The sequence below is a fragment of the Danio aesculapii genome, chromosome 2 (genome assembly GCF_903798145.1).
Source record: "Danio aesculapii chromosome 2, fDanAes4.1, whole genome shotgun sequence".
NCBI lineage: Eukaryota > Metazoa > Chordata > Actinopteri > Cypriniformes > Danionidae > Danio > Danio aesculapii.
Window position 1 is genome coordinate 30362628 of NC_079436.1, and position 144179 is coordinate 30506806.

The following is a 144179-nucleotide window of genomic DNA, read 5'->3' on the forward strand; positions in this document are numbered from 1 at the left end:
ACAAATTCAATGTCATTTGTTACAGGTTTTCAGCTATTTTCAAAATATCTTCTTTTGTGTTCAACCAAAAAAGAGACTCAAACAGGTTTGGAACAAGTGAAGGGAGAGCAAATAATGACAGAATTTTTCATTTTTGGGTGAACATCCCTCTAAGTCAAAACATTTTCAAGTTATGTCAAGTCTTGTCCTGTATGAAGTCTTGGGTTAAGTCTTAAAAAGAAAAAGTCTTAAAAATGAAATTATATCTACCAATGGGGTAAAAAATATATTTTCCTTTTGAACTGAGTAGATTTTTCTTAACCCATTTGAAGATTTTCAAAAACTTATTTCTCATAAGACAGAAATTGCCAGAAGTGTGAATAATTTCAGGCTTGACTATCTATGTTTATACACACACCTGCCACACATCATTCATTCATTAATTTTCCTTCAGCTTAGTCCCTTTATTCATCAGGGGTCGCCAGTGGAATGAACTGCCAACTTATCCTGCATATGTTTTACACAGCGGATGCCCTTCCAGCTGCAACCCAGTATTGGAAAACTGCCACGCATCATGTAGACACAAAATAAATGGATGTAATATACAGTATTCAACATGTTAAGTGGCTTATAGCCTTTTATTAAAGCAATCCTCACAATATGACTTTGCAGGGTGAATCCAGAGCCATCCAGAGAAGTGAATAAAATCCACATCACTAGCAAATCACATTTCTGTAAAGGGTTAATCCTATGTCCTGCTCACATGACAACATCACGTGACACTGGTCCCGTGACGTCTTGTAGCAATTTGACAGCAGAGGAAGCAGGTAAGCGAAGTCAAATATGTTTTTTGATATTCCTGTTAAAAAAATCGCTGGTCGGATTCAACAGTTTTTGTCAGATAACCATAAAGCAACGTCGTAGTCAACGTAGACGCTTGGCGTGTCGTTTCTAACTCGCTGTTTTCGTGCATTAGCATTTGTCAGTGGCTGTGTTCTTTCAGTAGTTGTTTTGTTAGACAACATTACAAGATATCATCACATGATTTAAAAAAGCCACGTTTACAACGTTCCCTACAGACAAGTTTAGTTATCTCATGACGATATACATTTTAAAAGAGGTCGTTTAAGTCATTTCTTTAGCCGTTTAACCTTAGCTAGCAGATAACGACCCTTCCGATGTTGAATTTATTTAATATATAACGTTAGTTTTATAACAACACACGGGCACACAGTAACGTTATACGTGAAATTACGTTATTCACGATTCCTTCACCGTGTTAAATATGTTTCTAGCCTTTTTTCGTGACTGAAGATGCTGCTTTATTTGTTATCGGGGCCTTTTCGGCTTTAGCACATCACGATTTGATATTGTGTTTATTTTTAAGCTCCTTACATATAAAATCTGAAGATGGATATCCGAGGGGCAGTGGACGCTGCCGTCCCTACCAATATCATTGCAGCGAAGGCCGCAGAAGTCCGAGCAAACAAGGTCAACTGGCAGTCCTACCTTCAGTAAGTACATCTGAATATCACTTCTGCTTCTGTATTTCTCTCATACACAGCCTAGATGCTATATTTGTAGGGTGCTTTATGTTTGGTTTTCATTTGGACGTTCTGGGGAAATTAAAAGTGTCTCAAAACATCATATAAATAAAATGTACTCATGTGAATGAAGTGGAAAACCCTTGATACATAGTTGTAAGTTGTTAATGGGATTGTTACATTGTTATTATATTGCGCTGTAGTATTTTGTATTAACTGATAGAAAAAGGTTTTGTACTGGCATGTGTAATATATTCAGTAACACCTGTGAAACATCAAACATGCAGTGGGTTTTGGAAGTGTCATATAGTATATTGTTTATACATTTTTAAATGTAAAACTTCCTAGTCATGTGACTTGATGGTGTCACACTAGTTGTATGTTTACACACACATGATATAAATTCAAAATGAATTTTGGACATCTCTTATAGTCTATTTTAAATGAGCTTTTCAAATATACAAACATATACACCTTTCGGGTCATGTGATTTTGTGATGTCACACTAGGTTTGTGATATGTTCACACACACCTGCATCAATGATGGCACATGAACTGTAATATTAAGCTAAAGGAAGATCACAAAACCATTATTTATGTTATTGAAGATTATTTCATAATGACATCACCAATATTACATGCTGTATGTGTGTATAGTTGAAGTCAGAATCATTAGCCCCCCTGAAATATTAGCCCCCTTGTTTATTTTTCCCCCAATTTCTGTTTAACGGAGAGAAGATTTTTACATTCTATTATGTTTAGAATACATTTGTAAACATAATAGTTTTAATAACTCATCTCTAATCACTGATTTATTTTATCTTTGCCATGATGACAGTAAATAACATTTGACTAGATATTTTTCAAGACACTTCTATACAGCTTAAAGTGACATTTAAAGGCTTAACTAGGTTATTCAGGTTAACTAGGCAGGTTAGGGTAATTAGGCAAGTTGTTGTATAACAATGGTTTGTTCTGTAGACTATTGAAAAAAAATAGCCTAAAGGGGCTATTAATTTTGACCTTAAATGTTTTTTAAAAAACTGCTTTTATTCTAGCTGAAATAAGACTTTCTCCAGAAGAAAAAATATTATCAGACATACTGAGAAAATGCCCTTGCTCTGTTAAACATAATTTAGGAAATATTGGGAAAAAAAAATTCAAAGGGGTTCTAATAAATCTGACTTCAACTGTATGTAGAAGTACAGTACAGAAGTACAATAACGTAGATTATTTGAACTCTTTAGATACAACAACTACAGAGTTAAATAGGTTACATTTAGTCTGTTTGTTTGACTTGCACTTTTGATTGGTTACTGTCCCCAACTTTAAGTGCCCAAGTGGTGATCCTTGCACATATTTTTCACTGCTGATCCTCACAATAACTAAATCAGTGAACAAAGTTTAATTATTAATTTTGATATTGTGATCTTAATGAGATGCATCATGTTTTGTGACTATTATGTGATTATTACATCTCAATTAATGCAGAAGAAGGAATCAAATTTCTAATGAGTATCCAATTTTACTGCACCTCTGCGCAGGCAGATTGAAAGTTTTGAGATATTATTAAAAAAAAAAAAAGAGCAAAAGCATAAAAGATAATTGAATAATATTTCACTGTGTTACTATATATAACATTTTAGATCACATGCAATTGAGCATTGGGGTGGTCCAAAGTGTTTTTTTAAGGCTCTGTGTTTTTTTTAAGATGCACAGCAATGTGTGCTCATGCTTCATTTGTAAAAAATCAGGTTATTGTTTCATCTTACTTTGATTATATCCAGCTACTCAGCTAACATGAAAATGACTGTCATATCTTTTAGTTCTTCTGAAATACCTGCCCTCAAGAGGCTCTGATTGGTCAACTAACATAATGTGCTGTGATTCGCAGATCTCCTCTATGTCACCACAAGCATGCAATTTTTCACTGTAAATACTCAGTCAGAGTAGCTGTTAGCCAAATTAGTTTGTGCCTAAATCAGACAGAAAATAAATATATCTCACTAGCCTGGATGTATTTGGATGTCCCCAAACTTCGTTCACTCTAGGCTTTGCTAAGCCAATGTCTCCCTTGGCATTGAACTTTGAGTGTATTACATTTAGAGATGTTATGTTCACACATCTACATTACACATAAAGTAAAGTTTAAAATATAATAGCATAGTGGACCACCCCTTTAAAAATCACAGGGTCTCAAAAACATATACGTGTGTGAAATCCGATGTAATTTCTCGTTTGCTAAAATGTCCTTGTAGTGATTCTTTTGTAAAACCGGAACAAGGTCTAGATCTTTTAAGGAAACTGGGTTTATGTCATTGTCTTGTGACGGTTGTTAAGGAGGTAGTGTCGTGTGTGTGTAGCTCTGTGAATTTTCTTTCTGTTTCTGAGATTCACTGAAAAAAGGTTCCATACTATCAATTTGTGTTGGGACAATATGAAGGAATTTAATGATGTAAGGAAGGAAGAAACATGAAGGAAGTTAACTTATTAGTTTTTACAAACATAAGTGGATTGAACATAAAACATTTCAGTTGTCCCCCATAAAACCTCAAGAATTGTGTTGTTTCAGCTCATTTTAAATAAGTAATTTGAACAAACGGCAAACATCATGTTTTTAAGTTTTAAGGTTTGTTTTTTTCACATATGCATGGTCCTAGATAAAGTTGTTTAAGGAGATGTTTACAAAATTGGTTAGCTAAGCTCTGCAGAATTTAAATGACTATGGTTTGCTTTTCTAACCCAAAAGTGACTATTACATTTTACACTTTGAATATATTCAGAGTCTGTGACGTAAAGCATTTCAGTTATGTCAGGGTCTTTATGTGATTGAGGTTCAAAGTGCACGTGTGATCTAAGATGAATTTTACATTCTGTCCAATAAAAACATGGAGCTTAGCTTTTTTTTTAAAAACGTTATATTACAGTCAGTCACTTATATAAATCAAAATAAGCATACACAGCTTAATGCAGGAAACTAATCAAAAATGGCACAAAATATTTATCTTAATTTGGTGATGTTATCTATATGCATGCTTCGTCTCAGAGTCTGCGTGCATTGGATACTGTTTACCATGCTGCACTAAGATTTATAACTAATTTTAAATCCCTCACTCATCATTGTTTGTTGTATACTAGGGTAGGTGATCTGCTTTGTCCATTCGTAGGCTCAAGCATTGGCATGTCTTTGTTTATAAATCTATACTGGGTTTACTCCCATCATATCTCCAGAATTACACTTGTAAAAAACCTGTCCTTAGCTATGGCTTTTGGTCACAGGATATTTATTTACTGTCTGCTCCTAAAGTGCGGACTGAGATGGGGTAAAAGGCTTTTAAATGTGCAGCATCTTTTTCATGGAATAATCCACAAACAAAGTTGCAGTTTAAAGAATTGATTTCACTAAATGCTTTTAAAAAGAGTATAAATGATTTAGAAATTGAAACACAGGCTTGTAGATGTTTTGAATAGTTTGTTTGTCAATGTGTGATTCTTGTTAACTGTTAATTGTTTTTTGTTTGTTGTGTGTTAGACCCATGTGACATGTATACTGCCTAATCTTGGCCAGGATGCTCTTGTAAAAGAGCTTTTTAATCTCAATGTGTCTTTCCTGGTAAAATAAAGGTTATGAAAATAATAAAAATACAATTTTTACTTAAATAAAGTAACTTAAATTGTTACTTGTCTTTTTTATAGTAAATTCATTAATATTTTCCTATGTTGCTATTTGCACCATATTTTAGATCAAGTGCCGACTTAGTAAGCGTAAGAGACTGGGTTTCAAAAACACATAATTGTGTGTGAAATTTGTATTCTCACAAATAGGGATTTATTAAAAACTAATATTTACTCTTAATCTTTAAAAAAAAATAGAAACAGGAAGAAAAGCTGACAATATAGTCGTAATGTTCTCTACATAGCAATGCAGATAGATGTCTGATATCTTCTATTCCCCATATTCTTCACATACAAGTGGGCACAGCCATTTGAATCTTTTTAGCTCGAGACTTCCGGTCTCATTCACTTCCATTCATTTTTATATGTTTAAAACAGCTCGTTCTGCTGCTTGATGTTGCAAACTGACATTTTCTTATTATATTATTTTGCTTTGCTTTATAATCATGCAAACACTTGTTTGTATAGCAAGTAGTTTGACCGTTTGTCTGTGGTTTATTATTCCTAGTCTTTCTCCCATAGGGAGCTAAATTGGAAGTACTAAAACAATGGCAAAAACAAGTGCACTTCCGCATTGAAGAATAAGGTCAATAGGATTCTTTACAATAATATATTTGTGTATACTGTACTGTGCATTAGATAAGTCAGTACCACAGCTAATATATCAATAAAACTTCACAATCCAGAACTGTGTACACGCAAATAATAAGTTGGGGAAAAGTATTAAATAAAATTGGGCACGGTGGCTCAGTATTAGCACTGTTGCCTTACAGCAAAAGGATCACTGGTTCGACTCCCAGCTAGGCCAGAAGCTATTTCTGTGTAGAGTTCTCCCTCTCCAAATGTATAGGTGAATTAGATAAACTAAATTGGCTGTAGTGTATGACTGTGTGTGAATGAGAGTGTGGGTGTTTTTACAGTACTGGGGGTTCCACAGTTTGTGTACTGACATTGGATTGCTGCTGGAAAATACCAGCGTAATTGGCAGTTCATTCCAATGTGGCAACCCCCGATGGATTGGGGACTAAGCCAAAGGAAAGCATGTTAGGAAAAATAAAAAGTTCCATGTAGTGTGTAACACAGCTCTAAGGGATAATTAAAAATATCCAGCTGAGACTTAAGTCTGAAAGTGGACAGTGTTTAAAACTATTGATTCATTTATAAAAGAGTCGACTCATAGTACGTCAAATGAATCGTCTTGATAACAAGTCTTTAGCCATTTCGGCATGACGTCGATACAAAACTTTAAAAAATGTAAACCTGCGGCCCCGCCCACAAACACCGTAGCAAAGAAAAAGGAAGACCAGCATTGTAGCAGACGCCGATTGAATCAAGTCACGCTGTGTTCAGCTGGTGTACATGACTTTGTTTACTCGTTTCTTTGCCTACTTTCATTTAAAATTTGGGTCAGGTGTAATAGTACACCACCTTTTTTTGTAGGACTACACCACTGACGTACACCATTGCAAAAGGGCTTGCACCGACTAAGATTAAACTAATATTGCAGCTCATGACAAAAAACGGTATTGCTATTAAAATGACGTATGCAAATAATAAGGTAAATGTCAAAAGCATCTGTGCAATATCAGACACCACCCATGAGAACACAGCACAGTTCATGTCAAACAGTGCGTGTAGGCCCAGTAAGCGGTTCGTCCGTGTATTTTTTGGTCACTCAATTATGTTATAAAATGTATTTTCTTGTGATAACGGGATTTCGTTAACGGGACATATTTTCCTCACGCGTGCATATATATATTTTTTGCTTGTTAGTTTTTATTAGTGTTGATTTCAAATGCAAAAAATCTGTTTATAAAACTTGTAGTAACAGCAATAATTGGTGGATGCCACTAAATTTTGGCTGGTGCGCCTACATTTTTAAAGTTAGGAGCACCAGTGCTACCAAGAAAAAATGTTAATTTTGAGCCCTGCAATGCATAGTAAATATAGTTAAAATATTGTGAACAGCTTAAAAAAAAAGTTATTTTTATTGTTTGGATATGCTTTGGTAGTGGGGGGATCGCGAGTTCTTGACGATCTTACATTGGGGGTCGCTGGTTTAAAAGTTTGAGAACTGGTCTAACACATAAGATAAGGTTGTGATAAGGTGTAATCTGCTAACAGGCACAGAATCAAAACAATGCTAAATTAGCTACCACAAACCTTATACTTTGCGTTATACATTGCAGTACTCTGTCGATTAATTGTGCATCTGAGAAGGAAATACAAATATGCAATCAGCTCATCCTCAAAAATCCCTAAGTTCATGCTATTTCATAACTAATATCTCACTGTTTTCAGAAAATCCTGACATGAGGTTTTAACACCAAAAGAGGGTTTACACTGGCACAACTGTTGATAAATCTGGTCCTAAATATAAATGATAAATTACCCAGTGGGAGAAGTTGGAAGAATGACCCATAAGCCTTTCATTATTACTGAGTTCTCCAAATATGAGAGAGGCTTGCTGCAGCTGCGCTTATTTGGGCTCCTGAGAACAGATATGACAAAAAAGCAATAAAAAGAATATGAATATTTGATGCGTTTTGTTGTGTCAATCTTTGGTTAGTTACAGCAGAGATTCTTGTTTTTCAGGGGCCAAATGATCTCAGGCGAGGACTGCGAGTTCATTAAGAAGTTTGAGGTTGCTGGATCTGAGGACAAGCAAGCAATTCTGACAAACGAAGGACATCAGGTTAATACTGCATTCTTCCCGCATTCGTTTTCCCCCTTCTATTCTGTTTACCTCGAAAGAAGAATTGTACCACACTAATATTGCAAAGCAGGGCTCGACCATTTCTTGTGGTTTTATTTTTGGTTATAGTTCTGAGAACCACAGACATTGGGGACCCTTTTTAGATAAATCAAAGCTTTGTGAAAATAACTAGGCTGCTGTATTTCTACTTGAATCCAACTAATTCTTCAAACATATTTTGTTGCAGTGTGCAAAGACCTTCCTCAACCTTATGGCTCATATATCTAAGGAGCAAACCGTTCAGTACATCCTGACCCTGATTGATGACACACTGCAGGTAAAAAACACACGCCATTGGAGAGATGTAAAAACTCCAGCTCTAATCTCTGTTTTCTCATAGCCTGTCAGGCTTAAAAGCTTTGGAGTGTTCATTCATAACACATAAAATGACCCTGTATTATCTCAGTTAAAAGGTGTAGAATGTATTGATATGAAAAATGAGGACAGTTACGTGAATATAACTTTGTCTTCACAGCCTTGGTCTTGCATGTTCAAAAAGCAAAGAATAGCGTCCTTGAGCTGATTTTCAAACATATTGTCAATCCTTAAACAAATAGCTATGGTGCACACACTTATTGATGCCCTATCTTAGCTTTTATTTTTCTTTGTGTTTTGTCAATATTATCTGCTAAGTTTGTGTTGATAGACGACCTTCATAAAACCCACTTTCAATTGCTTTTATGCAGCTTGTGCACCACGGTGCCTGTACTGAGTATTTCTGTATTCATACAGTGACTTGTCCTCTCACAGCTCATTTAGCCCATGCCTCTAAGATGAGATCTTCTATTCATATGCAAAGTGGCTGTAATTTTAAAACCCAGATAAACAGGCTCATCTTTCTATTTAAAATTCAATTTACTTTTATAAACATATCCTTAGGGAAACTGTCTGTCTCACTCTCAATGTGCTGTTTTGTCCAGTATCTTTTTTTACAAGACGTTGAATGTGTTTTTTATTTCTCAAGGACACAATAGTGCTAATAAGCACAGCTCATGCTGTAGTGATGATGATATGGTGGCACTTGGCTGCTCTAGATTATATTAAATAATCAGATTATGTAAAATAATTTGATTATAAATGTATAAAAAAAATCTATATTTTGATGTTAAAAAATTGTATTGAGTACAATACTATACTAGAGATGCCCATGCTAGGGCCTGTGGGCCAAAGATGGCCCGTGGTAACCTTTCATTTGGCCTACCATCCCATCTGAGAAGAGAGAGAATGATGGGGAGGGTTTCAAGATTGTCAATTCAGATTTAATGTTGCTCTTTGTTTGTTTGTTTGTTTGTTTGTTTGTTTGTTTGTTTTATAGTTAAAAGCTAACTGAAATGAAATGTTTCAATTAAATGGTGTAAATTAAATCAGGTTTTGTTTAATTTGGATTCCACTGTGCTATAAATATGATTGTTTGTTTTTATTGCAATAAATTATCATTTAAAAAGTTATTAGCCTATTAGTTAATAGGCTTTTAAGCAATGTTTTTTTTTTTATTTTGAAATTAGGAAATTACCCATGGCAAGTTTAATATACTATATTTTGGTATATTTACCTTAGGCCAACGCCTCTCGTGATATTTGTTTTTTGGCCCTTTATATGAAAAGGTTTGGGCACCCCTGTTCTATACTAACATTTTTATAATCTCCAAATTTTAGGAGCTTGCTAACTTTTGTATTAGAGTAAATATCTGGGCTTATAATATTTTTCTGTAATCACTCACCTTTTCTTTTGGAGTTATGTGATGTTGCAATAATGTATCTCTTGCTCTATGTAGGAAAATCATCAGAGAGTGAATATCTTCTTTGATTATGCAAAGAAGACTAAGAATACAGCCTGGTCATACTTCCTCCCAATGCTGAACCGTCAAGACCTCTTTACTGTTCACATGGTAAGCTTCTGATAGACACTCACATTGTTTTATTTCAAATAAAATACATTATTTTTGAATTTTCTGCTCATCTTAAAATGATTTCTTAAAAAACATAATAAACACAGCTGTTTTTAACAATATTACCAGAAGCGTTTCTTAAGCACCCAATCATTGTTTTAGGGCTCTATTTTAACGATCCAGGAACAAAGTCTTAAGCACATGGCGCAAAAGCATTAAGGTGGTGTCCGAATACTCTTTTGCTATTTTAAGGATGGAAAAATATGGTTTGTGTTGCGGCACATGGGCTAACAGGGTTGTGCTTGTTCTCTTAATGAGCTATGGGTGTGTTTTGAGCATAACATGCATTAAACCAATCCGAGTCTTATCTCCCATTCCCTTTAATAGTCAGTTGCATTACACCATGACGCGTTTGCTATTTACATGGCGGACTTTGTAAGTGGAAAAACTGAACGCTTCATTAACAAGTTAAACAGACGAGTCAGGATAAAGAACAAGCCTCCTCCATTCAGCCACTTTACTTTCTCTTTACTTTGCTTTTACTCTTTACTTTACTCCTTTACTTTTGAGAAGGAGACGGTGGAAACTCACTCCACTGAGAACATCCATTAGCCTACATATTTAATTTCATTGTTTCATTGTTTTAAAACTATTTCTAAATTCAGCTCTAATTTCCAGCAAACAAATAAATGAACAATAATAACGAAGTGTGGTCAAAAAAGTGTTCTATGTAAACACACATACTATTATTATGCCCCATTTTGTGATGCATACATCTCTAAAACCCTACAGGTGAACAAATCTAAGTTTGATTTTATTAAAACAAATATAAATATGCATATAATAAATAATACTGCTAATGATAAAAACGTTATACAAAAGCAAATTGTCATAAATAAACTGAAAAAAGCCCCCCGAGGTGAAAAAGGCATGCAGGTAGTGGTTTTTATATTTATGTGGAAAATAATAATTTTTGTAACATTTTAATCCTTTTATTCTTTTTCATTTGTAAAGATTTTTGTGTATTGCTGTACATACTGTGTGTATTAAGCAATGTGTATGCATTTAATACGCACAACTGACTCGCTCTGCGCTGGACTTTAGACCAGCTTTCGGCTGGTCAATTGCGCAGTCTATTTTAGTTCCACATTTTAACTGAAGAGTGCTTTTTATTCCAAATATAAGCACAAAAATACCTGTAATATTCTATAAATTGGTATTGAAGTTAATTTAAAGTATTTTAAGAAGCTTATTTCATTCTCTAATATAAAAGTATTATCAGCTACATGCAGGAGAGATTCAAGTGTACTGGTATAAGATTCTGACAGTATATCATCACGGTATCATGATATCGTGATTACTGCTTTAAAATATGTTCTTTTTATATGTCTGGGTAAAAAACAACAACTATTTTCCCCATTGAACACAATATATTTTATTTTAAGAAACATTTCAAGTATTTTAGAAAAATAAACATGTCAGGCTCAATAGATAAATTAAATCATTGATCACTTTCATCTCTATTAGTTTCAAACACAGATTTCATTACACCCTGAAAAGGTATTTTTGTATATCTTTCTTTTCTTTGGATATAAATTAAGCCACTGCACTGTTCAGGTCTGTAGCATGCTTGGATGGTTAATAAATGATTTGTTTTTCAAATGTTCCTTGAATCAACGGCTGACCAGAAGCTTTTCATGGGAATGACTCTATGCTGCTGGAGATACTATTGCCCTAAAAAACTTAATAAAACAGTCGAAAAAAAAAAAACAAAAGCTTACATATATTGTAGAACCGGTATAACAGAATTTTTTTGAGGTTTTAAAACCTTGACTTTTTCAAACCGCTGTAAACATTGAAAGCGGTTATCATCCCATGCCTAGTGCTGGTGGTGTTTGCTGATGGTTCAACTGCATTTGCTCAACAAAGTGGACAACATGAAATATGAAGCAATATCACTCAACTTTCACAAAATGAAAATAGCATTATGTTTTATTCTAAAAAGCAATGATTTCATCTAGGATCGACATCCTGTAAATCAATGAATGCACATTTCTGAGCTGTCAGGCATTTAGGGTCACTACATTTAAAACCTTTGTTTGAGAGACCGTATGTAGTATTGGGACCCATCAATAATTCATCAAAAAGATTTCCATTCTTAGTTTTTGAACATCCGCTGAAAAGCTAAACGATTTCCCAGGGTGCTTTTGTTTTAAGTATATGCACTTCACACGCAGAACAGTGTGAAGTCAGTCGTCACGGCTTAATTACCTTTCAGGCAGCCGCCGGTCGCAGGGTGAGGATGGTATTGATTCCCCCTGCCATCTTCACCTCAGCTCTTAATGAAACACTCTGAAGTTCCCCTTTTGCATGGCAAGCAGAGTAAATGTCATGTCTTCTGGAAACATCAGAACGGCTCTGAATGCATTCATTATCATAGCACACACACACACACACACACACACACACACACACACACACACACACACACAGATGTAGAGAAAGGGCCCTCTGTGAATCGCTTCATCTGACCAATAATTCCATCATATTCCACAACGGTTGCATATTCATTTGGCTGAAATGTTCATTTGGGATGGTTAATTTTGGATTGAATGTTTCAGATGGATGTGCAGCAACAGTTGCCATTACTTATCCCAATTAAGACTGTTAATGGTCCTTTGGCCTTTTGCCACTTTTATTCAGAGGAGAGCGGTGAGAGGACAGGAAATGATGGAAAGAGAGACTGAGAGCAGGATTTGGAAATGTTATGAGCTCTATTAAAAGTCTATTTGTCTGCATTTCCACAGCACACAATCAAACCCCCACAATTTGCCCAGTTCTTTGTTTATTAGGCTTTATACAGATTTTTAAACATGAATTTGCTTTTACCATTACTCAAGTACATCAGAGCCTGGCATAACTGGAAAATCCCATTTAATTTAAATATTTTAGACTTGGCATAACCAGAAAAAAAAGATTATACTAAAATAAAGGATTTGGAAATGTTATGAGCTCTATTAAAATCTACTTGTCTGCATTTCAGCAGCACACATTCAACCCCCCACAATTTGCCCAGTTATTTGTTATTTGGCTTTATACAGATTTTTAAACATCCTTTTACTATTACAATTACTCAAGTACATCAGTGCTTGGCATAACTGGAAAGTGACATATACTAAAATAAACAAATAAAAATAAACATTGAAAATAAGATTTTATTCATTTACAAGTCTAGAAATCCAATTTTATAATTGGACTTTCTCATATATAGAGATTTTTTCAAAAAGAATAATATTTTTTTAATGTTTTTTACAGTGTTCTCCCAGATTCATTTATTTTTCCCCTCCCTCTAAAACATGCAATTTGGATTTATGCAGTATTAAAGACTTGGAAAGAATGTAAATAACGTATATTAAGTATATTAGATAATAAAGTATATTAGATAGATGTTATCATGTAATACAAATTATGATTCACAGCAGGGAAAATAAGTATTGAACACATCATGAATAATATTTCTAAAGGAGTTGTTGAGACATGGAATTGAATCAGATTTTGGTAAAATCCCAAACAATACAAACATAAAAATAAAACAAAACAATGTGAAAAATGAGATGTGTAATAATAATGAAATGACACAAGGAGAATGTTCTGAACTACAGAAATCTATTAAATTTTTTTGGTGATGGCAGTCTAAAGACACCTTTCATATGGAGAATGAAGTCAAATGAATTGCTCAGGTGTGAGTTTTTCACAGACTTCAACAGTCTAAAATTCTTTATGATTTTATGAGTCTCGGCTATCAAATCTGATCTTTAATTTGTATTCTTGTATTGGATTCAAGTCGGGTGATTTGCTGGGCCATTCTACAGCTTTATTTTCTTTCTCTGAAAGAATTTGAGTTTACTTGGCAGTGTTTTGGATCATTATATTGCTAAATTGTCCACTCTGGTTTCATCTTCATTATCCTGATAATGTTGACATTGGACTGAAGCAGCTAATATTCATTTACAGTGATGAATGAGAAGAGGATTGCTGAAGAATTACTGAGAGATTTCAGATGCTGTCTGGGCTTTCATTGCAATCTACACCTCCCATTCTACATTTTTCCCTGCGTCATTACATTTTATTACACATAACTTAATTTGTAAAGTAATTAGATTTGTTTTCTTTGCATTTATGGATTTATTTGGTTGTTACCAACATCTAGGGAAAATTTCAATTTGGATGGATGTCTCTTGTCTGAAGTGATCTTGAACATTCTTTCCTAATGTCATAATCATATCTTCACTTGTTTTGACTTCTTTTGAATATTTGTGGGTTATTTTGAGTCCACTTAGTGGGCCCTGACTAGGTATTTGATGTGTCTCTATATTCAAGCATCTGTATGAAAGCCACGTCTAATAGAAATACAAATTTTCCAAGCACTGATGCCACATTTCTATCCTTCCCCTCAGGCTGCCAGGATCATAGCCAAACTGGCTGCCTGGGGACGTGACCTGATGGAAGGCAGTGACCTGAACTACTACTTCAACTGGATTAAGACCCAGCTCAGCTCTCAGGTAAAAACAAAAAAAACTAAGATATTCCACCCTAATACCAGTAGGCCTTCTCTCTCAAATCTATTAAAGAAAACAAAAATAAATTCTGTTAAAAATTAAGTACTTCTCACATTATTCCAGACCTGTATGACTGACTTTCTTTTTGATGTGTTAAGTAGAATGTTAGTGACTGAGAGCATTTCTGTTCATTTCATAGCGTCTTTTCATTCATACAGTAAAAGTGAATGGAGGCTGCATCTGCCACTTTGCTTATTATCTCTTCTTTTGTTCAGTAAAAGAAAGAAATTCATATGACATAAAAAGAAGTGATACTGAGTGTCAGAGTTTTTATATTTTTACACAAGATTTGTTGATTACATTTTATTGATTTATAAAAAGTTCTTGTTTTTTAAATGAGGAACGCTTATGTTGCACAGAAAGCTCTCTTTCTGTTTCTCAGCATTTTTTATTTGCTGAAAGGCCCTTATCTTCGACTTATCAAAAACACATCTGCTTCTGCCGCCTGTGACAGATCATAACCTACTGTATCTGGATCTTTGTGCATTACTAGTATTGCCTCTGTGCCTTATGATGTAAATTTTCCATATACAATGAAACTTCAAAAGATGCCATCGCTTTCTTCTTGTTTTCAATCCTCCTCCTTTCACAGGAGTGTGAAAGGCAAGCTGAGACATAAAAGAATTTGTGATGTCAAAGCGCTGGCCGTGTGCTGTGTTCCTTTTAAATTTTTTTCCTTTTTGCCATTGGGTTTTTTTGGGTTTTAAAGAGAACGTCTTCACATTAAAGATGGCTGCTTTATCAGTATCAGTTTCTGTGTGAGGCCACATCTGGGCTTCAACATTTTAATTAAAATTAGGGCTATGAAGCGATTAAAAATTTAATCTAATTAATTACATGATGTGCTGATTAATTAATCAAATGAATCGCGTTTAATCGCACGTAAATATTGGCTGAAATTTAGAATATAATAGATTCATAAGAATGAAGATAAACAAATTTCACCTTATTCTTGTTTAATTTCATGTTGAACATGGACATAGACCAATCATTTTTCAGAACATAGACTATTTAAAGTTTGAAATAGGGTAATAAGAATTTAACACTGAAAAATGAATGCAAATATTGTGTCTGACATGAAACCAGTAGTCATGTTCTAATGAGATAACACAATTAACACAAGCACAACATTAGTGTTAGATCTTAGCTGGAACAAATTTGACCATGCTGATTGTAACTATGGGGATGTCCACTGTGTCACGTGCATCCCACTCGACTGGACAAATTCCATCTACTATGGGGGAAACAGGCACCCAGGCTTGCCACTTCTCGTGTAAAAGGCCCTTAATTGTTGCTTCTGTGCAATAGACACATATCAATGTATTTGCTTTTATTTATTTATTTTGAGGTATATCCATTTGCAGGAGTCTGGCGGATGATTTTAATGCTAATGCAACCAGCACACACATGAATAACTTACTGTCTGCACACCATCACTCACCAATCAGATCTTGTTCTGATCAGTAATGCCAGTCTCTGCCCTCAAAACATGTTTAACATTTATTTTTTGCATAATGAATTAATCTAATTAATGTATTATATGAACGGCCCGGCTCCACAGTGGCTCAGTGATTAGCACTGTCACCTCACAGCAAGAAGGTCGCTGGTTCAAGTCCTGGCTGGGCCAGTTGGCATTTCTGTGTGGAGTTTGCATGCTCTTCCTGTGATGGCGTGGGTTTCATCTGGGTCCTCTGCTTTCCTCAACAGTCCAAAGACATGCAGTATAAGTGAATTGGATGAACTAAATTGGCTGTAGTGTATGAATGTGTGTGAATGTGAAAGTATATGGGTGTTTCCCAGTACTGGGTTGCAGCTAGAAGGGCATCTGCTGCGTAAAACAATTCCTTGAATAGTTGGCGGTTCATTCCGCTGTGGCAACCCCTGATAAATAAGGGACTAAGTCGAAGGAAAATGAATTGCATGTCATACTGATGTTCAGTTCTTGAATTGGTTCACACATTTATTTAATTGATTCATTAGTTAAACACTATTTACAAACGTATCCAGATTAGACACAATATAGTATGTGGAAAAACTGTGTGTGAGCTGTTAAGTATTAAAAAAAAAAAACAGTTGGAAAGAAGTAAGTGGATGACAGGAAAGAATTGCACATACAGTAGACACTTGAATATCTCATAAGGTATGGCTGGGCAGTATGACCGTATATAATGTTACTATCATTATATTAATATAATGTTAGCTTGACCCAGATGCCTCTTATGAGATTGAGGGAATCACTGACTGGAGCACTTTTAGTAAGATCTGCGATCCGAAGTAAACATTTTTCTGTGATTTAGGTTGACTGTTTTGGATTTCTGTCATAAATCTCTAAATGTGAGTACAGAATAACTTGGTGCACAATATCCCTCTGTAAGTTAAAAAGCCGCTACTGACTTACGCCTCCCTCAGGTCCTAATGCCCACTTGTTAACATGACTTATTCACATGGGGCCCTTTAAAACTTATAGGAATAGGTAAATGAAAGTAAAATACACAAATAACATGAAGTGCTTAGTCGTTTGATATATTGGTCAGAATATATATATTAAAAAAGAGAATTGATTTATTGACTGTGACACCAATTAAACAGAACTTAGTTCAGTATCTGAATATCTTTTTTTTTTTTAGAATATTGTTCCCAAGCAGCCATGCCTCATGGAAAAATTTATTCAGGGGTGCTGTTACACTTACGAATTAAAGAAAACGAGCATCAATTGGGGTCATAAAATCAAAAGTCTGTTTACAATTTATTCAGTCACTTTTCTTTAGCTTAATCGCTGATTTTATCAGGGGCCACTACCGCAGAATGAACCACCACTTACTCTGGCATTATGTGTCGGATGCCCTTCTAACTGAAACGTAGGAAAAGTTTCAATTAGCCAGTAATTTATCAAACAGAAAAGATAATGGAATCTGCTGAACCAAAGGGGATTTTGAAATATAATTCAGTATCATGCATGCCTAAATTTAATGTCCATTTTCCATTTCTGATATTTTTCCTTTTAGGATAGCCGATTTGTTGATTTTCTGGATTACCTATCTAAATAAATAGATCATTAAACATATCTTTACCATAAAATAAAATTACTCATACAGTGAAATAAAATCCCTTTAACCCTACCATTAGGGGAAGTGATGAAGAATTTATGAATGACGCAACTGATGCTGCTAGGTCATGTGATAAGGACAAATGGCATATGTAGTATATCTGAATTACATTCTTACTACTCATACTATATTAAACATGCTTTTATAACGGTCATGAAGTAAATTTAAATTAAAATCTTGTACCTACTCAACTAGCATGTAATTGCCATAGAGAATGGGTCAAGAAATACAAATAATGGGTCAAGAAATACAAGAAATACAGCTTGATTTGCAGCTATCCTGTTAGCAAGTAGCATATTAATAATCTGTATATTTAAAATATGTATTAATAATAAATAACCAAAAAAAAAAAACATATAAAAAAAATCAGCTGCAAAATACAAGCATTTCCACAGGTGATTAGACTACTGGAGCCACCTGTGTGTCAAACACTTTGCAAAACTTTCACGGGAACGAGTGAATTTGTATGTACTGTGTCACTGCTTGAATCCTACATGTACACAGTAGGAGGTGAAGATCTGCAGAGGCAGCCGTGCCAGGGCACTACTGCAGCAGAGTGCTTTATATAAAGGGCACAACAAGAAGAATGAACTGAGAAGTGCCTGGAGCACGATTTGAACCTGGATCCTCCTGACTCAGAATGAGCTCTGAGCTGTGAGCTCTGCTGCAGCAGGCCAGCCACAGATACAGATTAAGAGATTCACTCAAGGGCCCAGTGTTGATGAGTGCACTAGGTTGAGTCGTTTACCACGAGGACGTGGGAACCAAGGGTTGACCTTAGCCTCCGTGGTCTTACCAACTTCATTGTTTAAAAAAAAAAACTGACTCTGATGTGTTGAATTTTTTGTTTATGCTATTCGCTTGGAAATGGTGAAAAAACATTTTGAACATGGGCAAATTATTATATCACCACACTTTAAATATCCGCGAAAATCAAAGAAATTCCAATGACATGATTTATTTATTTATATTTTTGTTTATTTAAGCACCGGTGTATTGGTCACTAATTTTTATCAGCCACTATTTAATCAATTTAACCCCATACTGTTCCTGGATTCCTGTGACTAATGGTTTAGCATATCATGTGGCCAATAGTTTCATAATTAATTGTGTTAAAGAGTTGTATGTCTGTTGCATAATCCAGTGTTTTTCTCTTAAATCTTTATCATTAATCATTAAAAATGCTTTGCTGATGCAGCATTAATCTATTTAGAAGCCATAATACTTTTTATTAGACGATTTAAAATCAAATCAGTCAATTTTTTTAATACACTCTCTTTATTCATTTTTATCAATTCTCTACATGTACTAAAGAAAACAAAACAAAACACACCATTATAAAAAAAAGATATAATATATAAATAAATGCATGTGCATACACATCAGTATGAAGGTATCAAAACAATGCTATATTAATAGCAGGTGATACAAGATACAAGTTGTATGGACAACAGATTTGCATCGGCTTTTTTCTGAAATCATACAAAGGGAAAAAAAAGAAAATTCTAAGGGTTTTCTCTTTCAAAACAGTCAATTTATTTTAATTACAAAAGCATGAATGTCAGATACTGGTGTCATTATATATATATACACACAGCAGTTTTGTCTGGTTCTTAAATCTGATTAGCTGATAGAAGTGCGATATTCTGCAAGTAACAGCACTTGTCCACCCTTCACTCTTGTGTTTTACTCTGCCCCACATACTGCAACAAGCGTTGGACACTCTACAGTTTGACAGCTGTTGGGCAACATAATACACTTTTGAGGCTTTTTTATTCAAGAATGTAGTTGTTTAGATTGCAACTATGCAGTTTATTTTTGAGGATAGTGCTGATTTTAAAATATTTATAAATTCTGAGAGACAGCGTGTCGGCGGCCATTAGCATGTCATTGAGCAGACCAAAGACGGTTGACATTGTCTATCCACAAGATGACAACAGGGTTATATATATATATATATATATATATATATATATATATATATATATATATATATATATATATATATATATATATATATATATATATATATATATATATATATACATATACATATACATATACACACACACACAGAAAAAATATATATTCATGCATCTATATTTTTTCTTTTTTTTCCCTCTTATAGTTTTTCATATGCGTGATTTATATTGTGTTAGGGCAAACCTGCCAGTGTATCAGGAGGGAGTTTTTTTTTTTTTTTTTAATAGTAAGAGATAAAAGCTCTTTTCAGTATATATGTATGAATTGTGTCCTGACCAGTTGCCCTGAATGGCAGGATATTTTGTCAAAAGCATAGTTTCTTTTTTTGTTGCATGCATTCCTACTAATGCTTGTCACAGGAGACCTTTTGTCTTAGCTGGTTAGTACACAATGTTTGTATGTGTGTGTCAGGATTTGAATGTGATCTAAGCCATTTTAGATAACAGTCAAACATGTTTTGCTTTGTTTTGTTTTCCAAGCCTGAACCAGATTCCATTTACATCAAAGTGCAAAGATGTGTTTTGTACGGACATGTTTGAAAATCCTTGTACTGAATCTCCATTAACATCCAATAGCAAAGACCACAAGTGTTTAGATTACTACAAAGATGAGAAGTGTGCGGTAGCATTTCAAAACGGTATTTTCTGTCATTCACATAATTTACAATGGGGACAGATGAGACATGTTCCTAAGGCTTTTTTTATGGTGGATTTTATCCAACCATCATAGCTCAAATTGATCTTTTTTTCAGTAGATTATTTCATGCACATGCAATTGGCAAGACAAAATAATTAATTTGATTTGGATCTTAAGATGTTTAAAGATTTTAAAGTGTATATGAGTCACAAAGGCAGTATATCTCTGAACAAAATTACATTAGGGATGTCCAGATCCGATCACGCGGTTTCAGACTCGACCGGAATTGGACGTTACCTCCCGATCAGGACTCAAATTTATATCTATATATTCTCATTATTTTTTAACACATCTATAGTTTTGCGGTGTCACAGAGTTAGAACTTTTTCTTGACTTCACACAGAAACAGCTAAGTCGAACACGGAAGCAACTTGAAGCGGAAAGCACAAGTATGTCTGCGGTCCTGAGGTGTTATAAAGTTGATGACGACAACATTGTCATATAGCAAACTGTGAGATATGTAAACTTGGGATTGCAAAAGGTGGAAAGGTAAAGGCTACATTTAACACAACAAATCTGATAAGGCGCCTCAAAAACAAACACCCGACACTAGGCATAGGACGATAATCGTTTTCAAGGTATACCGCGATTTGGAAAAGTCAAGGTTTTAAAACCGCCAAACTTTTCTGCTATATCGTTCCTAAGGTATGTGTAAGATTTTTTTATTTACATTTTTTTGTTGTTTTTTAAGACAACAGTATCTCCAGCAGAAAAGATATCCAAAGATGATGTTTTAAATTGTAAAGAAATCAGTGTTTTTGAAACAATTGAAGACAGCAGAAGTCAATAATTAATTTGAATTATATAGCCTGACGTGTTTACTGCTCCAAAATGGAATATATTGTTTTCAAAGAGGAAAAAAGTTTTGTTTTTACCCAGACATTTAAAAAGAATATATTTAAGAGCAGTGAGCACAGTATCGTGATACTGTGAAACCGTGATTTTTTTTTTATATCCAAGATTATCATACCATCAGAATCTTATACCGGCCCATGCCTACCCAACACAATACAGCGAGTTTACCCAGGCAACAGAGCCTAAGACCAATTAAATAAAAAATAAGCAATAACCTGGATCTGTTTCTTGGTTCTTCTTTATTTTTTTTTGTATTATAGATGTATCGGATTGGTAGATACTCAAAATCAAATGACTCTGACTCGAGGGCAAAAAACCTCATCGGGACATCCCTAATTAATATTATTTGATGGATTTAGATATTTAGAATTTTAATGTTTTCAGATGTTTTAATGTTTACAGGATCATTATTACAGTCTTTAGCGTCACATGATTCTTCAGAAATTGTTTCTTATTAGTAAGTGATGAAAACTGTTGGGCTTCTTAATATTTTGTGGAAACAGGGACACAGTGTATTTTAATTAATATAAAGTTTAAATGGCATTTAAAACAGCATTGTTAATTTAACCTTGATGAATAAAAGTAAATGTGAAGTAAAATTATTTGTGCGACATACACTGAAGTACAGATGTACTTTCAGTTTAATAAAAGAAGTCTCAACACAATGAAGCACTTTTGGGCTCATGGTTGCAAGAAACCAAAGCCATATTTGTCATTTAGTCAACGAAAACATCTTTCTCAAGTTCACATTCTAAATGTCTTCCAATGGTTTCTTTTTAGAAAAATGATAAAATGTCTTTGCTGTACATATTTGAGCTAAAGGGAAAGGCACAATGTTACTCTTCAGCAGAGGGCACAACCTTGAGATGCAGTATTGCATTAGATGTCTTGATAGGAAGCCAAATTGAAGAAGAGTGAATAAAAACAAGACTAGCTCTTATATATATATATATATACAGTATATGTTAAAGGAAGAATTTGAATAGTCTATTAAATATGATGAAAAAGATGGCCTACATTTACTTTTCATTATATAAAACATACTATGATTAGTTGTGAATTGGCATTATAGTATAATTGTATGCCTTACAAATTAATTAATGAACTATTGACTTCAAAAAGTCTTTAAATCATTTCTGACTTATTCACTAATTAATTTAATCTAATTCATACTAGTTGTTGTATCAAGACTGTGAAAGATCAGCAATGCTTTGGTTTTCTGGTGCATATTTGTGCTTTGCTTTTATTCATACGGTGGCTTTTAGTGAGTGCATCTACTTGCAGATCACATGATAAAGTCCAGCTTTCATTTTCAGCTTCCCTACAAATCACTTTACGGTAATAAGATGTTGCAGTTTGCACGCAGTTTCATATTTTAGCCCGAGGGCCCTCTGAATTAATGAATGTTGAAAATCATAAATAGAAGAGCTCTCAAAACAGTTCATGTTTATTAGTCTATTCAGAGCACACTCCATAAATTAGCTTCATTGTAGCCAAGCTGCGATGGTTTTGAATAAACCTTTTCAGCGAATTAGTAGGACAAAAAATAGTCCGTATTAAGATGGGAATCAATACAAGTTTAATTATGTCTGGTTTTGCAAAAGTGATGACTTGCATGTATTATCACTGAAATTGTGATTTAGCTCTTGTAACAGGCTTAAGCATTACATTTTCCAGTGCAGCAGAGACTGAAATAAATTCAAGGCCACTCTCGCTCAGATTTTTTTAGACGATTGCCTGTCAAGAACAAACCATCTCTCTCACGCGGGAGTCATCTGTCTTCCTGCCACCATTGTCCAAGCACGCGGCTCACTTTTGCTTCAAAAGAGGCCCAAAATCACAGTTTTTTTTTTCTTTCTATCTTTTTTTTTGTTAGAAACTACATGGTACAGGTGCTGAACCTGGAACAGGGACCATCTCCCCCAGTGAAGTGAGTATGTCACAGATGAAGGAGGCGGATGTGCAGCTGTGTGAACGAGCCTCCGTCCCCTTTCAGAGGCTGAGATCTTCACCCCTCTCTTTTTTGAGATGCAGCACATGCTGTTTCTTGTCCACTGCTTTTTTCCCCCCATTCATATCCACTGTGAATCTTTTCACTTTTTTTCTGCAGCTGCACCGCTTTAATACAACACCTTTTTGTCTGTGTTGGTCTATAAGCATTTTTATACAAAGGTCCTTTCCTCTCTTGCCAATGGCTGTGGTCATAATCTAATATTTATTCACCTTTTCTTTTTCTTTTTTTTTTTTGAGACACTGCTAGACTTGATAGATTGAAAGGACCACCAGAAGGCTTTTGTCTTGCACTATAGCAATCTTCCTCTTTCATTTCTTTTTATGCTTTTTAGAGTTCATTTGAAAAGAAGTTTTTTTTTCTCTCTCTTCTTTCATCATGTGTCGCGAGTCAAAATCTGCTGGTGCACTGCAAGCGGCCACAAATTTTAATTCAATTTCCTCTCATGGCTCTTAAGACGTCTCCTCTTTGCTATTTTTCATGACCTGTCTCCCTGTCTCTTCTGTTCTCTGCTTTTATGCATATGGTGCTGATCTCCAGCATCATCTCTCCCAGTTAATGATCGAGTCTCTTCTTTCCTCTCAGCCACATCGCCTCTAACATCTCTCTATGATTCACTCACTCTGTCCAGGTTTCAAGGCTGTTGCTGCTGCTGCTGCTTTCTCTCTGCTGCATTGTTGGATTGTCTCTTTGATCTGGCATGTTTTCTAAAAGGCGTTTTTTATAAAGTCAAAAAAAAAAAAAAAAGTACTGCACGTGCATATGTGAATGCTGATTTATCAAGAGTGTAAACGCTGCTTTGAGCAGCCTAGTTTCATTGTGTTTCTTTGCTAGTAACGGAAAATGACGGGCTTATTATTTTACGCATCCATTTCCCTGCTTCTCTGAACTGTTCAATTCTCTGTGTTCTGAATGTGTTGTGCTTTTGTGTGCATGCTAATTCGTTTGTATGTGTGTGTTTCGTGTACGTGTATTTTTCTTTTGGATCCATAGAGCTCCCAGTATGTTCAGTGTGTCGCTGGCTGCCTACAGCTGATGCTGAGAGTCAATGAATACAGATTCGCCTGGGTGGAGGCCGATGGAGTGAACTGGTAATACTCGCTGTCATACTTATTTATGTACTGTATGTCATGTTTTGGGTAATATTGCACATAGAAAATAATACATGTGTGTTATTATGTTCCCATGATTATGGAAATCTGGTTATGGTTAATGTCAAAGGAGTTAACAGTATTTCTTGCAGTATTTTGTTAATTAATTTGTAGATTTAATAATTTTGTCATCTGCAAGTTTTTAAAAAGTCTCATGCACACCAATTAAAAATAAAAGCTGTAATATTGTGAAATATTTTTTGTAATTTAAAGTAACAGCTTTGTATTTTAATGTAGTTTAATACATTATTGTAATATATACTTTTTATATTTCAAACACTACCTGACAAATGTCTTGTCGTCGATCCCAGTTGTAAAAGCAACAAATAATAACTCAAATTTCTAGTTGTTCATTTGGAAAAGTGGCAGAAGGTAGAAGGTAATCCACTTCCCAATCGTCACATATACTGCAGAAGACCTATTGAAACACACATGGACCCAAGTTTCTCATAGAAATCAGTCAAGTTTGGTAAAAGAAAAATGATGACAACATCAACAGCCTGAGGTATCAAGACATTTGTGGTGCCCATTACATTACAAACCACAGGAGAGGTCAAATTCTTCAGCAGGATATTGCTCCTTCTCATACTTCAGCCTCCACATTTAAAATCCTGAAAGCAAAGATGATCAAGGTGCTCCATGATTGGCCAGCCCAGTCACCAGATATGAACATTATTGAGCATGTCTGGGGTAAGATGGAGGAGGCATTAAAGATGAATCCAAAGATTCTTGATAAACTCTGGGAGTCCTGCAAGAATGCTTTCTTTGCCATTCCAGATAGTTTTGATGGATAATTTTATTAATAAATTATTCGAGTCGTTGCAAAGATGTATGGATGTATTCGTCCAAGCTCATGGGAGTTATACACAAAATCTTTTTCCCTTGCACCATGACTTTCTATTCTATACTCCACATTATTTCTGTTAAGTAACAAGACTTTTGTCTAAGCAAAGTCAGACCTTACTGTCTTAATTAAATAATTAAAAATCAAGCCATGATTATATTTTATTTTGGTAAAATAAGCGTAATCTAGAGGCCTTTGCCTTTCATAAAATCAAATGATCAACTAGAAGTCAAGTTATTATTTGTTGTTCCTAAAACTAAGATAGACGACAAGACTTTTGTCAGGGAGTGTATATTAAATTAGGGCATTTAGAAAAAAAATACAGGTAAAGCAGCTCTGGCAATTTCTTCATAAATATTTTGTAAGAATTTTCATAAGCCAGATTCTTGAACAAATATTAAGTTCTGAAATATGTTCTTAAGAACATCTTAATTTTTCTTAAGAAAGTCTGATTGAAACTGGTGGCAATTCTTGCTAAGTTAATAAAAAAAATATTTAAATAATAATATTATTATTATTAATGTAAGAATAATAAATTACATTTTATATACAGATAAGAAAGATTGACTTAAGAATGTTGCGTGAATTTGACCCCAGTATGTGTTGTGCACCAGTATGATCACATACTATACAAGGACAGAATAGGTAAGTCTGTTTTGAACAATCACAAAGCTCTGTCAAACAGTTTACAGTAAGCACTGCTTGTCTTTATTGTTTTTGATGTAAACATGCTCTAGAGACAAACGTCTAATCTTTGCTCTGCGTCTAGCATTATATGGAGCAAAAGCTTCATCTAAATATATTATATCATGGATGATGATGTTAGATTTATAATAAAATTTGAGTCAGAATAACAAAAAAATTTAGATTTTTCTAATATTTTTACTTTTGCATTGTGATTCATTATTTGATATCACTCATTAGAACATGCAGGAACTTAAATTTCATGTTTTTCCTCAAATCTTTTGGCAGCCTTTTTCCTGTCTTAAAATGTCTTAAGTTTATTCAATACAGGTTTTTATAAAATAACATTTTTGTGAAATGTTCATCTGGTTGATAAGTGATTAAGTTCTTAGAGTAAAAGTTTATAATTAACAGAATATTTGTTTACACACTTTAGAGCAAAAATCCTGAAGAAATTGAACGAGAGATAATAATTGTTAATATAGAAGGATTGGAAATATTTTATTGTGATAATTTTCAAAATAACATTTAAAAAGTAGTTTCAAAAGTAGTGAAAAGTAGCATAATTGAGTACACATTTTGAAAATGAATATTTTTATCCATTTCATTATCCATGTTTTATCGAATATAGGCAATGTATTTTGGTGCATTTAAACAGAACAGATTTATTAAACAGATAAATTTATTAAAATAATATTTTAGTCACCAAACATATTTAGAAACTGAAAGATAATATTATTAAATTCAAGCAAAATATTGAAAAAAAAAAATTACAACCTGCAAAATTTCAACAAAATTCTTAAATTATTTTGCTTCTCTTGATTTTTACTCTTTTATAATTTGTATTTAATATTTTTCTATAACATATACATTTGGGTGTACTAGTTTTTGGACCATTATCATAAGCTATTTTGTTAGATAAGCTCCAGATTTGGCTTCAGTACTGACTAATCTAATGTATATGCACAAATATAATATTGTATAGCTTCCTATTAAAAACCTGAATTTAAAAGACAGATTTCTGAGGGGTGTACTTATATATGCTGAGCACTGTATGTGTGTATGTGTTCATGTGTAGTAATCTTGAACCATAAAGTTCTAAAAATGTACTATTTAAAACAAGTTACCTGTGATGCTTTAATTTATTACATTTTTATTACTTAAATTGCACCACACACACACACGATTAACCATGTGCTCTACTCATGCCTCTTTATATTATATCCTCCCCGTCCTTTGCAGTATTGCAGACCGAATCTCGCAGAACAAGAAAAGCATCTCTCATTGTCCTAGCATGTTTTAGCCCTGTGATCATGAAGCTTCTTTTGTTTGGTAGTGTACAGACAGAGTGAAAGAAAGGATAATGAGGCTTCTCTTAAGATAATTTCCTTTTTCTTGCCTCTCAAGTAAAATTTCTTTCATGTAATGGTCTCATTATATATCACAAAAATGTGGGCTCTCATTTTGTCCCCCCGTCTCGCCCATCAACCCATCAGGACTAACTTGGTGAAGAGCATCCTCTCAGCAGACCATTAGGGGAGAGATGCCCCGCTGCTTACTAACTAGGACTTCTCTTTCTGTGTGTCCCGCAGCATCACGGCAGTGCTGAGCAATAAGTGTGGCTTCCAGCTGCAGTATCAGATGATCTTCTGCGTGTGGCTCCTGGCATTCAGCCCGCAGCTCTGCGAACAGCTGCGGCGCTACAACGTGGTACCAGCCCTCTCCGACATCCTCCAAGAGTCTGTCAAAGAGAAGGTCACTCGCATAATTCTGGCTGCTTTCAGGGTATGTGTCATGACGGACTCATTAGCAAGCCATTCTCCTTCTTGACTTTGTGAATGCAACTGAATGCGGTAGTGGCTGTTGAATTTAAAATTAGCCTGATGCATTTTTAAAAATAGCATTAAGAGATTAGTTTACCCACAAATGCAAATACAGCCATTATTTACTCACTCTGGGGTTGTTCCAGTGCTTTTCTGGGCCATGAGAAGGAGGAATTTTGTTTATGTAATGGCAGTGGACTGTAAAAAATGCTGGGTTCCACACAATCCATTCATTTTTCCCCCAACACAACTAAGTCAACTTAATTGTTTTTACAAATTTAAGTGGATTGAACATCAAGTTGTACCCTAAAAAACTCTAGAATTGTGTTAATTCAGCTCATTTTAAATTAGTATTTTGATCAAGAAGCAATCATCATTTTTTGAGTGTGGACAGCAACCGGGATCTGTGTTTTTAATAAGATTCTTAAGTATCATTGACACCAGTAGCCTCATGTTAGCACACTTAAAGATACAGTTACATTGTTGCTTGCGGGGACCTGAGTTCGTCAAGTCCTTGCTCGAGGTCCTTTGCTGAACCTGTATTAAAGGTATTTAAATTAAGTAATTATTTACATTTAAGTAATTACATTTAGTAAAACATCAAAGAATGATATCATGTGACACGACATATAAGTGATTGGGTTAAATGAAAAAAACTAAATCTGTTGTAATATTAAATGAAACTCGCAACCTTGGTCATCTGTCTGTGTGCCCAAAAACACAGACAGAAGAAAACACTAAAACATAAAATGTCAATGTTTAGAAATGGCAGAATAAGCATGCATGTAGTTTCTTTCAATTCATTTTTTTGTTGTTGTTGTTGTTGTTGTTGTTAAGTAGGCATGAGGCTAATTGTCTCACAAACATGTTTTTTTTTTCTGCTGAGCGATAGATAGAATCAAGATTACAATTGCTACAGCATGATTCAAGTCATTTAATTTAAAGTTTAGGAAAATTATTAATAAAGGTTTTACTGCGACATACATGAAGAGCTCTATTTTAATGATCTAAGCACAGAGTCTAAAGCTAATGGTGCAAATGCATTAAGGGCATGTCCGAATCCACTTTTGCTGTTTTAAGGATGGAAAAATACAGTCTGTACCCTAGCGCATGGTCTAACAGGGTTGTGCTTGTTCTCCTAATGAGTTATTGAGTATAACATGCATTAAAACAATCTGAGTCTCATCTCCCATTTCCTTTAAGGATAGAGAATGAGCCTCCTCCATTTAGTCTCCTTACTTCACTTTTACTCTTTACTTTACTCCTTTACTTTCGCGGATAAGGAAACGGTGGAAACTCACTTCACTGAAGACATCCATTAGCCTACACATTATATTTTGTTTGTTAAGCACAAAGATTTGTTTCAAAACAATTTCTAAATTTAATTGAGATTTCCAGCAAACGAATAAATCAACAATAACAAAGTGTGGTCAAAAAACTGTTTTGAACCTGCATAAGTGCATAACTAACGCACTCTGCGCTGGATTTTAGACCAGCTTTTAGCTGGTCAATGGCACGGTTTATTTCAGTTTCTCAAAATAGCAACGTGCCACCAATGCACCTAAAAACACCTCCTTTTTAGGCCGGCACACCCATAAATTGACTTTCTATTTAAAAAAACAAAGTGCAAAACATGAAAATTAGAGTTGCTCTGGCCTGAAAATATCAACAAATCGCACCCAACCTATCTTGCACCTTATTGCGCCGGGTGGATGATAGGGCTTCAAGTGGTTAAAACTTTTACAAATGTGTTAAATACAGTATATTGAGAGATAATATTGTTGTTATTGTAATATTACTACTGTGCTGCTTCATGTACTGCTCTGTCTTTAAGTATAAACATTCCTTTTAGGTCTACAAAACTACATTGCAGACGATCATAGATCACAGTCACATATCAGCTGTTAATCAGGTGTATTGTAGTGTGATCATAATTTTGTGTAATAATCAGTTTTTTTCTTATCAATGGCTTGGTTTTCAATGTATCTCATTATACCATTTGCTACTATTTAATACACCACAATTCTTTTACATTAAATTCAATATGCCCAGCACTAGCATTAAGTGGTTATAGATCCTCTTCAGTGGGGCTTTTACTGTATATCAACCCTTCCCCTGTAAAAATCTGTGATTGACTCAGCTGTAGTCAACTAATAGGTTATTTCATACTGAATTCAGCCCTGAATCCACTCAGACGCGTGCACACACAAACACACACCTACTCTATCACTCATCCACCTGCTCTCCATTACGATGAAATTCCAAAATAATGTGTGCTGTTGGTCCAAAAAGCTGAGACGACTAGCTGCAATGCATCTATTTAGCATTTCTTCAGAATTTGTAGAGAGAGTAAATAAGAATTTGTTTGAGTAGAGTAAGCAGTAACAATTGCTTACTATTTTGGTTTGTTTTCGTAGTATTTTTTAATCTTCATTATTCACACATCAGTTAATTAAATTTAGAGATCTAGAAAGGAGGTAGTCTTTATTCTAAACGCATTAAATGAAATGCTTTGCTACTGAAATTAGTCTTTGAGTTTGATATTTTCAACGCAGTACTCATTAAAGCAGGATTTGAACTAGTGTGACCTTTTGCACTTAACGGGTTAAGCATTTCTCAGAACCACAAAATTTCATATTACGATGCTTAAGAGAAAGACACTTAACCCCAGTCGTTTACAAGACATGGTTGTGGCAATTAGAGTACTTTAAGGAAATAGATTGCGAAGCCTCAGCTGAATGAAGATAAGCAACAGCGCAATATAAACATGCATCTAAAAATACTTAATGAGAGATCATTAAATCTGATGCCAGACGGTTTATCTGATCCTCTTTTTACTGAACAAATAGTGCATAAAACATGTGCTGAAACCATTTCCAATGGACGGGTGTGTCCGTTTTCTCACTTTTTTTTCAGATCAGGGCATCGCTCGGCAGAAGGTGTCCTCTTCAAAGTCCATTAGCGGATCACTCACTCTTTTATTCTGAAAGGATTTAATTTACCCAGAGCTTTCATGATGAATATACCAAGAACCCCATTATTACCTTATTAAGGTTGCAGATTGACAAAAGCGCTGGTTTTAATCTCTTCCACACTCTCACGTCATCATCCATTCAGTGCTCGGTTTTAGAGAATAGAAAAAAAAACTTGTCACCCTATATTGCGCTTCCTGCTCATGTTGATGATTTGAATTAGGGTATAGTGCAAGACCAAATGTAGTCCTACGGCATTTTATCTCCCGTCAGGCTTATTACTTTTCCTCTGCCTGCACATATTTGCTTAATACATAGCCAAGGCACAAAAACAGACTGCTTGTTACTCTTATTCTGCATTTCATTTTCCTGCACACGGCGTTCTTGGGTCAGGCTACATTTAATGTTCAAATTAGCCCTGAAAGCTGGGTCTGTTGTTGGTATTAGAGTTGTGTAATGAATTCATTGTCCATGTCGCTGACAATATTGAATTAGAGTGCTGCGCTTCATTCATCTCACCTGCTGAAGAGCTTATTAAGTTGTCCTGACCAGGTATTCTCTCTCTCTCACTCTCTCTCTCTCTCTCTCTCTGTGCCTGGCCGTAATTACATGGCTTCCATTTTGCACCTCTCAAAGGACCTGCCTCTGCACATTTGCCATTATTTGTGTTCCACGTTTGTACACTCTGGTAAATATATAGGCCTAAAGCAACACTTTAAATTCTCAGGATTAAAGATATTGGTCTGTGGTTCAGCCTAGTGGTGATTTTCTATCCACGCTAATCAGTCAGGATATGGGGCTTATTATTCTTTTTCAGCAAGTTTTTTTTATTCATATCACATTAATCTAATCAACTGCGCAGCTCCGTCTCAGTGTAGAGATATGATTATATAGGAATCTTTGGGTACGTCATTTGGCGTGAGTCAGTTCTCTAAGAGAGCGGATGAAATTAAATGAAATGAATGACAAATATGATGCTTGAATGCGATATAAATAAAAGTAATATAGTCATATCCTGCTCTTCAGTCTAGTTATAGAGTATACCTGTATGTCCTTTTTCAGTTCTTCTTTATTTATATAGTGCTTGTTACAATGTAGATTGTGTTGGTGCAGCTTATCGTAGCTTAACATAGATGAAGAAAGGAGAATAAATAAGCCATAACAATATTTCAGATTGTGGAACATTTCAGCAAATCAGACAGACAGGAGAGTAGTGGTAGGATGCTGGTGTAGATGTAGTTAGATTAAAACTGATTTGTCTGTCTGTCTATCAATCTGTCTATCAATCAATCTATCTAGCAATCTATTTATCTATCTAGCAATATATCTATCTATCAAGCAATCATTCTGTCTCTACCATTCTATCATTCTAGCTAACATTTTGTCATTGTCTCTCATTTTATCTCTCTTTTTCTGAATATCTTACTGTCTGTGTATCAATAGCTATGTTTCCATCCAAAAATGCGAATTAACTTTATACGCAAAACTGGATTATAGCATAAAAGACGTGCAAATAAAAAGCTGTTTCCATCCAAATGAGTCAAAGTGAACAAAATCGTCACTTCATGAATAACTGGTGCCGAAAATCAGGAGTAAAGATGGAATTTGCTGGGGTAGGAGAAGCTGCGTGAATCTTTTCTTCATTTAATAAATGACTTGTGCCTTAGAAGGCAATCCTGACACACAGTGAATGTGTGGTGGCATTTGAAGGCGTGAAATACGGAGCACAGAAGCTTTTGACAGTTTTAGAGGTAATTAATAATATAATAACACTAATACTGAAATGGTTAAGGGTTTCAGAATGCCAAAACAACATGTCAGATGCTTTACAATGTGCTCAGCTTGCTGGTATATCCATTCTCACACATTTTTATCATCACATGATCTCTTATAACAAAATCACATGACTTTTTTTAATTCGCATACTGGAATTTGTTCGGTAAAAGTGTTTCCATCATAGTTTATATGCATTTTCAAACTTTGTGATCTTGGCCATTCTATTAACCATTTCTTTATGCACACATCCATAATGTGCATAAAAATAGGTGTATGGAAACGTAGCTATTGTCTCATTCTATCATTATATATGTCTGTCTGTCTTTCATTCCGTCTATTATCCTGTCTTTTTATCCCTCTGTAATTCCTCTAGCATTTTATGCCATGCCATCTGTTGTTCCTTCTATCAATCTATCTATTACCTGTCTTCAATCTATCTAATACTCTGTCTATCACTTTATCAATTTATATATGTTCATCATGGATCTGTCATTTTATCTTTTCATTTATACTTTCATTTTGTCTATTGTACCATTCATCCCCACATCTATCATTATATCCAGTCATTAGTCCTTCTGTCCATTAATTTATCTGACTCCATCTGTTTTCCTGATAGGGTTGCACAATAATTGGAAAATATGTTGAGTATTGTGATAGCGATATTTCTTGCTATATAGGGTGCTCAACCCTGTTCCTGGAGATCTAACTTCCTGCAGATTTCAGTTGCAACCCATATCAAACACACCTGCCTGTAATTATCAAGTGCTGATTAGGTCCTGTTTAATTGGTTCAGGTGTGTTTTATCAGGGTTGCAGATGAACTTTGCAGGAAAGTAGGAACTCCAGGAACAGGGTTGAGCAGCTCTGCTGTATAACATTTCTCAAGTGAAAAGCTAATTTAATTAATTTAATTATGTACAAAAGAATGTAATCTGCCTTTATGTAAAATTGTTTTTATGTCCTTTTTATTTGTTTGTTTATTTGTTTGTTTAATCACAATTTAATTACATTTTTTTTTTCATTTTTATTAAAATTTTTCATGTGTGAGTCAGGATTTGAATGATATGAAGGATGGATTTTATTTTGTTACTAGTATTATTTTATTACTTTATTGTAAATTTCTGAAAATGTTCAATAGCACGCACGCACGCACGCACGCACGCACGCACGCACGCACGCACGCACACACACACACACACACACACACACACACACACACACATATATATATAATGTAATATGTAATGATCATACTAAAACCGATAATAATGGATATTTTTCTGATCTAATGAACTTTTAAAAACTATCAGGGTGCAAACATTAATACACTATGCATTAATGAATATCTGGGCAGATATTCTGTATCTTATTGGCTGTTTTCATTTTCCTGTCATTTCTACTCCTATTATTAGCATTTATTTTCTAGCCAATAGCAGGGTTGGTGGGTATAAAGATTTTCTGTTTTGGCCCATAAACAGAAAAAAAGAAAGAAAAAATGGAATCTATTGAACCTCTTTGCAATATGAATAGCATGTACAATTATCATGATGATGAAATTGTTTCGATATATTGTGCAGCCCTATTTTCAGTCCTTTTGAGTATCTATCTTTTTTGTGTCCATTATGTAATGCTGTTTCTGTCATTCTGTCTATCGTTGTCTTCTGTCATTCCGTCTATAATTCAAACAGTCCGTCCTTCAATACAAGATGCAAGATGTATAATTATCTGCTTAATATAAATATATTAAGTTCGTCAAATAATATGCATGAGGCGGACATTTTAAAGCATCTTAACGCAGTTTCAGATGGATTCTTTATATCAGATCTCTATATCTCTCTTACCTGACATTCTGTCTAGATAACTGACATTCTGTTTAGCTATTTGTTCTTATATCATTCTACAGTATCTAAACACCTCTTCTGTCTATCATTTTTCAATTCTCCACCCGATAGTCTCTCATTCGTTTTCTCTCATGCAAGCGCGTCACACTTACTGCTCATTCATCAATGTCTTATTTCCACTGAATGGGAAAGTATCGTGTAAGTATGCATAGATGCAGAATGTCACCGAGGAAGGTGTAGGACAGCACTGCGCTCACAATCCATCATCTTGTTAACTAGAGCTGTACGTTGGGTTGATCGGATTCCTGACCTGTTCGTTGTGATTTATTACATGTTGCAAAACAAGCATAACATCACCGGAAATTTAGTTACTAATGTATGAAGGAGACTTTGGGTGCATGCATCTGGAATAAGATAAAGGATGTGACTCACGGTAATACACAGAGCATTAGCATTTTCTTATTATATTCTTGACTCAAGAAAGAGAGAACTTTATTTGAGGTGTATACATGACTGCATAAAAAGATGTATGCTCACTGTAAGACTGCCAATGTCGAGACCCATCAAACTGGCATAAAGCGGTCTGCGTTCAAACAAAACATTAGGCGGCAGCAAATTAAAATGCCAGTGCTGCTCATCGCCTCTTTAAAATGCATTACTCTTATAATTCAATGCTGCAGCTATCGCTCTATTAGGAGTCTGCCACTGCATCTTAATCTGAATTCTTCCTTTGCAGACTTACTCGGTTCATTGCCATTTTTCATACATGCAACAGCGTTATATCCTTCATGCTGGACAGCTGTGCGTTCACTGACTCTAATTGTTAAATTTTGTCATGGACGTTATTGTGTAATTATGTCACTATTCCGCTGATTAAACACTGCTGGAAGGCAAAGAGATGGCAAATAATTACTTTGTTTCTATTCCACTGGCTTCAGATTGAAGTATCTCAATGACAGTAATTCAGGCCCACTCAAAATGAGATCCAATACCGTTTCATCAGTAATCAATACTTACCTTGTTTATGAGATTGTCTTTTTTAGGTTGCCTGAGAGGAAAGATATTGATGTACCACCTTGAGTTGATCAAAAACCCCGCACTGCCAACTTTATCAAACAAGCAGACATGAAAGGAAATTATGAATCATTTATTAATTTCCTGTTCTTCTTTGCTTTCTACATCTCTGCATCTTCTTGTCTATTAACTGATGATATTTTCTTGAAGTGGCAGCATGAGTTGATTTGAATATCTCACCCATTTTGCTCTTAACAATTTCACTTGATGACTGCCGCTAGTATGTAAAAGAATAACAGTAGGAATTTTCAGTAATGCCAGGAAGAACATGTTTTCAAGGCTTTTAGGTAAGTGCAAAAGTGCAACACCTAATTTTAGCACAGCTAAGAGCAGAGGGTTATAAAATGGAAGTCAAAGCTTATGTTAGCGTTTGCTGCCAAATGATCCATATCCATTAGGAGTGTAATTAATTCTGAGGAATAAAAAGCGTTCTTATTGTAATTTGACATTTTAATTTTCTCTTTAAGTCACATTGTTCAGTGCAAAGGGTTTTTTTTTTTGGTGGTTGGGTGTCCAAAGAGGTTGTCGAATGTTGTCACACTGTCGTGTGTTTGAGCAAAGCTTTTCTACTCTTTTTCGAAGTATTAAAACTATTCAGCTATATCTTATTTGAAATGATACAAGTCTTCAAGTTGATCCTTTTGTTTTAGTTTTGAATATTTCAACTTCATAACTTTTTTTATACTTAGTTTTGATAGATTTTGTTAGGAATATATAACCAGTTGAAACAAAACAAACAAACAAACAAAAAATAATACATATATTCATACAAATACATGCATGCATATATATGTATATACACAAATACATCCATTCCACACACATATATCTATATACATACATGTACATATAAAAATATGAAATTAACCTCATCAAGAAACTAAATAAATAAAGTATAAAGTAAAATATAATAAAGGATTGCCAAACATATTCTTGCAATGATGCATAGCCTCTAGAATTATGTAAATGTTAAATTATGGATAATCATATTGTCGTTGTGAAGCCAGCCATTTACTCTATTTCTTTTTAAAGGTCTCCATTTGTAATCGAAGTGCATGTGTCATTTTTTTTTATATTTCCTCAACCTCTGCTATTATTTTGAACCATTCATGTTTAGTTGGTGGGTCTTCTTTATACCATTTCCAGGTTAAAGCTTTTTTACTTGTTGCCAATAATATTTTTAACAGATATCTGTCTTCCTTTTTAAAGTTTAATAGAATATCTCCTAGATAAAGTACTTTGAATAATCTAGATATGAAGATCAAAAATATAATTGATAGCAAAGTGCAGTTTCCCAAAAGCTGTTAATTCTTGAGCACTGCTGGAATATACAGTATGCGCAATATGTGCCTCTTCTACCCCACAGTTCCTCCAACAAGGATGAGGAGTCCCCGATTGTAATGATTTAACTCTTGGTGTAATAAAAAATCTAATCAAGTTTTTCCAACAAAACACCACATTCTTGAGCTTGTTGAGGTATGTGGGACAGCTTCAACTTCATTATTAAACAAAACCATGATAGCAAGGTTTCCCTCTCGCTTTATTTATGAATTATTGGGTTAATCACAAGGTGGTATTAGATATTTCAAAACACCTTAGCTCTGTGTATGTTTTGCATAATCTCTGCTCCTTTGCAATATATGGTTTAAAAAAAGAACTGATTGTTTTAATAATTCGTGCATTTCTTTACTCACCAATATATAGCCAGTACTGTCCTAAGTAGCCCATTGTAGCACTACTTTTTTACAATGTGATATTTTGGCCAAATAAAAAGCTGGAATAAACTTTGCAACCTGTTAAATTGATGAAAACATAATTTGATGCACTTACTGTTTCACACTGTGTCGACTCATGACACGAGCAGCATGACAGAAAGATGTGACTAAAGATAATAAAATGCAATTTATCAGTGACTCAATCTACACTGGGAAACACAAGTGAGAACTATAAACTTTTCCCCTTTTCTAATGTACTTCAAGCACTCATTGAAACAAATGGATTTGTCATGTCTTGTGTAGATGGCTTCTACCTTCTGCAACATGTATGATAATGTTCTACTCCAGTGTAGAAATGGTTATATGTGACCAGTTTAACAATGGACAAATGCTTACATTTAATATCTGCTGGTCCAAACCCTTTTAACTCCAATTAATTTTGATTTTGGTACACTTTTTATAATATAAGGTATTTGAATGACTGTTTATAAAGTTAAAATATTGATTTGTTGTTGTTTTAGAACCTGCTGGAGAAATCAGCCGAAAGAGAGACTCGTCAGGAGTATGCGCTTGCCATGATCCAATGCAAAGTGCTAAAACAGCTGGAGAACCTGGACCAGCAGAAATACGATGATGAGGACATTACCGATGATATTAAATTCCTCCTGGAAAGACTGGGAGAGAGTGTTCAAGATCTCAGGTAAAGCTCTTAAGATTACATAACTTGCATGTGCCTGAAGCCGTTGTAGGTATTTACACTTCTGCGTTCTGTCTGTGCTGCTCTGGCAATAATACTATATCAATAATAACGTCAGTAGGCAGTGGGGTTTCAGAGTTTCACTGTGTCGAGTTTCTTTGCTGGTGTTTACTCCAGAAATTCATGCAATGCTATTGTAGAAGTCACTCAAACTCACTCTCTTTCAGTGATGAAAGAAGCAGGAACTCACAAATTAAGTCATGAAATAAACACAAAAGAAAAGTATCCATCTGGAGCTCCTCTGCTACACTCAACACTTTTTAAAGGGTCACCAAACACCAAAACACATTTTTTTGATAATTGTACTTTAGGGGTTTTCACCTTTATTGTATAGGACAGTAGAGAGTATTGACAGGAAAACATGGGGAGCAAAGAGAGGGAAAGGATCGGCATAGACATCGGCATAGGCAGGAATCGAACTCTGATCGCCATGAGCACCTGAGTGCATGTGTCGACGCAGTAACCACTACACCCATGGTGCCGACGCCAAAACACATTTTTTGAGATGTTGACAGTCATATATATGTCCCACGTTGCTAAAAACACTATAAGGACACATATTTTGCAAGTGAAAATGTTGTTTTTGCGTTGAGCAAATCCATTCTTCTGGTTGGAAAAGAAATTTTGAAGCTGCGTCACGGCCTTGAGATCAATGTGTACATTCCAGCATGAAGACTGGATGTCTGTACTGGCCGGTACAATGTGACGTCATTGAATTTTCATAATTAATTCATGTGAAAGACTTGGAAATCCAGATTTTTTTTTAAAGATGCGGTTCCATTAGGGTTGTGCAATTAACTGAAAATTCGGTTCCGATTTCGATTTTGGTTTCTAACGATTTTGAAAAAACTTTAATCGAGATAAACAATTATTGCATCATATACTGCCCCCTTTCCAGTTGTACACACTTGTTGCTCTGCAAAGCTCAGTTTCACGTGAAAATTACTAAAAGCATGTACTGTAATGTAACTTTTGCAGCACGGGATGCGCATCGTTCATTGATGTACATTCGAATCATTCATGTTTTTAAAAGCGCAAATGAGACCGCATGCTGTTGTGTGTGTGCGCGCTCAGCCTCAGAGATGAGCAGAGCACACACATCTAAAGTAATCTTAATGTGCGCACTTTAATGGTCAAATAGGTGTCAAAACGCAGTGTTTAGTGATTATTCATATTAACCCTCATTTGTGTAATAAACAAACGAGTTGAGAATCAAAAGACATGTGAAAGAGAAATCATTAATCAGAACAGCACTGCTCTTAAAGTGACAGCGCGCAATATTCCTGCTGCTCACAGTTTTTATCATTAATCAAACAACCAAAGGAGAAAATCACTCGCTACTCTTAACTGAAAGACTTTTGTAGCTATAATTAAAGTTTTTTTCTTACAGTGAAGATGCTTAAAGCACAGTTTGTTTCATATTTTTATTCCATTGTATTTATTTCCCTTTCCTTATTTGCAAGGAGGAAAATAACTGTGTATTTACAGTTGAAGTCAGAATCATTAGCCCTTCTGAATTATTAGGCCCAATCCCAATTCTACCCCTTTGCCCTTCCCCTTACCCCTACCCCTACCCCTCGTTTCGCCCGTTCACATCAAGGGGTAGGAGTGTCCCAATTCTCGTTAACCTAAAGGCGTATGGCTAAGGGGAAGGGGTGAATACCCCTTGGAACGAAGATTTTTCAGGACCACACTCGAAACCAAGGGGTAAGAAAATTTCCCAGAAAACACCAGCCACAAAGGCAGAATTGCTGAACCCGGAAGTAAGGAGATCCACAAATTAGTATTTTTTTTTTTTGTCATTATTATGAATTTTTACAACAAACAAGCACATGTTATAATATATGTATAACCACGTTCGGGTTTTACCGTCATGCTTTTAAAAAAAAAACGCTAAAATAAAAAACGCTAAATTTTGCTATCTATAATCCATAATAATATCTTCTGTACAGCAGTCCCACAACATTCTGACACTCGATTACCCTGTCAGAAAAGTCTAGTGGCTGGGAATGAGCTTTTTACAGTGTCTGCTATAATTTTATTGTTGTTTTTGTGTGTATACATGGATGAATATGGCCACTGTGTTAAATGTACAGAATTACGATCTTATTGCCACATTAGATCGTTATGATAACATGATATCGTTGCCTTCAGTGATTTCTTGAAGATTAATACCAAAAAATAACGCAACTGGAATCACTACAGCTGTTGCCATCGTCTGATCTCATATGAAGCATGAGATTGCGATGACATATGATGACTTGTGCAGGTGTTGTAGTGCTGTCCCAATTCTTAGGGGTACATTTTGAAGCCCTTCCCCTTCACACTTGGTTTTAAGAGCCATGGGGTATAAAAATAGAATTGGGATTGGGCCTTAGTGATCCTTTCCCCCCAATTTCTGTTTAATGGAAAGAAGATTTTTTTTCAACCCACTTCTTACCATAATAAATTTAATAACTCAATTCTAATAACTGATTTTTTATCTTTGCTATGATGACAGCACATAATACATTTTTTGATATTGTTCAAAATACAAGCATTCAGATTAAAGTGCAATTCAAAGGCTTAATTAGGGTAATTAGCCAAGTGATTGTATAGCAAAAGTTTCTTCTACAGATAATCAAAAAAATTGCTTAAGGGGGCTAATAATATTGACCTTAAAATGTGGTTAAAAATATTTAAACCTAAAATATCATAGGAAATACTGTGAAAAATTCCTTGCTCTGTTAAACATAATTTGGTAAATATTTATTTTTAAAAAAAGGAAAAAATTCACAGTAATATTTTTGACTGCAACTGATAATCGTTTTGAATAATCGTGATTACAATTATGACCAAAATAATCGTGATTATGATTTTTCCCATAATCGATCAGCACTAGGTTTCAGTTTGTGTTTATTGTCCTGTCTGCAGATTTTGTAAGTGTGCGACCATTGTCTTTGTTTATGTTTATTTAGATGGCAGAGTTAGTTAGTATCGTAGGCAGTACTCTTTTATTTTTAAAAACATAACTTAGTCATAATGATTTAGTTTACAGTAATATCACTAAAATATTATGGACTGAAAGATCCACTGTTAAATGCTGCTCTCCGAATGTAGACATGTAAACACCTTAATCAAACTATTGCCATCGTGTAGGATTTACGCTGTATTTTGTGCCAGGATAGTCTATACACACACGGCTGTTTGACACTCGTCTCTGCACCTACCGAGCCTCTGCATCTACCGAGAAATGCAGAGTTTTTTTTTCTCCCATTCCTTGTGTGGTATGAAATTCCATTAAAACAACACTCTTCCAGCAGTTCCTCACATCCAATATCTTGTTTGTCACAAGAACATGCATGAAATATTCCTGAATGAAAGTGAAAGCGCCAAACTGCAGTTAAAGTCGACAATTTAAGAATGAAACACCCGAAATTAAATGAAACTCCAAAGAAAATGTGGATAGTGTGGTGACGCAATGATGTTAATCAAATTATGTGCTATAACATGTAAAACGGGATCATAAAAGGAACATACAAAAAGCAACTCATGTAAACACCTTGCTCATTTTATTGTCTTATTCAGATTAAGGCAAATAATTTGATTACTGATGTCCATGTAAATGTAGTCACTGTCTATCTCCCCTACGTCTGTGTTTGTGTTGCCGGTGTGAACATCAGCGCGTGCACGTACTGAAACTCCCCTTTTCATGCAAACCCTTCCCTCTTTCGCCACTCTCACCTAAACAAAGCCGGACTCACCCGCTTTCCTGTTTTTTTTTTTTTTCAAAACTAGAGGTGTGAAAACACCCTGCTGAGACAGGGGGTTTTCTTAGCCCTTTAAACACTCCAGCTACTGGCCATGCTCCATTCTCAACTTTATTCTCAACTCATTGGTCGCTCTATGTCATTGCAACTGTAGTTAAAAAAATTTTTAAGGGTCAGGGTCTGTGTCAGTATATGGCAAAGGGTATGCGAAGGCACACTTGACGCAGAGGTATAAATTGGCCCTTAAACACTCTCAGTATGTGTTCAACATGCATTTTCCTCACATTTTTGCATCTTTCCCTTCTTCCTCCTGCAGTTCTTTTGATGAGTACAGCTCCGAGCTGAAGTCTGGACGCCTGGAATGGAGTCCAGTGCACAAGTCAGAGAAGTTCTGGAGGGAAAACGCTGTTCGCCTGAATGAGAAGAACTACGAGCTCCTGAAGTAAGAAGCACCTCATGCTAGGATTATGGGTGGTTGTATAACTTGTATTAGTAAATATTGACTCTGACATTCAAACTGTAGCAATATTAGTGCTATAGTTAGTAATAAAGGGGAAGAGATAATTGATTCACTCACTATCTGTGCACTTTTAGCATCTACGTTCATCCTATACACAACATCATAGATTTTTTGGAATAACCAAAAATGGCTTTTCACCTAGAACATTTTTTGCTTCCTTTTAGTTGAAAGTTTTTCCAAAGGACATTTTTTCATGGTGTGTAGAACATTTGAAAAATTTAAAGAAATCTTTTTCACTATAAAGAACATTTTGTGAAAAAAAAGTTGAAGGTTCTTTGTGGAGCCATTAATGCCAATAACGAACCTTTATTTTTAAGAATGTAGAAGGTCAAAACCATATTTATTGAGTAGGCCAATTTTTGGTTGCTTATTGGTAATTGGATCAGTGGCGGTTCTAGACCAGAGTGATTGGGGGGCCAGGCAGGGGACACTTGTACTTGTAGCTGGCACACTTTAACATGCATCACAAACTACTTAAATATTTATTCAGTCTTTTTTTTTTTCATGCATCACTCTGCAGTCTTCATAAACAAGCTAATTAAATAACTTATTAAATAACTAAAAATAATCTTCCATGTTAATATTAGTTGACAAGTAACTTTTTTTTGTAGGATAACACATTTTTTAACATTCACAAGTACATCAAGGCACATTTTTGCACCTGTAAACTTGAATAGATACAGTTGAAGTCAATTGTCCTACCATTAATTTAAAATTATGTTTTCCAAGTGATCTTTAACAAACCAAGGACATTTTCACATTATTTCCTATCAAACAAAAATAATTCTTCTTGTGTCATAATAAGTATTTTTTATAAAGTTTGTCTAGAATAAAAGTTTTTTTCTTTTCATTAAAAAAGGTTAGTATTATTAGCCTCTTCAAGAAATATTTATATTTTTTGATTGTCTACACAGCAGACCAGTCATATAATAACTTGACTAATTTTTGTTAACTTTCCTAGTTAACATAACTTAATTAAGTCTTTAAATTACACTCTAATCTGAATACAGCTATCTTGCAAAATAGCTAGTAAAATATTATGCACTAACTGTCACCATGGAAAAGACAAAAGTAGTTATTAGAAATTAGTTAGTTAAACTATTATGTTTAAAAACATTGTAAAAAAATAATGTGTTTGAAAACTGTTTAGTGCTTTATGTCATGACTGAAAGCAAAAATCGAAAAACTTAACGAGTTTTACATGAGTGTGACTAAAAACTAAATTTTATCAATGTGTTACATCTGTTCTCCAGTACTTGCCGACTGTTTGTAAATTCAAGACTGCGTTTCCTAACGTGAATCTAACACTTTTTCCTAACGTAAAAGCTCCCCTGAATTATTAGCCCCCCTTTTAATTTTTCCCCAATTTCTGTTTAACGGAGAGAAGATTTTTTTTAACACATTTCTAAACATAATAATTTTAGTAACTCATTTCTAATAACTGATTTATTTATCTTCGTCATGATCACAGTAAATAATATTTGACTAGATATTTTTCAAGATACTAGTATTCAGCTAAAAGTGACATTTAACAGCTTAACTAGCTTAATTAGGTTAACTAGGTAGGTTAGGGTAACTAGGCAAGTCGTTGTATAACAATGGTTTTTTCTGTAGACTATCGGGGAAAAAATAGCTTAAAGGGGCATATAATTTTTACCTTAAAAAGTTGTTTAAAAAATTTAAAACCACTTTTATTCTAGCTGAAATAAAACAAATAAGACTTTCTCCAGAATAAAAATATTATCAGACATACTGTGAAAATTTCCTTGCTCTGTAAAACATCATTTGAGAAATACTTAAAAAAATAAAAATAAATTCAAATGGGGCAAGCTTGTTGACAAAAAAAGTTGTTTTGAAAAACAAAGCACTGCACATTTCAGATGATCAACATGTTAAAATGCAGTGACCCACAAAAAAAAAATCTGCATGCTTTTTTCCCCATTTCTGACTGCCTTTTTATTTCCAGAGGTCTCTCTGCTCTCCTTGTAATTAAAGAGTAGCAAATGCCATCTAAAAAAAAGAAAGAAAGATGCTAATTAAGAATATTGTCAAGTGAATATGGCTGCTTTCAAATGTACATGCTGTGTGATTTAATATACACAAGTGTGAATGGTCATAATGAGTGTTTTCAGTTCTCCAAGCGTTCACAATAAAAGATGTTAGCAGGGGTCAAGTGTTTGGAGAGGAACTAAAATAATTTTCGCTGTATCGCGCAAATGGTTAAATGACTGTTTTGGATATACTGTAGTGTTTTTACTCAATCTCATTGTGTGATTGTGTGTGATGGTGCTCCACTCTTGGCTATCTGTGTCACGGATTGGTCAGGCTCTCACGATCCCCACTCACGAAGATCACCATCACCTGACTTCTAATGAGCACACAGCTGCATCACATTCACGAGCACCAGATAAAAGCACAGCACTCCAGTCGCTCATTGTCCGGGCTCGTCTCGACGAAAGCGGACAACTGAGCGACCACTCAGCGTAGTCATCCTCAGCTAAAACAAACGCTTTACTTACCTGTTCTCTTTGTATTCCTCCTAGTCTTCCTGGTCCACCCGAATCGTCCTGTCTTCCAGTCCTTCCAAGTCTGTGTCATCCTCTGTCAGCTGTATCTGGTGTGTGCTGTCCATCCTCGTGTATTCCTGTTACCCAGCCACGGAGGAAAAGACCCCAACATCATTCCTGATCCTCCTGGCTATCCTTCATGTGCTCCTTGTTGTCATTTAATAAACACCCTAACGTTTCCTTACCTCTGTCTCCTGTCCGCTTCATAACAGAAGCCCGGACCAATAACGACGACAACATGAGCACCCCCGATCACTTTCAAGAGCTGGTGGACCAGTTGAAGCGGATTCTACAGCCACCAGCTCCACTTTCCAACGCACCACCAGCACCGAGCACTTCCGCCTCCACAGTTTCTTCTTCGGCCCTTCCTTCCAGTCCCATGGCCCGACCAGCGCCCTACTCAGGCGGAGCGGGGGAGTGCAATGGTTTTCTGTTACAATGTTCCCTCATATTCGAAATGCAACCTTCTCTATATCCCACAGATAAGTCAAAGATCGCCTACATCGTATCACTACTCTCTGGGCCTGCACTTAAATGGGCTGAGACGATCTGGAACCAAGCCGGGCCGGTCATGAATTCCATCACTACCTTCACGGAGTATTTCAAAGAGGTGTTTGGACGTTCTGATGGGGAAGTAGCCGCTGGAGAGCAGCTGTATCATCTAAAGCAAGGTACTCTATCTACACAGGAATATGCTCTCCGGTTTCGCACTCTAGCAGCTGCAAGTGGATGGAATGAGAGATCGTTGTTGACCACGTACCGGCTCGGCTTGGAACCCACTCTCCGAATCCAGCTGGCCACATTAGATGATACTATGGGTCTGGAGAGATTCATCCAACATTCTCTCCGATGTTCCGATCGTCTCCGTTCCTATCAACAGGACACCATCACCCCCTCGTCTGCACTCCTCCAATCGCCTGAGTCAACAGCCTCTCCAGAACCAGAACCCATGATAATAGAGTCTGGAAGACTGACATCAGCGGAACGACAGAGGAGGCTGACCCGGGGTCTGTGTCTATACTGCGGTGTCAGTGGACACACCCGTATGGAGTGTCCCCTTCGTCCCATTCGGACTTCAGTGAGTGTATTCAGTACGAATATTGAACAATGTAAACCACTTACTACCACCGTACAAATAACTACTGCCTCTATTTCTCTCCTTGTCACAGCCCTCATCGACTCCGGGTCAGCAGGGAACTTCATCTCCCAATCCCTCTGTCGTCAACTCCACCTACGTACTGAGGCGTCCTCGCATATATACCAGATACAACCGATAACCCAGTGCACTCGATCTTCGACCCGTATCCATCGACAATGCGAAGACATCCTTCTTCAAGTGGGGTTGTTACATCAAGAGAGGATTCAATTTCTGGTTCTGGAGGGTGCAAATATGGACATCATTCTAGGGCGCCCGTGGCTGGTGAAGCACGATCCCATCATCTCTTGGGGCACAGGAGAGATAAAGAAATGGGGATCTGGATGTACACCTACCTGTTTTCCAAATCTCCCTCTTCAAGGTCGGAACCCCATTTCTTTGTTTACAACATCGGTCGAGAGTCCTCCTGAGAAGCAGTCTATCCACATTCCTAAGGAGTACAGCTCCTTTCATGATGTCTTCTGCCCCAAGAGAGCTTCCCAGCTACCGCCGCATCGGCCATGGGACTGCGCGATCGACCTAGTTCCAGATGCCCAGTTGCCAAGAGGTAGGATCTACCCGCTCTCGCTTCCAGAGAATCAGGCAATGGAAGATTACATAAGGGAGGCTCTGAGTCAGGGGTACATACGTCACTCAAAATCACCAGCCGCCTCAAGCTTCTTCTTTGTGGCCAAGAAGGACGGAGGGCTGCGTCCATGCATCGACTACAGGGTCCTAAATAACGGTACAGTAAAATACCGATATCCCCTTCCTCTGGTACCAGCCGCTTTGGAACAGCTCCGAGAAGCTAAAGTCTTCACTAAATTGGACCTCCGCAGCGCGTATAATCTGATAAGAATACGTGAGGGGGACCAATGGAAGACAGCATTCGTGACCCCTACTGGCCACTATGAATATGAGGTCATGCCTTACGGTCTGGTCAACGCCCCCTCCGTATTCCAAAACTTCATTCATGAAGTCCTCCGGGAGTTTCTTCACCACTTTGTAATAGTGTACATAGATGACATCCTCATTTACTCCCGGAGTGAGGCCGAACATCGCCAACACGTTGCGGAGGTCCTACACACATTGAGAGAACATCACCTCTACCTCAAAGCGGAGAAATGCTCATTCCACCAGAAGTCGATTCATTTCTTGGGATACATCATTGACCAAACCGGTATACGTATGGATGGGAAGAAAATTGAGGCTGTTCTATCCTGGTCAGAACCCACTTCCATTAAGGAGCTCCAGAGGTTTCTTGGGTTTGCTAACTTTTATAGACGGTTTATCAAGGACTACAGCAGGATTACATCACCTCTCACTAATCTCCTCAAGGGTAAACCCAAAGGACTGGAGTGGACCAAAGAAGCAGCCGCAGCCTTCCGCCTTCTTAAGAAGGAGTTCACAAGGGCCCCACTCCTGACTCATCCTGACCCAAATCTTCCTTTCGTGGTGGAAGTGGACGCATCCACCACCGGCGTCGGGGCAGTATTATCCCAACATCATGATACACCGCCCCGACTGCATCCCTGTGCCTATTTCTCTCGGAAGTTGAGCCCGGCGGAGCAGAATTACAGCATAGGAGACAGGGAGCTTCTAGCAATCAAGCTAGCCTTGGAGGAGTGGCGTCACTGGTTGGAGGGAGCCAAACATCCGTTCCAGGTGATCACAGATCACAAAAACCTCCAATATATCAAAGAGGCCAAGAGACTATGTCCACGTCAAGCCAGATGGTCACTTTTCTTCTCACGTTTTGATTTCTCCATTTCCTATCGTCCAGGACCCAAGAATCTAAGAGCAGACGCTCTCTCTCGTTTACACGAGCATCACGATCATGAAGAACTCCCAACGAAGATTCTTCCCGAACACATCTCCATTTGTCCGATCACCTGGAACGCTCCTCCAGTCGTTGCCACTCCGGAAGCCCCTGCTCCGCCGGGATGCCCTCCTCATCGGCAGTTCATACCACCTGAACACCGGGTAGATCTGATCCACTCCTTACATACCTCGCTAGGCACTGGACATCCAGGGATCAACAATACTCTCTCGCTAGTATCCCAACGATTCTGGTGGCCAAACATGGCAAGGGATGTGAGGCAATATGTTCAGGGCTGTAAGGACTGTGCCCAATCCAAGAGCCCACGTCATCTACCCGCTGGAAAGCTCCATCCCTTGCCGATTCCGAACCGTCCCTGGTCACACCTAGGAGTGGACTTTATCACTGACCTCCCCTCGTCAGAAGGTAATACCTGTATTCTAGTCATCGTAGATAGATTCTCAAAGTTTGTCAAACTAATCCCTCTGAAAGGTCTTCCCACAGCCTTTGAAACAGCCGACAATATCTTTAATCAAGTCTTCAGGTCATTTGGTATTCCAGAAGATATTGTGTCGGACAGAGGTCCACAGTTCATCTCACGTCTATGGAAAGCCTTCTTCAAGCTCCTAGGTGTGGCCGTCAGCCTCTCTTCTGGATATCATCCCCAAACCAACGGGCAGACAGAGAGGAAGATTCAGGAGGTGGGACGGTTCCTGAGGACCTTCTGCAGTGGTCACCAGAGCTCCTGGAGCCAGTATTTGGGCTGGGCAGAATATGCCCAAAATTCACTGCGGCAACCCTCCACCGGACTCACGCCATTCCAGTGCGTCCTGGGCTTCCAACCACCGCTCTTTCCCTGGGATGGCGAACCATCTGATGTCCCCGCAGTGGATCACTGGTTCCGGGAGAGCGAGAGAGTCTGGGACGAGGCTCATCAACATCTGCAGAGGGCAGTCCGTCGAAGCAAGGTAACCGCCGATAGAAGAAGGTCTGAAGAACCCAGATACACACCCGGACAAAAGGTGTGGCTATCCACCCGGGACATACGCATGCGACTGCCCTCTCGCAAGTTAAGTCCCCGATTTGTTGGTCCCTTCACCATCGTGGAACAGGTTAACCCCGTCACCTACAAACTACAATTACCCTCTCACTACCGTATTCACCCTACATTCCACGTATCACTCCTGAAACCCTATCACGATCCTGTTCTTCCCTCCACAGAGCCTGACCACGAAGAGGAACCCCCTCCTCCACTGCTCCTAGAAGAAGGAGCCGTCTACGCAGTGAAGGAGATCTTGCGTTCCCGACGTCGTGGTGGCCAGTTGGAGTACCTGGTGGACTGGGAAGGGTACGGCCCCGAAGAAAGGACATGGGTTCCCAGAGCTGATATTCTCGATCCTAGTCTCATGGTGGAGTTTCATGAGAGCCACCCTGAGTTCCCAGCGCCTAGAGGCAGAGGGAGACCACCACGGCGTCGGAGGTGTCGGCCCTCAGGAGCGGGCCCTGGGGAGGGGGGTACTGTCACGGATTGGTCAGGCTCTCACGATCCCCACTCACGAAGATCACCATCACCTGACTTCTAATGAGCACACAGCTGCATCACATTCACGAGCACCAGATAAAAGCACAGCACTCCAGTCGCTCATTGTCCGGGCTCGTCTCGACGAAAGCGGACAACTGAGCGACCACTCAGCGTAGTCATCCTCAGCTAAAACAAACGCTTTACTTACCTGTTCTCTTTGTATTCCTCCTAGTCTTCCTGGTCCACCCGAATCGTCCTGTCTTCCAGTCCTTCCAAGTCTGTGTCATCCTCTGTCAGCTGTATCTGGTGTGTGCTGTCCATCCTCGTGTATTCCTGTTACCCAGCCACGGAGGAAAAGACCCCAACATCATTCCTGATCCTCCTGGCTATCCTTCATGTGCTCCTTGTTGTCATTTAATAAACACCCTAACGTTTCCTTACCTCTGTCTCCTGTCCGCTTCATAACAATCTGGTGAAGGTCGCTCAAGTTGAAACCGGAGCTGAGTATCGGTAGTTGAAACTCTCATTTTCATCGTCTCTCGGTAGTTTAATCATGCGTCAGCACGACCCTTTTGACAGCTCTGTTTAAATCCTAATCTACTCATCTCATTGCTCTCATCACCACCCTCTCCGCAATCAGCACAAAGGCTCTATTTCAGCCCTCAGCAATTTGTGCTTTACTTCAGTTCGTCTCTCTTTTTTCTCCTCTATCTCTCGCTCTCAGCATGCAGGTGATTTGTGGTGCTTGAACCCTCTTTCTCTCCATCCCGCACAACTGTTATAATTTCACACTTTCATGCGATGGAGACCTGTCTCAGACTTGATCTGTTGTTTCTGAATAGAATGAAAATATATTCCCTAGAGCAACAAACCTGTTGGCAGGTTACTGCAAAAATAAATCATTTTCTCAAGTAGTGTTTTTCTTGAAGATATCTCAACAGCCATAAAGCAAAACTCATTTATTGAATTGCTCTAAGCTGTGTAAGATATTAAGACTAATTTCCAGGAATATATAAGTTGCAAGGTATTACTGTAATAAAATAAAATAATCAGGAAAATAGAAAATGTACGCTTTAAGAAAAACTGTTTGCTTATGGAGTAAATTAACTAAACTTACTTCCAGGTACAGTCTCAACAAAAAGTACAAATAATAAAAATAATAAAAACACTTTTGCATATGCGTGGGTTTTATATTTGTACATACACGGTTAAATAATTTGCGTATATATATATACATACATACATACATACATACATACATACATACAGTTGAAGTCAGAATTATTAGCCCGAATAAATCTTTTTTTAAATATTTCCCAAATGAAGTATAACAGAACAAAAAAGTTTTCACAATGTGTCTGATAATATTTTTTCTCCTCGAGAAAGTCTTATTTGTTTTATTTCGGCTAGAATAAAAGCAGTTTAATTTTTTTTTAACATTTTAAGTTCAAAATTCTACAGAACAAACCACTTGCCTAATTACCCTAACCTGCCTAGTTAGCCTAATTATAGTTAAGACTTAAAATGTCACTTTAAGCTGTATGGATGTTTAAGGATAAAATAAATCAGTTATTAGAGATGAGTTATTAAAACTATTATGTTTAGCAATGTGTTGAAAAAAATCGTATCTCCGTTAAACAGAAATTGGAGAGAAAAAAACAGACGGGCTAATAACTCTGACTTTTTAATAACTCAGAATTTTTAGCCCCCCTGAATTATTACCCCCTTGTTTATTTCCCCCCCAATTTCTAATAATTTCTAATAACTGATTCATTTTATCTTTGCCATGATGACAGGAAATAATAATTGACTAGATATTTTTCAAGACACTTCTCTACAGCTTAAAGTGACATTTAAAGGCTTAACTAGGTTGATTAGGTTAACTAGACAGGATAGGGTAATTAGGCAAGTTATTGAATAACGATGGTTTGTTCTGTAGACAGTCGAAAAAAAATTGAGCTTAAAGGGGCTTATAATTTTGACCTTAAAATAGTTTTAAAAAAAGTTTGTTTTCTGTTTTGTTTTGTTTTGTGGTCAAATTTTGTTCTATCCTGCATAAGATTCAAAATTATTACTGTCCTTTTTGGCCACAGTGTATATTTTTCCTCTTTATTAAATGCATTTTGTTGGGGTACTTGTACTGTAATACAAGACAAAAATACTGTTCAAAGAAAACATTTCTTCCAGTGCTACATGTTTCCCTGTATTATTTTCTCTTTGAACTAACAGAACCTCTAATACTTTCTGTAACTGACGTAGACCCCTCATCTACAGCTGTACAGTACCCAGGGATATATTTGCTCAGCGTAGGTTTAGTATTGCCCTGGAGGTGTTACTGATTGCTTTTTGGAGAGCAGAAATGATTGTGTGTTTGTGCTTCCTGCCAGGATACTGACCAGGCTGTTGGAAGTGTCTGATGACCCTCAGGTTATTGCCGTCGCAGCTCACGACGTGGGGGAATACGTGAGACATTACCCTCGCGGCAAGAGGTGAGCCAGTGTCCTTCATCCTTCATCTGTAAATAACCATCTCTGCGCCTCTGCAATTTCAGAACTGTTTCTCAATACCCAAATATCCTGTAGCTCTGTGGATGATCATAGGGCTGAGAATCATCCAAGTTCGAGTTATTACCGTCTGCTTGCATGCGATCATATCAGTGTCAATTTACGCTTGCATCACTTCAAAGAGGGCAGCGTACTAACTCGTCCAAACTGACCTATTGCACGATGTTGGCCAAGCATTGCCATTTATATTGTCTGCACGTACCTTTGCGATCGGCCAATCAATTTTAGACTTAGGAAGGTTATAAATAGTTTCCCTCTGAAAGTAGTGTTATCCACCACTCGTGTCCAACTCCACTGTGAGTGGCTAATACTTTCTCTAATCCAGACTGTCTTTCCCCTGAGGTCGGTCACTCAGAAAGCACACTCTCATCAAAACGCCCCCATCGTTCAGAGAAACCACGCTCAATCTATAGGGACTCGTTGGTTTGAATCAGCTCCCTGTAATTATACCACTCTAGAAGGAATTAGCTTCTGCAGGTGAGCAGTTGTCCAAAAGAATTGCATTCATTTGTGTTAAGTGGCACAACATTACCTCACTCTCTTTTGTTTTCCGAGTAGTGATTGCTAAATGTGAGAAAAGAAAATATCATTTCATATTTAAATCCCTGGTTTCAGATGTAACTTGTAACCCAGCACTATACATGATTGACGTAATTGCATATCAGCTGCATGTGTGTTTCTTTGCTAAATATTTCTAATAACTGTCAAACACACACACTGTAAAAATACTAGGTTCCACACAACTCCTTCCTGTTGTCCCAACACGAATCGATTATTCATTCATTCATTTTCATTCGGCTTAGTCTCTTTTTCTGAGGTCACCACAGTGGAATGAACCGCCAACTATTCCAATATTTGTTTTACAGAGCGAATGCCCTTCCAGCTGCAACCCAGCACTGAGAAACGCCCATACACACTAATTCTCTCTCTCTCTCACACACACACACACACTCATACACTATGGACTATTTCGTTTATTCAATTCACCTACACCACATGTCTTTGGACTGTGGGGGAAACCGGAGCACCCAGAGGAAACCCACGCCAACATGGGGAGAACATGCAAACTCCACACAGAAATGCCAACTGACCCAGCCAGGGCTCGATTATTATTTGCTATGTAGAGATATAGAGAAGAACATGTAAACTTAGCACAGAAACGACAGCTGGCCTGCTAAGGATTTGAACCAGTGACGTTCTTGCAGTGAGGCAACAGTGCTAACCACTGGACCACCGTGCCGCCCTATAGAGGAAACCTGGAGGAGTAGGGGTGGAAGGGGGGATTCTTCAAGGCGAAGTAAGAAACCGTAGTAAGAAACTCTGGTTATTTATAGTGAGTTAGAAATCATCTGATTGGTGAATCATGCATTAGTTATTGCGGAACCAGCCGTGGTTAATCATAATCGCATGCTCCTCTCGAAATTAGTTTATAAATAAACTTCACTTAAGTTTAGTGGATTGAACTTAAAAACATTTAAGTTGTCCCAAAAAACATAGGAATTGTGTTCTTTCAGCTCATGTTGAACACAGACATAGCTTGAACAAGCATCAGAAGAAATTTTTGTGTTTACACACAGACATGTTTTTATTTTACACATTTAAGCAACAGGAGACACATGTTTTTAAATGTGTGTCTCTGTTAAGGTGTTTGCAAACTTATAAATGACTTGTAGTTTGATTTGGAGCTGTCTGAGCTAATTGTGTGGGAATCTGAAAGATGACGACCTGGCAACTGCATATGTGCTGAGGATGACTCTTGATGGTGTCATACAGGTTACACAATTAGTGAATATTTGGTTTGTTTTTAAAAGCAAACATTTCAAACTTTATATAAAGATGCCTGTATGTCATGTCTCATGCTTGTGTTGCAAGTATACACTTATTTATGTTCCATTTTTGGTGTTCATGCCGATGAAGCTGTATTCTAATAAACTAGTCGTTATTTTTGTGACACAAAAGAGACCACTACAGTTAGAGGTGTGAACCTACTCTGGTCTCACGGTTCGGTTCGGTTACGATTATCTTGCCATCGATTCGGTTCAATTCGATATCTATGATTGACGATGGTTTCCATACACAGTTTCCATACACAGTTTTATATTTGAGGGGCTATAACAATCTGTCTGTATAAACACACACACACACACGTAGACACACAGCATCACGCTCTCTCTCATTCACACACATACACACAAACCTAGATAGCACTAAACAAGCGAAACAGCATTACGCTCTCTCTCATTCATGCAGGCACACACGCACAAGTTACCGACCGCTCCCGCGCTTTATTCGGAAATTTATTCCCGTGCCGCAAGAAATCTGGTCGGGTCCAGACCTCTATCCAGAAGTATCGCTGTAACAGCCGAGAGGAGAGGAAAAGTCACGCCAGCAGGTCAAATGGGCCACAGTGATAGCTTGAGAGAGAGAGAGAAATGGAGTTTACTTTCATTCTCTCAATCGCAGTGAAATAGGAGCTTCTGCTGTGAGCATCACTGAAAGACAGTCCAGCCAACACACACACAGTGAAATTGTGCACAGTTTCTGCGTTTTTAAGTAGTTGGAGCGTTGTAAATACTCGCGCTCGCCTCCCTCGCCATAGTAAGCGACATAGCGCATATGAGATAAATGATGTCAGTACATAATAACTGGTTATGATTATTACTGAACCGATACAGAATTGTTCGCGTCTGCATCGTGGTGCACCGAAAAACAATTAATTTTGACACCCCCAACTACAGTTGTAAATGATGTCTTAGTCCTATCTATATTATTTAAAAATATATATATTTATGTTTTAAAAGAACTGTATGTAATGTTTGATTGCTGTTTTGAATTTCAAAAGTTGTAAATAATCCTGTGTTATGTGAATCAAATTTAGTAATTTATTAGGATCTATACAAAGAACATAACTAGCACAACATACATGACTTCTTTAGACTGATGGCTTTTAACTTGACATTAAATAAAATTTAACTCATATTTCTGTTCAAATTATATTTTAATTATTTTAAATAGTGTATTACTTTAATTATATATTATTATTTAATTATATTTTTTACTACAGCAAATTTAAATGGCTATAACCTGTTTTTGTTTTTAATATAATTTCACTTCATTTGTTGAATAAAACTTTACTCTTCATTAGGGCTGGGCGATTAATTGAAAAGGAATCGAAATCGACATTCAGAACCTATAATTGATTACATTTTACCAGGTCAATTATTTCCTATTACTTTCCCTACATCGTGTGAAGTCACATGACTCCGCTCTGTTTCATTATTCTGCCTACATGTCGAGCATGGACAAAGTAAACACTAAGAAAACAGCAACAAGAGCAGCTTGTACCAAAGAAAAAAATGCATATTTACTGTAAAAAATAAATGTCAGCAAAAATAAATAAATAAAATAAAATCATTCATTAATCGTTATCGAGCCAAATCGCCCAGGCCAACTCTGCATGTTTATTGTCCAAATTGCTCCAGAATTACATTGCTTTGAATCTGTACATGACCACTTTTTCACATGGGTTTTGAATTGAGCCTTACAATCTTGGCCTTCTATATGAGCAATCATGCTTTGTTAGTAAGTAGTTAGACATTTAACTAATAGTGCATTTTAGAACATCTGACCTCTATTGGATTTAGCATTATTGATAAATTCAAATACTATGTTTTAGTCCTGTTCACGTTGTCATGAGGAAAACCTATACAAGTCACATGTGGGGAAAAAGATCTGGTTACAGATTCTGGGCTACATTTACCCGCAGAATGAACGTAGACGTTTTTGATATCAGAAAAATCAGCCCTCTAAATGTGTCATAGATGGCTGCCTTTAATCTAGAAAGCCCCAAATAGCAATCATTGTTGACATCTGGGGAATCGCATGTTTTCAAAACCCAAGCAACCTGCAGTCAAAATGAGCCCATGCTAAAATCACAGTAAACATCAACCTGACTTTTGAGAAGGGGCGAAAGCTCTGAGCTTGCTGTACAACATCAAGACATTTCAGTGGCTCAATATGTAACTTGCGAATTTGCCATGTGTCTAAGAAATTCTTAGATCTAGTTTTTTTTTTCTTAGTATTACAGACTTTTAATATTCAAAACAATGTTCAATGACAGATTTGCTCAGTTTTGGTGGATAAGATCAATGCACCAAAACAGTAAAAAATATGTCTGCAAGTAACTTAAAATTATGTTTCAAACAGAGAGGTACAGTAAATGTATTCACCTTCAACTTGATGATATAGTGTCAACGTTGATTTGTCTTTTTTTTTTGTCTACCCAAAGTCCAGAATCCAGAAGTGATTGTACATTTTCACCAAATACATCAACACTTCATTTTGATGATCTTATCATAGTTATTTTCTTATATGTAACTTTAAAAGTGCATGTCAATTTATGATACTAACCCTAACCTAAATCATCTAATTCATAGGTCTTAAACTGGATTCTTGGAGGGCTGCAGTTCTGCACACTTTTGCACCAACACTAATCAAACCCAGCTGATCCAACTAATCAAAGCGTTCAGGACTACTAGAGACTGTTAAGCAGATGTGAGTTGGAGGTGGTTGGAGCTAAACAATGCAGAGCTGCGGCCCTCCTGGAATTTAGTTTAAGACCATTGGTCGAATTCCACAATCAGTTAGTTAAGATGTAGTCCTAAAGTTACAATTAGTTTAAATATAACGAGATTTATTATAAGAATTATGGTCATCAAAATTTCTAAAGGACCATCAAAACAAAACTCCACAGACAATGCAATGTGGGAGCATAAATCATCTGAAATATTTGTCATAGAATGCGCCATTGTTCTGCTGTGAATATTTCAGATCAAGTTAAATGGCAAAAAAGTTAATTAGCACTTTTCAGCAATTAGTGTTGTGTCAGAGAAGCTTGAGCTCTTTTGAAATCTTTCACAAAGCATCGTCAAAAATCGAGTTAGTAAATGTGATGAAACAAAATGCAGCTCTGTTTTTGAATGATCTAATGACAAGTTTAATAGGACTTTTTCTTTTATTACAAAAAGGGTTAAATTCGATTATATTTTTCGTCTCAATCTTTCTAGTTGCATCATTAAATTGAATAAAAATCTACAGTATACTTATACAGTATATTTTGCTTAATGTTTTATTTTATTGTATTTTATTTTTTACTTTATTTTATTTTAAAAGTCTTGTCATCGATCCCATTTGTAAGAGCAACAAATAATAACTTGATTTCCAGTTGATCATTTGGAAAAGTGGCAGAAGGTAGACTCTTTAGATGAATCATCTGTTGAACTGCATCCCAATCATCACAAATACTGCAGAAGACCTATTGGAACCCGCATGGAGATCTGCAGAGTGGATGGCAACATCAACAGCCTGAAGCATAAAAACATTTGTGCTGCCTATTACATTACAAACGACAGGAGAGGGCAAATTCTTCAGCAGGATAGAGCTCCTTCTCATACTTCAGCCTCCACATCAATGTTCCTGAAAGCAAAGAAAGCCAAGGTGCTCCAGGATTGACCAGCCCAGTCACCAGATGGAGGAGGCATTGAAGATGTATCCAAAGTACCTTGATTCTCTGGGAGTCCAGCAAGAACGCTTTCTTTGCCATTCCAAATGACTTTATTAAGAAGTGATTTGAGTCATTGCAGAGATGTATGGATGCAGTCCTCCAAGCTTATGGGAGTCATACACAATATAATTTTTTTCCATCTGCACCACGACTTTATATTCTATACTGTTCATTATTTAAGTTAAGTGACAAGACGTTTGTCTAAGACCTTACTGTCCTAATTAAATAATTAAAAATCACTCAAAATGATTTCAAGGCATCAATCAAGGCATGATAATAATTTATTTTGGTACAATAAGCGTAATCTAGAAGCTTTTGCCTTTCACATAAGCCACTTTTGATACCAATTGATGAACTAGAAGTCAAGTTATTATTTGATGTTCCTAAAACTTGGATAAGCGACAATTTTTGTCAGGTTGCGTGTATGTGTGTGTATATATACATATATATATATATATATATATATATATATATATATATATATATATATATATATATATATATATATATATATATATATATATATATATATATATATATATATATATATATATATATATACATATATATATATACATACATACATACATACATACATACATACATACATACATACATACATACATACATACATACATACATACATACATACATACATACATACATACATACATACATATATATATATATACTTAAAGGGTTTAGATCATCGTTCAATTTTAAATATTATTCAAAGCTAACATAACTAATCACATCAGGCATTGAAACTAAGTTATATATATATATACTTATATATACTTATATAACTTTCAATGCCTGATGTGTTTAGTTATGTTAGCTTTGATTAATATTTAAAATTGAACGATGACCTAAACCCTTTAAGTGTGACAAACACTTTTTTCACACCATTGTATGTGTGTATGTATGTGCATTTTTTTTGTATTAAACCTTTTCTTAAAAGGGCACCTTAGCATCCTACCACAATATTTTCCTTCACAGTTTCGACAGAAAATGTCACATTCCCATTTTTGTCATGTTTTTTCCAGAAAATGTCTGTTTTTAGCTGAAGGTGATGATTAAGTTTTTGGGGTTTTTTGAGTTGGCTCTGCAGTAAAATGCCTTTTCATTTGAATGATTGGCATCGGCAGAAATAATGCAGCTGTTGTTCTCTGTTATTCCCAGAGTTAAATTGAAAGGCGAAGAGGCCTGTGTTATTACCCATCTTGCAGAACATAATAATCCGGAACGGCTTCTCTCTGCTTTCTCTGTCCTTTAGGGTGATCGAACAGCTGGGTGGTAAACAACTGGTGATGAACCACATGCATCATGAAGACCAGCTTGTCCGCTATAATGCCCTGCTGGCCGTCCAGAAGCTCATGGTGCATAACTGGTATGTTTAACTTTGTATTCATTATTGGACTGCAATCAGTTTGTGCTGTGCACAAACAACCAGATTCATTTAATGCTGTTTTTTATTTTTTACAAGACTTCTTTACAGTATAATTACACATGACACCATAATCTCTTTAACCTAAAATCTCACACGTATTATGTACAGCTCACCTCTTGACAGTAATTCTTGTTATTGTATTTGTCCTTAAAGCTAAACAGCCTGTGTATTTGTGCCTGATGCAGCATTGCCCTCAATAGCGACCTGGAAAGGAGCGTTCTCTTAATCTCATTTTGCCGCGCCATAGTAATTTTCTCACTTCAGCACTTCACTATACAATGAATTATTCAATGGACCATTGTGTCTTTTCTGCATTAGTTGATCTTTGATTAAAACCCTGGGCACAAAATACATGGGGAAAAAAAGATGACTTTCTCAATACATGGTCAGTGTATTTGTGAGAGGCGTACTGTTGAATTAACGCTGCTGAGATGCTGGTTCAGAACAAGTCCAACCTAACACATGTAGCTCATTATTGTGTCTGCATTCATCCTTATGAGCTTCAGATTACACTTTCAACTGCAATTATAAACCTTAAAGGCCCAAGAACACAACACATGTGTGTTAAAAACACAATAGACCTGTACTAGTGTACAGTGGTTTCTTGAGTAATTGTTTGGTGTCAGCATTTCATTACCGGAGCTTTAAATTAGCCTTCAGATTGAAAGTTTAACATCCAATTGAGCAGAATACAAGTCGCTTGAATGGTGCCTGAGTGGTATAGATCACTCCTGCATAGGGAGAATGCGCTCCATAAAGTGTGTCCGAATAATTCATCTTTATCATCAGCCACACTGCAGGAGAAATAGATTTATGGAGGCAGATGCTTAGGAGAGGAAATATGTTACCACTTATAGTGTGCACCTAGACTGAAGTGTGTCTGTTGTTGGCTTTTAATGACCCTACAAGTTTAATTATACAATCCAAATATGTCAAAACAAAAATGTTATAATGGGAAAAGGAAAACATTAAAGTTGGTTAAGCTATTTAACCGACCGCATTATTTGATAGATGAGGCAAACAATAGTTCGTTACAAAAAGAAAAAGCAGACGAATATAATGGTCGATTGATTTTAATTAGGAAAAATACTCAGGAACACAAGGAAATATCTAGAACTTTATTTTTCCAAAAGATATTTGCTAATTGTAAGTCTGAAGTCTGCTATGTGTGAAGTATCTCATCATGTGGAAGCCAGTCAAAACCTTCATGGCCAATTGTTCAACCGGTTAAACTAATTCATAATTATTTTGCAAATGCCTTATTAAGGAGTCCTTGTTACATATGTTTCATGTACTTACTATATTAATTCCAATTAATTGTGCATTTTTATATACAAATAATCCTAAACCTAATCTACATTTAAAACCTAACCATATAATAAATAAATGAAGGGTTCAGATACAAAAACCTTAAAGTGCTGTTTGAAATTTCCATAGAAATAAATTTTTTTCTCAGCCTCCTTTGTTTATGTTAAGTCATTTCACTATAAAGACCATGAAAAGAACTTATTCTTTGGCATGAAAGTGAAATTACTGAACCTACTCATAGAAACCTATTAAAAATGCTCAATTTAGAAGAAAATTTCACATTTTTTGCATCTGAACTCTTCTTATGCAATTAGTAATATTAAATATTACTCCGTAGGTAAATGAATAGTTACACTGTAACAAGAACAAGTGTGTTGATAATGGCTTATATAAATAAGCATTTATTGGCAGATCAGGTAAAGTAGCATATATATTGTGCATCACTAGTTTTGTTTACTGCCTGTATGGAAATATGCATACAAAAGCAAAGTTTATTGGAAAGAAACCAAGCATCATCTCAAAAGTATTGCAGCTCCTAGATTAACTCTGCACATTTTGTATGGCTTTCAGATCATCTCATCACCTCATTAGTAGAGACTTGAAAACTGGAATTTTGTAAACAGTTTAAAATAGTCTGCAATGTTCATATGAATTAAATATGTTACAGAAAAGTAGGTCAGAAACATTTAGTGTGCATGCCTTGCCTTGTGATCATTGTTCGTAAACTTGAGCATTCTTTTGATGTTAGCCAGATACTTAAAATGAAGTGCACATATATATCTCAACAGCTCAAAATGTAAATGATAAATTATGCCATAACATATGTAGTATAAAACATCTGACAACTATGACTCTGTATGTTATGGCAATTATTTACCGCTAGCTAAATGGCTTATGTGTAATTTTCTGAATTAATTGTGCATACTTTTACTGCAGTTTGGCGCAAGGCTGAACATGTCACCACCAAAAAGAAAAAAAAAGGGAGCAAAACAAAAGTTTTGATTGTTCTGCAGAATAATGTAATGGTGCATCTCAATTTAAGCCTTTCAAATATGAACCCGGAGTTAAAAGGGAACTATTAAAAACTAGCAATTGGGCTGAAGAGGCAGCGTGTTATTTGAAGATCTGAAGGGAGGTGAAGGCCAACTCTTATTTGTATTCTTAATTGGAGGAAGAAATTACAGGGGATGTAATAGCCGGATGACTGAGTTAAGATTCGGTGAACATGGTTTCCAAGGTGCTGTTGTGAAGAGTGGCCTTTCAAAAGCCATCTTTCCAATCCAGTTGCATCCATTTTCATTTGCTGTGCTCTTCTCAAGAGGCTTTTATAGTCTATCTGTGAGGTATCTGTCATGGCTTTCAGATGATCTTCTCACGTCTTGTTTTTATGGCATTTAGGCCATCACACATTGTGTGCCTCTTTAATTATTAAAAAACTAAAACTAACAATACTTCTATAGTATTTATTATTCATATTTAATGTTAATTTTAACATTTACTAATACGTTAAAAAAATTTCAATACACCATACCTTGGAGTATGAATCATTTTGGTCATGTCTATATCTGCTCGCATTCATATGCCTGTGTGGTGCCATCTTGTGTATGAATAATACACAGGTCAGTATATGCTCCATTCAGCTAGTTTAGTTTCCGTCAACTTTGCGTTGTTGACGGTCTGGTGCCATCTTGTGATGAAGTATTGCCCAGGTTATTGCTCCATCAGCTCCACACTGCACAAAATGATTAGTTGGTTTGACTTAAAACCTGTTGCTTTTAAAATCATTAGATAAAATATTATCAAAAATAAGCTAAATCAACTTAACAGTTCCGAGTTACAATGGGTACAATGAATTTACTCAACTTGTCGCATTTAAGGCAATGAGTTTACTCATTCTTCTAAGTAATTAATCACTTTTTACAGTGCATTTTTGCGTTTAATCGAAGAATTTATATACAACTACATCTCAGAACAATGTTTTGTGTCTAATTTTTTTGTTTTGTGGCAAGTAGCCATGTAATAAGTTGGAAAAAAACACGTTGAGGACGGTTATTTTTGCAAAATAAAGCCCTTCAGTCTGCCGATAAGCCTGCTGGGATTTATTATTCACTAACAACCTCCTGGATGCATGTATCCCTAACTTAACTAATGGAATCTTCTTGTAAAGTGTTACCATATAGAACTCCTAGTTGGATGTAGAAAATAGCTAAAAGAAGCCTTGTGCGTTCAGTTTATTATCCCCTTGAGAGTTGTGGTGCTGTCGCCACACTATGGCTGTCGCTTTTCCCCATTTTCACTCCAAAGAGACTGTTTGGTATCATGGCAACAGGAGGAGGAGAAGATGTTTGAGTTGGCACAGTTCTGGATGGCCGGCTTTGCATGCTGTTAGCTTATTGTATCTGTACCATCTGGGTTAACCCCTGGAGGTGTGCCACTGTGCCTGTGCAGAAATTCAACCAATGACTCCACAGTCTTCTCTTGTTGGATGACACAGTGTTTAATCTACTTCCCTCCCCCATGTTTGCTTTGTAGAAGCCTTTACGCACCTAAGGACTTCATCTGAGGTCTGATGCAGCTTAGCATGAAATCTCTCAGATGTGCTTCACTGTTATGAAACATAATTTGATTCGGAAATGAAGTCCTGATTGGAATAGCAGAAACTATTAAGCTAGAGTTCATTGCAAAAGCAAAACCACCCTTTGCAGTGTTATGTGCGTCAGTTCATTTAGAATTGATTCATACTGTAAATGTGGAAAAATGTAAATAAATGCATGCTTACACAAACACATATGCATGTATGTACATATGTATTCATGGATGGATTAATGGATTATCTAGACAGTGTATTCATGTGATGGCATTCAGCGTATTTTAAGCTTCTTTAAATCAGTCTTCAATGTCACATGATGTTACAGAAATTATAACATGCTATTTTGTGAAAACTTTCTTATTGTCAGTGTTAAAAATCTTTACATTTAGCTTAATATTCATTGCATTTTCAATATATAAAACATACACTACTTGACGAAAGTCTTGTCGCCTATCCAAGTTTTAGGAACAACAAATAATAACTTTACTTCCAGTTGATCATTTGGTATCGGAAGTGGCTTATATGAAAAGCAAAGGCCTCTAGATTACTCTTATTTTACCAAAATAAAATATGATCATGCCTTGATTTTTAATTATTTAATTAGGACAGTAAGGTCTGACTTTGCTTAGACAAAAGTCTTGTCATTAACAGAAATAATGTACAGTATAGAATATAAACTCCTGGTGCAGTGGAAAGGGAATTAATATTGTCTATGGTACCCATGAGCTTGGACGACTGCATCCTCACATCTTTTTAATGACTCTAATAAGTTATTAATAAAGTCATCTGGAATGGCAAAGAAAGCTTTCTTGCAGTTCATCAAGATTCTTTGGATTCATCTTCAATGATTCATCCTTCATCTTACCCCAGACATGCTCAACAATGTGCATTTCTAGTGACTGGGGTGGCCAATCCTGGAGCACCTTGAACTCCTTTGCTTTCATGACTTTTGATGTGCACTGAAAAAAAATATTCAAAGATAATTCCTTGGATTTACTAAATTTTTTTTACGTTAAGTGGTTGTAAACAATTTATTTGGGCTGAATTTAAACAAACAAATTAAGTTGAACATTGCTCAATTGAATTTGTTTGTTTAAATTCGACACAAATAAATTGTTTGCAACAGTTTTGCATGCAACACTTTTTTCAGTGTGGAGGCTAAAATATGAAAGTGCTGTCCTGTTGAAGAATTTGCCCTCTTCTGTTGTTTGTAATGTAATGGGCAGCACAAATGTCTTAATACCTCAGGCTGTTCGTGTTGCCATCAACTCTGCAGATCTCTCAGAAGCCCCCATACTGAATGTAACCCCAAACCATAATTTTTCCTTCACCAAACTTGACTGATTTCCATGAGAATCTTGTGTCCATGCGGGTTCCAGTAGGTCTTCTACAGCATTTGTGATGATTGGGATGCAGTTCAACAGATGATTCATCTGAAAAATATACTTTCTGCCACTTTTCCAAATGATCAACTAGAAGTCAAGTTATTATTTGTTGCTCTTACAACTGGGATCGATGACAAGACTTTTGTCAGGTAGTGTATTTAAAATTAAAACATACATGCTTTTGTCTTTTTCATTTCATCAAGATTTTAGCACATTTAACACTTAAAAACAGCATGACCATGAATGAAACATGAAACAAACAGGTCTGCTGCATAACCTAACAAGACTGAATACTGAATACACATGTTTTGATCTTCTCGTCTGCTGAATAAACAGCGCAATACAGTAGATTATAACAAAAATAAACATTGGTTAGTTTCTATCCTTTTAACTACATTTTAGTCAACAATGTCAACAATGATGTGCTGTTCATTCATTAGATGAATAGATCAGAGTGCGCTCATTAATAGTTTTTAGTCACATTACTAGTGCAGAAGCTGTCAAGTTTCTGTTTGTGTGAAGCTATATGCAACAAACAATTTTCGTCTTTATTTTCATTGACAGATTAACAGTGACGTGTCATGCCCATCATTAATATGCACCATTATGTGATACAGTCTTGTTTTTATGCTTTTATTGTGACACCTGCACAGGAAATGAGCTGTAATAGCTATACTGGCACATTTACAATATTAGCATTAAAATGTAGTCTGGCTTAGAACTGAATAAAGTACAATTATGCAAAGATATTGAGCCCTTTAAGAGTGCTTTTTGGACTGAATATTCATATGGTGTTATTTTACACTCATTATTTCTAAAGATTTCATTATTTTCCTTCATTTTCATCGTGGGACAGTACTGATGTGCCATGAGATTTCATTATCACCATTTCTTGAGCTCCGAAACTCTAAAATGAGGTAATTTTAGAAGCAGTCCTCAGAGTAATAGAGCATTCATTTGAATTCTCTCAGTCATTAAATTCTGAGACACCTTAGGATGCAGGTAGATTGTTAATCAGCTCTTCCTTTTCTAATTTAATGTTTTTAAAAGACCGCGTTCGTGGTGTTTTGATGCCGACAGTCACCTCAGAGTCTTCCCTTTCTTTTCTGCTTTTCAAAATCAGCTACAGCTCTATAAACACAAGGTCGCTGTGGGTCATGGCTGTATTCTCCACAGGTTGAATGAATAAGGCCACAGACATAGTCAAGCATCTCATATAACCTACAATCCGAGGATGAGTGTGTGTGTCTGATGAATGAGAAGGAACACTCGCCCTTGACAGATGGGCTAACTTTTCTTACTGTTCTGTACAAAACTTTGACATTGAAAGATATGAAGGAGCCAGTTTGAGCTGTTAGTTAAGAAAAAAGTTAAGAGTCTCTTGAAGTCATCAAGCTGACATCGTGATCCTCGCATGAATCTTGCTGTTTCGGTCGATGGTAGATTTTGGCAGAAAATTGAACGCGGACTGCAGGTGGAGATTTTGCTGAAGTGTGAACAGTGGGATTGTTGTTAGCATTCTGTTTGTTCTGGAGAGCTGTGTATTTTTTAGGTTGTGTTCGATGCTATTCATCTCCAAAAATCTGAGAACACACACTGTAAATGTAAAATATAAAGTCTAATTTAAGCATAGGAAACTTGCTAAATTATACCTCAGAGATGATTCATAGTGTATTTTAGTTGGATATGGAAATAGATTTCAGCATAATGATTCATTTGCCAGGTAATGTGCTTCTCTGCATAATCATTTTCTACTGCGCTTAAGTTTGGTGAGGTTTTGTTTTTATTAAGACCTTTGTGAAGGTTTACGTAGGTTTTTTTTTTTAATATATGAATGTCAACTACTGCTGATCTTCATATTAGTTTGAAGCTTCACTTCAATTAGCACGAAGCAGTGTGACTAATCTGACATTAATTTTCAATTACCCTTGACCCACACATAGAACCTATTGTCATCTGTACTATGTGAAATGTCAGCTCAGGTTCTTCTTCTGTCTGCAGTCCAAAGCGAAGCTGCCATCATTTGACCGCATTGCCTATTAGTTTTAAGGCACTTAGGGTGCCTTAACTTAGGATACATTTCAACATCTGATAAAAAAGATGCTGAATCTGAAGCAACATCTGCTAATCTACATGTAATTGTGCAAATTGACACTTAACATTCATTTTCACATTTCACTTCAGCCGTAAAAGCGTGCTGAACTGTGCGGGGGCAGTTTTTTGCTCCCTTCTCTAGCATCTGGGTCATTTTGTTGACATCTTAGCCTCAAGCCCTTGCAATTGGTTCATGAGAACCGTCAAGTGACAAGCGATCAAGTCACGGAATGTGATTAGTGGCCGATGAATTGAAGCATTCCTAAATCAATTAATTATGCAACTCTGTTTATTTCTTTATTTTAGTTTGACATTTTATAAATATTATATTAATAGCTTTTCTTCAACTGACACCCCCCCCCCCTTTTCATAAATCCTGCTTGAGAAACTTGGGACTACTTTATCTACACAACAAACACGTAATGCCATCCTGATCCTGTTTTGCAATCCAGCCAAGAACATATTAGTTCAATTAATACACAAATTGGAAGTCAAGCTGTTATTAATCCTCATATTTGATGCTGTTTTATCTCTTTCGCCGGATCCCCGATGAATCAGCTCTCAGTGGTTCTTTGCACTGATGTACAATAGCGTGCCGCTTATCTGCTTTGTTCCCATGCAAATCTCAGCCAATGTGCTGAAGCCTGGCAAGTCGAGCCCGGTTGCTGTTTGACAAGCTGCCAGAAATGACAGTTAATGAATGGCAGGTGTGTTCTCATTTAGTCCATTAGCCAAGAAAGGAAGAAAATGTGTGAACTCTACTACCCCGCATGTGTACTCAAAGAACTTCGGAGAATTAATTCAAATGGATGAACTTCTCGACACATCACATGTTGTACCATAGGTCTCTGTTGATATTATTGTGTGGGGGGGATTTTTTGTGTAGTCTGATAAGAATGAATATTCAGATATGAGGAATCTACAGTAAGATTTAAAATTTGATTATTTAACACCATGCTAGTTTTACAAATGGCACTTCAATAAAATCCCTTTATTTTATGGAAAACATAGTGATGTAGATTAGAAAATACCATTGACTGTAGCATAAACAAAGAGTAAAACTACAATTTGTGAAGGATACAGTTGTCAAAATTAAGTAGAAAATGCCCCTTGGACACAGGACATCACTAGCCTCTTACAGGACATCACTAACCTCTCACAGGACATCACTAGTCCCCCACTGGACATTGCTACTAGTCTTCAGGCCATTTACTACTCTCTCACACTGTTCTACTCTGATCTTGATCCACTTTTTATTTTTATAAATTTTCAATCAGGTTTATATCAGGACTCTAGGCTGCCATTCCATTTTCATAATTTATCATTTTCAAGGACTGCTTTACACATCATGCTTGTATGATGAGGCTCATTGTTCTGCATCAAAATTGCCTTCACTCTTCTTGCATCCTCATCCACCTATCACTGATTTCCTGTATTTATTGTCAACCTGGGAAAACAGCTGAGGTTTCCTCATCACATTGCAACAACAAGTCTCCGGCCAGATATGATAGTCATCTCAGAAGCTTCAAAACAACTAATCATTCTGAAGCTTAGAGAGGAAATGCGCTAAGTACCAGGAACTGGTGGAGGAGTGCAGGGAGAGAGGCTGAAGAACTTTCTATGAGCCCATAGAAGTAGGATGAAGAGGATTTGCAGGGAGTTCACTTTGCAAAGTGCTCAGTCGTTCGGGCATTACAGGGGTGGCAAATAAGAGGGCCGTTCGATCCGCAAGCGAAGCCACAGAGAATGCTGTAAGGTGGCTTTGGATTAAGAGGGATGATCCATGGACTGCTACTGGGATGCAAGTCAGGACTTGATCAACCCTGATGGCTGGGTCGCCTGGGTGAGAGTATAAGATGTTGAAATACCTGAAACACCCAATGATCCCAGGATATGTCACCGAGGATGTGTCCCAATGCATCCATGAGATGTTTCTTGCATAAGTATATACACACTTTAGGTTCAGTCTTCCCCCAGTTTTACAAAGAACACAATGCTTCCCATCAGACCCAAATAATTTAAAGGTTTTAATCATTAAAATGAATTTTGAACCAGTACTCTGACCGCATGACATGCTTCTCAGCAAAGATAAATCTAGTCTTTTTATTTTAAATTTTCTGCTGATGAGAGATTCAGTCACTGCAGAGCTTTCAATTCGAAATCTTTTATCAAGATGCTGTGTCTTGTCTGTGTGTCTATCCTTATGTTTAAAAACACAGGCACCTATCTTGCAGTCTTTTCCCCACTCTCTACTCCTATCTGCAAACCATGAAAAAGGTGAAAATAATATATTTGAAAAAAGACACTGTGTCGAGATTCTTATCCTTTTCTGCCCTGAACTGATGAGCAATTCGAGCTACAATGCTGAACCAATTGCCTCATCCTTTCCAGGACATCCTGCTGTCAGAGGATTTCTGTCTCTTTAGAACACTTCACCATCTTGCAGAGTCAGTGAGAACTGGATAGTTACACTTTCAATTAAATAGGGTGTCAGATAATGTACAGGCAGGTACCCGATTAACTTTCCACAGAGCAGAATGGTTCAGTTCAGTATAGTATGGTTCGGTATGGGTCACCTTGATCAGGCTTGCCTCTCCACTGCTAACGGTACTTTTTTAGTAGGCTATGGTGTAAGACAGAAAGTTGCAGTAGTTGTCATACTTTCTCAAAGAACACAGTAATGCCATACAAGTTATTCACACATCAACAGTGGTGTAAAGTAACAAACAACAAATACTTCAATAACTCTGAGTAGTTTTTCTCTAAAAGTACACATTTTTAAAACTATTTAGTAAATTAAAATTTTTCTTTTCCTTGAGAATTTTTAGTGCAGTATCAGTACTTTTACTCCACTACTTTCCTTCAACCTACAGTCACTACTTTATTTTTTCTTGTCTATGGGGATTAGAAAAATTAGTCTTGTGATTCCTGTGCAATCAAATCACACATAGAAGGTAAATTGCATCATAATGAACTACCTCAAGACATGGGCGATTTATAATTGCACCACACTGTTTGGAAGCATTAAAAGTGTCCAAGAAGATTTCCAAAATCTTAACACGTATTGACCCAGAGACTGTTTAGATGCATGTCACTTATGAGGAGATGACGGATGTTTACTGTATGATGACTGAAATGGCCTTAAACTCCCAGCGGGCACAGGACGTCAGCATGACAACAGATTGACATTGTACCCCATCGTCGTTTGTTGGGGAATAAAAATTGGGTTGACATCAGAACCCAAAGTCAGGCTGACGTCAATATTCAACGTCCAACTTAACAACCAAATATCAACATCCAATGATGTTACAGCTTGACGTTGTGTGGACGTTACCACTATGACGTCTATCAGACATTAGATTTTGGTTGCCATACCTGACAAATAAATGTCAGTATTTGACGAACATGACGTTGGTTTAAGATGTTGGCTTGACGTTGGATTTTGGTCACTTTCTAACACAACCTAAAATCAACCAAATATTAACGTCATTTGACGTCATCATTGGACATTAAAATAACATTGTCCTTAGATGCTGGCTAGATATTGAAGTTAAGTCACCCGACATCACAACCTAAATCCAATCTAATATAAACGTCTTATGACATTTTGTGCCTGCTGCGCAATAACTAAATAAAATACGGAATGTTACGTTTACACACATCCACAAATTACAGTACAAGTGAATGCATCAGCTTTGCATACTCTCTACTCTTGAGTACTTTTGAAAGGTCTACTTTTTACTCATCCTTTGAGTAATATTAACAACAGATACTTTTACTCCTTGCACTACTTTTTTAGGCAAGTAATGGTACTTTAACTTAAGTATGATTTTTTTAGTACTCTTTCCACCACTGCACATCATGTCTGAAACAAGTTATTGTTTCAAATATAGACACACAACAAGCAAACACAAATAGAAAGAAAGTGGCATCACAACGCCAAAAAAAATTATTATTAGATATTTATTTAGAATTGCCCCGTTTTTTTTCTTCTTTAAAATGAATCACATTTTTGAGGGTCTAAAGCCACCAGATGGTGGTGAGCCCCAGTGCAGGGTCCCTTTCATTGCTGCTTGCAGCTTTCTTTTTGTCTAGTTTAAAAATCTAAAAATTCTTAAATCAAGAAGCATTTTCTAGACAAGCAAAAAATAATGTCTTGTGTTAAGAAATAATATGCCAAAATGAATTGAGTTTTTTGTTAAAACATGCAAAATAATCTGTTAATGGGGTAAGCAAAATTATATGTAGACAAAAATGGAAAAACAAGATTATTTTGCATACCACAGTGGCAGATCATTTTGCCTGTTTTAATTTTGGCATATTATTTCTTAAAACAAGAATATTTTTGGCTCGTCTAGAAAATAGTTCTTGATTTGAAAATGTTTAGATATTTGGGCTAGACACAAAACCTTATTTGTAGTGCACTCGCACATGGCAAACTATTTTAGGTGTCCTCATAAACAACAGTGGACATACAGCAGTTTCTGTTCGTAGATGATAAGGTTTGTTTGAGCTCATTGCTGTGCACAGTCACTGTATTACTACGGTGTCATGTCTCTGCTGTGTATTTTAAAAAAGGTGCTTCCTGTGTTGCCATTCCCCTGGCTTGTAGCACGTGCTGGTGATGATTCTCTGTAAATTAAGAATGAAGAAAATGGTCACATTTTCTCTCAACCGTACTGTGTATCTGAAATCTAAAGGGTTTAAAGCTTATCTGAAGCACCTGCAGCCTGAAGTTAAACACACCACTTTAAAAAAGGTCACAAACTGTTAACAAGGTTTGGCATAAGGGCAGGAAATGCTGACGGCTTCAGCTCCGCATCAGGATGCTGGACACTTAGAAAGGATTTAAATGACATTTCCCAACAGTTGACAAACCACAAGTGCCGTTCAGAATTAACTCTCTCTGGTAAAATGACATTTTCAAGAATCAGACTTGAAGGAATCGAATCTTGTGAAGATAATTCAGGACGGCAGGTTGAATTAAGTGTAGTTAGATTGGAGAAACGGCTGTTGGGAAATGCTGCCATCAAACTTTTATGTCTTCTCTAATCACCTCTTTCAGTATGCGTGACATTTTCACACATCGCCAGGTTAAGAAAGCTGCTATTTTACTTGTGTAAAGGTTTGAGGAATTTCCTGAGGTCACAGAAGATCAACGGGCCTTAATGGCTCTTTGGTGCTTTCTTTTAGGGAGTACCTGGGGAAGCAGTTGCAGTCCACCGAGCAGACGACTCCGGCTGTGGCTGCACGAAGCTGAACTGCCCTGTGTTTCTGTATGAGCCTGTGTGTCTGATCCAGTGTCATTGGTGTGAATGTAAATCTGTGTTATATATAATGAACAAGGTAAACCAAAACGGTTGTTGTATTGAACCACAAATTTATGATTTAGCTCTTGTGCTTTGTCGTTGTGTTAGTGTATTGTGCGTCCTAATAATAAAATCACGTCAAGTGATCAGGTCACAGAGTAATATGAAATGTTATTTATGGCTTAAGTGTAAAATGATGAGTATGCATTCCAATAAAGAATCTACCACAACAAATGTGTTGTTTCGCTTCTTTTTTCATTTGAATTTCAAATGTTCATTCAAAATTCATTGTTTTTGTATTAAAAATTTAAACATCAGTCTGTGTGGTTGAGATTTAAAGCTGTTAAAATCACTCAAAGCAACGTCATGCAGTATACAGTCACCGGACACTTAAATAGCTTCACCAGATTTTGCCTTCAAAACTGACTTATTTCTATGCGGCACAGATACCAACAAGGTTCTGGAAAAATTGGTCCATTGGAGATATTGGTCCATTTTGACACCATAGCATCACACAGTTGCTGCAGATTAGTAGGCTGGATATCCATGATCTAATTCATTATGATGTTCAAGATACCATTTTTAGATGTTTGGAGTTTTGTGACATTTGTGTGCATTACCATACTGGAAGCAGCATCACAAGATGAGTACTTAACATGAGTGATGATAACAGGATGGTCATGATCAGCTCAGTTGGTGTTAAGGGCTCCAAAGTGTGCAACGAAAATAATCTCCACACTATTACGCCACAAAAAGCATGAACCCTTGATAGATTCATGGTTTCATGTTGTTTATGCCAAATTCAGACTCTACCAATCCCAATGTTGCAGCAGAAATCAACACTGCTCAACTTTTTTTATATTGTTGTACAATTTTGATGAGATAATGTATCAGTTTCCTGTTCTTATATAATAGCTGTGCACCTATTGTGCTCTTCTGCTGCTGTAGCTCATCTGATTTAAGGTTGGATGTGTGAATGCAAACCTTAATTGTAATGATTGTTTGTTTGAGTTACTGTTTCATTCCTATCAGTGGAGCCATTCTACTTATTCTTCTCTGACATCTGGGATTTTGGCTGACAAAAATGCTGCTCATTGGGTATTTTTTCTTTTTTGCTGTACATGACCAACAATCATGACACATTTAAAATCACTTAAAGGGATAGTTCACTCAAAAAATAATCATTTTGTCATTTACACCTTCACTCCAATCCTGTTTAAGTTTCTTCTTCTGTTGAGGAAAATATGTTTAAAAATGTTGGAAATAGGAGCCATTGTTTTTGTAATTGCTATGAGTGGTGTATTACAAACAGATTACATATATGAAAATGAGATGGATTACAAATACTCAAATTTCTGTATTTGAGCTTTGTTTTTGTTCTTTTCAGGAATTGTACTCTACTTGTCTAACTAGTTTTTTAAATGCTGTGTCGGTACTTTTACTGCACCATTTTCTTTCAACCTGCAGTCACTACTTTATTTTTCATTTTTATTGTATACAGTGATTGGCTAAGTAGAATAATACCTTCATAAATGCAGCAAATATGTACAGTGTGGATTGGAAGCGTTACAAGGGTCCAAGAAAATACAAAATTGTTTCTCATGCCATCCGATGATAGACTGTTTAGACTACGTCACTGATGAGAAGATGAAGGATTTCTACTGTCTGATGACTGAAATCACCAAAGTCCTTAAACAATAACATAATGCACTACAGAATGTTACGTTTTCAAATATATGCTCAAATTGCATGTATGCTATCAGTGCTACATGAGTTTGGTCTGAGGCAGCAGCTGTTACTTGTAGCTTGTAGCTGTTACTTGATACTTGTAGCTTTTCAACAAGGTTTCAAAGTGCATAATATGCATTATCAAATCGTCATGGCTACATTTTTGCCCATTCGTTATATACAGATACATAGTTAATACACAGATTTCACTCCACATGTAAATGCATCAACCTTTCACAGTGCAGTACTACACATGAATACTTTGAGAATAGCAAATTTTCACACTGTAAGCCCAACAGTCAACTTTATCAAATGAATTGAGTGTCGTTAACTCAAAATTGAGTTTTGAACTCGGTGTTGAAGGTAATGAGTTAATTAAATACCTCATTACTTCAACTTAAATGGAGTAAGTTCACAGTACTCATATAGATCATTTTTTTAAATTCAAATGGTTTGTAGCAATTGGTTTCCTCAAATGGTTTGAGTTGCCTTAACTTATTGAGTTTTACAGTACTCAGCTGGTTTCGGTTCTCTTCATTTATTGGGTTTAACTGTGCTGATATTGCTTTGTTTACTCAAATAGATGAAGTTCACAGTACTCATTAGGATTTGAACTTAAATGATTTGTTGCAATTCCTCAAATGGTTTGAGTTACCTTAACTTTTTAGGTTTTACAGTCATACTTTGAGTGGTATTTACAACATTTACTTTAGCACTACATTTGTTTTGGCAAGTAATGGTACGTGAGTATAATTTTCCATTACTCATTTCACTGCTTGAATGTCAATGCTATTCCTCAGAATATTTTGTTTTGTGTTTAACAGGAGAAACAATGCATTAATAAATAAATATTTAAAACCATTAGAGTGTGAGTAAATGGTGAGGAATGTGCACATGCTGATTTGTTGTCATGTGATTGACTAATTAATTAGTGGGTTTAACAACATGTTGAACAGGTGAAACTAATAAAATGGCCAGTTGGTGCATGTTTACCATATACATATTTATGCATTTGTGATGCTGTGTGTACACATGGATGGAGAACGTGAGAGAATGACGATGGTTATCCCTCAGATTTGTTTCTGTCAGAATAGAGAGATTTGAAGTTATTTGCACTTCATCCCAGGAGCCCCTCTGTGATGTTGCAGCCTCACTCAAATATCAGATTGATATGGTAATCATTCAATGTCAGAAGTCCCTTAATCATTCCTTTCTGTGCAACACAACCATATTCAGGCCATTTATTTTCCATCTTTCACAACATTTGGCTTGTGAAAAGACCAAAGAAAAAATTGCTGTTTCAAACTCTGCGTAACATTTGTTTAGATCTCAGTATTTTCTGCAGAGAATGTTATTAACCTCCCGGACAGCTTTGTGCTTTGAAATGAGAAATGAGTCTCCATGAACAGAAACTACCCAATCAATTTTAAAAAAATTTAATATTTCATACTATGTATTCTGTAAAACTACAAACATTACAAATGCACACATCAGTCATTAAAGATAATGCATTTCCACAAATGATAATGCAATCACATGTTCTCAAACTATGTTAAAAAAAGAGCTAGATTTAATCAAAATGTTATATCTGGACCTTAAAGTGAAAACAACAGACTTTGTTTGTCTTTGTTTGTTTGTTAGGAATGCGGAGTGGGTTTATACTCATTCAGTCTGCCATTTTAGCTCAGCTTGTCAGACCTAATTTTATGCACTGTTTTAATATTATCCAGCATCTAATGGAAATTGCAGAAATTCATCTAATTTTCACTCTCAAACTTAAAACATTTAATAGAATTATTTTAAAATGTGTACATTTATATTTATTAAATTGAGAGGCACTTTTATCCAAAGCAACGAGGGCTACAACAAGCAGCTCATGAAATGAGAAGAGCTTTAGTGCAAAGTTTCAGATAGATTAAGGAAATAGGGAAAATCATTTTTCTTGTAATATTGTTGAGATTAATTTTTAGCAAGGACAAGTGAATGTTCAAGTTTTGGACAGTGATTTTGTACCTGTCTACAATCACGAGACACAGCTTATTTACCAAACACATGCTTCTGGAAGGGATGTAAGCTCATTAAAGCTCTTGGATGTGGCTGTTCTGTAAGGAAGCATTAATGCTTTGAAACTTTGAAATGTTGTATTTCTATCTAAAAAGTGATGTGAAGTCTTTTATTAAACTTTATGTTTTGGAATTTATTTGAAAGGGGGCGGCACGGTGTCTCAGTGGTTAACACTGTCGCCTCACAGCAAAAAGGTTACTGGTTCGAGTCCCAGCTGGGCCAGTTGGCTTTTCTGTGTAGAGTTTGCATGTTCTCCCCATGTTGCTGATTCAGATCATCAACTAGTTGACAGTGAGATCCATGAACCGATCCTTGTGTGTCAACTAAGAGAGACATACAAAATGTGCAGGGAGGTGGGGCCCGAGGACCAAAATTGAGAACCACTGGTTTAGCTGTAAGTGAAAGATGAGAGGAGGAGCACAAAAATAAATCCCCGCCCCCTACTCAATAATCCATTTCAGTTGGAAATACGTCATAGTACTGAAATAAAATGCTGCAACATGCAGTTCACACAGACTTTAAACTTACAACTTCAGATTAACATAACTTAAAATATTAAGTTCAACTTAGCCTATTTTAAGTTAAAGCTTCAAGAAACCCTGGAGTACTTTTTAAAAAAAGATTTTAACAGATTTGTGTGTGTTGAGCATCAATGTTAGCACCTGTCAGCTGTAATTGTGGGGAAAAAGTGGATAATTTTGAGCTTTTGTCAGCTTATTTAATCTTCTAGGTTTAAAATAATTTTTGGGGCGGGATCAAAATCAATGACATAGCACCACCGATCTGTCTATCCAGAGATGACATGTTTCTTATTATTAGCTGAGTTTTCTCATCCTATTAGAAGACCCTGCTTCTTAATTATTCAAGAGAGCACGTGCTTTCCGAAGACAGACCTGCCAAGCTGTAAGACCCCATCCGCACGCGGCATGCAGTATTTAGTTGTCCATCGAGGGTCATATATGTTGGTTTCCATTATCCACTAGGTTTGTTTCATGTATTCCCAGTGATGCTGTCCAGGCTGATAAAGCTAAGCTGTTGGTTCACAGCAAGCATTGTTGATGGGAGAGCTGTACGAGAATTGGAGAATGGCGGACTTTGTCTTTTATCAGTTGAATTTGTTACCATTCAGACACATCGCCGTGCTGCTGTGTTCGCTTATGTTTTAAATCCTCCAGATTACCAGCAGGGCTAATGGTTGAAATAGACAGGGCAAGAGACCTGCTGCACTGCTATGCACTGTGTCTGCATTCAGACCCAGAATTCAGGAGAGAAGTCCTCCTCATTTATAGTGTTTATATAAACATGATTATCTATATAATGATAGAACAAATGATGTGTATATGAAATTACGAATAACAAATGTAGCAGGACTTTAAATTACTGTTTATTTCTTTGTGTTTTAACTTTGTGAACTATAAAATTACGGGTCTCCTCACGGTTTGTGTCTCGTTTTGTGAGCCAACTGACAACAGATGTTCACTCCCCTCTTTTTCCCCTGCTCTGTCAGCCACGCCCCCTCCTCCCTCTGCTCACAGAGCTCCACACTCATCATGAAGCATTTTTTTTTTAACTCTGAGGTAGACTTGAACTGAAAGAGGGGGTTTCTTGACCCTTTAAATGAACATGTCACGACTTGTTAATTACATAAGAGCTGTAAAATCCAAAAAACACTTTTACTTGAACGTCCCCAAACATCATACCAAAATTAATTTTGTGTGTGTGTGTATGTGTGTGTGAGTGTGTTTTTTCCGAAAATCTACAATCAGATTCATGCATTTCATTTCATGCCATGTCACCGAATCCATTTTCACACGTTTCATGATCACTTTGTCACACCTGTGTCACTCATAAACACAAACCCATTTGCCAATTTGCAGCATTCTTTGTGCGTCCCGTTTTTTAAAATAACCTCCCAGAACCTTTTCACCACACGACTGGGCAGAGGATCAGACGAGAGCAGATGCAGCCACTGACTAATTTGTGTTCGGTCGCCCTCTGTCTCTCTCTCTATCACTATCTCTCTTTCTAAATGGAAAACGAGCAACAAGCTGCAGCCGTAGCGCTGTCGGTTAGCAAATAGCCCAGTTCTCGTCTGCTTTGCGGATGTCTAGATAGAGATAACCTTCAAAGCCACCACACTATCTGACAGATCCACAGCACATGTTATCAACTCGTGCGGGATGTGTCGAGGGCCATTTGAATTCTAATAGGGTCATCGAAGGCCGCTCAGAGGCCTTGTGAAACAAGGTTGTTAGTGGCATTATCAGACGTCTGATTCAACTTTATTGGGAAACTTGTGAGGCTTTTTTCTCTCTTTTTCACACCTCCGTCCTATTCAGCTGAAGCCTTTTGTGTCAAGAATGAATTGACTTCCATCTATGATCGGCACTGTATGGCATGCCGGTGCTTGTATGACACTTCCCACACTGAGTGGCTGCTTTAAGTAAAGTGCGTCTCAGATGTCCTTTGGTGATAATCAATGATGAATTTGTGCGAGGGCTCTCGGAGGCACGTCGCTTTGAGAACTCTTGGTTGATGGCTTTTGTGAAGTCTCTTTTCGAGATACACATTCTCAAGGGCTGTTTTTATAAACGGCCTCATTAAATGCACTCATTATGGTCTTAAAAATGTGTAGCAAGGACGAAACTTCTGATTGACTCAGAATGTATTAAACTGTTGCTGTATGTTTCAGCAGCACTTCTGAAGGCTTGCTTACAGCTGCAGAGCCCAATGTGTGCAAGTGAGACGCTTTTTTTTTGAGTCAGTCGAAGACATGTCTTTGTAATGCAGGTAGAATATTATCGACTAGACATATTGACCAGATCTCGCTGCTCTTGTTGACATGGGTCACAGATTGCTTGTTCCCATGGTTACAATTAAACTCAGACAGCGTTTAAGAGAGATTTCCCCTGTCATCCTCATAGCAGATACACTCTGACAGAGGGATTTGCTGTGGCAGGTTGTTGTTTCAAAGCGTCTTTTAAGTTTGCAAGTTTGTGTGTGTGTGTGTGTGTGTGGTGTTGATAAAAAAAAATCTGTATTTTCAAACAATATTTTGGGTGGGTTTTTTCTGTTCTGGTTTAGGCTAGTCATGGATAAGTGAATATGACACTCAAACAGCCAGTAGGTGGCAGCAAGTCTCTTTCTTAATGAGTGTTTTATTCAATTATTCATTCAAATGATTCGTTTAAAAAACTGATTCATTCAGAAACAAAATAAGTGACTCTTTTGGAAAAGAGAAATCAAATTTTGCTTCATCTTTAGACATAAAAGGTCATTGACTATAAAAAAAATTCAATAGGTTTTAGAAATCTAAATTTCTCCAAGTTCAACAAGCTTCTATTGAAGCCACTAGCAAAGGCAGAAAATAGAATTCGGACGTGCATCAAAAAAAATTGGGTGTTGACATTTATGGTCAGATTTCGTAATAATAATACAATAAATAAATCAGATATTACCATGGAAATCCGATGTAACAAATATTGCCACGATAACACCCAAACTAATCTTTTATTGTAATTTAAAGGCAAAAAATATTGACATGACTATTATCATAAGTGGTTGTGTGTGTGAAATCCTGCAGACACTATAAGTCAGCATCAGGTTTGTTAAACTTATGAGGGACATTATTAAAAATTCCATCACAATTATTACCCGTCATGTTATTTATTTATTGAAGCTTTTTAATCATATTTAAAAAGTAATAATATAAGGCATTTAATATCCATTTTTTGTTACATTTTCGTTTTAAGGCTGTAAGCTTACAGAAGTTAATTTACGATTGAACTGTCTTTGACCCGTTAAAAATACCATTTATTTACTGGGGTTTAATTTTGCATGAGTAAATAGCAGCATAGCCTAAAACATCATCATTTTACCTGCAGTGTTTACTGTATGTGAGAGGTTCTTCTGCTTCAAATCCCTCACACACTCTATAAGCCTATGTTTAATTTATAACACTGCAAACTTGGCATTGCAGCCAGATCACGAAAATGATTGTGAAAAGTGCTGAAGGAGTAAGTAAACTTGATTCATCTTTAAGACAAAAATGATTTTTAAGTGTCCTAAATTGAGATGCTGCATATCATGAGATGACACTTTTTTTGTAAAATATATATATATATATATATATATATATATATATATATATATATATATATATATATATATATATATATATATATATATATATATATATATATATATATATATATATATTATATATATCCATTCATTCATTCATTTTTTTGGCTTAGTCCCTTTATTAATCTAGTCCCTTTATTAATCTAAACATCCACACACACTCATTCACACACATACACTATGGACAATTTAGCTTACCCAATTCACCTATAACACATGATAGATATATATATCTATCTACCATGTGGTATAGGTGAATTGGGTATGGGTGAATTGGGTATATATAAAGGGTAAATTTCCAGTTAACATGTCCACTGATCAGCACAAGCACACAAGATGAGAGAAGAGAGGCTATAATAAATCCTCTCTGGGGTATGCTTCACACGAACACATTTTGAAACTCTGGAGGCTTATATTAGGCTAATTATTGTCCAAAGTGTCATCATATGACTCCTTTAAAATAACAATATTACAGTATTAGACAATAAATTTGTTTTCCAAGTGACTTAAAGGTGCAGTAGAATGGAAATCTGGATATAGGCATATAACAGACATATAATAATAGGCATATTGAATACCAAAGGCATGGCTGAATAATAAGATTTGAAAATGTTCTCTTTTAAATTAAAATAATGTCAGATCTTCGTGAAAAACAGGCTAATTGAAACAAAACCAACTGTAATGATGATAATACACAGGGCAACTTTTTTGGGCAATGTTGCAAGGCAATTTTGCAAAGCGATGTTCCTTTTCTATTAAGAATGGGCAACAATATTGTATTTGTAACCCATTGGTGTAATTAGTTACCCTGTGTCTCATCTAACTGCCCATTTATGGGATCATTTCCCAAAGTTGCCCAGCAACATGGCTCAAAAAGTTGCCCTGTGTATCATCAGTATAATGTTGCACGTGGGATTAATAATATGCATGCCCCAGGCTGCTTTTGATTGGCCACAATGTTTTCTTGTGAGATTAGAACAATATTTTATATTAAGTTTTAAATTAGGTTTATCTAAACTTGTGTTAAACATATTACTGCATGTATGTGGTCCCTTATTTTGAAAATAATAGATAAATGAGCTTTCTGTGAAACAAGCAGCCATGCATCTCATCTGTTAACAGCTTGTCAGAATGCAAAATGCAGGATATACGGATTACAGATTTATTCAGCGCCACCCCATAGGATCTGTTTTTTTTTTTTTTTTGTTAGTTTAACATGTATATTGTGCCACTTCTGTTTGTAATGAGGCAAACGAACACGTGTAGACTGTTGAATATACAGTTGAAGTCAGAATTATTAGCCCCCCTGAATTATTTGCCACCCTGTGTAATTTTTTCCCCAATTTCTGTTTAATGGAGAAATTTTTTCAACACATTACTGAACATAATAGTTTTAATTACTGATTTATTTTATCTTTGCCATGATGACAATAAATAATATTTTACTACATTTTATTCAAGTCACTTCCATACAGCTTAAAGTGACATTTAAAGGCTTAACTAGGTTAATAAGTTTAACTAGGCAGGTTAGGGTAATTAGGCAAGTTATTGTATAATGATGGTTCGTTCTGTAGACAATCGAAAAAAAAATTAGCTGAAAGGGGCTAATAATTTTGTCCCTAAAATAGTTTTTAAAAAAATTCAAAACTGCTTTTATTCTAGCCTAAATAAAACAAATAAAACTTTCTCCAGAAGAAAAAATATTATCTGACATACTGTGAAAATTTCCTTGCTCTGTCAAACATAATTTAGGAAATATTCAAAAAAGATGAAAAAAATTCAAATGGGGGCTAATAATTCTGACTTCAACTATAAGCATTTTATGCACATTTATGCATCATGCCATACCACTTAGCATCTACTATGATTTTTCTTGAATGGAAGAATCCCAATAAACTTTTAATACTTTAAAAACAGAGATGCTATTAAATCCTGACTGTGTTTTTACATGCATTAAACCTGCAATATACATCTCTGTTGGTCACTTTTGTCAGGTATAATTATTTTTTAGCTTATATTTTATTCACAACACATAACTCACTTGCTCAGTTGTGTGTGTGCATGAGAGAGAGAGCAAGCACAGACATGAGCTGGAGGGTCAGAATAGAGCTCATTAATATTCACAAACATTCCAAATATCCCCCAAACCGTGCTTTTTAATAAGGGTAATTTTTCAGGTTATAAATGAACATATAAACTCTTTCTGGAGTAGTTTTGAACTTACCTATGCCACGTACCTACCATATAGACATCAGAGAACAATTTAACATATTGTATCAATGCACCCTCTGGCACCTTTAAAATTTGCTCCATTCAAATCCCTGTAATGCCATTTATGCAGCTATTCAGACTCATTAAAACCATCCTTGTGTGTATTGTCAAACGTAATGAATCATAGCTGTGGACGATCTGATTCTCGCAGATAGGCTGCACTGTCTTTGGTTATTGGATCACATTTATAGGACTTTGTTACAATCAGTCCGCGATTGAATCCATTTGACATTTCACAGCCATAACCTCCCCTTCTCCAATGAACCTTTCACTAACAACAGGAGTTCCTATTCAGCTCCTGATTGCTGAGTTCAGGGCAATTTCATCATGGCCTGCCGGTACTGAAACTGCCTTTACCCTGCACCATCAGCCAATAAGCTCATTTATATAGAATCATGCTGATATGCAAACTAGACCTACAAGACCAATTTCTATACTATTTGGTGTTAGATGTAGATTATACACTTTTAATAACCTTTAAAAGTCTATGGAAGCAAGACGATACTAAAAGTGGACATGCTTATTTAGACATGTTTGATGATAAGCTGAAAATTGATACATATTGATGCAAATACACTTCATGATTCAGACATCACCTATATTTAATTCAATTCATCTTTATTTCTATAGCGCTTTTACAATGTAGATCAGTGGTGCTCAACCCTGTTCCTGGAGATCGACCTTCCTCCAAAGTTCAGCTCCAACCCTGATCAAACACACCTGAACCAATTAATTAGGACCTGAACAGCACTTGATAATTACAGGCAGGTGTGTTTGATATGAGTTGCAACTGAAATCTGCAGGAAGGTCGATCTCCAGGAACAGGGTTGATCACCCCTGATGTAGATTGTATCAAAGCAGCTTCACATAGAATATTATAGTAAATTGAAACTGTGTCAGTCCAGTTTTCAGAGTTGAAGTTCAGTTTAGTTCAGTTCAGTGTGGTTTAATTTTCACTGCTGAGAGTCCAAACACTTAAGAGCAGATCCATCGATGCGCAGCTCCACAAGTCCTGAACCATGCGAGCCAGTGGCGACAGTGGCGAGGAACAAACTTTACCAACTGACGAAAGTAGGGTAAAAAAAATCCCGAGAAAAACCAGGCTGAGTTGGGCACGACCATTTCTCATGTGGCCAAACTTCTTGTGCAAATCTGCAGTCTAAGGGCGTACTCACACTATGTAAATTTGACTAGAACCGGGCCAAAGCACGCTTGTCCCCCCTCCCGTCTCCCCCGGCGGCCCGCACTCACATTACATTCGGGCCTGGGTACGCTTACGTCATCGATGATGCACTGTTCAGTAGAGAAGAGCTCTCGCTCAGCACAGTGGAGATTTCTTCAGTTATATTGTTTTAGTCGTTTGGGATGCAGTGACACGCAGTCAAATATTTCGCAGAACAGATCCGCCACTTTTGACGCTCATAAACAATCATAAAGTCCTCATGCTGCAGTAATTAGGAGGTTTGCTGAAAGCGCAGCTGTGGTGCAGTGGGGAATTTGCGTCTTTAATAAACTACGACAGTTTGCGTTCATTGAATGGTAAGAATGAATAATAAATCCATGTGAAACAGTCCCTTAAAAGTCACGTCTCGCTTTCAATTTCGGGCTTAGGTACGTTTTGCACTCACACACAAGCGTACCGTGTCAAAGCCTAAGTGAACCGCGCTCAAGCACACCTCTTGCCTGATTCAGCGCACTCACACTTCTCAAACGATCCGGGAAACGGGCCTGGGTACTGTTCGGATGGCATAGTGTGAGTAGGCCCTAAGCGCCAGAGGCTGGAGAAGGCTGGACGCCGTGGAGAAGCTGCAGGTGGGAGAGGTCACCGGCTGGTCTTCAGGCTTGCCCTTCAGGATCAATGGGAAGACTCGTCTGTCACTGGGGTCTTACAGGAATCAGTCTCATGCTCTCCACTACTCTATGACCACCACAGCAGTTGCTCAGGATACGGCCTGGTCCAGGATTTTAGAAACCTCGGGAGTAATAAAAACAGACAAACAAATTATAATGTCTTTTGGGAAGTGTTCCCGGCTCCGGTTACCCTAAATAATGCAGACTAACAATCCTTCAGAGGATTTGGATTTCAAAAGCATTTGTGTTTTATGTGTATGCTAATGCAAAGAGAAGTGTCTTTAATCTAGTTTTAAGCTGACTACATACTATATAACTGCAGATTAACTATGTTTATACCATAAATTTAACTGCTATTACTAAAAGCTATTAGTTACTATTAATTAAAGTTATTAGTAATTATTATAGTATTGTAACTAATAACCTTAACATTTCCGAGTTTGTTTGTAATGCAATAATGTGCACCTTTTGTAAAGCTGCTTTGAAACAATAATTATTGTGAATATATACAAACAAGCTGGAATTGAATCGATTTACATAGTTATGGTTTGCCATTTTTATTTTGTACTTGTGTATGTGTGTGTATCTTGTATGCCTTACGATGTGGGGACCAAATGTACCTACATATTGTCAGGTCCTGTTCCACATGTGTTTGTTTTCACCATGTGACCTTCCCCATGTGCTCTTTGTTCTGTTTCCTGCCATTCCATCATGTTCATTATCTCCACCTGTGTCTCACCCCTGTATGCAATCAGTTTAATCATCCCCAGTGTATTTATAGTCCCTGTGTTTAGTTATTCATGGTCCGGTATTCTCAGTTGCGTCTTGTCGCCACCCTTGTCGTTCATGTATTATAGATGTCCTTCCAAGTGAGTGTTTGTAAATAAATCTACGTGTTTTGATAAAACCTGCGATCCTTTTGCCTTCCTGAGTGAGTCAAGGCATTACATATGTATGGCAATACCAGTAAATTTATCTTCTGGGGAATTTTTTTTTTTTTGTCCCCATGAAGATAATGCCTTATAAATCACACAGAATTAAGTATTTTGAAAGCACAATTTAATAAAAATACAGTTTTGAAAGTACAGTATGAAAATTGTGTCTAACTGATTTGTTTTATTCCTATTTAATTTCATTACTTTTTTTTTTGTTGCTGTTGTTAATTTTTGTTTTTGAATGTTTTATTTTATACATCCAGCAAGGTCCAAAAATTGACTTTTACTAGTTTTCAAGCAGGTTGCTATTTATTACTGGGTGATATCGTAAAATGCAGAACTACAGAGAATAGGGCTTGAACGTAAATTTGTCCTCCAGTATTGCACCATCAGCACTAATGGTTGTTAAAAGTGCTCAATCTTCAGGCCTGCGCGAGCATGACACGGACTTTGATCAAGCTTAGACACCATCGGCTGAGCCATCTGTGAATGCTCTTTATTTGGAGCGGCTCTTTCCGATGTTCTTGTGGACTGGAACGGAAAGCCTGAAGTTTGTGTTCCTTTTAGTCTCATGTACATGATGAACCCATTGTAGCAAAGACTTCGATGGTGAACATGGACTGGAAACAGAGTGGGAACAATTCAGAGCTGTTTTCATCCCTAGTGTGTAGTCAATATATAGAAACACATTAATTAAAGACGTGAAAGTGAACTTTTAAATGGGATATTTCACTCAAAAAAAAGTGCTGTTGATTTAGTCACCCTCAAGCCATCTAAGAGATAAGTGGGAAATACCTTTTCTCCAGTAAAGTCAATGGCACTTTGAAAGTCAAAAATATATACAGGCAAGACTAAATTAATACCCATCTTATGAATAGATGAACCCATCTTAATAGATCTTATGAAGCAGAATGATCCGCCTGTGCAAGAATTTATCTTTCATCTTTTGTAAGCTGTTTGGACAGAACTGTGTGCAGGTACAAGGTGTCTCCACAGTCATATTGGGGGGATAGAAACACAATATGTCTTTTTTTTATTTCCTGACATTAAAATAGGATCCAAATCCCTCCCATTTTTAAGCCCCACCGTAACGTGACGGAGTGCGGTTTCCCTGTCCACAGAATTGATTGACAGACACGTATTAACATGTTTCCGTAGTAAGGCGTATAATTATATCAAGACAGTACATGTGCAAAACAACTGGGACTAAAAGATCTGTTGAGCTGTGATCATCTGCACCTTAAGAATGAGTTTTACAAGGTTCAAATGTTTTGAAAACAGTGCGTTTCTGTCATAAATACAGTAAAATCGTTGTAATTCATCACCACAGTTGCAGTGTCAGTACAATTGTAAAATAAGACACTTCAATAAAGTTTGTGGACTTAAATCAGGTTTATTTTGTATATAAACATAATGGATGTCCATACAGCACTGGAGATTAATATATATCCTGTATATCCAGTGCAAATCAAAAACTGTTTGTGTGTGTGTGTGTGTGTGTGTGTGTGTGTGTGTGTGTGTGTGTGTGTGTGTGTGTGTGTGTGTGTGTGTGTGTGTGTGTGTGTGTGTGTGAACTCACACAACAAATAACAGTTGGGGAAGTTCTTAGTAAGAAAGATTGTGATCTTGGAGTGGGCCCACTACCATGCTTGAGAGGTCTGACACCACAAATAAACCCTATAAGGATGTGAGAAATATAGTCCAGTGCAAAAATATGTATATACGGTGTCCAAAAATGTATGTATAAAAATACAAAGTATCAAATCAACAAATAAAATATAAAGACGAATATTTACAACACAAAACAAACAAAGAAAAAAATGAAAACATAACCACTGTATACTCTATCCACTTACTAAGAAGGAATTGCTCACAGCTCTGCTACAGCAGGCTCGCTCGCCAGGTAAAGTGACCCAGAGCTGGAGTCTGGCGTCTCTCTTTATGCACCAGATTCCACCCATCAATTGGCGCAAGCCATACTCAGGTAATTTCATAAACATTCTCTTCTTTAAACCTTCACCTTATCGACATCTCTTTAACATCAAACATTTACGTCTGCTTAACAGAAAATAAAATACATATAACATGAAACACATTCAACCATCAACCCATCTCTTCCTGTAAAACAGGACAGACAACAATGCTGGTTATAACCACATAACAAGCTTGGACTTTCAGTGTGCGGACCGCCATGGCACGGGCACAATAAGCGCACGCCATCCCTTCACTTGCCTTGGCTGGTCACGCGCTGAAGTCCAAACCCTCCTAGACAAACAAACAAACAGACAGACAAACAAACAAAGACACGAAGACAATGGGTGTGTGTAAATGTATGCTTCGTGTGAGACTGGAGGGGAGATGACGGAATGCTGGTGAAATAACAGCTGACGGAGGGGAACGAATGGAGGTAAGTGGTTTGTATGTGTATATATATATGTGTGTGTGTGCGTGTGTGTGTGTGTGTGTGTGTGTGTGTGTGTGTGTGTGTGTGTGTGTGTGTGTGTGTGTGTGTGTGTGTGTGTGTGTAGTGCGAGTACCGGTGGGGCCGTCTGAGATGGAGGGGAGAAGTTCTTGTCTGTCACTGTGCTATTTATCTATGTGAAGGCCACTGACACGCACATATGAATAGTGGGTGGGAAGAACTAGCTCGTTTGCATTAAAGTCACAGGTAACAAAAACAGCTATACTGTCCAAACAGCTCAAATGTTTTAGAGATTTAAAAATGTATTATGAATAATCTGATGGGTGTTTTGAGCTGAAACTTTACAGACACATTCTGGAGACACAAAAGACTTATATTAAATCTTGAAAAAGGGGTAAAATATGTGCCTTTTAAAAGTACAGTATGTAATTTTCACCACTAGAGGGCACATATTCACAACAAACAAAGACATAGTCTGATGATGCTGTGATTGCATGTGGAATCGTGGGAGTTCATTACATCCTATGGGGACTCCCTATGGAAAATCATGTTCATTAATGAGCCAAAATAAAAACTTACAATCATGGTAGTATGAAGGAGAAAAAAGCTGAAAGCCTTCGACATGAAACTGGACTGCTGAAGCAATTGATTTATCATACTAAATACATTTTAAGGTTGCTATAATGTTCCTCTGTGCAGTCTAATGAAACACACAACAAATGAATATGAAGTCATTAGCATGACCACAAGATACGATTATTATAGGACACTATTATTGTGATTATTAAACAGATTTTATAAGCAATTATATTAAAAATGCTTATTTCTCTGGATTTAAACATTCTTTGAATCATTTGGGATAATGCAAGTACATACTGTAAGTCTGCAAAATTTATAACACTGTTCTAGTGTTTTTTGAATATTTACATCACATATTTAATCCACAGCCTCAGCAAATCTGAGTGTCACGTATGATGTATATAGAACACTGAGAATGTGTGAACTATCACTGATAATGCTGTTTGCCCATGAAACAATATGATGTTTTACAATAATCTTAAAAAGGATGCTTACATGACACGAGTAGCCATCTTCACTTTTGTTGTCTTGCAACTTTCATTGTTCTGATAATTTGTTAAGATGTGTGGTCAGAGCGGTAATAATGTGATTAGGATATTTATACACCTGTATATTGTGATTAAAATCAGCGTATGCAGGGGGTGAATGCTTGGTTTGAACATTGGAGGGTTGAAGTATTCTCAATTATGATCAAATGACTACAGCATTTCATTCAAACAACAAATTCTAATTCAGCTTCTACAAATCTAATTGGACATTTTTTTTTCATGCCACTAGAATGTACTCTACTCCTTGTGGAAGTCCTTAAAGGAACACTCCACTTTTTTTTGGAAATAGGCTCATTTTACAAGAGTAAAATCTAGAAAAATATTTCCACCAGGCGCAATGATATTATGTGGCGCTGTTACCTAGTTATCAAGCTGGAGACTATTGTAGCCATGTTACAATTGCAAAGGTCCTTGATTATTATGCGGAGATAGCAAAAATAGCAACTTTTTATTTTTGTCAGCCCTAGTACACTACAAAAGAGTAAACCTTTAAATAGGAAAAATATCCAAACTTTTTTTTTTTTAATGTTTTGAGCAATATGCTAATGGTCTAATCCAATTCGATGATTTATGCTAAGCTAAAGCTCCGTTACTGTCAAATGATAATAAATATGACCCATATGACTTGTTTGCAAGTATCGCGAGGCGCCGCATTGGACAGGTTGTGTCGCGAGAGGTTGCTATTGAGACGCGTCTCCCGCTTTCGGTTCGAGTGCGCGCGCTTATGTTGGAATAATGGCTGAAGTCGAGGAACACGTGCGAGATTATACTGAGGAAACCTGCTGTTCAGAAAAGGACGGTCTGTGCAGTGAGTTTATCGGACCAGGTTACCCGCTGCCTCAAGTTCAGTCTGTTTTTACTCCAAGATGTCAACAAGAATAGTTTGAAAATACGATGCACGCTGTACACAGAACTGACTGCTACAGCTCCAGCCTGAAAAAACACATAGTGGTAAGTTTTTTGAACCATATCAATGGTTACTATGGAATAACTAAAGACATTGCTGTTTAATGGAATAACTGATTAGCCCTGCACATATTAGTCATTCACACTGTTAACCATTAAAAATATAACATTTAAACCTTTTTTAACATTTATTATTATATATATATATATATATATATATATATATATATATATAGTTGAAAACAGAATTATTAAACCTAATTTTCTTTTTTAAATATTTCCCAAATGATGTTTAACTGAGCAAGGACATTTTCACAGTGTGTCTGATAATATTTTTTCTTCTGGAGAAAGTCTTATTTGTTTTATTTCAGATAGAATAAAAGCAGTTTTACATATTTTTTAAAATTCAAAATTATTAGCCTCTTTTAGCAAAATATTTTTTGATAGTCTACAGAACAAACCATCATTTTATTATATATAATAATAACATCATTATATAATAACTTGCCTAATTGCCCTAACCTGCCTAGTTAAACTAATTAAACTAGTTAAGCCTTTAACTGTCACTTTAAGCTTTATAGAAGTGTCTTACACACACACACACACACACACACACACATACATTTCATATATATATATATATATATATATATATATATATATATATATATATATAATAGAACATTATATTATAATAGAACATTATAATAGAACATTTTTTATATATATATAAAAAATGAAAAGTAACTAGTAACTATTTACTTGAGTAATTTTTTCATCAGATTTTCATCTTACTCGAGTAACTTTTAAGATGCAGCAATTCTGCATCCAGACCCCTCTCGCTTGTTTTGCTAAATTGCTATGCTAGCTAAAATATAGTTAGCTTGATTAAATGTGATACAGCTAGATAATCTTATATATTGCTTAATATGAGCATACCCATCTCTCAGTTCTTACTATATTGTTTTAAATGTCCTTTCTTGACCAACACATCAAAACACGTCTGCGTGTCATTCTCAGCAGCGTAAAGTGTGAAGAAAAAGCTGGATGTTAACAGTTTGTGTTATGGTTGGTGTGATTGCAGTGTTCTATTATAGTGTTTACACGAGGTAAAGTTGAATTAAACTCATTAATTAACATATAATCCAAAGACAAATAGAATATATTGACGTAAACGTTTTCTATTATTGCATTTTGTAGTTATTCTGCAAAATACACACCACATGTCTTTAATAGACTACATTCTGAATCAGGTTTATGAATGTATGACAGCACTATGAGGATCTCCAGTAAATCTGTTGTTCTTCTTGAAAACAGTGTTGAAGCTGTGAGAGAAAGTGTTGATAGCCTGTCTGTATTCTCAGTAGCTTGCTGTGATTGGCCCTTGATGTTGCTTCTTATTATTTTGCTCGGCTAACAACAGCATGCAGAATAGGCAAGGGCCAAGTCTCCCATTTCCTTGCAGGCAAAATCCTTGAGTCGTCATTGTAACACTTAATTTATATTTGTGAGGGCACAAATAATCCATTTCATGGCTGGCAGGTCTGAAGTTTGGCATGAAATCACGCACACTCTGAGCTGTTGCGCCCTGGTGAATATATATAAAAATGAAACTTTGGTCTCCATGGAAACTGTCTCTAAACAAACTGATGCCTTCACACAGTATACACTCCTTTCATTCTTCAAGGGCACTGAAGAATAGAAAGAACAATCCCACCATCTCTCACTCCGTCTATGTTCTTCAAATGCAAAAAAGTAAAGCACATGTCCATAAACTGTCCTTCTTTTTTCTCCTGGGTTGTTTTCAGAGTGTTTCTTACTCTACTCTTGACACATGTTTGATAACTGATCAACTTCTAAGTTAAATAAATTCAATTACAAAACAATTTCGGAATCCCTCCAGTTATTGGTGTTAATCTGGCACCTGGTGGTAATTTCTTTAAATATCTGACAAACCCTGTTTAACTAGCAGCCAAACCTTTTCAGTTTTCACTAATTTTACAAAACGGTGAGTTTTTCTATAGCACAGGTGTCAAACTCAGTGCCTGGAGGTCCACAGCTCAATTTAGTTCCAACTCTAATTAAACACATTTGATCAAACTACACTACCTGACAAAAGTCTTCTCGCCGATCCAAATTGTAACAACCAATAACTTGACTTCTAGTTGATCATTTGAAGAAGTGGCAGAAAGGTATATTGAATCATCTGTTGAACTGCACTCCAATCATCACAAATACTGCAGAAGACCAATACTGGAACCCGCATGGACCCAAGATTCTCACAAAAATCTGTGCAAAGTGCAATCAAGCAAAGTGCAAAAACAACCAGTCTATACTAATGCACTGCAAGTTAAGTTAACATGCATGTACAACGAAGCTAATAGCCCCACATTTCAATCATAATTAACAAGTAAAGCATTAGTAATAAAACATTGAAAGAATGAACACATTAGCAAAACCACAAATAAGCCAAACGCATGGATCCAATATACCAACATTATCTCATTCCAGTTCGCACCTTTTTGATTTTTATTGGCTAATTGGTTTGAATTATCTCATTAGTATATTTTAGTATGATTTGCTCATCTCCCAATGACGGTTGAGTTTTCATTTTAATGACTGAACTCTATGAATTCATATGAATTAGCCAATAAACTGGCAAAATGTCAAATACTTACATTTCCTCATGAATGAATATAGCGAGACACTTGCAATTTTATTTCTCGCGAAAGATTTTAAAAATGAATATTAGCTTTTAATGTACTCACCCTTGTGCCATCCACTATGATGACGACTTTTATTTTTTGTGGACAAAATATAAAAAACAACATTAAAATGTTTTAGATGAAACTGTGTCTTTTGTGCTTCATAAAATGCAATTCAGTATAGCTACCAAAGATTTAAAGAAGAATAAAAAAATGAAATTAATTCATGAAATTAATACCTTGTGATAGACCGAAGCCCTTTGAATTAAAGCAACTGATTTGTACAAGAAACTGAATTAGACTGCTTGTGCTTCTTGTGGACGTTGCAACCTACACTGACAGAGAAAATCTGTTTATTAAGTTTCTGTATTTTGTGATTATGAATTGCATTAGGGGACCTTGATCTCTGCTCTTTGGACTTTTGGTATTGAAAATTCAACTCTACAGTTTACAAAGTGACTTCTGTTGATATTTTAGTACTGTAGTTTGAACTTATATAATGTATAAGAAATAATATAAAGAGAAATAAGTCTGTAAAATAACAGAAAATGAACTGGAAAGTTTTTTTGTAGCGTAATACACAACACCAACCCAAACAATATTTCACTTTAAACTATTAAAAATGTTAATAAAAGTCATTTTTTCAAACTTTTTAAGGTTAAACGTTGAAAGAAAGGTCAAGGTCCCATAATGCAATTCAAAAGTATAAATAAATGGAAGAAAAAAATAAAAACATACAAAAATCTTCAAATTACAGATATTTTTCCAGTGTATATATATCCAAATAAACATTAAATTTGAAGACTGACTTCTCAGATTCCCAGGTGTTTATATAACAGAATATCTGTCTTCAACAGTAACCTTATTCTCCAGATTGTCAGGGACGGCAGGGCCGTTTACTAAGTCCTTAGATTAAAGGTTATAAAGGTCATTTATCTGTGCGTGTTCTTAGAAAACTGCAAATACATAATTGAGCTCTCTTTTGCAAGTTCTTGTATGTAAATTACTATTCATTGCAATTAATAGCTGTAATTGTATGCATCACATGCTTTCTGAAGCGAAGGCCATGGTTCGCATGGATCACCAAGCAAAAGTAATCATTTTATGCCCTGTTCCAAACCTATATTGTAATTGCATTTGATGCAGGTTAGATTTTCGCTTCTTCAGTATTATAAAACATATCATAAAGCCAGTCCTACATAGATCATAGCTGCAGGGAAAGATTATGATACTTTACATATTTCTCAGTTCATCACAAACATAGCCTTATGACATCAGTAGAAATGGAATATACCACAAAATATAGGCCTTATTCTTCATGTATGAGTGGGTGCAGCCATTGGAATCTTTTTGGCTCAAGACTTCTGCTCTCATTCACTTCCATAGATTTTTTTTAGATGTTAAAAACATTATAGATGTTTTCTTATTACATTATGCTACCTTTTATGTATAGTTATCAACACACTTGCTTAAAGAGCAAGTACTTTGGTTATTTATTATTCCTGTAGTCTTTTCTTGCATAGGCAACTGATTCGGAAGTTCTAAATAAATAGCAAAAATGAGCACACTTTCGCATTGCAGAATAAGGTTAAATGTTTATATATATATATATATATATATATATATATATATATATATATATATATATATATATTTATATATATATATATATATATATATATAAACCCCTCTGTGGCTGCATAATATGTGCTCTTTCCTTAAAAGAGAAGATCACAGTGAAATTTGTTTTTAGTGAAAGCTAGATAATGTCATGTTTCTGTCAGAAATACATAGTGTAGCAGTATTGAGCTGTGGGAAATTAAATTGAAATTGAAAAATAGGCTATGCAAAAGTTTGGGCACCCTCTCCTTTGTGTGGATTTTAAAACCTGTAGTCAGTTAATGCTGATTGATTACAACACAAAATTGATCTAAGTGACTTAGTAAACCTTAACAATTCTAACACAGGTGAAATCAATCATGAAAAGGGATATTTAAGATGATCGCTAGTTGTGCTTCTCCTTATTGTGAACCTGAAACTAGCAACATGGGAACCTCAAAAGAACTTATGACCTAAAAACTAGGAGGAAGCTGCGGTCACACTAGAGTTTGAGTTTGCGAATTTCTATAGTACAGCGCTGCAAAAAGGGGCGGGATTAAACAAGATAATTAGACATTTAAATAAGCAAGCGATTGGTCCATATTTTAAATTTCTGCCCAGAGAGGTCATGTTTTGATCCTCGATTGGTCTCATACAGTCAAGTTATGCGATTTCATAGGTCAGAGTTCACCAAGCTTGAACTTTGCAAATCAGCGAATTACGAGACTTGTCGCACGAGCGGACTGTTTCCAGTCTGACGCATTCGCGGATGTATAAATGGAAGAGAAGAAAAGCCCAGTGTGACCAGAGCTTAATTCACTAACATGAATTAGGAGAAGGATGCAAAAAGCTATCACAGAGGTTTAAAGTCATCTCCACAGCAAAGGTGAAGAATGGTTAAAATGGTCACAAAAAAACCACAGACCACCTCTAAAGAGCTCCAGGAACATCTCGCTGCTGATTAAGTTACTGTACATTGCTCCACAGTTCAGCGTACTCTTCACAAAGAACAGCTCAATGGGAAGTGATGCAAAAGAAGACTTTTCTGCATTCTGCCAATGAGAAGAGTTGTTTGTGGTATGCACAAGCTCGACTGGACAAGCCTGAATCATTTTGGGAAAATATACTGCGGACAGATGCCATAACCATATGCACTTTGCATGGCGGACAAAGTACCTGGAGAAGAACCGGCTCCCTCTTGTAAAATATGGATGAGTGTCCATCATGTTGTGCTGATGTGTGGCAAGCACAGGTACTGAAAACCTTGTCAGAAATTAAGGTTGCATGGATTCCAAACAGGATCAGCAGATTCTTAAGGACAATATTCAGGAATCAGTCAAGAGGCTGAAGTTATGGCAGTTGTTGGATGTTTCAGCAGAACAATGACCCAAAGCACAGTTCCAGATCTACCAAGGAATTCATGCTCAGACACGATACAATGATTTGGTACAATGAGTGGCCATCCCAGTTCCCAGACTTGAACATCTTCAAAAATCTGTGGATTGATATGAAAAGGGCTGTTCATGATTGACACCCATCAAACCTAATTGAACTGGAGAAATTGTGCAAATTTTTGCACCTATCTGTTTTTGTTAAGATTTAAATTGCATTGCATCTGTCAATTAAATGAACTGAAATGTTGTTTTTCCCTAGGGTATAAAATATATCCAAATTAAATTTCTGATATGAAAGACCAGCAGGCTATGGCTTGCAATTATGAAAATTATCAGGGGTGGCCAAACTTGCACAAAACTGTATATATATTAGTGTCTTTGTATTTGAAGCTAACTGTTTGTTTGCTTTTTTTATATTTGATTTTGTTTACTTTTTATTTTTGTGCTTTTATTTTGTTTTAACATTCATATTTTGCATATTTTGCAACAAAACACCCTGTACAATCAAGGTTGTAATTTTTCCCTATAGCGACCCTTGCTGCCAAAAAAAATAAACGAATAAATTAAATTAAAATAAAATTGCAACAGAAATAAAAAATAATATAATAAAGTGAAATGGAATAAAATAAAAAATAAATAAACTTTACAGTTATGTATACATTTGTGATTTGATATCTATTTTTTCTGCCTTTTGCTGTCTACACTCTGCCTCGGGTCCTATGCTGTTTCAGCCTTGTTGCAAACTCAGCACTATGGGAGGCAGGGCATTCTTTTACCGTGCACCAATACCTTGGATTGCTCTTCCCACAAACATTAGGAATGCTGTTTCTCTGGACTGTTTAAAGAAGCTACTTAAAACTCATCTTTTTAGATGAGACTGTTCTAACTTTGTGATATCTCTTTTTTTCTTTGCGTTTTACTGTATTTTTTATTGTTTTACTGTGCTTTATTGTTTTTTAATGTCTTGTAAGCGCTTTGGGTCTTAGAAAAGCATGTTCTAAATAAAATGTATTATTATTTACAATTAGACTGCATTTTTACAAAAATTTGTGACAATGTTTGTGTTTCGTTTTATTGTTGATAAATTACATATTGTTTTCTCTGTGCTTTTTATTATTATATTACTATTCAAGTCACAATGTTGAAATCAATTAAATTATATCATTAAAATGTTGAAAGAAAATGCAACACAAGTTTTTATAAAGGCATGACACCAAGTTAATTACAGAATGATCACTGTTACGTGAACTAACCCGTTATATAGTCTTATTTCAGGAGTTTATAGCTGCAGAATTAGTGTGTCTGTAATTAATGTAGACAGAGCACAGCTACAAAAATAGCATGCAGAATATGACACTAATATGCAGAACAGACTCAATCAACTGTGTTTAATACATACTGGATGTCTGTCTCCAGAATAAAAGAAAAAAACAGCATTAAAGAAAGACAAACAACAGATTAAAACCACTTTTCCCTGCACACAGCTGTGTCCTTCAGTGAAATTTTGTGATGTCTGATGGAGCTGTAATTATCTACCCCTATAAGCCCTTTTACCCGAGGTTGAAGTGCTGGGGGGAAGCGCACTACACAAACACCTACCTATGTCTCTTAGCAACATGTGCAGCTACATTTGTCTGTAAAAACCAAGAATCTGCTCGCACAATGTCATGCTGATGAACTAGATGTTTATTGTGTCCATTACTGGTATGACAAGACTATGTTTAGATGAGTAAAATCAATATCGAGTAAATAGTAACATTACAGGGTGCCATTAGAGCTCTTGCTGTGGTCTACACTCACTCGTCTATTTTGTTTTCAGAAGTTGTTGGAAGGGGGGATAAAAACACGTACATCAATGTTTTCATTAAGGACACCATTTGGGTTTTGCTGAGCATACCTTTTCTTTGCTTCATTCCATTTTTGTTTCTAAAAATTGCCATCTTGAGACGGGACAGATATTTAATAGCAAAAGAATAGTAAAGTGGAATTGCAAAATAAGCTGGCATCCACATCTGAAGCTTTCAGCATTACTTTTGGAGAAAATATAACAGTAGGCTACTACCTAACAGATAAACAGACCACTTATTAAAGGGTCATGATGACATGGATTGTTCTTGTTCTTCGTCTTCTTCCTCTTATTATTATTATTATTATTATTATTATTATTATTATTATTATTATTATTTTAATATATTCATAAAAGTTCACTTTTTTCAATTGCATGTGTAAAACCCAAAATATACAGTTAGGTCCATAAATATTTGGACATCAACACCATTCTAACAGTTTTGACTCTATACACCAGCACTATGGATTTGAAATTAACTGAACAGGATGTGCTTTAACTGCAGACTGTCAGCTTTAATTCGAGGGTATTTACATGGAACAGCTTAGAAGCCAATTGTCCAATTACTTTTGGACCCTTAACAAGTGGGAGGCACATATGCAAACTGTTGTAATTCCTACAGCATTCACCTGATTTGGAAGTAAATACACTCAAATTAAAGCTGACAGTCTGCAGTCAAAACACATCTTGTTCGTTTCATTGCAAATTGATTGTGTTGATGTTAAGAACCAAAAATGTTAGAATTGTGTAAATTTCCCAATATTTATGGACCTAACTGTACTTCACTTTTATCATGTATGCGAAGCTTGGGATATGCAACGAGATTAATATGAACAACCATAAAAAAACACTTTGCAAGCTCCTGACATTTTGTACAAGAAAATGTATTCTCCTGAACTGGATAACGGACAAAACTCCTACAAAGACTTTATGGCACAGGGTAATACTTGAATATGTACCACTGGACTACTTATGTTTTATATGGCAAAGATGGTTTATTTCATGAGAAGTGGGATCCGTTTTTGTTGCATATAGGTTTAAACAACAACATACTCATCAGAGGGTTGATTTAATGAGGTCAGATCTTGTGAAGATTTGTGGTGCATGAATATGCAATAAGCAACATAGGCTCACTCTGAAAACATAGCCCTATATGCGTTTCTGGAGATCACAAATTATGTAGCCAGAAGTATGTATGGCTGCATTTCATTTTTAAAACAAACACTACAAGGCGGTATGACATTGTTTCTTTTCGTGCTTACCAGCTGACCGCTTACCTCCGTATGGACTGTTTTCCTGCTGATACCAGTTTGTCCAGTCAGCTTGCCATGAACGTCGGTGGACTTGAGATGTAGAGAGGAGTTGACCACGACAACGGGGTTCAAGTCTGGTGAGGAACAGTTCCAGAAAGCAGGTAAGACAAAAACAGAATCCAAAAAATAAAATAAACAAGTAAATAACAGCGTAAGAATATGGTAAAATCTGAAAACGTGGTAAAAATTAAGCTAGGGCTTTTTCTGGATTGCTTTTTAAAATTGTCAGTTGGGTTTAGGGAAGTAGGTGAGTGGGTCAATCTGTGCTTTTGAAAACATTATTGGTTGGGTTTAGGAAAGGAGGAGGATAGGTCAGTCCATCAGTCAGTCAGGCAGTCAGTCAGTCGACAGCGACTTCTGGTGAATTTACATGAGAACAACAGGCACGAATGGCACTAGCAAGAGAAATTTGAGATCACAAAAAGCACACACAGCAGCCTCTGGTAGATTCATGAAAACAAAAACCGCAAAAAAAAACGTAGCTCCTGGGACGTATTTAGCACTCTCCAGAAATGTATATAGGGGTACATTTCAGAATGAGCCTGGGTTGGCAATATTTAAAATTTTATTGACCCCCCTCCTCCTTTTTTTTAAAAAACATTTATTTAATTTATCTACTATTATTATTACAGCCCCCCCCCCACCCCCGTTTTTTTCTGTTCATTTCTTTGTTGTTGTATCTGTATTGCCTGAAAATTTAATAAATACATTAAAAAACAAGTATGAGAATGTGCAGTGCATAATTTCACGCATACAGCTTCCAAAAAAGAATACTTTGGGCTTAACAGTTTTGACAACTTTATCCATATAAAACTGTCATTGTCAGACATTATTACATTGTTCATGTACAGTTCTCCAGTCAAATCAAATCCAGTACAGGGACAATTTTTCTTTTAGAAAATGTTACTTTGAGGTTCTCCACTAAACAGATTCATTTACAAAAAAAAAAAACATTAATCCTCCCATCTGATCTGGAACAGCAGATTTAAGTTCTTTAATCTCTCTTGCTTATTTTCATGAGCATGTCATGTATTTTTTATGGCAATCATTATCTTCCGTAGTCTTTCGTAACCCATATAGATTTATAAATACATCTCCAGCTCATTAGATGAGAAGATTCCCTGTTGCACCACAATTGAGAGTTATTAAGGGTCACATTTAGAAAACACCATTATTTCTGCCAATACAGGCTGATGCAGGTGAGCACCACAAATGGAGATCTGAGGTCATCTCAGACCTTGGAGAAACACGGCTATTGTGCATTCTTAGTCTGGACGCTAGGTCATTCTCCTTTGACTGGGTCATGTTTTACCTTGTCTTTCTCAATGGCATATCTAGAGACAAATTGGAGCTTGTCTTGAGACTTAGTCACTCCTCTGTGCTTAATAATTATTAGTAAAGCAACATTCATTCTCGATGTGCATTTGTGTCCTCTCATAAGTCTTGACTTTGTGAGTCGTTTTGACCAACCTTCATGGTTAATGAGATAGTTATTTCATCATTTAATCACCCCTGACTTATTTCCAACCCAGGCTTATTCTGAAAACGTATACCTCTATAAACATTTCTTGAGAGTGGCACAAAAAAGGAGCTACGTTTTTTTTTTGCAGCTTTTGTTTTCGCAAATCCACAAGAGGCCACTGTGAATGCTTTTTCAGCCCTCCTTCCTGTCTAAACCCAATCAAAAGTGTTTTCAAATCACCAATTAACCCGCCCATCCACTTCCCTAAACCCAACCGATAGTTTTAAAAAGCAATCCATAACAAGATAAGCCCTCTGATTTTTGCCACATTTTCAGATTTTACCAAGTTCTCACCTGTTATTTACTTGTTTATATTATTTTTTTGTTTTCTGTTTTTGTCTTACCTGCTTTTTGGTGGAACCGTTCTTCGCCAGACTCAACTCCATCATCATGGTCAACTCCTCTCCGTGTCTCAAGTCTGCCGATGTACACAGTGAGCTAACTGGACAAACTGGTAACATCTAGAAAGCCGTCCATCCTTTCCCTTTAATGGAAGTGGTAAATACACAAAATAAACAAATCTATTTGTATTTTGTCATGCCAGGGTATTTGTATTTAAGTATTTGGCTGAAATAATTCAGAGAGTCAAACTGGTGATGTCCTTGTTGTCAACACTATAAAAGCACCATTCATGAATTGTAATATTCAATAAGTAAAGCCCCTTGTGGCCTGTACCCATTTTGGCAATGGATGAAAAGTTAAAATAGTAGTTATATTTTTATATTATGTTGGACTTTTAAGAATATTATTTCCAAGGTAATGTAAATGTTTTAAAACTCCATAGACTTTACACTTTACTGTGTTTTATATAAGCACAACAGTAAATATATAGCTAGGCTGAATGAATGAATGAATTCTGATCCCACAAAGCGTTCAAAATCAAAAGGAATAGGTACAGGAATTTATATTGTAAGCCTACTAGGAAAACAAGACAGATGGGCTCCTGAATTCTGAAGATCACAACACGCCATCTTCCCTAATCCTTTATTTAATACATCTTACGCCAACACAATTACGCACATTCCTCTTTGACAAAATAATGCGCTTTTCCCCATTTTACACGTCCTTCTGAATTAAAGGTTACATCCACACACTCAAGTGCCTTTGGTGCTTAATCTCCAGTGAAAACTGCAGTTTTGCCTGTTGAGCGGCAGCGCGCGCATGAAGGTCTCCAGACATGAAGTTTGGCGCGCGCCATCTCACGAAACACTAAAACTATTTCACCGCCAGACGTGTCTCGTATTTTGAGCTCGTAAGACATTTATCATATTTAGAAGGTACTTTTATTTCCGCCGATACCAGCGAAGGGCTGCAGTGAGGCAGTGCAGCTGGTTAACGGACTGTTTCAGATGGAGAGCGTCACATGAGATCTGATGTCATACGGGACGCGCGGCAGAAGCAGCTGCTCTCGTAAGGTGGCAGTCAGTCATCAATTGAATAGGAGCGGGCCAAAGAAATCCGCGCATTGCGCACAGGCATCACTGTTGTTTTCAAACCTTGGGATTTTCGTCTTAAACTACCCGTTTAAAATTTAAAACAAGGTAAGACTCGAATATTTGACATTTTTCCAAGTGTGCAATATGTTTTTTTACAGGTAAAGTGCAATGTTTGCTATCAGCATATGAAATGTGTATACATATGTAACAAACGCATATTAAAAAATATTTTAAAGTTATTAATGTAATTATTGGGTCATTTTCTTATCCTAAGGCAACTGAACTTTTTCACTGACTCAATATTTTGTTAAACGAACAGACGATGGACAGCAACGTGGTGCAGATTTTTAAGGAGGATAAATGCCCCTCATCTCACCCTGAGAAGTGTTTACCTAACTTCACATGGCAGTCTGCTGTCTCGGACATTTACAACAGTTCTCTGAATGAAAGCTGGACGACCGAGCAGGAAGCTATGTCTCCTCTCATTCCGATCATCACTGCCGTTTACTCCGTGGTGTTTGTTGTTGGACTGGTGGGAAACTGCCTGGTGATGTATGTCATTATCCGGTAAGAAACAGCGTTGTCCTAATATGCCTTATTTTGTTTATCACATCAGTACGTTTAAATGTTCTTTTTAGAAAGTAGCTCTTACTTTTCATAGCTGTTGATAGACTTTATTCATGCCAAGCATTTCCGATCGGCTGGTTTGGACGAAATACCTGTTTTATGAGAGATATTTGGTGAAGGGTTTAAATTCAGTTTGGCAGTTTAGCTCCCCCAAGTGGACTGAAATATGAACGCACAATGCAGTCAAAATTGCATTGACGTACCCTCATCCGCCTCTTTATTAGGTACAAAAAGTGCTTTTTTATGTGCCAATTCCGAGTTGCACTACATTTTAACTGTAGAACTGCTTTAATTCCACGCAGTGTTGATTAATTCGACAAGTATTTCTCAGAGATTCTGGTCTGGTTGACGTAGATTTTCACTGCACATGATCTGGATCACATCACATTCTACAGCTGCTCTGTGCGAGATTTAGTGAGATTGGAGGCCATTTTAGTAGGGAACCCATGTTCAAGAAACCAGTTTATAATTATTTGAGCTTTGTGACGTGGTGTATTATTCTGCTGGAAGTGTCATCAGAATGAGCACATTTTGGTCATAAAAGGGTGGATATGGCCAGCAACAGTGCTCAGTTACTGGCTATGGCATTAGTAATGGGTATTAAGCGAATCCAAAAAAATAAGAGAAATCGAGATTCTTTACACCAGGCAATGTTTCTGCATTCCTTTATTGTACAATTTAGCCAGTGTAAATTGTAGCCTCAGTTTGCTGCTTTTAGCTGACAGGAGTGTCACTAGTGGGCGGGTGTATCTCATCTGCTTCAAGGTTTGTTTGTTGTGCTGTGCTGACCTCCGTTGTAACTGAGTAGTTAGCATCTTAAATATAAAGGTTCCCAAAATGGATTTCACAGCAAAGCCATTAAAGAACCAAATGTTTTCTGTGTGAGGAGCATTTTAGTAATCTAATGTTTTTCCACTATAAAAAACGTTTTTTTTTTTTGCAATGCAAACTTTCCATGGATGATTCATTCCTTCATTTCATCAGGGGTCGCCACAGCAGAATGAACCGCCAACTTATCCAGCATATGTTTTACACAGTAGATGCCCTTCCAGCTGCAACCCAGTACTGGGAAACATTCATACACCCTCATACACACAGATGCACACATATACACTACTAGTTTAGTTTTATTTAATTCATCTATATCGCATGTCTTTGGACTGTGGGGGAAACCGGAGCACCCAGAGAAAACACACATAAACACGGAAATATAAATACATAAATACAGAAATGCCAATTGGCCCAGCCGGGACTCGAACCAGTCACCTTCTTGCTGTGAGGCGACAGTGCTAACCACTGAGCCACCATGTCGCTCTTCCATGGATGATAAAAGTGCATAATGGAACATACAATGGCAATAAAGAAACTTTATTTTAAATAGTGTATATGTTGACATTTTATCAGCTCCAACCTGTCTGGCCATTCTCCCTTTGTATCAGCAATGCTTTTTCTCCACTAGAATTGTCACTCATTTAATATTTTCTCATTTAATGCATCGTCTTCAAACCATAGAGATTGTTAATTGTGAAAATAGAAGTAGATAAGCAGTTCCTAAAACTCAGCCTGTTCGAAACAAACATCCATGCCACATTCATTCATTCATTCGTTTTCCTTTGGCTTAGTCTCTATTTCAGAACTATTCCAGCATATGTTTTACACAGCGGATGCCCATTCATAGATTACGGCCAATTTAGTTAATTCAATTAACCTATAACCTATACACCCTCATACACACACATATACACTACCAGTTTAGTTTTATTTAATTAATCTATATCGCATGTCTTTGGGAAACTGGAGCACCCAGAGGAAACCCACGCCAAAACGGGGAGAACATGCAAACTCCACACAGAAATGCCAACTGGCCCAGCCAGGACTCGAACCAGCGACCTTCTTGCTGTGAGGCGACAGTGCTAACCACTGAGCCACCATGCCACATTCAAATTCACCTAAATGACCTTTCCTCCCCATTTGTATTCTTGGTTTGAACTGCAGCAGATTGGCTTCACCATGTCTACATGTCATTGGTTTGGTGCAGTGTGATTTGTTATTTCTATATTTGGGTTTACTAATGGTTGAACAGGTGAAACTAATAAAGTGGCTGGCGGATGTATGGTGCTTTTATTAAGGTCTGTGCCTGGTCTCCGTTCTGTATAAATCTTTTATCATGATATAAGCATAAATGAGTAAGCATAAATGAGTAATCCCTATCAGATTTCACAGAAAAACACCTAGCTTGCTTTTAAATTGATACTTTCTAAAAAAAAGTATTAATAGAAAAACTGACAATTAAGAGTGCTATTTGAGAGGAAAAATGAACTCCCATATAATGCTAACACAATGGAGCTGCGTGGAAAAGTAATGTCACAAAACAATGAGAAAGCAATTAATTGTTTTGCTCAGTTAGGTTAAAACCATAAATACATTAGCAAAGCATTGCCAGTAAGTTTGAATACTGTCACAAAAGTGATCCAAAAACTAATAAAGGATGGTCTTGTGGGAGGCCTGTTAAGATGTCAAGGCCATCCACAGAGTTATGAATTATTACAACAGTTGGCTGAATGATTAAAAAGTCAAACTTTGACACCATAAATCTTTCACCGCATGGCTGTCATCCACGAAGGAAGCGACTGCTGAAGCCAATGGAAAAAAAATAGGCAAAGACTACTGGAACTCCACACTTTGAAGTGGTGTGAAAGAGATTCACATATTTCGACTCTGCTCCTATAGATTCCAAACTGTGTGGCATCCCAAGGCTCATTCTCATGAATGGAGAAAGAAAGATGTTGCTGTATGTTGGCAACATTCGATGAATAGAAGAATTGCCACTGTTCTTAAAAATTAAGCAGGCCACAAAATATTAAAATTATTAGAATATTTTGCAACACCTATTTTCAAGTAAACATATTATTTATCTTATTATAAATATGTGAGGTTTTCACACTCTTATATTAATTTTTTTTTTTTACTTTGTAAAAATGCAGCAAATTAGAAAAGAAATCATAAAATGGGGGTGTACTCTTTTATGCTGGACACTGTAACCTTTGTGCAAATAGTCTGTGTTATTTTGGAAATGTTTAAGATAAAGAACTGTACAGTTCTTGCTTGTTGAATAATATATTAGAGCACAGGCTGTCACCATGACCAGATAGACTCGACCTGTGAATTATACATAACGTCTTTAACCGACAAACCACTGACAGACAAATGTTTGAAAACATTGGGGAGTTTGTTGCGTATGCGGCCTGAAAGCAATCTCATGCATGAATTTATAATGGTGATGGGTTGTATTTCATTCATTTTGACACTCTTCTGCACTCAATCAATTTCCCGACAGATACACCAAAATGAAAACCGCCACCAACATCTACATTTTCAACCTGGCTGTCGCAGATGCTTTGGTAACCACCACCATGCCCTTTCAGAGCACAGATTACCTGCTAAACTCCTGGCCATTTGGAGAAGTGGTGTGCAAGGTTTTCATCTCCATTGACTACTACAACATGTTTACCAGTATCTTCACTTTGACCATGATGAGTGTGGACCGATATGTGGCCGTCTGCCATCCCGTCAAGGCCCTGGACTTCCGGACACCAATGAAGGCTAAGATCATCAACATCCTCATCTGGGTGCTGTCCTCGGCTGCTGGGATCCCTGCAATGGTTCTTGGAAGCACTCAGACGAACAATGGTAGGGATGAATGATACTGTATATATTAAGGCTGGGAAATTTGGCCTAAAATCTAAATCTCGATCAATTGAACATTTTAATGCGATTTATAAATAATGGACGATTATTTTATTTTTTTATTTAAAAAAAAATTGCCCTCATAGTTCATTGACAAGTTTTATATGACGTCTAAAGGCATCTCTGGCGCAGCTTCCAATCATCATCAATGTAGTGCAAAGTAAGGCTCAAGAATGAGTCCATCGTCCTACTTGACCAGAGATCAGATGTGGCTGCAAAGTGGCCACAGAAGTAGTAATCAGCCACAACCTTTAACAGAGTGGGGTCCCGTGACATGTAGAGAAAGTTATTGAAAAAATGTCCCTGGAAAAATTTAATCGATTATAGGTTTTGAATGTCTTTAACTTTTCGATTAATCGCCCAGCCCTAGTGTATATATGTGTATATATATATATATATATATATATATATATATATATATATATATATATATATATATATATATATATATATATATATATACATTTACATTTAGTCATTTAGCAGACGCTTTTATCCAAAGCGACTTACAAATGAGGACAAGGAAGCAATTTACACAACTATAAGAGCAGCAGTGAACAAGTACTATAGACAAGTTTCAGGTGTGTAAAGTCTAAGAAGCAAAGCATTAGAAGTTTTTTTTTTTTTCTTTTTTTTTTTTTTTTTGAGACAGTACAGTTAGTGGTATAGTCAGAGAGGCAGTTACAGATTAGGAGAGAAAGTGGAGACTAAATAAGTTTTTAGTCGTTTCTTGAAGACAGCAAGTGACTCTGCTGTTCTGATGTAGTTAGGGAGTTCATTCCACCAACTGGGCAGATTGAATGTGAGAGTTCGGGAAAGTGATTTCTTCCCTCTTAGGGATGGAGCCACGAGGCGACGTTCATTCACAGAACGCAAGTTTCTGGAGGGCACATAAATCTGCAGAAGTGAGAGCAGATACGAAGGAGCAAAGCCAGAGGTCGCTTTGTAAGCAAACATCAGAGCTTTAAATTTGATGCGAGCAGCAACTGGCAGCCAGTGCAAACGGGTGAGTAGCGGAGTGACATGTGCTCTTTTGAGTTCATCAAAGACCACTCGTGCTGCTGCGTTCTGAAGCAGCTGAAGAAGTTTGATAGAATTAGCTGGAAGCCCGGCTAGCAGAGAGTTGCAATAATCCAGTTTGGAGAGAACAAGAGCTTGAACAATAAGTTGAGCTGCATGTTCAGATATGAAGGGTCGGACCTTTCTGATGTTGTAGAGTGCGAATCTGCAAGATCGAGCAGTTCTAGAAATGTGGTCAGAGAAGTTCAGTTGGTCATCAATCGTTACTCCAAGGCTTTTTACCATTTTGGATGCAGTAATGGTTGCCCCATTCATCTGGATTGAAAAGTTATGGTGTAGAGTCGGGTTGGTAGAAACTTCAAGCATTTCCGTTTTCGCGAGGTTAAGCTGAAGATGATGATCTTTCATCCAGTGTGAAATGTCTGACAGGCAGGCTGTATATGTATATAGGCTATATATATATATATATATATATATATATATATATATATATATATATATATATATATATATATACGTAACAGTCTGGGGTTGGTAAGATTTTTAAATATAGTTTTTTTTTGTTTTTAAAAAGAAGAAGAAAAAACACTAAATAAAAATCTGGTTAATTTTATTCATGTGATGGCAAAACTGAATTTTCAGCATCATTTTATTACATTGAGCATCACATGATGATTCAGAAATTGATCTAATGTGTTAATTCAGGTAAATTTTGTACTTTTATCAATGCTGAATATAGTTGTGCCGGTTAATAGTTCTGTAGATACCATGATGCATTCTTTCCAGACTTTTTTATTGAATGAAATTTTTTTAAATATAGTTTGAATATAGTTTATTGTAACATTATCAATATATTCCATTACTTTTAGTCTTTTACCATAAAAATAAAACTATAATTGTTATTTTAAAAAAAAACTGCACCAAGGCCCAATTTTTGAGAGGTATCAATTGCGGGCTCATATTAGTTTATGTCAATATTAAATATTTAGGGTTGGTCATCTAACTCTCAAACATAATCCTTAAAATCCCTTAATCCTTAAAAAGTAAAAGGACATTGCTAATTGTAATTAATTGCAAGTTTCATAATTAATTGTTTCATACTGTAAATTACAATTTTGGCAACAAATAGTATGTGAAACAATGACTGTAAAAAAACATGGATGACGCGACCACCTTTTTCCAATGAGCGCTTTAAATGCAAAACGCCTCATCATGGGCACAAACTGTCACAAAACACTGCTGAAATTGGGAAAAAAAATCCAACTTGAAACAAACAAAAAAATCAGTAACACTTTATTTTTATGGTCCATTTGAGTATTAGTAGACTGTCTGCTTAATATCTGTTCATACTGCTCCTTCAACACACATTTAACTAACTATAAGAAACTTTGTCAACTTACACTACATGTCAACTTCCACTAACTCTAACCCCAACCTAACAGTCTACTAATAATATAATGAGTATTAGTTGGCATGTAATTTTAATTCAACAAACAGACCATCAAAATAAATTGTGACTAAAAAATCTTTTATCCTCTATTATATGAAGGTGATGTTTGTTTCCACTTAAGGAGAATAAGCCTTCTAGTCAATAATGTGGTGAAAGCTGTGTTGTTGAAGGCAAATTTAGCCCAAAGCACTTTTTTAAAAGTATCAAATATTTTAGACCAAAACACTGTCAATCTTGGACAAGAACAAAACATGTGTGTGTGATTTGCTGGAGATTGTTGACACTTATTACAAGTATTTCTTCTATTTGGGTATATTTTGGCTAATCTGGCATTAGTAAGCTGTTTATTATAATTTGGTATAAATAGTATATGTTGGACTGCAAAATAAATGATCTTTCATAAACTCTAGCCTAAGTTAGACTAAGCTATGAGCACAAAAAAAAATCTTATATGAGCTGTTGGTATTTATTATCTTGATAGGAGTAGAAATGACATTTGTAAAATATGAAAAATAACATATAAACAACACATATTTTTTAGAAAGGTTTTTATTTTTAATTAGCAATCAACAGGACCCAAAATATACACAACATGGACAGCAATTAGCCATGTGGGAAACATTGTGTGTAGTTAAAATAGCAAAAGATAAATACAGTAAGATTTCTAAATATTAACAGGATATTTACTCATCCCATCCCTGCACTATATACAAATAATGTTATCAATTTGTACAATAAACTTAGCAGTATTAATACATCGACTGATGCCTATCAGCTGCTGCAACATCGCTTGTTATATTGTTTATCATTTTTTTCTGTGCCTCTGTTTTCATTTGGTTTATTCGATGCCTTAATCATATCTGGTAAATGATGTATATAAATAATATATATAATGTGTAGTTCTGTTTGTTATATAAGATTCTGTTTCTAGAACATTAATATTTTATAACAGCAAATTGAGTAGATTAACTCAGTAAAATGCCAAAACTCAAAATGAACATTAATTTCTATCATATAAAACATACTTTAAAAATCACATATCAACCTATTACTTATTCAAAAGAACAATACAATAATACAATACTTTATTGACAGACTTACTGACAATAAAGTACTTACTGACAATTAAAATACTCTTACAAAAAGACAAAGACATACAAAAATAAAAAAAGAATTCATTTTACATGGGTCTTATTCAGCTTCAAGACAGCCTGATGTACAAATGACTTTTTAATTTTACTTTATTAAAACTTGGGACACTAAATCGACGGTTAGATTTTAATGGTATAAATTCTTGATTTAACACATGACTAGGGTTCATAATTAAGTTCTGTGCCAGCCTTGTGAGGTTCATGTAATAGGAACAGTCTTATAATTTACCCTTCTTTACTCAGGGGGACCAAAACAAACCCAAAACTTCTTCTAATAATTGAAGGAACAGTCAGTTCTCCACTCTATTCTGATGTGTTGTTCCTTCTCATTATAGCACGCATGATTAACCTGTCCTCACTTCTGCTTAATAATTAACCGCTGTTGTTTCATATTTGATCTGCAGGCACGACAGAGTGTGCTCTGCAGTTTCCAGACCCATATGTCTACTGGGACACATTGATGAAGATCTGCGTCTTCATCTTCGGCTTCGTGGCTCCTCTCCTCATCATCACCGTTTGCTACACTCTCATGGTCCTGCGTCTCAAGAGCGTTCGTCTGCTTTCAGGCTCACGTGAAAAAGACCGCAACTTGAGACGCATCACTCGCTTGGTTCTGGTTGTGGTGGCAGTGTTCGTTGTGTGCTGGACACCCATTCACATCTTCATTCTGGTCAAAGCTCTTTCGCATGGAGTGCCGGAGACCACATCGGTCATGGCTGCCTACTTCTTCTGTGTGGCGCTGGGGTACACCAACAGCAGCCTGAACCCTATTCTGTATGCCTTCCTTGATGAGAACTTCAAGCGCTGCTTTAGGGACTTCTGCTGCCCAGGTCGGACTGCAGGCGACGGGCGCGGGGTTAGTCGGGTCAGAAGCACTCTTCGAGAGCACACGTGCCCAGCAGAGGCCAAAAATGACGGAGGCCAGGGTCGACCCGTATGACTAGCCGTGGAGCTGTCATCCTTTCACGGTCGAGAGGACTCCAATGACCTGGGACTGACACAGATCACAACCGCCATCTGAGGAAGGGATTTTGCCATTTAGGTTCAGACGAGGGCGCTTAGGAATCTGTGGTTGAGCAAAAAGGCTTCTTTCATACAGTATGTCCATATAAATATTTACAGCATCACCTCGTTTAGAGTTTACTTTCTCATTACTTTTATCCCCGTTGACCAAAGATGGAACGTCATGCTCAAAGAGGCTTTTGCGTAAGGTTACAAGTCCTTCAAGATATATAGGGAAGAATTTCCTTACCTGCGTCAATGCAATGCTTCTTTTGGTGTTAAAAGGTTTTGGAGAGAGTAATGAGTATGTAAATGGCACTTTTTATGTGTTTGATCTTGGTGAAATAGATCTGCTATGCTGCTGCTGCTTAGATTAACAAGACTCTATATATTCACAGACACTGTCTGAGAATATAACAAACTCCTGCTGCAAGCATAACATACCTGAATTCCCCCATAGCAGATCTATACACAGGTGGAGCTGGGGTGGAGAAGGGTTCCCGAAAACATGCTGCAGATTGCTAATGCAAATGACAATGTATTTCAGTGTTGAGAAGAGAGCTGAGGCAACCAGTCACCTGTGCCATGTAGTTGGAAGGAGATTTGATGGACCTGTTCAAGTACAGTTTAAGACTTAACTGACTGCATATGTATTTTTATGACACATGCAGTATTACTAAAGTCTGCTGGAGTCAGTTTACTGCTTTTCCACCATTATTTAACACCCAACAAAGCATGTCTTATAGCAGTGTTTCTCAACCACGTTCCTGGAGGACCACCAATGCATGTTTAAGATGTCTTGTTTGTCTGTCACACTCATTACAGGTCTTTCAGTCTTTAATGAGCTGATGATCTGAATAAGGTGTGTTTGGTTAACGAGACTTGGAAAATGTGCAGGGCTGGTGTCCTCCAGGAACGTGGTTGAGAAACACAGTCTTAAAGGAATGGTATAACCAAAAAAAAAAAAAGAATTGACTCACACTCAAATAGTTCTGAAGCTTTTTGTTGAACCCGAAAGAAAACATTCTAAGACTGCTGGAAACCAGTAGCCACTGATATTCATAGTAGGAAAAAATACTATGTAAGTCAATAGCTACAATTGCCAGCGTTCTTCAGAATGTCTTCTTTTGTTTTGAATTGCTGAAAGAAACTCAAACACAAGTGGAGACTAAGTAAAAGATCACAGAATTTTATTTTTTGCATGAACAAACACCTTAAGAGATGTTTTGCTTGTCATGCAGCGATACTTGCTGATTGGAGTAGCACAGATAAAAGAGAGCAAGTGACCGCAAGAGGAAAAAAAACCTTTTAGTAAAAACATTATCTATTTTCAAACTATTAAACTAATGCCTCATTCAAATCTGTATTTACAACTTATTGTGTATCCCTATTCAGCAAAAAAAAAAATCTGGTCTCAATGAAACTGTGTGATAAATCCTTTGGGATATAAATGGCCAGATTTGCTTACAGTTTGTGTTAATGCAAAGCTTTTTTGGCATTGACGCACTATTGTCAGTATTTCCTAAAGGCACGCAGTAAAAGGTATGCCGTTTTTTTATTGTTATTATTTTGCGGATGACCTTAAAGAATCTATTTATAAGAGCGTTCCTTTCAAAATCGAAATTTATGCGAGGAGAGATGAATTTAAATGAATCATGCGACATGACTGACAAAGCTTTTCAATACTCAGTGTAATGGTTTTGCACCATTATTTATCACCCAGAAACATATCAAGATTTTTTTCATTGTACATGCTGTGATGGGTGCTCATAGGAGGAGGAACAGAAACAAAAAACAGAATGAATGACTGCTAAAATGTTTAGCGAAATCATTGTTTTGTTTTGAATGTTCACATTCACATTTTAGTATCAATTCGTTTAAATCGCCCATTGACCAAAGATGATTAAAATCTGGTCCATTACAATCCAAAAGACACTTTTCTGTAGTGTTATAAATTCTTTGATCTATAGGGCCAGGCTAACTTGTGCCAGCTCAAACCCTCATTTGGCATTGTAAAAACCCCAATACATGGCGGTATTGTCACTTGATATGATAATATGTTGTTATCACTCGATTGAATGGGCGTTATTAGTGGTTATCAGCTGATGTATATGGGCCAGTAGGGGCCTTCTGTGCCTACTGGTAGGCTTAGAAAGCTGTTATCATTCATCTAATCCTGTAGTCCAGTTTTATTTTGCTCATCATGCTTTAATAGTAGCATTAGGAGGAGTATCATATGGTCATTTAAAAAAAGAAGACATTATCTAAACATCAATTACCAAACCACGTTGTTTTTAATTTGTGCTGCTCTTTGTAGACTTCATTAGTCATTATGCAAAAAAGCTGCTGCATCCATGTTCTTTAATTTGCACGTTGTAAGTAGACTCCTCACAGAACTTTCCACTCACATCTTTGCTTGTATGGGATCGCAATCTCAGGCTCATTTGCCCTGTTTAGTAAATTGTAAATTACTGGTATGCCTGCGATATTACTCAAACATGTAGTTTGTCTTGGGTTGACATGATTAAAAAATTGTGTAGCCAAAAACATCAAACAAAAGCATTGTACATTTGCGTCTGTTTGTACTGTAAATAGTTTGTTTTGGTTTATAAAACCATCCTCTTTTATATATAAAAAAAAATCTATGTATTATAATAAGCGGATTCATAATTATCACTCAGGAAATTATAAAAGTCTAACGATGGAAAAGTAAATAATGTAGGCTACAGTTTGCAGTTTGAGTAAAGGTGGTGCTTTCAGAACTGCTTACTGACTGAAAAGTGCTTTCTATTCTCTGTGTTTGATGTAGATCGAGGGATTATGTATGAAAAGGATTACAATGATTATGTATGAAGGATTACGTATCTAAGTTGCCTTGGGAGTCTAAGGATTTTTGTGTGTTTGTTTGGGCATAGGGCTTTAAAACAACCAACTAACGTACCGACCGAGTCCACTTAGTCAGGTTGTTTATGCTTAATACAGCGTATTATTATTTCCATGACCGTTGATGTACATCTCTATTGCATGAAAATGTGGGTATCCTTGAGTAACGTTATTGTAAATAGAAAATTCTTTATGTGACCAAGTAGAATGAAACTGTATATAGTTAATATCATGTATATATACATTTCAACACTTAGCATACATTTGTATTCTTTTAGTGTCGTTTTGTTGTGTTTATCTGAGAGTCTGTTATTGAATATATTCACTCATCAGAAGATATGGCCACATCAGTAGTGCTCTATTGCCACAAATGTATTGGGAATTAATTGCAAAATTCTTGTTTTAACAAATGTAATGCCTTTTGTGCCTTTTTTGTTGTTGTTGTTGAATCTATTATTTCTGGCCAGCTAAGATTAATTGCGATTAATCACATATAAAAGTATTTTGTATTTGTATTTGCATAATATATGAATATGTACTGTGTATATTTATTATGTGTACAATCAAAAAATGACTTCTGCTGCTTGTTCAAACTACCTTATAACACTTTATTTTGATGGTCCATTTAGCCAGTATCAGTAGACTCTCTGCTTAATATCTGCTGATACTACTCCTTCAACAGACATTTAACAGACTATAAGAAACTTTGCAAGTACATGTCAACTTACACTAACCCTAACCCCAACCTAACAGTCTACTTATAATCTAATGAGAATTAGTTGGCATGTAGATGCAATGTAACTTCAAGAGTTCACACTTAGCTGATAATCAATAAAGCATATTTGGCATGCTGTCCCGGGAGAGAGCCCTGAGCTTGTAATATCCTCGAGCCCAGGGCTCCCTCCCGTTAGAAGGGCGAGAGCGGAGTTCGAGCTCAGGTAGGTCTCGAGGACTCCCCTGCTTGTCGCCGCGTGTGTAAACTAGTGTTGTTTTCGGTGATAATTTGGTTTAGTCGATTGGCTATGGTTTAGGTTTTTGGATGGTGGGAGAAACCGGGGGACCCGGGGGAAACCCATGCGAACACGGGGAGAACATGTAAACTCCACACAGAAACACCAACCAGCCCGATAGGAGGTTGGACCAGTGGTGTTCTTGCTGTGAGGCAACGGTGCTAGCCACTGGGCCACCGTGTCGCCCTATCGGAAAAAGGGGGAGGAAGAAGGGGGGGAAGCTTCAAGACGAAGATAACTGGAGTGAAAAACTCTGGTTATTTATAATGCTTCCGTAATCATCTAATGGGTCAGATTACGGAGCTAATGAGGAGCCAGCCATGTTGATCATAAGCACGTGATCCTCTCGAAATTAGTTTATAAATAAACCACACTTAAATTCAACAAACGGACCATCAAAATAAAGTGTGACCAACTACTTATTTAAAATGAGTTGAAACAACACAATTGTTAGTTGTTTTTGTGACAACATAATTGCTTTGTGTTGAATTCACTTAAATTTGTGAAAATTATTAAGTTGGCGTAATCGCTTTGTGTTTGGGATAACATGAAGGAATTGTGTGGAACCCAGCATTATTTACAGTGTATATATAAATACACACATGCATGCATATATTTGAGAACATGTTTATTAATATTTAGATATTAAATATAAAGGGCATCACAGTGGGTAGCACAATCACCTCACAGCAAGAAGGTCGCTGGTTCGAGCCTCGACTGGGTAAGTTGGCATTTCTGTGTGGGCTTTGCATATTCTCCCCGTGTTCACATGGGTTTCCTTCGGGTGACTCAGTTTCCCCCACAAGTCCTAAGACATGCGCTAGAGGGGAATTGAGTAGGCTAAATTGTCCGTAGTGTATGTGTATGAATGTGTATGGGTGTTTCCCAGTGATTGGGTTGCAGCTGGAAGGGCATTCGCTGCCTAAAACATATGCTGGATAAGTTGGCAGTTCATTCCGCTGTGGCGACCCCAGATTAATAAAGGGACTAAGCCAAAAAGAAAATGAATGAATGAATAAAATATATATGTATATGATACAAGTTACTTATAAACTTAAATATCTGTAAATATTTTTATTTTTTTATATTTTTGTTTTGTTTACATGCACTCAAAAAATAATGTTTGACTAAAAATTTGTAAAAACACTTAAACTAATTTAATTCCTTCATGTTGTCCTAACACAAGTCGATTGTGTGGAACCCAGTATTTTTTACAGTGTGTGTGAGTGTGTATCACATATACACAATAAATGTATATAATACTCCAACATATATTATGTAAAAGCAAATATTTCTTTAGTTTGCAATTAATCATGATTAATCCTTGAACAGCACTGAAATCTAGACATTAAATTACAAATATTTGTTCATCTTAAATGCTTTCTGTTGTGATATAAAGCTCAGAGTGAGAGAAGCTGCATTGTACTTTCAGTAATGTGCTTGTACTTTACTCTATAACAGCAGCTCATGAATGTGCTTTGCTCTCAGCTTGTGCTTTAATGTGCAATTTTTTAAAAAAGAGTTTCGTTTGAAAGCAAATGAAATGAGCTTTGCTATTATCAGCCGTACTTTTCTTGCATAATATTACTTGTATTTGAAAATGATGTGTACTGTCAATAAATTGAACCCAAGAATCAGTGCTGATTTGAGTCATCTTGTGTTCAGAGATGTCAAAAAATCCTTTAAATTACAAAGCTTTCATCCATCATGGCTAAATGACGTGTCCGAGAAATCATAGAAGACAACAAAGAAGATGAGAGAAGCGTAACCATAACAAAGGCAGCATCGCCATGGCAACTTATTGTGCATCTTATAGCTTAATTCAGACAGCAAGACATTCTATTTTTCCACACCTTTGATGTCTGTCAGGATAATGAGAACAGCTCAGAGAGGACGATGTGGCCATGAGGGCTTAAAATGAATGGTCTTGGCTTTGAGCTTTGATTCTATCCTGAAATATTATGGAATTAATATCAAGTTATTCGAAACAATAGAACACCAAAGCAAAACTGTCCAAATGCACAATTTTATGGGAATTATTTAGCTAGATTCTCCTTTTGGAGCAACATGAGAGTAGTTGCATGACAACATTATTTATTTATTTTTATTTTTTCTGAAATGCCCCTGAAAGATGCCTTGAATATCTCTGCATGCTTTGTTCAAAGCTTGAAAAGATGCTAGGCTTCAGAAGACAGAAAATTACTTTCTTTTTTTTTTACACAGAGCTGTCCAGTCAGATGATGTGAACATTAACACTTTTCAGAGACGGTTCTTTCAGTACTGTTAAATCTAGTTCTTGGTGAGTCTAATGAAGTGTTGCCGTTGCCATGGTAGATATTAATGGATAAACATAGCGCGTCAAGGTCACCCTGTGTGAGCGTGAAACATCTGTTTGCAAGAACAGCTCTAGAGAGCAAACATACCCAATGGAATCTGTAGATGTTCAATTATAAATATGTTTTAGTTTAAATATGGGTTTAGCGTGCTAATTATGATTTGTTGGTACTTAGAGTCTCCTTATTGAGCTTGAATAGTCTGCCAACTTTCATTTGGGAAATATTTAAAAAAGAAATTCAAATTCTGACTCCAACTATATATCAAACAGGTTCTAACAGTTTCAAAACCATTAACACAAAATAAAACATTTAAATTACATAAGCATTTTTATGTAGGCATACTGTAAATGTTGCTAAAACTTGTGTCCCTGAACCACATTGATGCATGGTTTGGCCTATATTTTCAGCAATAGCCAAAAAATTATTGTATGAATCAAAATTGTTGATTTTTTTCATTCATGCCATACAGGTATGGCATTAGAATATTAAGTAAATATTATGTTCCATGAAGATAATTGGTACATTTCCTATCGTAAATATATCAAAACTTATTTTTAATCAGTAATGTGAAGTGATAAGCACTTCATTTATGGAGGATGAAACTTGCAAAAAGTATTAATATATAAATAGATTGATAGTAAATAAATCCAAAAATTCCTGCATAAATAAAATAATAAATAAATAAGCAAATAAATAAATAAATGTATACAAAATCCACAAATTCCTGCCTTAATTCATTTCAAATGTTTTTCATTAGCATGTTGACCTGGGGAAAAGGAATTACGGAACTACGTTCAAGACATAAATAAATGTTTGAAAGGGAGGAAAAATTAACTTTCAGTTTAGCATTTTCTTATTTCGTGTAATTTATTTAAGTATTTATCTGTCCGCACTATTAATTATTTATTTATTTATTTATGTAGGAATTTGTGGATTTTTATATACATTTATTTATTTATTTGCATATTTGTTTATTTATTTATTATTTTATTTATGCAGGAATGTATGGACTTATTTACTCATTTCTTTATATATTTGCTTTTTTATTTATTTATTGTTTTTTATTGTTTCATTCTCCATATTCATTTACTTAGCTTTAAAAGCAAATTTCTCAGTCCATGTTTTGAACGCTCAGATATGGACGAAACTTGCAAAAACAATAAATAATAAATAAATACGCAAATATATAAAGAAATGGGTAATAAAAAATCCTTAAATTTCTGCATAAATAAAATAATAAGTAAATAAATATGCAAATAAATAAATGTGTATAAAAATGTTTAAAAAATCCTGCATGAATAAATTCATTCATTCATTCTCTTTTTGGCTTAGTCTCTTTATTAATCTGGAATTGCCTAAGCAGAATCATTCGCCAACTTATCCAGCATATGTTTTACGCAGCGGATGCCATTCCAGCTGCAACCTATCACAGGGAAACACCCATTCACACTCATACACTACGGAAAATTTAGCTTACTCAATTCCCCTATACCACATGTTTTAAAACTTGTGGGGGAAACCGGAGCACCCAGAGGAAACGCACGCAAACATGGGGAGAACATGCAAACTCCACACAGAAATGCCAACTGACCCAGCCGGGGCTCAAAAGAGCAACCTTCTTGCTGTGAGGCTAACGTGCCCACTGCACCACCGTGCTGCCCGCATAAATAAATATACAAATAATTAATAGTGCAGGCAGGTAAATAATTCAATTAGACAAGCGAAATAAGAAAATGCTAAACTGAAAGTTTATTTTAATAAACGTTTGAAAAAAATGAGAAAAATAAGCTTTCAGTTTAGCATTTTCTTATTTCGTGTAATTCGTGTGGCCCGATTTCTGACAGACTGGCGTTTATTGTGAGTAGATGCTGAATGCAAATGTAAAGTCAATAAAAACAAAAGATCAACTCAAGATCAACTTTTTTTTGTAAATCGATCAAATGTATGTGTTGCAAATGGCAACACTAGCTAGCAAGGTCAGCTGTGAACTTTTAAGTTGTAACAATAACAACATGAATGCTAGTAATGTTGATTAGTTGTGGGTTAATGGAATTTGCATGATGGATAAAATCTAGTTTTAATGGCAATACTACTTTTGAATAGATATGAATACAGGGAACAGTGTATTAGCGAGCACCACCATGTTCTATGGTAAGTGAAACAAGAAAAGGACAGAACTGGCTCTTCCTGCAGATGAAAGTGAGGATGAAATGAGTTTTAGACAGCATGAGAATGATGTAGATTGGACATTTGATAAGAGCAGTGTTGGAAACAGTTCAAGTAAGTTAGCTCTGAGGCATATAAGACAGGCGTAGTATAGTGTATAGTATAATATTTAAACATTGTTAGCTAGTAGCTACATTATTCTGATGCATCTGAATATACCAGACTTGTTATTTATTTGTTAATATTTACTAGATAGAATATTTATATTTTCTGTATGTTGTATACATGATAATGCAATACTATGATTGTTTTCAATAATATTCAGCAAAAAAGAATGGAATAAATGAAAACTGTGGTAATATGAGTTGGAAAGTATGTATAAGGTGTCATTTATAAGTTCTGTGTAAACGCTTAAAATACTGCAACACCAATTCAATCATTTCAAAAAACACAATTATTAATTATAAGGAAAATTCTAAATTTGAAATTTCTAAGTTAGATCCACTGTTGGACGTTTATGCCATATGACAACATTTCATAAAGTATCTTAAAAAAAGAAATTTTTCCAATTTTTTTTACAGCGCTTCAAGTAAAGCCATTTTGAGAAAAGAAAAACAGTCAAATATTTTTTATAGATCTATTATAATATTTATTTATGCATGAATGTGTGGATTTTTTATATACATTTATTTATTTATTTGCATCTTTATTTATTAATTTATTTATGCAAGAATTTAGGGATTTATTCACTCATTTATTTATATATTTGCATATTTATTTATTTATTGTTTTTGCAGGTTTCGTCCTCCATACTCAAAGTCCAGATATTCAAATAGTATATGTAAAAGCTTATTTAGCTTTCAGATGGTTTATTTATTATATAAATGTCTGTTTCATAAATTTACGCTTTTGATTTTTTTTTTTTTTTTTTTTGTGCGGTCACAATTGTTAGTCAAATTAAATTATATTTCCACCATACAAATATTTTTTTTCCACCTTATGTTGATTTATTATGAATGAAAGGAAGGTATAAGTATTTAATGAAATTATGTAAGCAAACAAACAAACATAAATAGACAAATAAATAAATATTCATAAGAGTAAGACAACTGTAAGTATATATAAATATGTTTAATAATAGAAATACCAGCCCCATTATTAAAAAATCTTCCTATTGTGCTTGAAAGGACATGGGACAAAACTATTTCATGGAAAAAATAAAAATAAGAAAGAGGAACACACAAGCATTGTTAGATTCTTACCAGTGACAAACAATTGGAAAAGAGCACAATCCTCAGCCGTGACTCTTATTATGGTGTGTGTTCCACGACCAACCGGAAGAAGCCCGTTGTGGTGGTCGGCATTTAAATACCTCTACAAAGCAAATAAGTGTCATTCCCATATAAATATGAACCGAATTTTCGGTCGAAGCAAACAAACGCCGTCTCCTAACCTTTCTGACTGCATAGGCAATGTAAGTACCGTGAATTTGAGAATGTATTGGCGAGCATCAGTCGAGTGTCCTGATTGGTGTTTTGAGGTCTGACATGGATGTGCTGTGGATGCTGAGTGTTCATGGTCCCGTTATACCGCAGGTGGACACGAGGATCGAGTCAATCGACAAGAAAATAGCGAGAATCGATGCTGAGCTCATGAAGTATAAGGACCAGATGAAGAAGATGAGGGACGGACCCTCAAAAGTGAGATAAGAAAGTCGAGTTAAAATAAAGCAAACATTTTAATAATAAAAACAGGCAGCTTTATAAGTCTGAGATCAGTGTTTTCTTTTTTTTTTATGTTTTTTTCTTCATATTATATAATATTATCATTGTCACTTGTAAATGTTTCTTTAAATTGAAATATTAGGGTTAAAAAATATAAGTTTGAATTTAAAAGTATTTAAATGTTAAATAATTTATTTATAAATATTTAATTTAATTTATAAGTATAAACAAGTCAATTATAATTATACATTACAACGTATAAGTCATTTAATTTATAAGTATTTAATTATTGTACATTTTTATATTTATTTATAAATTAACACATTGTTTTGTTGTTTATTTCATTTCATTTCATTCATTCATTCATTTTCTTTTCGGCTTAGTCCCTTTATTAATCTATGGTCGCCACAACATGCAAACTCCACACAAAAGTGCCAACTGACCCAGCCGAGGCTCGAACTAGCGACATTCTTGCTGTGAGGCGACAGCACTACCTACTGCGCCACTGCATCGCCTTATTTCATTTCAGTCAAAGCATTTAATTTGTGATTTTTTTTTGCGACGTCATCATTTTAATATTAGTTTCTTTACATTTTTCTTCATTTTGACTTACATTTTGTTTAAACTAGATAAATCACTCGTACACATAAATGAAATACAATATGTTTGTTTTAAATGTATTTCAGTTAACAATAATTTTATGCCAAGTTCTGTAAATGTTATGTTTTTACAAAACATGATGGTCGTGTATATTAGAAAAATTTCAGGAGGACTCAAAAACATCAAGTGCATCAACAAAGATCTTAAGTTTAAATTGACGGATGACTTTAACTATAATATTGATTATACATTGATCAATTATACATTTAATTTGTTTCCATTTTTTTTCAAAAGCTTAAAATTTTAAATTAGATTTTGTATTCAACTTAAAACTAAAATATTGTATTTAATCTATCTGTAAGAGTGACTCAATTAGTTTAAAATACATGTAAGTGAAGATTTAGCAACAAAGAAAAGAAATTAATTTTTAAAAATATTTGGATCTCACTGTAAATCCTGAACAGTTGTAACTGTGAGCTGAATGATCTCTTCACAGAATACGGTGAAGCAGAAGGCAATGAGAGTGCTGAAACAGAAGAGAATGTGAGTTTGTTCCCAGAATAATGTTCATTTACAATGCATGAAATGTTTCAATATCAAGAACTGTTTTCATTTCACCCTGAAAAAAATGCAGTCATTTGTTATTTTATATTAATGCAATGTAAAATTATTACTTCTTCTTTCTCCCTCACTATTTTGCAGGTACGAGGGGCAAAGAGATCAACTTTCTCAACAGTCTTTTAATATGGAACAAGCCAACTATACAATCCAGTCTTTAAGGGACACCAAAACAACAGTAAAGACTTGTTATTTTACATTACATCTGTCAGTATTACTCCATGTACTAGTTTCTGTTTACTTTAATTCACATGCAAACTTTGATTAGCAAAGACCTGTCTTATTTCATGTTATTTTACTAATTAAATAAATGCATAAGAATGTTTTACTGCCTTCCATAGTATTCCCAGCACATCTGATATTTACATTTATTTTATTCATTTAAAAAAGCATGCCTACATTTTTTGAATATGGTATTTAACAAAAAATAAATAAATAATAAAGTTTATTTTGTTAGTTTATAATCGATTTTCATAACTTTCTTAAAACAAATAATTCTTTAAACTAGTGGATTAAAAATGCATTCATTTATATAATCAAACATTTGATTTGTTCTCTTAAAATAAGTAAATAAAAAAAAATTAATTGAAATTCTTAAATTTAATCTGAAAAATAATTACTGGTGTTATTCAGAAAATGTGTGAAGATTCTAGAAAGAGTCACTTTTTGTGCATACAGGATTAGTTGTTATTTATTTACTTCAACTGTTAGATTTTCTGTACTTTTGTAGGTGGAAGCTATGAAGATTGGAGCAAAAGAAATGAAGAAAGCATACAAACAAGTGAAGATGGATCAGATTGAAGTATGCTCGTCATTTATTTAGATACTGATATACTGATTTTGATATAAACCGAGTTTCTAAAGTAATATGTTGGATTGATGATCTGTTGTAAATAAAAAAAACTTTTCATTACCGTTATGTGTGACTAATAGGACCTGCAGGATCAACTGGAGGACATGATGGAAGAGGCCAACGAAGTACAGGAAGCTCTCAGTCGCAGTTACGGCACACCAGAGATCGATGAGGATGAGCTGGAAGCAGGTGTGTGTGTACTGTATGTGTGTTTGGTTTGTGTATGTGTGTGTGTGTGTGTCTGTCTGTCTGTCTGTCTGTCTGTCTGTCTGTCTGTCTGTCTGTCTGTATGTCTGGAGTACTGAAGCTTTATCTTTTTTTGTGTTTCAGAACTGGATGCTCTTGGAGATGAGTTACTGCTGGATGATGATAGCTCTTATTTAGACGAAGCCTCATCTGCTCCCTCTATTCCTGAAGGGATGCCCAGTGACACCAAAACCAATAAGGTGCAGACTGCATTGATAAAACGGCGATATCGGTTACCTCACACCCATTTAGCTAATGTTGCTGAATCACATGTCATCTTTTATAATGTTTTTTTATACATTATGGAAATAGAGGGCTAACCTATAGAACTTGAAAAAGTCAAAGAGAGATATGTAAAAGATTTATATACATACTAGGTGGATAATTTAGAAGTCAAGGTTTACAGATCTCAATGCAAACAGAAGAAGGTGATTTCAGATGACAAATGTCCAGGACTAACACTGTTCATGCACTGCAGGGCAAGATTAAATTAGATATAAACCAGTTTAATTTGGAAAGGTGCTGAAGGGCTCATCTAACTAATCTGTATGTGTATATCCTTTTTGATCTTCTGGATGTTAAGTTGCTCGTTTAAGTTTAGGAAGTTTTAATGTCTGTCCTTTAGGAATAATTTTAATGTCCTTCCTCTCAGGAAGCCTGGAATAAGTGTAAGAAGTACCCCAGACACATTGTTTTAACATTTTTGTTGAACAAACACCATCAAATTGATAATATTGAATCTTCCAATTTTTCGATATGGTGTTGAAACCTTAAAAAGGACAGATTCCTGTGCAACTGATACTCAACTGAGGGGAGAAGCTTACCGATTGGTCGGATGTCTTTAGCCCCTTTCACACAGTAATGCTGTGGTCACACTAGAGTTTGAGCATGCAAAAAGGGGTGGGATTAAACAGGATGACTCGACATAAAAAAAACAAGCGATTGGTCCATATTTTAAATTTCTGTTCAGAGAGGTCATGTTTTGATCTTCTATTGGTCTCACGTAGCCCCGTGATGCAATTTCGCAGGTCAGTTTACCAAGCTTGAACTTTTCAATGCAGCGAACTGTGATACTTGTGACACCAGCTTGCGCTTCCTGTCTGTCACATCCAGAAGTTGCTTAGACTTTTAACTCAGCATGTTGATGTACTAGAATTTTGATGATGAGGCAGGGCTTTCTTTTTGCGCATCATTCTCTCATAAGAAACTAAAGTTAAGAGAGGCATAATTAAGGATATTAATGTACATTTGCTATGGAAGCCCTCAGGTTGATGTCAACACAAGGACCGACATGTGGAAATGTGGAAACAAATGGTCAGACTTTGATTACCAAAACAAACTTTTTTTTTCAGTGGATTAACTTGCATGGATTAATTATTCATTTTAAGAATAACAATGTGAGCTAGCAAAATAAACATTGCAAAGTTTGATACTAGTTTGATCAAACTCCTAAAAATCTTCAAAGAATGGCCATCTCAGGTGCTATAGTTGCAACTCCTGCGTCATCAGAACAGGGTGTTCAATGCTCCATCATTTTCATTTTTAAAACATTTTGTCACAACCGAATGCAGTTCTTCAATGGTCATAAAATGAACAGAATGACTTCACAGGTAAATTCAAAATGCACTGTTCACACACAGCAGAATAATGTCAATTTACTTTCAATGTTACAATTTCTCATTCTGGAAAACTACAGTCAGTTTTTCCGGTATTTAAAAAAGCCTGTTCAAGCATGATCTTTTCACAGCAATTTACCGCAAACGTCTGTGTGTGTGAAAGGAGTTATTGTGAAATCATGTTGATTAATTTTTGTTATGATATTTGTTTATGTGATTTGTTCAATGCATATTTGTGTTGATCTGTCTTAGGATGGCGTTCTGGTGGATGAGTTTGGCCTGCCACAGATCCCTGCCACATAAGAATCTGTTTTCAAGAGGAGTTTGTTTTTTTGTTTTTTTAGTATGTTGGAAGAAATGTTTTTGTGCTGATATTGAAGTTTTGTTGTATTCATTAGACAGTCTAGCACATGGCTTTGTAACTATAATGTGTTGAACATAATATTCTAAGTTTAATTAGAATTTAACATTCAATTTTGCAGTAACTTTTAGTTTTTGGATATCCAAATAAGGCACATTGCAAATGGGTCAAAGACAAAAGGCAAGGCAAGGCAAGTTTATTTATATAGCACATTTCATACACAATGTTTATTCAAAGTGCTTTACTTAACAAGAATAAAAGAAACAAGAATAAGAAATAAATACAACAAAGAATAAAAGGTTATGAAAGACAAGGAATATAAAGAAAAAGAAAGACATAATAGTGTGATCTGTCAGATGTGGCACAGTGCTTATTCAGTAAAGGCACAGCTAAACAGATGTGCAAAAGGGATTTAAAAGCATCAGCATAAAACGGCTATTAGGATATTTACAACAAGAGTCATTCAAAGACTTTATTAGATTTTATTTATAAGGATAACTTGCCAAGAAATTAAAAAATAAAGTTACTAACTATGCTTGAGTTTCTTTTCTCTGCTCAATACAAAGTGAATTTATTTAGAAAAACTGTTGGTAACCTATAGAGTTTTGTGGTATAGGAAACAAAAATAATTTGGAAATGAATGCTTACTTCCAATAGTTTTTTTTACAACCATTGGTCGAAATATCTTCGCTTGTGTTTAACAGAAAAAAGAAACGTGTACAGGTTTGGAACAAGTAAAGGTTGAGAAAACAAGGACAAAATTTTACATTTCTGGGGGAAACTAGCTAACAAACTATAACCCTAAAATATTACTTAATTGTCATTAAAATTTTGTATATTTTGCCACAATCTATAAAACCAGTAGGTTTTACCCATTTGTCAGCATTGTCTTAATGCATTAAGATTTTTACAAATTTGATACGATCACATATTCCTTTCTATATAATAATAATAATAATAATAATAATAATAATAATAATAATAATAATAATAATAATAATAATAATAATAATAATAATAACTGGTCATAATAAGTATGCTGTTTCATTTTCACATAAATATATCTGATATGCTGATTGATGATGGAACATTATTTTGACACTTTATTTTCTCAAAATATTATTTAAACCATTTAAACAGACGTTAACATTTAACTTTTGTTTTCAATATACATGTACATAAAATAGCTTTAGTAAATTTAATTTAACTAATTTAAAATAGGACACTTCATCTTTGAACGATATACCTTTTATTAATCATATTTTTGGGTCACCAAATATGAATTGCCTCATTTCAGGTCTAAACAACAGACAAAAAGCTACAAAGGACTGGAAATTTAACAAAACACCGGAACATTTTTGGAGTAAGGAATTTTTTTAAAAACCTTTTCTTGTATAATGTTAAGGATAAATAAGCTCATATATTTCATATTGTTACAGTGTCTCATTTGTCAACTGATATTAATATCTGTGTCCTTGTCAAGAGTAAATATGTCTTTACTCTGGAGCTTGTTGACATGTTGAACATTATTGTTGACGTAAACCCAAGTTTTTCAGCTCTACAGTTCCGGGTTGCATGAATGAAGAACCTGCTTGAAGCGGCACTGTACAGCAGTCTAGTACAAATAATGCTTGAAGTATTACTTGATCATGTTTTTGTAACCACATTAATACATCAAGATCTGAAATATTCTAAAATGTGAAATGCATCACTGGAGTCTGAGAGGCAATAAATGGTGTGTTTTTTTTTTAAAGAGCAGAGCATTTTTGTGTAAATAATTGGGCTGTTCATGACAGTACAATAACAGATGCCAGAGAAAAGTTTTATTAAATGCCACAGGAACAAAATGTATTACATAGTCATATTATCTGCCACAGCTGCCAGACAAAAAAAAATATGATTTTTTTTTTCATGATAATTATAATGATAAAAAAACAAATATTAACAGCAGGTTCCTAAATCCTTTCAAATTATTCCAAAATACAAATTTTAAAATATTACATATCTATAAACAATATATAAGGTATCAACGTAGATAAAAGAAATTACTAATAACAACAATAATACTAACATACACTACATACTATACATGCCCATAGCCAGCCTAATGAAAGGGGTGGTTCTTTTTTTTTTTCAAAAAGTGTACCTTCACAGTTATTCACCTTATTTTCTATTTAACTATGAAGTTAAGTATTTGTAGTTTAAACAGCTACTGCATTTCAGTGACATTTTAAGCACTACTTATTTCTAGATTAGCTTGTCGGGTGGTCATCACAACCACACTTTTTGATGTACCAAAACATTTCCTAAAGACTTAGAATAAAGGAAAATGAAAAAGAATGTATTTATACATATTATTTTTATCATATATCACTAGGGAAAAAAGAAATCTGATAAAGTATTGTCATTTATTAAGCAAATAACAAACTGGCCAGCACATTCAACTTTACTAATAACAAAAATTTATACATGATAATAATATTAATAATAATAATAAATAATAATAATGTAGAACTTCCCAATTTTTCTAGCATCTCTTGTAAAAAAGTATACAGTATTTGGAAATTCATTGATAAGAACAATAGTCTAATTAGTATTAAAGTTAACTTTTATAAGCCTAAAAATGTACTTTTCGTGCTTCGCGCCTTTTTACTGGTCACTTTTTCTTGTAAGAATAAGGTCCAAGATTTTGATTTAAAGTTATATGTAAAATGTTTTCTCTATTTAAAAACGATACAGTAGGTCAGAAGTGAAAGATGACTTAACTTATATTAGATTCTTGGTCTCAAAGCCTTCTTCGAGGAGTTATTTTCACAAGTTATGATGGTATAGCAGTCCAAAATGTGTCCAAATAGGACAAATGAGCTCATGTAGGGACAAATTCTGAGCCTTTGTCAGTGGGGGGTGGGTCTTTCGAACCACCCCAACCCCTCTGGCTATGGACCTGGACTATGGTCTATGTTTACTATGTAAACAAATTAATATATACAAAACTACAATAAGTGTTATAGTAATTGGAAAGTCTTAAGTGTATTTAATTTTATATGTATGTATACACACACACACTTAAGACTTTCCAATTACTATAATACTTTTAATATTTAATACTTATATGTTTCACATGTATATGTCGAACATTATGCAACATATACAATTGTACATTAGGGGGTTGTATGAAAAATGCTTGTATAGTTTTATATATACATACATACATACATACATACATACATATATTCATATATATATATATATATATATATATATATATATATATATATATATATATATATATATATATATATATATATATATATATATATATAAACTGCGTTTTGTCTCATAGGAATCGGAAAACTACATCAATAATACATACATAACTTATAGTACTCCATTACCCTTCAAAGCCAAAGAAACAATGTTTTTGCCAGAGAACTTACATTTATGAGTATGAAGTTTTGCATTTAATGTATAATAATAAGATTTATCATGAAGGCCGAAGAACAGCAGCAGCAGGCTGATACGAAGAAAATGGGCGTGACGCACATACTCGTCACTTCCGGTTGCACATGTACACACTGCAAAGTTGTGAAGCGCTAGCTAACAGTGTGCCGATATGGCGGAGAACACCTTGACAGTGACAGTTGCTTATGGTAAATATGACAGACCAGCTTTCGTATTTTAAAAAATGTATCGAAAATAAACGCAGTCGCTATTTAAATCGATGTAAGCTTGATGCGGATCGTCATTGTTGAAGCTAGCTACCAATGAATGATATGAACATCCCTCTCCACTACAGCTATTTCTCTATTAGCATACATATACAGGTTATGGATATATATTGGAGTCGTCAGGTTAACTTCAACTTGTTGTTGAGGAGTGAAACTACAGTACAGTGCAGGTTAGCTTTCTGTATTATTCTGAGGAATAATTAACCTGATCATAATATTGAATGTTCTTGTCTCAGGCACAACCAAACACAGCATCACTTTAACAGGTCAAGATGGACATGAACCACTGTTAAAGGATTTGTGTGAGGCGCTGACAGAAGCCACAGGAGTACCAGCACCATCCCAGAAAATCATATTTAAAGGTAATACAGTAACATATATGTTCTGTTTAATGTTTCTGGCCTCTTTGGTTCCAAGTACTCACCGGCCAACTGTGTTTTGGGTATAAACTACTGTAATTATTGTGAGCTGAATGAAACGCTGCAGTGTTTGGAATAAATAATCACATTCTTAACTGCAGTAGTTTATGGTGAAATGCAATAATAACTATCTGCAATATAACCTGATGTTGCTCTTTCTGTAGGGAAGTCATTGAAGGAAATGGAGGAGCCGCTATCTGGCTTTGGAATAAAGCAGGGTTGTAAAATGATGATGATTGGAAAGAGGGTAAGATGTGTGCTGTGTTGTTGTTTTTTTTCTTGAAGATGCACTAACGGTCAAATGTTTGGGATCTGTACGATTTTTAAATGTTTTAAAATAAGCTTATCCTGCTCACCAAGGCTGTATTTATTTGATCAAAAATACAGTACAAGTTGTACAATTGTGAAATGTTATTGCACTGTAAAATAACTGTTCAAAATCATTTAATTCAAGAATTTATTCCAGTGATTTTTAAAGATAAATTTTCAGCTTCATTACTCCAGTCTTTACTTCAGAGTCACATGATTCTTCAGGAATCACTCTAATATAAAAAACTGACCCCAAACTTTTGAGCGGTGTTGTATATCTGTAATTATTTCTGAGTCTGACAGGCTGCTTTTATTTCTACAGAACAGCCCTGAGGAGGAAGCTGAGCTTAAAAAACTTAAAGACATTGAAAAGTCAGTGGAACAAACCGCTAAGAAGCTTGAGAAGGTGGACGGGGAACTCACTGGACTGAAGAATGTATGTGCAACATCACTACATCTGTTATATAAAGCTAGACAAAATAGACATTCTCATAATGTAGTTCATTATGAAATGATTTTCAGGGATTTCTTGCGAAGGAGTTGCAGGCTGAGGCGCTAAACAAACTGGACCAAAGAGTGAAAGTTGCTGCCGAACAATTCATGAAGATCCTTGAGGAAATAGATGGAATGGTAATTGTATTTATTTATTTATTTTTGTTCATTTTACTTCACTAAAATTCTGGCCTTGCACGATTGACTACAGTCTCACATACATTTTTGAGGTCAACACCCACATCTCAAAATCCAGTTAGTAAACAATCAATAGAACCAATTGGTTGCACTGGATGTACATCACAAGACAGAAGAAAGGATCTGTTATTGCTTTTGTTTCTATGAAACCTGTTTAGTTATATATGAAGAGTTCAGATGCAAAACCCTCTAAATCCATCAGAGCTTTTTTCTTGTAAATGAGCATTTTCTTTCAGGCTCCTCTGATTAGGTTCAGAAGTTTCAGTTTATATGTAATGATAAGGTTATTAGCTAGTAAATAAAATAATTCTTTTTAAAAATGTCACTTTAGACAATTCTTTGGTTTTAAGCAAGGTAGATTTTCTTTGGTGTCAAAACCAGCTAAATCCACGTCTGCTTTTTTTGCAAAACCCTCTGAATCCACCTATTGGGACAAGACAAATTAATTAGTTGAAAAACCACTAAAGATGCAATTATAAATTATAATACCAAACATAAAACATTTTACATAAACCACCTAAAATACATAAATCTGTGAAGTAAGTGGTGTTTCATTCTGCTGTGATAAACCAGGGAAAAAGCAGAAGGAAAATGAATACATGAAATCTGTTAAGTGCATTAAACAATAACAGAAGTTTGGAAGAACGTTGCCTGGTCTGATGAGTCTTGATTTCTGCTGCAACATTCAGATGGTAGGGTCAGATTTTGGCGTCAACAACATAAAAGCATGGATCCATCCTGCCTTGTATCAATGGTTCAGGCTAGTGGTGGTGGTTTAATGGTGTGGGGGATATTTTCTTGGCACATTTTGGGTCTATTAGTACCAACTGAGCACAGTGTCAACGCCACAGCCTACCTGAGTATTGTTGCTGACCATGTCCATCCCTTTATGATTGACATGATTAATATGTATATTTATCTTGTTACTAATGCACTGTATTCATAAACTCTTGCATTTTCCACAGAGCTTGCCTGAGAGTTTTAGCGATTGCAGGATGAAGAAAAAGGGACTTGTGAAAACTGTTCAGGTAGGTCTATGACATCAACATTAGGCTAGAAGTAATTGAACACTTTAGATTTTTAACATGCACATGACTATGGAAGCCTGTTTTGCCATGGGATATTTTGTTACTGTGACTTTGGAACTCTAAAACAAATTGCAATTTGTTTTCTCATTTAAATTTCAGAAAAACAATGCAGAAGTGTGATGTAACTCAGAATTCAGATCTTGATTGTTTTCACTTTGCAACTCTGATTTCACAGATAATCAGAACAATAAATGTGAATTCTAATTTCCTAGATATCGATTCAAACTCAACTCAAAATCTAATTATTCCAATTATTATTATGCCTTGCAATTTTTCAGTTTTCAGTCCTGCAGTTTACATTCGTAAGCTCACAATTGGGAGTCATGAGATAAAACATAAGAAAAGTCATTTTTTCTCACAGCGAAAAAGTTCACGCACACATAACTAAAGTTTATTCATAAACTTATTTTGAGAGGATCACGTGCTTATGATTGACCATGGCTGGTCCTGCATTAGCTAACACATGAATCACCAATCAGATGATTCCTAACTCACTATAAATAACCAGAGTTTCTTACCTCAGTTATCTTCGTTTTGAAGAATCCACCCTCTTTTTCTACATTGGGTGACACGGCGGCCCAGTGATTAAACGTCCTTACTGAACCAGTCAACATTTCTGTGCACAGTTTGCATGTTCTCCCTGTGCTCGTGTAGGTTTCCCCCAGGTGTCCTCTCACAGTGGCACTATAGACGAACTCTTAGTAAATATAGCTATTCCTATAATCTGTCATTAGCTATTAACAAGTCGGGGGAGTTCATCTAGATCTACTGTACCTGAGCTCAAACTCCCCACTCGCCTTGCTAACAAGAGGGAGGGGATCTTATAGGCTCAGGGCTCTCTCCCGGGACATCATGCCAAACACACTTTAGAATCAATCATCAGCTAAGTGTGAACGTTTGAAACATTTGATTTCAGATCTAAATATTGTTCTCTTTGTTGTTTTTTTTTCATGTTCAGGGGTACTTAGCGCAGTGTGACAAAGTTGAAGCTGGAATATCAGATCACCTGGCCAAGATCCAGACAAAAAACTTAGCCTTAGCAGAGTGATGGTGAACAAAGACCGGAGGCATCAGCAGTAAATGTTGCTGCTCTGTGGGCGACTGAAAATTCTCACTGAGAGCTTTGGCACTGGAGGTGGTCCTGCAGTTCATCTAAACCCCATGACCCACACACGCACCTCTCATACAGAGAACAACGGGCGGCATTTCAGACATTTTCTTATCAGTTTAGATCTTTCACAGTAAATATTGGAAACACTTATGGCTTATGACAGGTTTAATGATGGATGAGTTTCAAAAATCTAGACCACACTTTTTGGCCTTTTAACTTTGTTACCTAGCTTAAGTTTGACAGATATTTGGATTCATAGTCGTATTACTTTGGTCAAATGAAGAAAACAAAGAATAATAATGGTGCTGGAAGAATGTCCTTTCATGATTTCATTAAATGATGTAATTCAATACATAACTCACCCTGGTGTGAAACTTTTAGATTAAAAAACTTATTCTATTTATTAAAAGGGTGGAATTGTTCAAAGCAAAGGAGTGTAGCTTGATAGTCCTCGTTTTATTTTATCATTATTAAATCTCAGGGTGCTTCAAACCACTGGTGGTTTTCTCCATCGATTTATGTCTCCAATGTTGTTCTGAAGTAATTGAGAGAAATTAAACATTTGAAGACAGCTCTTTGTGGTTTTTATTTTTATTTTTTACTTTGGCTTATTTCTTAGTGTTTATTAGACAATATAAGGTTATCGGTAAAAGATTAGTTTTTTCCTACCCTGTTTAAAGATGTATATATATTTTAAGGCTCTCCTAGACAAGCTACAGTAAATAAAACAAATGTTTCAACCAAAAAATATTTCCAAAAACAAAATAAGTACATTTCTCAATTTTCATCCCATAAATTTTCTCAGATCATCCTGTTCAAAAGGCTTTAACTCCCTGCTCTCTGCTTCTCAATGTAAAAAGATGAAGGTCAAACCATAGTCACTACTGGAACAAATTAAAGCAGAAGAAAGATGAGGAAAAACTATGTGCAGGATCTGGGCACCTGGAACATAAAGCCAGATTAGCAATGCAATCTTACTGCAGTGTTATATATTGATGTAGATGCTAATTTGTCTGAATTTCTACATTTTAGTATAATTTGTTGTGACCGTTTAGGGGTGAGCTTTGGGGGCATGCCTCCTTTTAAAAATCATGTTATGTACAAATGAAATTATACAAATGAGTCACTTTTCTGACAATATGTAAAATGGTTAAGTTTATAGTTAAGAGCCAGTTAAGTTTCAGTTTAATTTACACCAATTTTTGGTTATAGGTACCATGAAGGTAGCTTAGTATCAATTCATATTTGTTGCCATGGTATCTGCATGGCTAACCAGCTCTATGGCAGGTTTTGTTCTGGTTTAGAGATAACAAACCAATATTCCACCCATCAACTGTGACCGAAGTGACACATCTTAGATGCGTTTTCTTATCAACACTCCATGTTTAGGAAAAACAATTCTTTGTGTGCTTCACAAAGTCTTTTTCTCTCTATATACACCTCACAGCTTCTAAAAAAAGCTTTCATACTTCTTGGAAAACATTCAGCAGTTCTGAGTGTGCACCACACGGGTGAGTGAGCTTGACAAACCACCTGTAGGAGACACTACTCTCAGTATACTCACAAGGAAAGGGAAAAATGAAGACTTATCATAGCATTTATATACTGCTATCACCCCCCCCCCTCCCCAAATTTCTAAGTCGATTTGGATGGAGTCTGCTAAACGAATGATTGAATATGCACTAGAGCACCACCCCCAGTTTCTATTCAAATTAAGGGTCACTTTACAGTAAAAAAAAAATTGCTATAATTTATGTATTTTAATAATTTATATAATTATTACACAAGCAATTTTAGTTTGATAATCAAATGATTTATTTAAATCAGGGGTGCCCAATTTTTTTCTTATGAGGGGCCAAAAACCAAACTTGACTGAGGCTTGTGGGCCGAAGGTAAATATAGATGCCATAGGTAAATTCCTAATTTAATAATATTTAAAAATGACTAATACAGTATTTTTTTTTTTTACATTTTATAATAAACTTATTACAGTAAAAACAAAAGAATCTCATTTATAACAGAATTACACTAATTATTGCCTTGATTTGCTTCTGCATAGTCCTCTATCCATTGAGTGACAGTATTTAATTTACATTTGCAACATTTAATTGAAACATGTAATTTCAGTTTGCTTTTTTGTAGCTCAGTAAGAAAACTAACAAAAAAGTTTACATCAAATTAGAGATGATGATCTCTGTGTTAAAGGCATTCACCCCAACCCTCTCCATCATTCTCACTCTGCTCTCAGATGTGGGCCCTACTTTGGGCATCTCTGATTTAAATGAATATAAATATTCAGATAGCTGCAATAAAAAACATGTAAGCCTCATGCTTTTAATCAGTAAAGTGTAAAGATGATATAAGAATTTGTTTTCGATTTTTTTTATATTTAACCAACTAATCTCACTTTTGTTAATTAAGCAAAGTGTTTTCTTTCAGCTGCTGTCCTTCATGAACAGCTCTTTTCATCTTGCTGTATTAAATGTTTTTAAATTCTTCACATTTTTAAACCTCTTAATATTTGTGTGTGAATTGCACTGACTCAGTTGCAAGAAGTCAATCACAGTATGTATAGGCATGTGATAGGCTGCTCACTACTGACGTCCTGCTTTTATGAGCAAGCCCTCCATGATCTCAGGATCAAAGCCCAAGTTAACAGGGAAAGTTGACGAACAGCCTTATGGTACCAACAAGGCCTGTTTGCACCGGCTTGGTTGTGTCAACTCAAGATCAAACCTAAATCCAGAGTTTGTTCTGCCACCCTCATGGTACAGGCCTGGGAGGCATTTTCATCTGCAGGATGAACAAAGGTGAATCATTCTTGTAACAACACACAATACTCAGAGTTTAGGGCACCTTTTGAACAGGTTAATTGTTTTATAAGGGTTATTGTTATTGTTTTGTCCTGTGAAATACAGGTTAAAGAAATTCACTATTAAAGAGTCACAACAGTACTGAATATGAATACTTCTGGAAGGGGTGTGTAAACTTATACCCAGAACTGTATCCAGCAACTTTTTGAATAATTCCAGGATTTATTTCTCAACATTTACATACCAGAACAGCATTCGTTCGACTTCACCACAGATTACACGTCTTTATGCTTTTCATAGCTATGTACAAATCTACTAAGACTGTTTAGGAGGTCCAGTTGTCTTGCTGATGTATGTTTCCCTTTTGCACTAGCCCATGAGCGTGGGGGGGGAAGACAATTAGACATGTTGTAGTGTAACAGTGTCATTTTCAGTAGTGTTTGGCCTCATCCTAATCGTCCTTGTCTTTAGCGCCGTGCTTCAGGATGCGTGTGAATTCCACATAGTTGAAGTTTCCTTTCTTGTCAATAGGAGCCTCTCGAAAGAGCTCGTCTACTTCTTCATCTGTAAATCTGTCTCCCATAGTGGTCAAGAGCTCCCTCAGGTAGTCCTCCTGGATAAAACCTAGAACAAATGAGGCACACTGGTTATTTCAATGCTCAAATTAAATAGATATTTTCAGTGAAAAGGACAATTTTGTGAATCACCAGTGTTTTATTTCATGCTTACCTGTGCCCTCCTCGTCAAAACAGGCAAAGGCATTTTTGATAACATCCTCAGGGTCTGTGCCATTGAGTTTCTCTCCAAACATTGTGAGGAACATAGTGAAGTTGATGGGACCGGGGGCTTCATTCATCATCGCCTCCAGATATTCATCTGTGGGGTTCTTACCTGCCAATAAAATAATTTGTTAAAACCATCTGGTAGAAAGCAGACAAAACTTATTTGAGATATATATATATATATATATATATATATATATATATATATATATATATATATATATATATATATATATATATATATATATATATATATATATATATATATATATATATATCCATTCGGCTGGGTCAGTTGGTGTTTCTGTGTGGAGTTTGCATGTTCTCCCTGTGTTCACGTGGGTTTCCTCCGGGTGCTCCGGTTTCCCCCACAGTCCTAAGACATGTGGTACAGGTGAATTGGGTGGGCTAAATTGTCCGTAGTGAATGTGTGTGTGTGAATAAGTGTGTATGGATGTTTCCCAGTGATGGGTTGCAGTTGGAAGGGCATCCGCTGCATAAAACAAATGCTGGATGAGTTGGCGGTTCATTCCATTGTGGCGACCCCAGATTAATAAAGGGACTAAGCCAAAAAGAAAATGAATGAATGAATGAATATCTATCTATTTCTTAGTGAATATAGACAATAAATTAGGGTACATTTAAACAAACGTTGTTATTTAAGTTATATTTGGTCACCAAACATAAAGAAAGAAAATACGTTTAAATTCAAATGAGTTAATTCAAAAGAAATTCACAAACTACAAAATTTCAACAAGGTTTTATATGTTTATTTTTCTCTTGAAATTTTATTTAATATTTTCCTGAACATCTTAATTTGAGTGTACTATTTTTGTTATTTAGTTAAATTAGCTCTAGATTTGGCTTTGGTACCGACTACTCTAACGTATATGGACAACTGTATTCAAAGCATACTGTAGAAAATATTAATTTAAAAGAGAGTCTTTAAAAGATATCTGTGTGGGGTCTACTCTGTTTATTTATTTTTTGTACTTGGTGTATTTTTATTTATCATTGTAATATATATATTTATTTCTCTCATTCAGTATATGCTAGATAGATTTATTGTTTTGTTTTTATCTAATTAGGGCTTTTAACCCAGAAATGAATAATGTTCAAGAAAAAGAAAGAAAAAAAAGACCATGCTTTATTTCTACTTTATATGAAACTCCAATTATGTTAATATTTTAATACTGCTTAGTGTATACACCAGTTAGATCTATAGCAGAACTACAGTAAACATTAACAAAAGCAAAAGTAAAAAAAAAAAATACTTGTGGTAGAATTATTACTGATAAATTCTATATGCTGTACAGTAGCAGACCTGAAACAGAATATATTATTTTAGGTACCACTAAATGACAAATGTGAAAGTGATTTTGTGATGGAAGATGGAAAGGGGTGTTGAATAGAAATGAAATCATGTCCTTTAGCTTTGCTAACTCTACACTGTCCTTACCTAAGGATGCCAACATATCATGCAGATCCTCCTTATCAATGAAGCCATCGCGGTTCTGGTCGATCATGTTGAAAGCTTCCTTGAACTCCTGGATCTGTGACTGGTCGAACATGGCAAACACGTTTGACGTGGCCCGCTGGGGGCGCTTTTTGGTGGTCTTTCCCTTAGCCCTTTTGCTAGACATTTTGACAGTTCTGTGATATTAAAACTGAAATAAGAGACATGATGGTTGTTAACACTGCACTTTAGCGAAAAACATTAGACAATAATAAGCGGCAAGTTAACGTTATACAAATAGAATGACAAACTCATTTAGAAAACATGTCACAGTTTTACGATATTTAAAACAACTTTCTTTTAATATATACAAACCACAGTGCCTGTGTTATGGGTTTGTTTGGCTAACTGAGTTAACATTAGCAAGGCAGCTAACTAGATGTCAACTGAGTACTTCAATGCTTTAAAGCGTATGTCATGGTTATTGAGATAACGTTACAAATTTCAGTGCGGTCGTCCACATTGAAACACAGTGTCTTAGTAAAAACACCAATGAACAAGAATGACCAAGAAGCAGAACACAATTACTACTAAGCTAGCAAGTAACAGAGATGGCTTGTCATCAGTAACGTTGGTCTGCCTTGTGTACAAATAAAAGCTAACGTTATATTTATAGTGTCAAATACAACACATAAAAAATTTCAAACTAAACTTAAAATACGGACGCCGTAAATATAGAGAAGTGCACATACCTATTGCGGTATAAAAAAGGGCAGGAAACCCAAACAACGTTTGCCACGCTGGTCACCGAAGCCCACCACGGACGGCACCCCTTTGTAGATTAGTGGAATGGGAAAGTCCCTCCGGCCTGTCTTGACATCACGGACTGGAATAGCCCATGAATAATTCTGCAGGGGTGGTTTCAAATGATCATATAGGACAGATGCCAATATGACTTTAAAAGGAGTAGGGGATTGTAACAGTAAGGTAACGAGTGGGGTTTTGTTGTTATGATTTCTATATATCTATCGGTTGGATTTGGTTCAATTAGGTTAATTAGGACACACGCACATTGGCCCTTTTACAGATTTTAAATAAAACTACTATTGATATATAAGAAAAACGACACAACAATAACAATGTGATATACATACCAAGTAGCTGCAAATATTTTTACATAATATCAGAAAGAATCGTTCTCATTTATATCGCCTATTAATATGTCTATGATTTATACAACAGCTAGTTTACATCATCTGCTTAGACTGAATTTTCTCCATAGTTTCTGCTTTTTATTTTGAGGTAGTACTCAATTATTTATACAATATTAGAGGTATAGAAGTTGAAAATTTTAATCGGTGAATGTGAAATATCAGGTTCGACCACTATTCCAAATAGTATCTGACTGCACACTCAGACATGCAATCTCAGACACAATGCACTCAGCGGAACTAGTGACGTCATTGTGAGCGGTAGGTTTTGGGGCTGGGATGGGTGTGCGTAAACATATAATATCTATTATATAATGTCTATGGGTTATGGTCTTAGCAACAACAACAACAACAAAAATTTCCTCGCCAATAAGGTCAAATAAGTATCTTTTAAATTAATCAACACATTTTATCCTAATAAACACGTTATGAAAAAGTTTAATTCTAATATTGATGTAAAATGTTCATTTAGTCATTTTCATACTGAAACTGTTTGTCATTTATTTTGGGATTGTAATTATGTTGTACAATTTTGGAAACATATTGGATCATTTATTAATGATAATATACAACAAGATGTGTCTGTTTCTTTTAAAGATATTATTTTTGGTTATTATGATTCTGTCTCTACTAAAAGAAATGCTTGTTTTGTTATAAATTAAATTTATCTTTGTAAATTCCATATCCACAAATATAAATTTACTGATACCAAACCATATTTACCTGTTTTTTACAAGACTTTAGTCATTATTTAAATATAATTTCATTATCTGAAAATAAAAAAAGCAAACAGAACTATTTTATTTTGTAATTGTTTCTTAAACGTCTTGCCCTTAAGTTTATGAGTAATGTAATTCTATAAAAATATTAATACAAACATGTCAACTGTTTTTTTGCAAATAAAAAATGTCTATAGGTGTGTGCGGCTCAGATAGCACATGCACCCAAATTTCGTTCAATAATGAATCTCTTAAGCTTAATAAGAATAAGAGTAAGAAGTTTCTTAAAACTTATGATAATTTTTTTTTCTTAATGATCGAGGCTTTGATCTTTTTTCCTCTTTCTCTCTCTCCTAACTTTTGTTATTGTGTTTTCTCTTAAATGCAGTGATGTTATTTTCTTGTATTTCATAAAATAAAATAAAATAAATAAATAAATAAATATATTTTTTTAAGTTTGCATATCCAAATCCAAAGATAATTGAAATTCAAAAAAAAAATAAAAAATAAAAAACACAAAACAAAAACAAATTGAAGACATTCACAAGACGCAAAAACTGATTCATAATAGCTTACAATAGACAGAGCTTTTGCATTTTTATACAACTTTGAGAGACTTCATTAACAGAATAAGTTCGTTGACAAAAACCTTGTATAAAGGAGGGGATTTTGAAAGTCTGTATTTGTGGATAAAGAATTTACAATTTTAAAATAATAAAATTATCAAAATTTGTAATTTTTTTATCACCGTTTTCAAAATACAAATAATAAAACAAATAATTTATTTTGCATTCAGCGTTATCAACATATTATTTTTAGCAGGGTCAACCCATTTCTATGACGGCGAAGGGCGTGGTCTCAAAATTATAAAAGGTGACTTGACTTGAACCTTGAACCAACTACAGATAAGGCCAGCAGGGGTCACCCATGCCTCATTAAATAAACAATAAACACCTAATTTAAAGAAATGAATATGAAATACACAGGACAGCATACACAGTGGTGAGCGTGTCATCTACCTACTAAATTACTTCGAAAGGGCCTCAACCAATCAGAATCGAGAACTGGATTTATTTAACCAATCTTAAGTGTTCTTGATGACTTGAGGCACAACCTTAAATAGTCTTGCAAGTGTGATTTTCTTTTATTAAAGTTACTGTTACGTTAATTATGAGACCTAATTGTGTTTATAATTTGAGTTCTGAGCGTTACACATTGAAAGTGTTCACGAGTGTCTGCTCCTAGTCAGGGTCTATATTTAACAGAGCCAGTGGCCATACAAGGTCGTGCCTGCTGCAATCTGCAGAGTGGCAGCATTATTTTTGTTCAGTGGAGTCCCGTCCTGTCGGCTGCCCCATACCCGCCGCTGTTCCTGGATTTTCACTGACTTCTCATTTTTTTGGGAGTTTGGCCTTTCTTCTTCTACAAAAATAACAACTTTGACTTGGTGAGTAACTTTGTGTTTCTACTAGTGCCTAGCCCTGGCCTAAATAAAGAAAGTAATGCGATAGTTTAGTGTAGTTATGAACTCGTTTTCCTCAAAACAAACAAAAACATTTTTTGTTACATATTATCTTGTGAATACTTTTGAAGACTGCTTTAATTTGCAGCTGTTGTGATAGTAATGTTTAAAGTCCTTTAAGTATTATTTAGGCCCTTAAAATCGAAACAAGAATATGTGTTATTATTCTGAATGAATAAACATAGATACATTGTAATATGTTAATTGTGTTGCCTATACAATTGTGTTAAAAATGTCAAAAGGCCAAGTAGATGAACTTGCATTACAGTTAGAAAAAAAGTGCATTTTTGATCATTATTATTATTATTATTATTATTATTTATTTTAAAAAATCTTTATAAGAATGTATCAGCTTGTCATTGGGACATGACTCTTGAAATCTTTTTTTAAAAAATCGTATTACTCCAAAACGATTAATGTAGTAACTTAACTGTACAGAAGCTTGTCCTCTTTAGGTCATTGCACCAGTGACAAGTAATCAACTTAACAGTTGAATGTACATTCACAAACCAAATTGTAAGTGTTTGAAGTCAGGCATTGTTTATTTATGTGTGCATTTGATTTAACATTCATTGGGAATTGTACTTGAGACTGCTAGTGGACAAAGAAAAGGGGTCCTTGGGACGATCTAAAAAGCATCTCAGGATGTCAGAATCCTTAAAACTACAAAAGGAACAGGAGGAACGGGACCTTGAGACGCGCTATGAGAGCAGCTATCACCAAAGCTCCCTGTCATCTGTTAGCCGCCAGTCATACACTGCTTATGTGAGCAGCCATGGGTAAGAGGACATAGGGGACAGTGTCCCAGTGCTAATGCTGCCCTGAAGAATGGCCCCTGTAGAGCAACCCCCTCACAAACACTGCTTTTTAGAAACCAGTGCTATTATAACCCATTTCATGCTGCTCATCTAAAAAATGTGTGCTTTATACACCATAACCCTTCCATTATAACCATGATAGATGCTGTTAAACAGTCTGTGTTGTTTTTGTATTGGAAATTGCCATTGTTACAAAGAACAAAGTACGCTAATGCATTTTCTTTCATCATCTGTTATTGGTTTCACTTTTCAGTGACCAGAAAATATATCAGAGCTTAATGATCACAATAATAAACGATAAGATACTAAAATCAAATCATAAAACTTTGTGTTCCTGTGGCATACGCAGATAAATATATTTTCTTTTTTTAGTTTGTGAGTATGCAGATATTAAGTGACACCTCCAGAATCGAAAATCTGTGCTATTTTCTCCTGTCACAGCTTGCAGGAGCAAGGAGAGATGAGTTGGGGATCTAATTGCAGCAGTAGCACATTTATATGCAAAAACTGAAGAACTCAGCTGCTAGTATAAAGTATTTGCAAATGCTTAACTATAATACAGAAACCAAGAACCTGGGAGCTTATGATACAAAGAAAACCCAAACACAGACAACAGTCGGCAAGTAGCTGAACTAAACAAGGGGAAATACGCAGGACTGCATGAGTGAATTTACAAGAAACAGATTGGCACAATAGCAAACAGGCACACTAGGAAACAGGGTCAGCTAAGGGTATGTTTACGTGACAGCTTTTTCGCTTTTTCTCAAAGTGCACATTTTTTTTAAAACAAAGCTGTTATCATCTCTGCAATCTACAGCAAAACTGCAAATTAGTGGAAACAGTGACTCCATCTCATGTGCATATAATTTTGACAACCAAAACAACAATGGTGTATTACATAACCATATTTGCACAGATGCATAGTGTTTCTTTACAAATCGGCATTAACAACTTTGTACACAACAACGTTTTGGGGGGCTTTAAGAGCATTATTGTCAGTAAGCAAAACCTAGACAAGGAATGAAGATGTAAACTGTGAGCATAGATTTTTAATAACAAACATTTCAAGCAATGTTAATATGTAAGGAGGTCTTATATTAGTTTGGAAATGCGTTAAGTCAGTGTCTCAGCCACGTTCCTGGAGGACCACCAACACTGCATGTTTTGGATGTCTCCTTTGTCTGTCACACCCATTACAGGTCTTTCAGTCTCTGCTAATGAGCCGATGATCTGGATCAGGTGTGTTTGGTTAAGGAGACATGGAAATGTGCATAGCTTGGGCCTCATGTACAAAGACTTGCGTTGAATTCATACTAAAACATTCCGTACAGACAAAGCTGTAAATGTGCGTACGCAGTAAAAAATTCAGATGTATCGAACACTGCGTACGCGGAATCACGTGCATATTCTCTTTGTACATCTGAATTAATGTGAAACTGAGCGCACGTGCATGAGCACAAAACCTCTCCCTGCCTCCTCCCCCTAATAAATATGGTAATGACTCCACTTTAGCAAAACCAAAAGAAAAAGCAATGGCAAAAGCAAGCAAGCAAGAAGAGAAACTTCACAGAATGTAAATTGGAGCTGCTCCTTTCGGAGGTAGACCAGAGAAAAACTGTTATTTGCAAGTTTGTCCTCCGGAATTAATGACAAGGGAAATAAAAATAGAGTGGGAGAGTTTAGCTGATGTGGTTAACGCAGTAGTGTCTGAACATCGCACTGTGAACAAATTAAAAAACAAATGGTCCCATGTAAAGGTGCAGGTTAAGAGAAGAGCAGCGGCGCACCGTCAAAGTGTGGACCAAACAGGCGGGGGAACAGGAGATGCTGAACTATCACCCTTTGAGAAAAGAGTTGCCGCAATTGTGGGCGACACTTCACTGTCTGGAGTAGTATCCGTGTCTGTGGGAGACACAGATGTATTAGAGGAACACTTTGTTAGGGCAGTATAGCAGCACCCCTTTGCTCTTATCAAGGCAGTGCCGCCGGCATTTCAGCTGCCCAATCGCCTGCTCTACAACTGACCGAGTGCGAGAATGGGCATCATTGTATCTGCTCTCGGTCAGTCTATGGGTTGTTGAGGGGGGTTAACAGCCACGTCTTTAGTGGATAACCGCGATCTCTTGATATGCAGTTAAATAATTACGCTCAATAAAAAAATAAATAAATTAAAAAAAAAAAAAAAAAAAAAAAAAAAAAAAAAAAAATATATATATATATATATATATATATATATATATATATATATATAAAAAAACTTGGAATAATATCTTTAAATACATCACTCACCAAGAAGCCACCCAATCCGCACCCTGCCACCTGGGAGCCTCATCCCAACCATGCTGTTTGTGAGGATGAATTAATCATGGGTTGGCCAAGGCTACCTTGCTACAATATTTGTTAGGCACATTTGAGCATCACAAATTATTTGCACATTTATTGAATGGAAATGTTTCCGAGTCACGTATGCAAATTCATCTTCAGATGGCACCTTTATAGCAGTGTGCGTGCAGTCGATTGCTCCGATTTCATTGGAAAAATCAGCGATCGCTGCAAATTGCGCTTTAATGTTTGGCTGGTCAAGTGCATGGTATGAAAACCTTATGTACCTGCTAGACATGCGGATGATCCCGTCCTATGCAGCTAGCATTGCACGGCTCAAAAATACATTGTAGTATGAAAATTAACATAATTGCCTCTAGGAGTCGCCAATGGAAATAAAACAAACACACACTAGAAATGCACGTACGCCAGACATGAAGTTGGCGTGGACCAACGCACATTCTCGTGTTAATTTTATTGTTAGTAAATCCAAACATGAGCGTGAAATCTGGTGGACGCAAAGTTTTTGTGTGTACGCAGCGTTGACACATGAGGCCTCTCCAGGAACGTGGTTGAGAAACACTGCACAGAAGTTGCAAATGCCATGGAAGTGAATATTGCTCGCAAAGTGAGTGAGTGCCCACTCCTTTTACAGTGTACATATTGTATACTTTACTGTATATCTGCACTGTATGGACATTTGTTCAGACAAACAGATATGTTACTTGACTGACATAGCATACTGATGCTCATAAGTGTTTTAAGTAAGATTTATTGTTAATTAGTTAAAGAATTGATTCACTTTTTTACTGCTTGGTCCATCAAAAACTCTTTATTGTAGATTCCAATGAAAACCCAACCAAGAGCATAAATTTCAGTCCAAGTCCACTGAGTGTGTGTTTGCTGTTGTGCTTGTAAACCTGTGTATTTTTAAATCTTTCCTCACTCATGTTTTTCTGAACAGGAATTTTTTAATATATAGGTCAAACAGTTGGTTTATAGATGTATAAATGTGCTGTTGAGGACTGCATGATGCCATGACCCGTGGCAGGAAGAATCTGAGACTCTGAGAACGAGCCAAAGTTATTAATGGTCTCAATGATTATTTATGGTCACTGAAAGTTGAAATCACACCGCAGTTGAGCTGAACTGTAACTGTACATGAACTGTACAACACTTTGGTTGCTTGAGCTCCT

At 35.8% G+C, this 144179-nt stretch overlaps 6 protein-coding genes across 7 annotated transcripts in view; 5 read left to right on the forward strand and 1 right to left on the reverse strand.

The window, feature by feature from the left end:
* Nucleotides 1–743: 743 nt before the first annotated feature.
* On the forward strand, nucleotides 744–71557 carry atp6v1h (ATPase H+ transporting V1 subunit H). Of its 2 annotated transcripts, XM_056477069.1 has the most exons (14): nucleotides 744–806; nucleotides 1367–1493; nucleotides 7794–7893; nucleotides 8141–8230; nucleotides 9728–9841; nucleotides 14299–14403; nucleotides 22978–23031; nucleotides 24106–24203; nucleotides 27384–27576; nucleotides 37513–37691; nucleotides 41814–41939; nucleotides 51448–51549; nucleotides 58464–58577; nucleotides 71208–71557. In XM_056477069.1, exons 2-14 carry the CDS (start codon nucleotides 1390–1392, stop codon nucleotides 71272–71274), a joined length of 1446 nt encoding a protein of 481 aa, XP_056333044.1. In that variant the 5' UTR covers nucleotides 744–806; nucleotides 1367–1389; the 3' UTR covers nucleotides 71275–71557. The 2 variants fall into 2 exon arrangements, with proteins under 2 accessions (XP_056333044.1, XP_056333052.1); XM_056477077.1 differs by lacking the exon at nucleotides 22978–23031.
* A 29347-nt stretch (nucleotides 71558–100904) lies between these two features.
* Nucleotides 100905–110333, forward strand: oprk1 (opioid receptor, kappa 1). Its single transcript, XM_056466969.1, has 3 exons — nucleotides 100905–101152; nucleotides 104550–104902; nucleotides 108985–110333. Exons 1-3 carry the CDS (start codon nucleotides 100908–100910, stop codon nucleotides 109518–109520), a joined length of 1134 nt encoding a protein of 377 aa, XP_056322944.1. The 5' UTR covers nucleotides 100905–100907; the 3' UTR covers nucleotides 109521–110333.
* An 8966-nt stretch (nucleotides 110334–119299) lies between these two features.
* chmp5a (charged multivesicular body protein 5a) lies at nucleotides 119300–124874 on the forward strand. The gene is made up of 8 exons (XM_056466981.1): nucleotides 119300–119451; nucleotides 119573–119677; nucleotides 120798–120844; nucleotides 121004–121097; nucleotides 121650–121721; nucleotides 121853–121961; nucleotides 122103–122218; nucleotides 123887–124874. The coding sequence occupies exons 1-8, from the start codon at nucleotides 119386–119388 to the stop codon at nucleotides 123935–123937; spliced, it is 660 nt and encodes a 219-aa protein (XP_056322956.1). The 5' UTR covers nucleotides 119300–119385; the 3' UTR covers nucleotides 123938–124874.
* A 2680-nt stretch (nucleotides 124875–127554) lies between these two features.
* On the forward strand, nucleotides 127555–131911 carry bag1 (BCL2 associated athanogene 1). Its single transcript, XM_056466992.1, has 7 exons — nucleotides 127555–127645; nucleotides 127960–128085; nucleotides 128307–128389; nucleotides 128774–128887; nucleotides 128974–129081; nucleotides 130107–130169; nucleotides 131188–131911. Exons 1-7 carry the CDS (start codon nucleotides 127609–127611, stop codon nucleotides 131275–131277), a joined length of 621 nt encoding a protein of 206 aa, XP_056322967.1. The 5' UTR covers nucleotides 127555–127608; the 3' UTR covers nucleotides 131278–131911.
* A 2444-nt stretch (nucleotides 131912–134355) lies between these two features.
* Nucleotides 134356–137251, reverse strand: myl12.2 (myosin, light chain 12, genome duplicate 2). The gene is made up of 4 exons (XM_056477090.1): nucleotides 137144–137251; nucleotides 136395–136602; nucleotides 134883–135044; nucleotides 134356–134777 (listed from the first exon to the last, which is right to left on the reverse strand). Exons 2-4 carry the CDS (start codon nucleotides 136576–136578, stop codon nucleotides 134605–134607), a joined length of 519 nt encoding a protein of 172 aa, XP_056333065.1. The 5' UTR covers nucleotides 136579–136602; nucleotides 137144–137251; the 3' UTR covers nucleotides 134356–134604.
* Nucleotides 137252–139675: 2424 nt separating this feature from the next.
* myom1a (myomesin 1a (skelemin)) overlaps nucleotides 139676–144179 on the forward strand; it is an 80286-nt gene continuing 75782 nt past the window's right edge. Inside the window, 2 exon segments of the mRNA XM_056477131.1 lie at nucleotides 139676–139768; nucleotides 140434–140622. Of these exon segments, the coding sequence (XP_056333106.1) occupies nucleotides 140489–140622 (134 nt within the window). The 5' untranslated portion in view covers nucleotides 139676–139768; nucleotides 140434–140488.

Excerpts from the sequence above, each read along its gene's own strand:
- atp6v1h (XM_056477069.1), top strand. The coding sequence starts at position 1,390 with ATGGATATCCGAGGGGCAGTGGACGCTGCCGTCCCTACCAATATCATT. Across the intron at positions 9,842-14,298 it reads ACCTCTTTACTGTTCACATG|GCTGCCAGGATCATAGCCAA; the intron begins GTAAGCTTCTGA and ends CCTTCCCCTCAG. Across the intron at positions 37,692-41,813 it reads GAGAGTGTTCAAGATCTCAG|TTCTTTTGATGAGTACAGCT; the intron begins GTAAAGCTCTTA and ends TTCCTCCTGCAG.
- oprk1 (XM_056466969.1), top strand. The coding sequence starts at position 100,908 with ATGGACAGCAACGTGGTGCAGATTTTTAAGGAGGATAAATGCCCCTCA. Across the intron at positions 101,153-104,549 it reads GTGATGTATGTCATTATCCG|ATACACCAAAATGAAAACCG; the intron begins GTAAGAAACAGC and ends ATTTCCCGACAG. Across the intron at positions 104,903-108,984 it reads AAGCACTCAGACGAACAATG|GCACGACAGAGTGTGCTCTG; the intron begins GTAGGGATGAAT and ends TTTGATCTGCAG.
- chmp5a (XM_056466981.1), top strand. The coding sequence starts at position 119,386 with ATGAACCGAATTTTCGGTCGAAGCAAACAAACGCCGTCTCCTAACCTT. Across the intron at positions 119,678-120,797 it reads TGAGGGACGGACCCTCAAAA|AATACGGTGAAGCAGAAGGC; the intron begins GTGAGATAAGAA and ends ATCTCTTCACAG. Across the intron at positions 121,722-121,852 it reads TGAAGATGGATCAGATTGAA|GACCTGCAGGATCAACTGGA; the intron begins GTATGCTCGTCA and ends TGTGACTAATAG.
- bag1 (XM_056466992.1), top strand. The coding sequence starts at position 127,609 with ATGGCGGAGAACACCTTGACAGTGACAGTTGCTTATG. Across the intron at positions 128,086-128,306 it reads CCAGAAAATCATATTTAAAG|GGAAGTCATTGAAGGAAATG; the intron begins GTAATACAGTAA and ends CTCTTTCTGTAG. Across the intron at positions 130,170-131,187 it reads GACTTGTGAAAACTGTTCAG|GGGTACTTAGCGCAGTGTGA; the intron begins GTAGGTCTATGA and ends TTTCATGTTCAG.
- myl12.2 (XM_056477090.1), bottom strand. The coding sequence starts at position 136,578 with ATGTCTAGCAAAAGGGCTAAGGGAAAGACCACCAAAAAGCGCCCCCAG. Across the intron at positions 135,045-136,394 it reads TGATATGTTGGCATCCTTAG|GTAAGAACCCCACAGATGAA; the intron begins GTAAGGACAGTG and ends TTTTATTGGCAG. Across the intron at positions 134,778-134,882 it reads TTTTGACGAGGAGGGCACAG|GTTTTATCCAGGAGGACTAC; the intron begins GTAAGCATGAAA and ends CATTTGTTCTAG.